The sequence below is a fragment of the Mobula birostris genome, chromosome 11 (assembly GCF_030028105.1).
Source record: "Mobula birostris isolate sMobBir1 chromosome 11, sMobBir1.hap1, whole genome shotgun sequence".
Lineage (NCBI taxonomy): Eukaryota > Metazoa > Chordata > Chondrichthyes > Myliobatiformes > Myliobatidae > Mobula > Mobula birostris.
This window is the reverse complement of record NC_092380.1, coordinates 35,755,232-35,899,410: the sequence shown is the minus strand read 5'-3', so window position 1 is coordinate 35,899,410 and position 144,179 is coordinate 35,755,232. Positions and strand designations below refer to the sequence as shown.

The following is a 144,179-nucleotide window of genomic DNA, read 5'->3' as shown; positions in this document are numbered from 1 at the left end:
CATCACCCCCAGCAACACAGGTACATGTACTTACCACTCTCTGTGTAAAAATCCTACCTCTGATATCCATCCTATACTTTCCTCCAATCACCTTAAAATGATGCCCTCTTGTATTAGTCATTGCTGCCCTGGGAGAAAGGTGTTGGCTGCCCACTCTATCTACACCTCTTATCATCCTATACTCCTCTATCAAGTTACCTCTCTTTGTCTTCTTAGTCTTTGCTAAAGTATAGACCAAAGTTCATTTTCATGGCTGTATTTCGTTCCTGTGTAATTTTCAATTTCTAACATCTAGAGTTCAGGTTTTGCTTTTTAGTGTCTTCACAAACATCCTTCTTAGCTTGTTTTAACTGGCATCTGTCAGAGACCTGTTTTTATCCAATCCCAGGTTGCCCTTTAAATTTTACTATTCACTACGTACTTATCACTTTTCCTGCCAAACTATATCAGCTCATAATTCTCTGTCTTAAAATTCACCCGGCTGTAGCTGTATCATTGGAAACATCAATGCCCTGGAACGGAAAAGTCAATGGAAATTTATGGATATAGTCCATTCCATCACAGACAAATCCCTTTCCACCATTGAGCACATTTACATGGAGTGCTGCCACAAGAAAGCAGCATCCATCATCAAGGACCCACCACCCAGGCCGTACCCTCTCCTTGCAACTACCATCAGGGAGGAGGCTCCACAGGAACAATTGTTACCCTACAACCATCAGGCTCCAGAACTAGCGTGGATAACATCACTCATCACCACTCTGAACTGATTCCACAATCTACAGACTCAACTTCAAGGACTCAACAACTCTTTCGGGGCAGCATAGTCGTGTATCGGTTAGTGCAACACTATTAACCTCAGGCTGTTATGGAATTCCGACAAGTGGAACAACTGCTACACCTGCCCTTAACCACCTCCCTCACTACCATTCAGGCCCCCAAACAGTCCTTCCATGGAAGGCAACTCTTCACCTGTGAGTCTGTTGGGGTCATCTACTGTATTCAGTGCTCCTGTATGTTGGTGAGACCCAACAGAGATTGGGAGATGGCTTTGCTGAGCACCTACACTCTGCCCACCAGAAAAAGTGAGATCTCCCAGTGACCACCTATTTTAATTCCACTTCCCATTCCCATTCCGACATGTCGGTCCATGGCCCCCTCAACTGTCATGATGAGGCCACACTCAGGTTGGAGAAGCAACACCTTATATTCCATCTGGGTAGACTCGAACCTGATGGCATGAACATCCAATTCTCGAACTTCTGGAAATGCACCGCCCCCCACTTCACCATTCCCCATTCCCATTTCTGTCTCTCACCTGATCTCCTTACCTGGCCATCACTACCCTCTGGTGCTCTTCCCCCTTCTCTTTCTTCTATGGCCTTCCGTCCTGTCCTATCAGATTCCCCCTTCTCCAGCCCTGTACCTCTTTCACCAATCAACTTTCCAGCTCTGTACTTCATCCCTCCCCCTACCCTCCTGGTTTCATCTATTACCTGGTGTTTCTTCCTCCCCTCCCCCCACCTTCTTATGCTAACTCCTAATCATTATAAATAAAGGCCTAATAAAGGGTCTTAGTCCAAAACATTGACAGTACTCTTTTCCAATAACGCTGACCAGCTGCTGAGTTCCTCCAGCATTTTGTGTGTGTTGCTTGGATTTTCAGCATCTGCAGATTTTCTCTTGTTGGGGATGGAAGTAAGAGTTCAATTCCAGGACCATCTGAAAAGAGATTGTACGTTGGCTTCCCTCCTGGTGCTCTAGTCTCCTTCCACAGTCCAAAGATGTACTAGTTAGCAGGTTAATTGGTCATTGTAAACTGTCCTGTGATTAGACTAGGGTTAAATCGGTGAGTTACTGGGCAGTGTGGCTTGTTAGGCCAGAAGGGCCTACTTCATACTGTATCTCTAAATAAATCAAGAAATTAATCAATCAATATTTAAAAATAAACTCATGTTCTCAATTATTTATTTTTATTTCATTTTTTATTTGCATAATTTGTCTTCTTTTGCACATTGATTGATTGTCAGTATTTTTTTTAAATTCTATTTTTTTTTATTTTCTTGTAAATGTCTGCAAGAAAATGAATCTCAAGGTAGTATACAGAAACATATACGTGATTTGATAAATTTACTTTGACTGATTCACTCTTGTTACCTTCCAGCCCTCCCCTCTCTCAATGCCTGGGCGTTGTGTGCAGAGAGGCGCTACTTGTCTTAGTTAGTTTGAATGTTGACGGGATTCATCTCCGGTGAGTATTCTTATCAGCCAATGTTTAAATATAGCGGAAGTTTAACATGATTCATGTCATAACTTCTATGCAAACTTCTGCCTATACAGCAGTATAAGGACACACACCCTGTAAAATTGACTCATTTAACTCTCATTGTAGACTCATAGTGTTACACCATGCATAGGCTGGAATGTCACTGATTGAAAATGTACTTTTGTGTGTACTGTGTGTTTCGTGTGAACCCCTACTTGTGTATATAATGCAGTGATTATTTTCCTCACAATATCTCAAGCCAAAGAGTCCTACCTCTCTGGAATGAAGGAGTGCTTCCTGATATACAGGGAACGAAAGGGTTATCGTATGAGGAGTGTTTGATGGCTCCATGCCTGTACTTGCTGGAGTTTAGAAGCATGAGTAGAGATCCCATTGCAATCTATTGTACATTGAAGGGCTTAGGTGGAAGGGGTAAAGAGCTGAAGAAGGAGGAATCAGACAGGACAGGAGAGTAGAACATGAGAGAAAGGGGAGGAGGAGGAGAACTAAAATGAGGTAATTGGCAGATGAGGAAAAGAGAAAGGAGGTGAAGGGCTCTACCACCTATCCCCTCCCAGCTTCTTACTTCATCTCCCCCACCTGACCCACCTTCTCTTTCACCTGGTCTCACGATCCTCCATCCCTCACCAGGAAGGTCTCAAAGCTCTACACTTCTTTTTGGATTCTAGACCTAATCAGTTCCCCTCTACCACCACTCTGCTCCGTCTAGCGGAATTAGTCCTTAGTCTTAATAATTTCTCCTTTGGCTCCTCACACTTCCTCCAAACTAAAGGTGTAGCCGTGGGCACCCGTATGGGTCCCAGCTATGCCTGCCTTTTTGTTGGCTTTGTGGAACAATCTATGTTCCAAGCCTATACTGGTATCCGTCCCCACTTTTCCTTCGCTACATCGACAACTGCATTGACGCTGCTTCCTGCACGCATGCAGAGCTCGTTGACTTTATTAACTTTGCCTCCAACTTTCACCCTGCCCTCAAGTTTACCTGGTCTATTTCTAACACCTCCTTCCCCTTTCTAGATCTTTCTGTCTCTATCCCTGGAGACAGCTTATTTACTGATGTCTACTATAAGCCTACTGACTCTCACAGCTACCTGGACTATTCCTCTTCCCACGCTGTCTCCTGCAAAAATGCCATCCCCTTCTCACAATTCCTCCATCTCCGCTGCATCTGCTCTCAGGATGAGGCTTTTCATTCCAGGATGAAGGAGATGTCTTTCTTTTTTAAAGGAAGGGGCTTCCCTTCCTCCACCATCAACTCTGCTCTCAAACGCATCTTTCCCATTTCACACACATCTGCTCTCACTCCATCCTCCCACCACGCCACTAGGAATAGGGTTCCCCTTGCCCTCACCTACCACCACACCAGCCTCCGGGTCCAACATATAATTCTCCGTAACTTCCGCCACCTCCAATGGGATCCCTCCACAAAGCACATCTTTCCCTCCCCCCCTCTGCTTTCCACAGGGATCACTCCCTCTGCGACTCCCTTGTCCATTAGTTCCCCCCCATCCCTTCCCACCTATCTCCCTCCTGGCACTTATCCTTGTAAGCGAAACAAGTGCTACATATGCCCTTACACTTCCTTTCTCACCACCATTCAGGGCCCCAGACAGTCCTTCCAGGTGTGGCGACACTTCACCTGTGAGTCGGCTGGGGTGATATACTGAGTCCAGTGCTCCTGATGTGGCCTTCTATATATTGGCAAGACCCGACGCAGACTGGGAGACCATTTTGCTGAACACCTACGCTCTGTCTGCCAGAGAAAGCAGGATCTCCCAGTGGCCTCACATTTTAATTCCATATCCAATTCCCATTCTGATATGTCAATCCATGGCCTCCTCTACTGTCAACTCAGGTTGGAGGAACATCACCTTATATTCTGTCTGGGTAGCCTCCAATCTGATGACATGAACATTGACTTCTCTAACTTCCGTTAATGTCCCTTCTTCCCTTCTTACCATATCCCTTATTTATTTATTAATCTCCCCCTTTTTTTCTCTCTCTGTCCCTCTTACAATCACTCCTTGCCTGTTCTCCATCTTCCTCTGGGCTCCCCTCGCCCTTTCTTTCTCCCTAGGCCTCCCGTCCCATGAACCTCTCCCCTCCAGCGCTGTATCCCTTTTGCCAATCAACTTTCCAGCTCTTAGCTTCATTCCTCCTCCTCCTGTCTTCTCCTGTCATTTTGGATCTCCCCTCCCCCTCCCACTTTCAAATCTCTTCTTTCAGTTAGTCTGGCCCGAAACGTCGACTGTATTTCTTCCTGCAGATGCTGCCTGGCCTGCTGCGTTCCACCAACATTTTGTGTGTGTTGCTCACGTTTTATCTACCAGCTTGTACTCCTACCCCCTCTCCCACCTTCTTATTCTGGTGTCAGCCCCCTTCATTTCCAATCCTGATGAAGGGTCTTAGCCTGAAATCTCCATAAGACCATATGATATAGGAACAGAAGTAGGCTATTTGGCCATTGAGTCTGCTCTGCCATTTGATCAAGGCTGATCCAATTTTACCCTCAGCCCTGATCTCCTGCTTTCTCCCTGTATCCCTTCATGCCCTGACCAATCAAGAATCTATTGACCACTGTCTTAAATATACCTAAAACTTGGCCTCCACAGCTGCCAGTGGCAAAGACTTCCACAGATTCGCCACTCTCTGGCTAAAAAAATTCCTCCTCATTTCTGTTCTAAAAGGACACCACTCTTTTCTGAGGCTGTGCTCTCAGATCTTAGACTCTCCCACCACAGGAATCATCCTCTCTATCAAGGCCTTTCATCATTTGATAGGTTTCGATGAGGTCACCCCTCATTCTTCTGAATTCTAGTGAATATAGGCCCAGAGCCATCAAATGCTCTTCATATGACAAGCCATTCAATCCTGGTATCATTTTTGTGAACCTCCTTTGAACCCTCTCCAGTTTATCTTTCTAAGACAAGGAGCCCAAACCTGCTCGCAGTACTCTGTGAAGCCTCGCCAGAGCTTTATAAAGTCACAGCATTTCATTCATGCTTTTACATTCTAGCCCTCTTGAAATTAATACTAACATCACTTTTTCCTTCCTCACCACAGACTCAACCTACAAATTAATCTTTAGAGAATCCTGGATAAGGACTCCTAAGTCCCTTTGTGCCTCTGTTTTTTGTATTTTCTCTCCATTTAGAAAATAGTCAACCCTTTCATTTCTTCTACCAAAGTACATTTCTTCCACCAATGAATTCCACAGATTCACCAGTCTTTGGCAAAAGGAATTCCTCCTCATCTCTATTCTAAAAGAATGTCCTACTCTGAGCTGTCTCCTCTGGTCTTAGATTCCCCTACCATAGGAAATATCCTCTCCAGACCCACTCTTTGAGGCCTTTCAACATTCCATAGGTTTCAATGAGGTCCCCCCTCATCCTTCTGAATTCCAGTATGTAGATGTCTAGAACCATCAAACGTTCCTCATATGTCAACTCTTTCAATCCTGGAATCATTTTCGTAAACCTCCTTTGAAATTTTTCCAATGTCAGCACATCCTTTCTTAGATAGGGAGCCCAAAAGTACTCATAATACTCCAAATGATGCCTTTATAAAGCCTCAACATTACATCCTTGCTTTTATGTTCTAGTGCACTTGAAATGAATGCTAACATTGCATTGACTTTCCTCGACACCAAATTAACCTTTAGGACAGGGTTTCCCAACCGGGGTTCCATGGAACCCTAGAGTTCCACAGTGGTGGGTAGCAACCCAGCAGAGCAGTTAGCAATCTCGTTCGAGGTCTTCCAGCCCAGTGTGACAGTACGCAGTAGGACCCTGTTTATTTGCTTGAGTCCATTCTCAGTTTTTAATGAGAGTTAGGGGAGGCCGCTCATAATTAGTAAGTGCAGTATTGTATGGAAGGGAGGACAGTTCACTGATAATTGGTCAGCACTGTATTGCTCAGGGAAGGACAGTAGGCTGATAATTGGTGAGCGCTGTATTACACAGAGGGGAGGATGGTAGGCTGATAATTGGTGAGTGATGTATTACACGGGGAGGACGGTAGGCTGATAACTGCAGAGTGCTGTATTGCATGGAGGGGAGGATTGTAGGCTGATAACTGCTGAGCACTGTATTACACGGAGGGGAAGGCAGTAGGCTGATAGTTGGTGAGCGCTGTATTACACAGAGGGAAAGAAGGTAGGCTGATAATTGGTGAGCGTTGTATTACACGGAGGGGAAGACAGTAGGCTGATAATTGGTGAGTGCTGTATTACACAGAGGGGAGGACGGTAGGCTGGTAATTGGTGAGTGCTGTATTGCACAGAGGGGAGGACAGGAGGCTGACGATGAAAACTGCATTGCACGAAGGGGAGGATGGTCGGCTGATGAAGAGCGTGAAGTGTGTTTTCCAACCATTGAATGAACTCGCCCAACTTGGGCTGTGACGTCAGCCTCTCCCTTCGGAATCGCCCTCCCCAACTTCTCCTAATGTGTCACTGGCTGACTTATAGAAACATAGAAATCTACAGCACATTACAGGACCTTTGGTCCACAACTTTGGGCTGACCATGTAACCTTCTCTAGAAACTGTCTAGAATTTCCCTACTGCATAGCCCTCTATTTTTCTCAGCTCCATGTACCTATCCAAGAGGCTCTTAAAAGACCCAATTGTATCCACCTCTACCATCGTCAACAATGCATTCCACGCACTCACCACTCTCAGTGTGAAAAACTTACCCAACATCTCCCTTGTACCTACTTCCAAGCACTTTAGAACTATGTCTCCACCCATGTGTTAGCCATTTCGGCCCTCAGAAAAAGCCTCTGGCTAGCCACATGATGAATGCCCCTCATCATCTTATGCACCTCTATCACATCACCTCCCATCCTCCGTCACTCCAAGGAGAAAAGGCCGAGTTCACTCAACCTATTCTCATAAGGCATGCTCCCCAATCTAGGCACCATCCTTGTAAATCTCTGCACTGTTTCTATAGTTTCCACATCCTTCCTGTAGTGAGGTGACCAGAATTGAGCACAGTACTCCAAGTGGGGTCTAACTGAGGTCTTATATATGGGATTTATGGGATCGACAAAATCTACTGGTGATGTAGACAATTGAAGGGAAATTTTCATTCTAAAGACAGTCCAGTGTGTTGATTTTTGAAGAGGAAGTGCGAGTTGGAAAAGGAGGATTCTAGGCAAAGACCTAAGGACAATTCTGATAAGATTAATGATGAAGAATTACAATCTCCTGAATCATTTCACTGCACTAGTGCAACAACAGACACAAAAAAATCTTCTTAACAAAACTATAAAAATTTATTTACACAACAAATACACAGAGTACAAATGTTAAGTATTTGCAAGACAGTGAATAAATTTGAATTAAAATATGATTACTACTGTCTATAAAACAGTCAATTCCCTGGGGTGTGGGCACTGCTCTAGAAATTTTAAAAACAATAAAAGTTTATTTACATGACATATACACAAGGTACAGGCATTCAATATCTATAAGAAAGTAAGTATACCCAAATTAAAATATGGTTACTATTGTCTACAAAACAGTCAATACCCCGGGGGTCCACTGCTCCCGGAAGTCCCCACTGTACCCATTGCAACCGCATGGTCCATCTCCCAGGACAGCCGGGCACAAGCGTATTTCAGAAAGGGGCAGACATTCAGCCCCGGCAGAGGCCTCGACTTTCCGCCGCCTAGACCAGTGAATGGCCATTTTTGCGGGGCCCAAGAGCAAGCCCACCAGTAGATCCATTCCTCCTCCCGACCCACCCCCTTCCGAACTGGATGCCCGTATATAAGAAGCCCGGGGCCGCAGAAGCTCCTTCAGATACTCATAGAGGGGCTGCAATCTCTTACAGCCCATATAGGTGTGGTAGTGGTACACTGACTCCGCCCAGCCGCAAAATGGACAGGTGGATGGGGTGTCACTGAACCTGTTGTCTGGTACTGCCCGATGCAACACCTTCTATGCCAGGTCCCCAATGTACAGGGGAAGGGCCCCTGCACCAAGAGACTTCCACTGGGGACCTCCTCCGCTGCCGGATGGTGAAACAACCGCCAAGGCAAGGCAGGTCGGCAGAAGTGAAAGGTGTGCAGGAGCAGCCCGTACAAGAAACGCTTTGGAGGTGGACATCCCCGCAAGAAGTGTGGGACCCTCTCCTGCATGAGTGGTGGTGCAGCCGAAACCCCTCCACTTCCCCGAGCCCCTCGACACCCGGCACGATAGGATGGGGAGCAGCCCCCCTCGCAGCTAGAGCACTGTCCCCCCCCCCCCCCACCGGCGCAGCAGCACTCTGGATGCGACTAGACCCCATACCCTCAGCAGCTCTCGGTAAAACTGAGGCAGTTCTCTCAGTCCGCTGGAAGCCGCGAGCACCCCCCCCCCCCACCTCCCGCAGGCAGAGTGTCCCCGGTGGAGAAAGTGCGTCGCCAGTCCTTGCCATCTCAGTGTGATCGCTGTACAGGGTCCTGAGGCGGAAAGCTGCCAGCCGGGTGCGCACACCCCTCCCCGATCCGACCGAGGACCGCAGTGCCTCCTGTTGCCCCAGAAGAAGTCCACCAGCCTCTTCTGGGTCTTGGAGACAAAAGCAATGGTTGGGACTAAAGTAATCAGTCGGTATCATATCTTTTTCCGACTTTTAATGGCGGTTGGTAGCTCAACTTAAAGATGCATTGCCGCCACCAACTGGACTGGAGTGTGGTGTAGAGTTGGGAAATAAAACCCCTACTAGTTCTTTATCAAATGAAAGCTAAATTACCCCAAACAGGCATATAGATTGTCCATAATGAAAGGCAATATTGTGAATTAAATTAAAATTAAATTAAAAAACTTGGTAAGGTTTTTAAATTAAAACTATCAACCCCCAAAGATAGTAGTGCGCCCGCATTTGTTTTCTTTCAACCTTGTATGTTTCACTTTGTAAAAGAATGTGTTCAACTGGAGGATTGGGGAAAACGTTAAAAAGCAACAAAGAAAAACTAAACATGAAATAAGGAAAGAGAAGATAGAGTATGAAAGTAAATTAGCACAAAATATAAAAACAGATAGGAAAAGTTTTTATAAATATATAAAGCGGAAGAGGGTGGCTAAAATCAACGTAGGTCCCTTGGAAGACAAGAAGGGGAAATTGATATTGGGTGATAAGGAAATGGCTGAGGCATTGAACGACTATTTTGTGTCGATCTTCACGGTGGAGGACACGTCTATATGCTAAAGAGTGATGTTACGGACGAAATAGGATTGAGGACCTCGATAAAATCACTCTCACTCAAGAGATAGTGATGAGAAAACTGGAGGGCCTGAAGGTAGATAAGCCCCCTGGTCCTGATGGGATGCATCCCGGGGTGCTGAGGGAATTGGCGGAGGTTACGGTAGACGCGCTGGCAATCATTTACCAAAACTCTCTAGACTCTGGGCAGATCCGGGCAGACTGGAAGACAGCAAATGTTACGCCACTTTTTACAAAAGGATGTAGGCAAAAGACTGGCAACTATAGGCCAGTTAGCTTAACATCTGTAGTCGGGAAAATGCTTGAAGCTGTCATTAAGGAAGAAATAGCGAAACATTTAGAAAGGAGTGGTTCCATTAGACAGATGCAGCATGGATTCAGAAAGGGCAGGTCCTGTTTGACAAATTTACTATAGTTCTTTGAGGACATAATGAGTGCTGTGGATAGAGGGGAACAGGTGGATGTCGTATACTTGGATTTTCAGAAGGCGTTCAATAAAGTGCTGCACAAGAGACTTATAAATAAGTTACGGATGCATGGAGTCGGAGGAAGTGTATTGGCATGGAAAGTGGATTGGTTAACCAATAGAAGGCAGAGAGTTGCTGTAAATGGGTGTTTCTCCAGTTGGCAGTCAGTGGTGAGTGGGGTGCCGCAGGGGTCGGTGCTAGGCCCGCAGCTGTTTGCCGCTTACATTGATGATTTGGAAGAGGGGACTGAGTGTAGTGTAGCAAAATTTGCTGATGACACTAAACTGAGTGGAAAAGCAAATTGTACAGAGGATGTGGAGAGTCTGTAGAGGGATATAGGTAGGTTAAGTGAGTGGGCCAAGGACTGGCAGATGGAATACTATGTTGGTAAATGTGAGATCGTCCACTTTGGAAGGAATAATAGAAGAGCAGATTATTATTTAAATGGTGAAAGATTGCAGCAATGGTGAAAGAGTGCAGAGGGACTTGAGGGTGCTTGTTCATGACTCGCAAAAAGTTGGCTTGCAGGTACAACAGGTTATTAAGAAGGCAGACGGAATGTTGGCCTTCATTGCTAGAGGGATTGAATTCAAGAGCAGGGAGGTCATGCTGCAACTATACAGGGTACTGGTGAGGCTGCACCTGGAGTATTGTGTGCAGTTGTGGTCTCCATACTTCAGGAAGGATATGCTGGCTTTGGAGGCAGTGCAGAGGAGGTTCACCAGGTTGATTCCAGAGATGAAGGGGTTAACCTATGAGGAGAGATTGAATCGCCTGGGACTATACTCTCTGGAATTCAGAAGAATGAGAGGGGATCTTATAGGAACATAAAAATTTTGCAAGGGATAGATAAGAGAGAAGTAGGAAAGTTATTTCCATTGGTAAGTGAGACTAGAACTAGGGGCCATTGTCTCAAGATTCAGGGGAGAAGATTTAGGATGGAGATGAGGAGAAACTGTTTTTCCCAGAGAGTGGTGAATCTGTGGAATTCTCTGCCCAGGGAAGCAGTTGAGGTTTCTTCACTAAATATATTTAAGATACAGTTAGATAGATTTTTACATAGTAAGGGAATTAAGGGTTATGGGGAAAAGACAGATAGAGGGAGCTGAGTTTACGGACAGATCAGCCATGATCTTATTGAATGGCGGGGCAGGCTCGATGGGCCAGATGGCCTACTCCTGCTCCTATTTCTTATGTTTTTATGTTCTTATGTTCTTATAACTGTTCATAATAATGACAAAACCTACACACCCTAAAGTGATGTTTTCCAACAAGATTAAGGAAGAATTAAGCACAGTATGCTCAATTCTAAATCGAGTCAAAACAATTCCTTCCCTTTTTGTCTTACCCCCTTCTCCCATCAATCCAACAGTTTTATGTATTTTGTAAAGGTGTCTCCTCTTATGCTCATTATCCCACAAGTCTTGCCATAATCCCCAGTTCTTAGCCCCACCAACCTCATAGCTTCTGATTTGCTAAGTGGAAGGTCTATATCCACAGATGAACTTTTAACAGCTCTTTTTGGCCAAACGATTGTTCCAATCAAACTGCTCATTCCTCTCAAAGTTCCCCGAATGGCCGACTTCTGCTCCTATATCTTATGGTCTTAACAATCGACTCCAACATCTTTCCAACCGCTGAGGTCAGACTAACTGGCCTATAGTTTCCTTTCTTCTGCCTCTCTCCCTTCTTGAAGAGTGGAGTAACATTCGCAATTTTCCAGTCTTCCGGAACCATTTCAGAATCTAGTGATCCTTCAAAGATCATTACTAATGCCTCCACGATCTCTTCAGCCACCTCCTTCAGAACTTCGGTGTGTATACCATCTGGTCCAGGTGACTTATCTACCTCCAGATCATTCAGTTTCCCAAGAACCTTTCCTCTAACAATGGTAACTTCACACACTTCATGTCCTTGACACTTGGAGCTTCCATCATACTGCTAGTGTCTTTCACAGTGAAGACTGATGCAAAATATTTATTCAGTTCATTCACCATTTCCCAATCCCCCTTACTACTTCATCAGCATCATTTTCCAGTGGTCCAAATCCATTCTTACCTCTCTTTTACACTTCATGTATCTGAAGAAACTTCTGGTATCCTCTCTAATATTAGTTTACTTTCGCAATGACTTTTTCAGTTGCCTTCTGTTGCTTTTTAAAAGCTACCCAAACCTCTAACTTCCCAGAAATGTTTGCTCTATTATATGTCCTCTCTTTGGCTTTCATGTCAACTTTGACTTAGACATAGACATAGACATAGACATAGAATAGTACAGCACAGTACAGGCCCTTCGGCCCACAATGTTGTGCCGATCCTCAAACCCTGCCTCCCATATAAGCCCTCACCTTAGATTCCTCCATATACCTGTCTAGTAGTCTCTTAAACTTCACTATTGTATCTGCCTCCACCACTGACTCAGGCAGTGCATTCCACGCACCAACCACTCTCTGAGTAAAAAACCTTCCTCTAATATCCCCCTTGAACTTCCCACCCCTTACCTTAAAGCCATGTCCTCTTGTATTGAGCAGTGGTGCCCTGGGGAAGAGGCGCTGGCTATCCACTCTATCTATTCCTCTTATTATCTTGTACACCTCTATCATGTCTCCTCTCATCCTCCTTCTCTCCAAAGAGTAAAGCCCTAGCTCCCTTAATCTCTGATCATAATACATACTTTCTAAACCAGGCAGCATCCTGGTAAATCTCCTCTGTACCCTTTCCAATGCTTCCATATCCTTCCTATAGTGAGGTGACCAGAACTGGACACAATACTCCAAGTGTGGCCTAACCAGAGTTTTATAGAGCTGCATCATTACATCGCGACTCTTAAACTCTATCCCTCGACTTATGAAAGCTAACACCCCATAAGCTTTCTTAACTACCCTATCCACCTGTGAGGCAACTTTCAGGGATCTGTGGACATGTACCCCGAGATCCCTCTGCTCTTCCACACTACCAAGTATCCTGCCATTTACTTTGTACTCTGCCTTGGAGTTTGTCCTTCCAAAGTGTACCACCTCACACTTCTCTGGGTTGAACTCCATCTGCCACTTCTCAGCCCACTTCTGCATCCTATCAATGTCTCTCTGCAATCTTTGACAATCCTCTACACTATCTACAACACCACCAACCTTTGTGTCGTCTGCAAACTTGCCAACCCACCCTTCTACCCCCACATCCAGGTCGTTAATAAAAATCACGAAAAGTAGAGGTCCCAGAACAGATCCTTGTGGGACACCACTAGTCACAATCCTCCAATCTGAATGTACTCCCTCCACCACCACCCTCTGCCTTCTGCAGGCAAGCCAATTCTGAATCCACCTGGCCAAACTTCCCTGGATCCCATGCCTTCTAACTTTCTGAATAAGCCTACCATGTGGAACCTTGTCAGCTGTGGTTGTAACATCCTGCCTTTAGAATGCTGGTTGTCCGTCATTTCTGATGGTGACTTTTGTCTGTGCAGCTCATCAATTGTGTGTTCTGAAGTGGCTCTGCAATCCGATTCTAGAAAGGCATGAGCGCAGACAGTGAGGGCAGGTAAACTGTCCAGCCGCTGTTGGAGCAACAGATGTGGCTGTTTTTCTCCTCTCTCGAGCGGTGACCAGATCTGCACAGAGACTATTCCTGAAGTTGTTGGAAGCTCGTCTCATCAGGGCACGGCACCCAGCCCGGTCCTGAGCACTCCGCTCGAGCTGATTGGGTACAATGTCAGCATGTGTGAGGTAGGCGTTCACACAGTCCTTGAACCCCTTACAAGGTCACCCCCATCTCTCCTTGCTTGTGACAGCTCTCTGTTTAGCAATTGTTCGTGCATTCTGGAATCCTCCATGTGTATAACGTGCCCTGTCCAGCGAAGCTGGGCTTGCGGGATCGTTGCTTCTATGCTTGTGCTCTCTGCGCTTTCAAGGACGTTCAGGTTGGTGACGCGGTCCTGCCAGTGGATGCCCAGGATTGATCTCAGGCTACGTGTATGGAAGGGTTACAGTATTTTAAGGTTCCTTCTGTATACAGTCCAGGTTTCACAGCCGTAGATTAATAGATTAGCCTGCTAGTGACGATCGCTTTGTACACCTTGAGTTTCATGGCTTTTTGGATGTTAGGCTGGTTCAGTACACGTGAACGCAAGCACCCGAGGGCTTGACTGGTCTTGCAAATCCTGGTGCTGATTTCCTCGGAATACTTCTTCCTGCTTGAGATGCATATATCTTGTGCCTTCTGAATTACTTCCGGAAATTCCAACTATTGCAGTTCTGCCATCATCCCTGCCAGTGTTCTTTCCCAATCAATTCTGGTCAACTCCTCTCTCGTGCCTCTGTAATTCTCTTTACTCCACTGTAATGCTGATACATCTGACTTTAGCTTCTCCTTCTCAAAATTCAGGGTGATCACTTTCCCCTCAGGGTTCTTCTACCTTAAGCTCTCTAATCAATCCATTTCATTGCACAACACCTAATCCAGAATAGCTGATCCCTGAGTGGGCTCAACCACGAGCTGCTTTTATAAGGCCACCCCATAGGCATTTTAAAAATTGCCCCTCTTAGAATCCAGCACTAACCTGATTTTCCCAATCTACCTGCATATTGAAATCCCCCATGACAATTATAACATTGCCCTTTTGGCATGCATCTTCTATCTCCCATTGTAATTTGTAGACCACATCCTTACTACTATTTGGGGGTCTGTATACAACTCCCATCAGGGTCTTTTTACCCCTGCAGTTCCTTAGCTCTATCCACAATTATTCAACACCTTCTGACTCTATGTCACCTCTTATTAATGATTTGATTTCATTTTTTACCAACAGAGCAACACTGCTCCCTTTACCTTCCTGCCTGTCCTTCCAACACAATGTTTTTCCTTGGACACTAAACTCCCAACTATAATCTATAATCTTCTGTCAGCCATTATTCAGTGATGCCCACAATGTCACACATACCAATCTGTAACTGTGCTACAAGTTCAGATACCATATTCCATACACTGCGCACATTCAAATATAACACCTTTAGTCCTGTATTCACCCTTTTTGATCTTGTCCGCCTTTGATGGTCCAACTCATTCTGTTGACTGCAATTTTACCCTCTCAACTGCCTCTCCTAACTACACCTGGCTTTTGTTTGTAAACCAGCTACCTCATCTTCAGCACTGTCACTCCGGTTCCCATCCCCCTGCCAAATTAATTTAAACCCTCCAAATAAATCTTGCCAGCCTGCTAATGTTGACTGTTTATTCCTCTCCATAGTTGCTGCCTCTCCTCCAGCATTTTGTGTATAATGCAGAGCCTTATCTTTATACTTGGGTATAACTATCAACATCTATAATGTACTCAAGCAGCACACACAAAATGCTGGAAGAACTCAACATGCCAGGCAGCATCTCTGGAGAAGAGTATTGTCAATGTTTTGGGCTGAAAAACTTCAGCAGGAATGTTTGTATGTGTGTGCATTAAGTGTTGTATAATTTTCAATAAATAACACCAGCCATTGGTTTCTGAGGGCAAACAAGTAGCATTTTTAGAACTTTTAACCCAACCATGAGCCCTTAACATTTTCCTCCAGTGACTGTCACTCGTTACATAGGAACACAGAAAATCTACAGCACAATACAGGCCCTTCGGCCCACAAAGCTGCGCCGAACATGTCCTTACCTTAGAAATTACTAGGCTTACCTATAGCCCTCTATTTTTCTAAGCTCCATGTACCTATCCAAAAGTCTCTTAAAAGACCTTATTGTATCAGCCTCCACCACCGTTGCTGGCAGCCCATTCCACGCAATCACCACACTCTGAGTGAAAAAATTTACCCCTGACATCTCCTCCCCAGCACCTTAAACCTGTGTCCTCTAGTGGCAACCATTTCAGCCCTGGGAAAAACCCTCTGACTATCCACACGATCAATGCCTCTCATCGTCTTATACACGTCTGTCAGGTCACCCCTCATCCTCCATTGCTCCAAGGAGAAAAGGCCATGTTCACTCAACCTATTCTCATAAGGCATGCTCCCCAATCCAGGCAACATCCTTGTAAATCTCCTCTGTGCCCTTTCTATGGCTTCCACATTCTTCCTGTAGTAAGGCGACCAGAGCTGAGCACAGTACTTCAAGTGGGGTCTGACCAAGGTCCTATATAGCTGCACATTACCTCTCAGCTCCTAAATTCAATTCCATGATTAATGAAGCCCGATACAGCATATGCCTTCTTAACCACAGAGTCAACCTGCACAGCTGCTTTGAATGCCCTATGGACTCAGACCCCAAGATCCAGCTGATCCTCCACACTGCCAAGAGTCTTACAATTAATACTATCTTCTGCCATCATATTTGACCTAACAAAATGAACCACCTCACACTCAATGAACTCCATATGCCACTTCTCAGCCCATTTTTGCATCCTATCAATGTCCCGCTGTAACGACACCTCCAACCTTTGTGTCATCAGCAGACTTACTAACCCATCCCTCCACTTCCTCATCCAAGTCACTTATAAAAATCATGAAGAGTAAGGGTCCCAGAACAGATCCCCGAGGCACTCCACTGGTGACCGACCTCCATGCAGATTATGACCCATCTACAACCACTCTTTGCCTTCTGTGGGCAAGCCAGTTCTGGATCCACAAAGCAATGTCTCCTGGATCCCGTAACTCCTTACAATCCACCTCCCTTAGGGTTCTCGGCAGCTCAATACTCTGACCCAGGGAGGGGACTGGCCAGTGTGCAGGGTCTTAGAAGACCATGCTCAGGGATTGAATGAGTGAGGACAGAGATCCGGGAAGGAGACAGGATGGAGAGGAAGAAGGAGGGCAGAGATATTGAGGGGAGGGGTATAAAAGTGGAGTAGGGTGGGGGTCAGAAACCACAAAAATTGGACTTGGTTTATTATTGTCACATGTGCCAAGCTTATCTTGAATACTGTTCCTACAGAGTACATTGAGTTAGTACAAGAACAGAACACAAAACAAAGTGTAACGGTTACAGAGAGAGTGAAGTGCAGGTAGACAATAAGAAGTGAGAATGTAATGAGATAGACTGAGGTCAACAGTCTGTTTTATAGCTTATCACAGCAGTGAAATGGAGGGCAGGTGCAGACACACCATTGGTGGCCAAAAGGAGCCCAGTGCCCCTGAGAGTGTTTGGGGGTGGGGAGAGTACAATTCATATTCAGATTTATTCATCAGGTGTACATCAAAACATACAGTGAAATGTGTCATTTGCGTTAAAAACCAACACATTTGAGGATGTGCTGGGGGCAGCCCGCAAGTGTCACTAACATTCTAGTGCCTGCACAGCGTGCCCACGATGCTCAACAGATCAACACAGAACACAGCAAATGACAAAACAACATCAGCAAACCAAGCCCCACTCCTCGGCTGCCACTTACGCACATGCTCTAACCCCAGGACAGGCCATCATCGGCTTCCAGTAGTAGTAAGTCCAGGAGTGGCTGAGACAGAGGGTAGGAAACACAGGAGGGGTGGAAGGTATACTGTTTTGTAACTCCAGAAACTAATTAAAAGAAAATCACAGGGACTGGAATACTAATGTACTTAGCTTTTCTTCTCCTTTTTTTAGTGAGGCACTCACATATGATGTGGTGGCATGATGATGTATGTCATTCATGTACTTTTACATATAACCCATAATGAATTATGTTAACAGCAATGAATGCTTATTCAAACAATACTTTACATTATTACTGAAATATTAAATACACTACACTCCTTGCTGCTTATCTAAGAAGTCCAACTCAATTTAGAATGCATCTCAACTCAAATATGTAACATATTGTTCTCTCATCATCATATATGTATATACTATATATACATACGTGTGTACATACAGTATATATTTACTGTATACTCATGTGGGATAAAGTCTCTCCACTCAGGAGAGGGGGTAAGCTCTGCTCGGCAGGTGAGACTTGTGGCTGTGAAACAATCTCAGGGTCTGAGGTCTCCTCCATGGTGGTTGCAGGAAGTGGTTCTGACAGCTCTGGGCAACATTCTTCCCTAACAATTGACTTTGCTCTCCTTAACTGATCAATGTGCCGTCTCCATATTGGGCTTGAGGAGATCCAAGTGTGAGCACAAGGGACAACCCAGGAACAGCATAGCCAATGAGTTGCTGGTTGTGGAGTGTGCTGCATTGTGATATACAAGGAGGAAATTGGCAAGCCTCTGATTCAGTGTTGGTGAGGTGTGTTCTGCTGGCATTGCTTGTCATGCGTTCTTTAGACTCCGGACAAAACTTTCCGCCAAGCCATTTGTAACTGAGCGGTACAGTGCAGGTGGAATATATCTTATTCAATAGGTTTCAACAGGTACATTTAATGTTAGAGAAATGTATACAATATACATCCTGAAATTCTTTATCTTCAAAACATCCACGAAAACTGAGGAGTGTCTCGAAGAATGAATAACAGTTAAATGTTAAAACCCCAAAGCCCCCCCAGCTCCCCCTCCCACGCATAAGCAGCAACAAAGCAATGACCCCCACCTCCACCAGCGAGAAAGCATCAGCGCACCCCACCAAACACTCAAGCGTGCAGCAAAGCATCAATAAAGACACAGACTTGCAGTACCCCAAAGACTACTCATTCACCCAGTAATTCGACATACCACAGGCTTTCTGTCTCCCGAGGAAGGGAAAAAGAGGTATCCCTGTTTCGCAGCGAGAGAGGAGTCATAACAAAACAACTTGCTAATTTAGGATGTTAAACGTCTGTTGCATCACTTTTTCTGAGCTCTGTGCCCAAAGAGCTCGGGTCTCTGGGCACACAGCCAGCAGCCAACTCGCTGCTTACGATCTTCCATCTCTCACGACACATCAGGCGGCAGTACTGGTCTTGAATCCGCCCGCTTCCAGAGCCACAAAAATCCAGCACCCTGAAGGTGAGCTAGTTGTTCAGGTCACATCCTTGGCATATCGAAAAGCGGTGGGTCATGAGGCCCCGAGAGTGGGTCCCATTTCTGCAAAGAACCAAAGTCAGCCTGTGCTTTGCTGAAGTGTTTCCCTGCAGAAAGGTTTGCAAAGATATCCTCTATTCTGGGCAGAGGGTGTTGATCTACTTTCAGTACTGTGTTGATGGTGACCTTAAAACATCACAGGTTCTAACACACCCATCCTTCTTGCTACTGGGACCACTGATGTTGCCCTTGGGCTCCGCTCAGCCTCGGAAAGAATTCCTTCAGCTCCATGCGATCTAGCTCACTGGCTACTTTATCATGGATGGTGTAAGGAACCAGACAGACTTTGTAGAACTTGTGTCTGGCATTTTCATTTAACACTATTTTACACTTGCTATGTTTGAGTTTTCCAGTGTGATCCTTCAATACTGCTGTGGCATCATCCAAAATACTTTTCTTAATTCACTTTCAGTTGACTCTACTGCAGGGTGGGTGGATTTCCAATCAAGATGTAGTTTTCTCAGCCTATCATAGCCCCACAATGCTGGCTCTCATTTCCGAAGAAAAATGTGCTGTGCTTCAACGGGCAGGTAGTCGCCTCGGTTCTCGGGTTTGTTTTAAAGCTCCCTAGCTGCCTCCGTTATGTTTTTTAACTCCAGAAACAAATTGAAAGAAAAACACAGGAGCCGGGATACTCGTCTACTTAGCTTTTCTTTTCCTTTTTTTTCAATGAGGTGCTCACCTATGATGTAGTGGTGTATGGCATACATGTACTTTTCACATACAGTAAACCCATAATGAATATGTAATCAAACAAAGAGTGCTTATTCAAACAATATATTTACAATAATGCTCAAATATTGCTGAAATATTAAGTACACTACGGAAGGGAGGTCCAAGATTCCAGGGAAAGCTCAGATAATCTGGCCCCATCCAACAGAGAGTTTACAGGCCACACTGCCCAACAACCCACCAACTCAAACCTGGTCTAATCACTGGACAATTTCAACGACCAACTCATCTACTAACTGGTACGTCTTTGGACTGTAGGAGGAAACCGGAGCCTCTGGAAGAAATTCGCGTGCACACGAGAAGATTGTACAAATTTTCTTACAGAGGATGAATTACGAACTTTGATGCCCTGAGTTCTAATAGCATCATGCTATCCGCTACACTACCTGTGATTCCAACATTTTGAGCTGTGTATGCAGGCTGACAAAACATCTATAATCACCCTTCTTGTCATGTTAAGACATGTTAAAGATCAGGAGTTAAACATTCCAAGTTGCAGTCTCTGTGCTCACCTCGAGAGGGTGACATAGTGCAGGATACTGACAGGTCTTGGCCATTTAACCCCTTGTCCTCTGAGACTCTCCTCCAGTTGGTTATTCTGTATTAGACAGTCCCTGCCACAGCACGTTAGATTGAGCCATGTGCTACCACTACTAACATTTGTATCTCATTTGTTCCCCACCTTCACATTTCTTAGTGTGAAATGCAAGTTGAAGATTCAGAATTCAAGAAACGGTGGACAGCACAGCAACTTAGTAGTTAGCGCAATGCTTTCACAGCTTGGATCATCCGAGTTCAGAGTTCAATTCCAGTGCTGTTCTATGAGGAGTCCGTACATTCTTTCCGTCACTCCGTGGGTTTCTTCTGGGTGCTCCAAAGATGTCCCCGCTGGTAGGTTAAACAGTCATTGCAAGTTATCCTGTGATTAGGCTGGTGTTGAATTGGTGGGCTGTTGGGCATCACAACTCACTGGGCTGGAAGAGCCAGTTCAGTGCTGTAGCTCTAAATAAATAAATAAAAGATGTTTATTGTCATTCTTCAGTACATGAGTGTAAAGGAGAAGTTACATCGGATCCGTTGCAACATAAAGAAACACGAAAAGCATTAAAAACACAATAAGTATAAATGTCAAAGCAATTCGATAAATGTGACTGTAAGTGTAAAGCAGCAGTGCATGGGGGGATGAAGAGTAATTAAGGGCTGTCAGACACAAATAATTTTAAAAAGCCCGACACAAAGAGTGAACAGAATATCTGGGTGGTCAGGAGATTGGATTTAGGTCAGTGTTCAAAGTTCAAAGGAAATTTATTATCAAAGTACATATATGCTACCATATGCAACCCTGAGATTCATTTCCTTCCATATATTTAATAATAGGCATCTGTTAGTCTCACGAGACCATGGATTTGCACCTTGGAAGGTTTCCAGGGCACAGGCCTGAGCAAGGTTGTATGGAAGACCAGTAGTTGCCCATGCTGCTAGTCTCCTCTCTCCACGCCACCGATGTTGTCCAAGGGAAGGGCATTAGGACCCATACAGCTTGGCACCGGTGTCGTCACAGAGCAATGTGTGTTAAGTGCCTTACTCAAGGACGCACACGCTTCCTCAGCCAAGGCTCGAACTAGCGACCTCTAAATCACCAGACGAACGCCCTAACCACTTGGCCACGTGCCAACAGATATTTACAGGAAAATTAAAAAATGCAATAGAATTTCCAAAAAAAACTATACAGGAACAAAGACTGACAGATAACCAAAAGAACACAAATAGTGCAAATAAAAAATAATACTGAGAATGTGAGTGTAAAAAGTCATTGAAAATGAGCCTGTAGGTTATAGTATGAGTTTACTTTTATGGTGAGTGAAGTTATCCATGCCAGTTCAGGAGCCCACTGATTGTAGGATAATAACTCTTCCTGGACTTGATGGTGTCGGACCTAAGGCTCCTGCACCTCCTATCCAACGGTATTAGTGAGAAGAGAGCATGGTCTGAATCATGGGGATCTTTAGGGTTCAAAGTAACTTTATTATCAAAGTACATGTATATCATCAGAAAACCCTGAGATACATTTTCTTGTGGGCATTCACAGTAAATACAAAGAAATATAATAGAATCAATTAAAAACGTTGCATAACAAGATAGAAAAACAATCCATTTTTAAAAGACAAGTACAAAGTATAATAATATTATTACTTACTATTAGTAGTAGTTTATTATTATACTAAGAATTATAAATAAATAAGAAATAAATATTGAGAACATGATATAATGAGTCCTTGAGAGTAGGTTGTGAGAACAGTTCAGAGTTGGAATGAGTGGAGCTGAGTGAAGTTATCTCCTCTGATTCAAGAGCCTGATGGTTGAAGGGTAATAACTATTCCTGAACGAAGTGGTGTGGTGCTGAGGCTCCTGTACCTTTTCCTGATGGTAGAGGCAACAAGGGAGCATGGCAAGGATCTGTGATGATGGATGCTGCTTTCCTGCAACACTGCTCCTTGTAAAGTTTCAGGCTCAGTGACTGAATCTCAGGCAGTGAGTCTGGTCCTCTGGCTAAGAAGAGAAGAGAGGTGATGAGGACTGTAGTGGTGATGTGAGATTCCTTAGCTGGAGGAACAGAGGCGAGATTCTGTGGGCCTGGGTGGTTTGTTGTCTCCCAGGTGCCAGGGTCAGGGATGCCTCAGGTTGTCTCCACGGCATTCTAAAGGGGGAGGGAGAGCAGCCAGTCTCGGTACATATTGGCATCAATGACATAGGTAGGAAAGGTGAGGAGGTCCTGAACAGGGATTTAGGGAGCTAAGTAAAAAGCTGAAGAACATAGTCATCTCTGGAATATAGCCCGTGCTGCACACCAGTGAGGTAGGAATAGGATGATCTGGCAGGTGAATGCATGGCCAAGGAACTGGTGCATGGGTCAGGGTTTCAGATTTATCGGTAATTGGGATCTCTTCTGGGGAAGGTATGACCTGTACAAGAGGGACAGGTTACACCTGAACCCCAGAAGGAACAATTTGCTTGCAGGCAGGTTTCCTTGAGCTGTTCGGGAGGGTTTAAACTAGTTTGGCAGGGGGATGGGAAACCCCCGGCAGGGGACTAATAGTGCTAAGGATGTGGGAGTTGGTTTACAGAGGCAGAGTGCAGTGAGACTGCCAGCAAGGAGAGGCAGATGATGGGGCAAAATTGCAGTCAACTGGATGAGTAGCAATGTAAAAGGCAGACAAAATCAGAAAGGGTAAATAGAGGACTGAAGGTGTTATATTTGAATGTGCAGTATGTGGAATAAGGTTGATGAGATTGTAGTCCATTTACTGATTGGCATGCATGATGTTGTGGGCATCACTGAATCATGACTGTGTAGGATTTCGCAAATAAAACAGAAGTGAGGCGTTTTATGTTTACTGAAACCTGTAACACATTTTATTGAACTCGTAAACGTAAACACAAAAATGGTGTAAGAACCCTTACGTAAAAATGTCATCCTGTCAGACCAGCCTCTTAAAGCGAAACCTCAACTCAATGTTGGTGGTTGTGAATTATGTGCACTTCTCCCTATTACGTTACCCTACACAGGCCCCCCCAGAATTGACTAAAACCGGCATTGTAAGCCTGCCTGGAACTTGGATGAACTCCCTGGCTCAGGTCCTGTGTTCCATGGGTGGAGGGCCTGCAGGTGCCTCTGGCTCGACCAGAGGTGTGTTGACACGCTCATAATCACGTTGTGACACCAGGGGCATGGCAGCAAAACCCTCCATATCTTGGTGGGGCCAGTTTAAGGTGATCTACCGAAATATGTTCAGATTTACCGCTCTTATCAATGATAAAAGTCCAAAAAGCGGAATGGGCCATTGTAAGGGGGCCTAAGAGGATGTTGATGTACATCATGTTGGAGAAAATAAACAAGGCGGAATGTAGGTCAACAAGAACCTAATGTGCTGTATGCCATGATAGGAGGTAGGAATAGGTGAAAAGGAATTGAATTTACTGAGGAGGGTGGAATGCTGCTGAGGGGCCGACCAGGTGTTTGTGGCATCAGGAATGAAATCACCTGGCGGTAATAACGGCTGTCTGTATACCAACTCAGCCACGGACGACTGCAGGTGCTCTTTTGGAACTGTTCTGAGCCCCAGCAGGACCCACGGGAGATGACCATGCCAACAATCATTGGGCAGGGAAGTCCTCAGAGCAACCTTTAAGGAGTGGTGAAACCATTCGCATAGTCCTTGTGTGATGTAGCCTAACACCAAAGTTCTGAGCCATCACAGCCCAACATACTGAAATAAACTGGGGACCATGGTCAGAGGAAATATCAGATAGGCTGCCAAACTGAGTGATCCAGGTGCTGATGAATGCCTGAACCACGGCTGTGGCTGTTGTCGATGCTAAAGCGACGATTTTGGCCACCTGGCAATACAGTCCACATTGGTAAGAAGGTGCATGAAACCGCAGGAGAGGGAGGGAAAGGACCAACTAGGTCCATATTGATATTGTCAAACCGTGGCTCAAGGACCTCAAAAGATGCCGATGGCACCCGAACATGTCAGTAAATGTTTACGCAAGGGTACTCCACAGAGGCTGCAGTCCAATCCCACACATCCTTTCTGAGGATGTGACAAACAAACTTTAGTGCAACCAGTCTCTGAGGGGCCTTCGAGCCCGGATGTGAGAGTCCATGTATGGGATCAAAATCAGTTGGTCTCAGTTTGCAGGTACAATGCGGCGAGGCTGACCAGTTAAGATATTGCACAGGAGAGAAACACCAGCTTTCCCAAACTTAATGTCAGCCAACTGCGGGCCCGTGACTGGTGTTCAGTAAGCCTGGACCTTTGGGTCAGTAACTTTGTCAGCTGCCATGCCAGCATAGTCAACCCCGATGTAGAAGGCCTCTGGCTGGCTGGGAGAGGCCTAGGAGATGGATTTTTAGAGCAGCTCGTGGTTGAGCCCACTAGTGGATCAGCTATTCTGGATTGGGTGTTGTCCAATGAACTGGAATTGATTAGAGAGCTTAAGGTAAAAGAACCCTTAGGGTTTTTGATAGAATTCACCCTGCAATTTGAGAAAAAGCTAAAGTCAGATGTATCAGTATTAAGGTGGAGTAAAGGGAATTACAGAGGCATGAGAGAGGAGTTAGCCAAAATTGATTGGAAAAGGACACTGGCAGGGATGAAGAAGTATTCTAAAGGTAGATGACACAACCATGGCTGACGAGAAATCAAAGCCAACATAAAAGCCAAAGAGAGGACATATTATATGGCTAGCTTACCTTCGTATAATAGAGCCAAGAGAAGGGAGCTAAAAAAGTCATGAAGGAGGAAAAGATGGCATACAAAGATAAGCTAGCCAATAATGTTAAAGAGGGCACTAAAAGTTTCTTCAGATACATGAAGTGTTTAAGAGAGGAGAGAGGAGATATCAGACTGCTGGAAAATGATGCTGAAGAAGTAGTAACGGGAGACAAAGAAATAGTGGATGAACTGGATAAGTGTTCTGCATCAGTCTTCATTGTGGAAGACACTGGCATTATGCTGGAAGTTCGAGAGTGTCAAAGGGCAGAAGTGTGTGAAGTTGTCAGTACTAGAGAGAAGATTCTTGGGAAACTGGAAGGTCTGAAGGTAGGTAAGTCACCTGAACCAGACGGTGTACACCCCAGGGTTCTGAAGAGGTGACTGAAGTGATTGTGTTGACATGAGTAATGATCTCTCAAGACTCAATTGATCCTGGCATACATTGATTCCGCATGCATTGAAGAGGGTTCAAAGGATGTTCATGAAAATGATTCCAGGATTGAAAGGCTTGTCATTTGAGGAGCGTCTGATGGCTCTAGGTATCTACTCACTGGAATTCAGAAGAATGAGGGGGGATCTCATTGAAACCTATGGAATGTTGAAAACCTTTGATAGAGTGGACATGGAGAGGATGTTTCCTATGGTGAGGGAATGTAAGACCAGAGGAGACAACCTCAGAGTAGAGGGGCATGCCTTTTAGAATGGAGATGAGGAGAGCCAGAGAGTGGTTAATCTGTGGAATTTGTTGCCACAAGTGGCTATTGAGGCCAAGTCATTTGGTATATTTAAGGCAGAGGCTGATGGATTCTTGATCAGGCCTTGAGGGATGCCAGGAGAAGGTAGTAGAGTGGCTCTGAGAGGAAAAGTGGATGAACAATGATGAAATGGTGGAGCAAATTCGAAGGGCCAAATGGCCTTATTATGTTCCTATATCTTATGGTCTTATGATCTAATGTGCTCAATAGTGGGGAGGGCTTTACCCATGATAGTCTGGGCTGTAGTTTTATAGGATTTTCCATTCAAAGGCATTGGTGTTTCCATACCAGGCCATGATGCAGCCAGTCAATATGCTCTCTACTGCACATCTATAGAAGTTTGTCAAAGTTTTAGATAACATGCCAAATCTTCAAAAACTTCTAAGAAAGGAGAGGTGCTGCTGTGCTTCTACATGTTGGAGCCAAGACAGATCCTCTGAAATGATAACTCCAAGAAACTGTTAACTGTGCATCCTCTCCTCTTCTGATCCCCTAATGAGGAATGGATCAGGGATCTCTGGTTTCCTCCTCCTGTATTGCTTGGTCACACTGATATTAAGTGAGATGTTGTTGTGTCTCCCTCCTATGTGCTGATCTGTCACCACCTTTGAGTTAGCCAATGAAAGTGGTGTCATCAGCAAACTTCTACATAACATTAGAGATGCGCACAGCCTCACAGCCATAAATATAAAGGGAGTCGAGCAGGGGACTAAGCACACTGCCTTGTGTTGCCCCTGTGTTGACAAAGATTGCGGAGGAGATGTTGTTGCCAATTCATACTGACTGGGGTCTGCAAGTGAGGAAGTTAATGATCCAGTTGCACAAGGAGGTATTGAAGCCTAGGTCTTGTAGTTTATTGATTAGTTTTGAGGGATGATAGATAGACAAATTTGTTTTTCAAGAACCTACCGACATCTGCTTTAAACATAGCCAAAAACTTGGCCTCCACAGCTGACTTTGGAGATGGATTCCACCATTCACCTCCCTCTGGCTAAAGAAATTCATTCTTCTCTCTGCTCTAATGGGATGTCCTTCTATTCGGAGCCAGTGCCCTCTGGTACTAGACACCCAATATACAACAGTGTATTGCAATAGTGGTGTGGGGGGGGGGGGGGCGGTCTCTGATTAGTAAGGGCATCAAGGGTTACAGAGAGAAGGCAGGAGGATGAAGTTGAGAGGGAAAATAAATCAGCTATGATGGAATGGCAGAGCAGACATGAAGGGACAAATGGCATAATTCTGCTCCAATGTCTTATGGTCTTATAGAACATAGAATATAGAACATAGAATAGTACAGCACAGTACAGGCCCTTCAGCCCACAATGTTGTGCCGACCCTCAAACCCTGCCTCCATAAAAGCCCCCACCTTAGATTCCTCCATATACCTGTCTAGTAGTCTCTTAAACTTCACTAGTGTATCTGCCTCCACCACTGACTCAGGCAGTGCATTCCACGCACCAACCACTCTCTGAGTAAAAAACCTTCCTCTAATATCCCCCTTGAACTTCCCACCCCTTACCTTAAAGCCATATCCTCTTGTATCGAGCAGTGGTGCCCTGGGGAAGAGGCGTTGGCTATCCACTCTATCTATTCCTCTTATTATCTTATACACTTCTATCATGTCTCCTCTCATCCTTCTTCTCTCCAAAAAGTAAAGCCCTAGCTCCCTTAATCTCTGATCATAATGCATACTTTCTAAACCAGGCAGCATCCTGGTAAATCTCCTCTGCACCCTTTCCAATGCTTCCACATCCTTCCTATAGTGAGGTGACCAGAACTGGACACAATACTCCAAGTGTGGCCTAACCAGAGTTTTATAGAGCTGCATCATTACATCGCGACTCTTAAACTCTATCCCTCGACTTATGAAAGCTAACACCCCATAAGCTTTCTTAACTACCCTATCCACCTGTGAGGCAACTTTCAGGGATCTGTGGACATGTACCCCGAGATCCCTCTGCTCCTCCACACTACCAAGTATCCTGCCATTTACTTTGTACTCTGCCTTGGAGTTTGTCCTTCCAAAGTGTACAACCTCACACTTCTCCGGGTTGAATTCCATCTGCCACTTCTCAGCCCACTTCTGCATCCTATCAATGTCTCTCTGCAATCCATCGCCAATGGTGGGAGCTTCCCTCCTAGTCTCTTGCCTCCTCCTTCTCAACTTGTTGAGAAACCTCTCCTTGATTCAGGCTGGGAAGAAAAGTAGCAAGGTGTTTCTCAGGAGCCCCCATCAAAACACCATGGACACTGGACCACTCAAGGAGATGTTAGGGGCGAGATTATCAGACTGAGTCAAAGGGGCAGATTTCAGGAAACATGGAGAGGAGGTGGATGAGGCAGAATGGTTTAGGAAAATGTTCTAGAGCTCTGGGCATATCCAGATGTCAACAGATCTGCTGTGGTGGGTAGGGACACAGAACCAGAAGTGTGCAGAAGCCCAGAACTGGGACAGAGGGGAAAACTCAAACAGAGTGGTGAGAAAATCATTAAGGTCTCCCTCCCTGCTATTTCTGACCTTTACCGGGAGTGTTGCAGATGAAGGGCCTGAAGCATTGTTGAGGATCCCCACCACCCATCCCACAATCTCTTTGACCCACTACTATCAGGAAGGAGGTACAGGAGCATCAGGACTAGGACAGCCAGACTGGGTAACAGCTTCTTCCTTCAGGTTCTGAGATTAGTGAATACCCTGCCACCACTGAGTTCTTGTCACTAGGACAGCTGTTTACTGTACTGTTCACAGATTACCTATGCTATGCACTACATGCCTTTTTTATTAAATTTTATTAACTTATTCATAGAATAATATTTTGGTTCATGTACTGTGTGTGATATATGTTTTGTGGGTGCACAGTGGTCCAGAGAAATGCTGTTTAATTTGGTTGTACTTTTGTACAGTCAGATGACAATAAACTTGAAATTCAACTTGAATTTGAGAGTAATGGATGAGACCATGTTGGTCCTAATGGCTTGAGCTCTGTAACTCCAAAAATACTCAACAATCTTAAGCAGTCATTTGAGAGTCTACTTGTTTGAGCCAGTGCCCCTCCACACCCACTACCAAAATCATGCCATCTCCTAATCAGAATCCCACACCCCCATCCCCATTCTCTCTTATGGAGGAAGACAATTCGCCAAGGTTCCCAGTCCAGGAACAGTCACTGGACAGGTTGTGTCTGTTGACAATGACAACTGGCAGAATCAAACACCACTTGGGCCAGCATGGTCATGTCGCAGTGAATGTGACACTATTACAGCACCGGCAACCCAGGTTCAGTTCCTGTCTCTGACTGTAAGGAGTTTGTAATTTCTCCCCATGACCGCGTGGGCTTCTTCCACAACCCAAAGATGCCCTAGTTAGTAGGTGGATTGGTCACATGGGTGTAACTGGGCACTCAGGAGGGCCTGCTACCATATTCTAAGTACAGGTCTTTCAGCCCACAATGTTGTAACAACCTTCTAATCTTCTCTGAGATCAATCTAACCCGTCCTTCCGACATAACCCTCCATTTTTTCATCCATGTGCCTATTTAAGAGTTTCCCAAATGCCCTTATGTTTCTGCCTCTGCCACCTGCCAGAACAGTCCATGCAACCACTATTCTGTGTTTAAAAAAATCTACTCTAACATCCCCCTTAAACTTTCCACCATTCACCTTGACAGAATGCCCCCTCGTATTAGTTATTTCTGCCTGGGAACCAGTCTCTGGATGCCCACTGTGGGCACTTACAAAATGCTTTCGATGGGGCACAGAGTTCCAGCAGACCATTACCAGATTGACACTGAGGTTGGACAAGGGAAGGAGACAAGACCGTTACTGTTCAAAGAGCTTCCAAAATTGGATAGAGAAATGATTGCTCTTCGGGCATCTGAGGCCATGGCAAGAGGGACAAAAGCCACAGAGACTTGGAAAGGATAACAAAACAGTCATTAAGTCTACAGTGAAAGAGTGGAGTGCTGCTCTGCAGATATTGGCCTGCCATACCCATGTAGAGCTGCTACCTCACTGCTACAGCCACCCAGGTTCAATCCTGACCTCGAGTGCTACCAGCTTCACCAGCTTGGTATTAGCTCACCCCTCTGCAATTGGACCTTGGACTTTCTGACTAACAGACTCCAATCAGTTAAGTTAGACAACCTCTCCTCCTCTACTCTCACCCTGAACACCGGCGTGCCTCAAGGCTGTGTGCTGAGCCCTCTTCTGCACTCCTTTTTCACATATGACTGCATTCCTATACATGATTCTAACTCCATAATCAAGTTTGCAGACGACACCACGGTGATTGGCCTGATCAGAGGGGATAATGAGATGGCCTACAGGGACGAGGTCCAGCACCTGGCAGTGTGGTGTGCCAACAACAAACTGGCCCTTAACACCCAGAAGACCAAGGAGATCATTGTGGACTTCAGGCATGCTAGGAACCACACTCACATCCCCATCTACATCAACGGAGCTGTAATGGAGCATATATCAAGCTTCAAATTCCTTGGTGTCCACATTTCCGAGGATCTCGCTTGGTCCCTGAACTCCTCTATCCTGGTCAAAAAGGTGCAACATTGCTTTTATTTCCCGCAGAGCATCAAGAAAGCTCACCTCTGTCCCAGGATACTGACGGACTTTTACCGCTGTACCATTGAGAGCATACTCACCAACTGCATCTCAGTGTGGTATGGCAATTGTCCCGTATTGGACTGCAAAGCACTCCAGCGTGTGGTGAAAACTGCCCAGCGGATTATCGGCACCCAATTGCCCAGCATTGAGAACATCTACCATAAATGCTACCTGGGCAGGGTGAAAAGCATTATCAAGGATGTAACTCACCCTAACCATGGACTTCTTACTCTCCTCCCATCCGGTAGGCACTACAGGAGCCTCCGCTCCCACACCAGCAGGCACAGGAAGAGCTTCTTCCCTGAGGTTGTGACACTGCTGAACCTCACATCACAGCACTAAGCAGTATTGCACCCATATTGTGCTGTCTCAGTACTTTTATATTTGTGTGCTGTAGCACTTACTTTTTATTTGCAGTTATTTTGTAAATAACACTATTCTTTGTATTTCTGGTCAGATGCTAACTGCATTTCATTGGCTTTGTATCTGTACTCGGCACAATGACAATAAAGTTGAATCTAATCTAATCTAAAGCCAGCACCTCAGAGAGAGTTGGAAGCACATTTAGAAGGTGGAGAAAAAATATTTTCTCTGTATCCAGGAGATGGTGACAAGGATTGCTTACACCCTGCCCCTCAACATGCACTTGATATTTCATGTCACCTTTCTCTGCTACGTACAATTCTCTCCCAATTAGATGGTGAAATAAAGATCAGAAGTCTCTTCTCTTGTTAATGCCCTTAGCTCCAACCCTGTTCGATCTCTAAAGTTTAAACAGGAATCAGAATCAGGTTTAATGTCATTGGCATATGTTGTGAAATTTGTTCTTTTGCTGCGGCAGTACATTGCAATCATCATCATCATCATCACATACAAAATGAAGGAGGAACTCAGCAGAGACTCTTCCAGTCCTACTGAAGGGTTTCGGCCTGAAAAGTCGACGGTACTCTTTTCCACAGATGCCGCCTAGCCTGCTGAGTTCCTCCATTTTGTGTGCATTGCTCGGATTTCCAACACCTGCAGATTTTCTCTTGTTTGTGATCATCATCATCATCATCATTATGTGTCATGTTCTATGACATGGGCGATGATGATCTATGACCATAATTGTTCTTGGCAAATTTTTCTACATAAGTGACCTTGTTCTGGGCAGTGTCTTGACCAGATGGGTGATCCCAGCCATTATCAATACTCTTTAGAGATTGTCTGCCTGGCGTCAGTGGTCACATCACCAGGACTTGTGATATGCTCCAGCTAGTCATACAGCCATTTACCACCTGCACCCATGGCTTCACATGACCCTGATCAGGAGTTGGGGGTGGGGGGTGCTAAGCAGGTGCTATACCTTGCCCAAAGGTGACCTGCAGGCTAGTGGAGGGAAGGAGTGCCGTGCATCTCCTTTGGTAGAGACATATCTCCACCCGGCCACATGTACATTGCAATATATAATTAAAAACTATAAATTACAATAGGAATTTTTATTTTTAAAAATAAAATTAAATAGGTCATGCAAAAAGAGAGCATATTGAGGTAATGTACACGGGTTCACTGTCCATTCAGAAATCTGATGGCAGAGGGAAAGAAGCTGTTTTTAAAATGTTGACTGTGTGCCTTTTGGTTCCTGTACCTCCTCCCTAATGGTTGTAATGAGAAGAGGGCATGTCCTGGGTGGTGGGGGCCTTTAATAATGGATTGTACTTTTTTGACGCATTGCCTTTTGAAGATGTCCTCGATGCTGGGGAGGCTGGTGCCCATGATGGAGCTGGCTGATTTCACAACTTAATGCAGCTTTTTCTAATCTTGTGTGGTGGTTCCTCCATATCAGATAGTGATGCAACATATTAGAATGGTCTGCATGGTATATCTGTAGAAATTTTCTGGTCTTTGGAGACATAAATGTCCTCAAACTCCTAATGAAATATAGTCACTGTCGTGCCTTCTACGTAATTGCATCAATAGGCTGGTCCCAGGATAGATCTTCAGAGATATTGACACACAGGAATTTGAAGCAGCTCACCTTTCTATTGCTGATCCCTCAATGAAGACTGGTGTGTATTCTCTCAACTTCTCCTTCCTGATTCTTTGGTCTTACTGACATTGAGTGCAAGGTTGGTGATACGACATCAATCAGTTGATCTATCTTGCTCCTGCAAACCTCCTTATCGCCATCTGACATTATGTCAATAATAGCTACATCATTGACAAATCTATAGATGATATATGAGCTGTGTCTATCCACAAAGAAACTGATGTTTCCCGGAAAACAGTGCCTCCTGTTTCTACCTCCTACCCAAAATCCCTAAATCCGCTTGTCCAGGTAGACCCATTGTTTCAGCTTGTACCTGCCCATTGAACTCATATCTGCAAAAGTAGACTTTGTTTTATCACCCCTGGTTCAGTCCCTTCCCACCTACATCTGTGACACCTCACACGCTCTTGATCTTTTCAAGGATTTCAGGTTCCTTGGCCCCCATCATCTTACTTTCACCATGGATGTCCAGTACCAATACACTTCCATCTCCCACCAGGAAGGTCTCAAAGCTTTCTGTCTCCTTCTGGATACCAGACCCAGCCAGTTCCCCTGCACCACCATTCTCCTCCGCCTATTGGAATTTGTCCTCACTCTAAATAATTTCTCCTTTGGATCCTCCCACTTCCTTCAAACAAAAGGTGTAGCCATGGGCACTCACATGGGTCCCAGCTATGCCTGCCTGTTTGTCGGCCATGTGGAACAGTCTATGTTCCAAGCCTACACCAGTGACTGTCCCTCACTTTTCCTATGCTACATTGATGACTGCATTGGTGCTGCTTCCTGCATCCGTGCTGAACTCGTTGATTTCATCCACTTTTCCTCCAACTTCCACCTGGCCCTCAAATTCACCTGGTCCATTTCCGACACTTGCCTTCTCTTTCTCAATCTCACTGTCTCTATCTCTGGGACAGTTTGTCCACCGATATCTATTATAAACCAATGGATTCTGACAGCTACCTGGACTATACCTTGTCTCAACTCCTTCTCCTTCTCTCAACTCCTCCAACTCCACCGCATCTGATCGCAGGATGAGGCTTTCCATTCTAGAATGAAGGAGATGTCCTCCTTTTTCAAAGAAAGAGTCTTCTTTTCATCTACCATCAACACTGCCCTCAACTGCATCTCTTCCATTTCACATATGTCTGCTCTTACCCCATCTTTCCACCACCCTACCAGGGATAGGGTTCCTTTAGTCCTCACCTACCACCCCACCAGCCTCCGTGTCCAGCACATAATTCTCCAAAACTTCCACCACCTCCAACTGAATCCCATCGCCAAGCACATCTTTCCATCCCCGCTACTTTCTGCTTTCAGTAGGGATCACTCCCTACGTGACTCCCATGACCATTTGTCCCTCCCCACTGATCTCCCTCCTGGCACTTATCCTTGCAAACAGAACAAGTGCTACACTTGCCCCTACACCTCCTTCCTCACTACCATTCAGGGCCCCAAACAGTCCATCCAGGTGAGGTGACACTTCACCTCTGAGTCCGTTGGGGTCATTTACTATGTTCGGTGCTCCCAGTGAGGCCTCTTGTATATCAGTGAGAACCGACGAAGGTTGAGATATCGTTGTGCCGAGCATCTATGCTCTGTCCTCTATAACAAGCGGGATCTCCCAGTGGCCACCCATTTTAATTCCACTTCCCATTCCCATTCCGATATGTCCATCCATGGCCTCCTCCAATGCCAGGATAAGGCCACACTCAGGGTGGAGGAGCAACACCTTATATTCCATTTGGGTAGCCTCCAACCTGACAGCATGAACATCAATTTCTCAAACTTCCAGTAATGCCTCTACCGCACCCTCCCCCCCCCCCCCATCATTTCCCATCCCCTTATCCTTCTCTCATGTTATCTCCTTACCCGCCCATCACCTTCTTCTGGTGCTCCTCTTCCCCCTCCCCTGCCTCCAACTTTTTCTTTCTTCCATGGCCTTCTGCCTCTTTCACCAATCAACTTCCTAGCTCTTTGCTTCATCTCTTCCCCTCCAAGTTTCACCTATCACCTTGTGTTTCTCTCTCCCTTCCCCCCCCCACACACTTTTCAAATCTACTCCTTAGCTTTTTTTCTCCAGTCTGCTGAAGGGTTTTGGTCCAAAATGTCGACTGTGCTTTTTTCCATAGTTGCTGGCTGGCCTACTGAGTTCCTCCGACATTTTGTGTGTGTGGCTCAGATTTCCAGCAGCTGCAGACTTTCTCTTGTTTATGATGTTTCCCAGATATCAGTTTCCACCGCTACACCTGTTTATAACAGAATATTGGCCTATGTGTTCACATCCTCAGTGGTTAGGCAGGAAAATTAGATTAATTCTGATTTGACTAGCAAATGAGAAAAGTACCTGGAACTGTTACTTGGCTAAGGTGGGAAACTGAGGAACAAACCAACTTTTAATACTGAATTATGAGGGGAAATTTAAGCAGGCTTTTTACACTGAGGTTGGGCGAGACTACAACTAGAGGTCATGGGTTAAGAGTGAAAGGTGAACTGTTTATGGAGAGCATGAGGGGGAACCTCTTTACTCAGAGGGTGTGGAATGAGCTGCTAGTGGCAGTGGTGGATGGGGGTTCAATTTCAACAGTCAAGAGAAGGACATGGATGGGAAAGGTATGGAGGGCTATATCCAGGTGCAGGTCGATGGGAATAAACCAGGGGTTTCCAACCGTTTTTATGCCATGTACCAATACCATTAAGCAAGGGGTCCATGGACCCCAGGTTGGGAACCCCTGGAGTAGGCAGATCAATCATTTAGTATGAACAAAATGGGCTGAAAGGCCTGTTTCTGTTTTGTAGCACTCTTTGACTCTATGAAGGTGTCAAGCTCTGAGCTATGGTCCAATGGACATTATTTTTGCCTGGGCTTAAATCCCAGAAGTTAGAGTGGGCACACTGGGGCGGTCACTTCACTGCGACCCTGAGGGGGAATTACATGGTCATCTCAATGAAGTGGCGATCAAGGCCCTTTTGAACCTTGTTGAAGAGCGAGAGAGCAGCAGAAACCACACAACGGGGATTAGTGAGAGTGGGTCTGACAGAACTCCCAATGAAGCAGGGAGGAGTCCTGATGAAGGATCACGGCCCAAAAAAATTTCCAACAGAATATATCGTGTCTCCAATTGATGCCCTTTTCTGTCCTCTCAGGTGGAGGGTAAAAGGTCCCATGAAATCATTTCATAAAAGGAGATTTCTCCCTCTGTTTGTAGAATGGGTTGTAACAGTGTATATGTTATCTTAAGGATGACAACAACAGGAATTCTGCAGATGCTGGAAATTCAAGCAACACACATCAAAGTTGCTGGTGAACGCAGCAGGCCAGGCAGCATCTGTAGGAAGAGGTGCAGTCGATGTTTCAGGCTGAGACCCTTCGTCAGGACTAACTGAAGGAAGAGTGAGTAAGGGATTTGAAAGTTGGAGGGGGAGGGGGAGATCCAAAATGATAGGAGAAGACAGGAGGGGGAGGGATAGAGCCAAGAGCTGGATAGGTGATTGGCAAAAGGGAATACGAGAGGATCATGGGACAGGAGGTCCGGGAAGAAAGACGGGGGGGGGGGGGACCCAGAGGATGGGCAAGAGGTATATTCAGAGGGACAGAGGGAGAAAAAGGAGAGTGAGAGAAAGAATGTGTGCATAAAAATGAGTAACAGATGGGATACGAGGGGGAGGTGGGGCCTTAGCGGAAGTTAGGGAAGTCGATGTTCATGCCATCAGGTTGGAGGCTACCCAGACGGAATATAAGGTGTTGTTCCTCCAACCTGAGTGTGGCTTCATCTTTACAGTAGAGGAGGCTGTGGATGGACATGTCAGAATGGGAATGGGATGTGGAATTAAAATGTGTGGCCACTGGGAGATCCTGCTTTCTCTGGCGGACAGAGCGTAGATGTTCAGCAAAGCGGTCTCCCAGTCTGCGTCGGGTCTCGCCAATATATAAAAGGCCACATAGGGAGCACCGGACGCAGTATATCACCCCAGTCGACTCACAGGTGAAGTGCTGCCTCACCTGGAAGGACTGTTTCGGGCCCTGAATGGTGGTAAGGGAGGAAGTGTAAGGGCATGTGTAGCACTTGTTCCGCTTACACGGATAAGTGCCAGGAGGGAGATCAGTGGGGAGGGATTGGGGGGACGAATGGACAAGGGAGTTGTGTAGGGAGCGATCCCTGCGGAATGCAGAGAGAGGGGGGGAGGGAAAGATGTGCTTAGTGGTGGGATCCCGTTGGAGGTGGCGGAAGTTTCGGAGAATAATATGTTGGACCCGGAGGCTGGTGGGGTGGTAGGTGAGGACCAGGGGAACCCTATTCCTAGTGGGGTGGCGAGAGGATGGATTGAGAGCAGATGTACGTGAAATGGGGGAGATGCGTTTAAGAGCAGAGTTGATAGTGGAGGAAGGGAAACCCCTTTCTTTAAAAAAGGAAGACATCTCCCTCGTCCTAGAATGAAAAGCCTCATCCTGAGAGCAGATGCAGCGGAGACGGAGGAATTGCGAGAAGGGGATGGCGTTTTTGCAAGAGACAGGGTGAGAAGAGGAATAGTCCAGATAGCTGTGAGAGTCAGTAGGCTTATAGTAGACATCAGTGGATAAGCTGTCTCTAGAGACAGAGACAGAAAGATCTAGAAAGGGGAGGGAGGTGTCGGAAATGGACCAGGTAAACTTGAGGGCAGGGTGAAAGTTGGAGGCAAAGTTAATAAAGTCAACAAGTTCTGCATGCGTGCAGGAAGCAGCGCCAATGCAGTCATCAATGTAGCGAAGGAAAAGTGGGGGACAGATACCAGAGTAGGCACGGAACATAGATTGTTCCACAAACCCAACAAAAAGGCAGGCATAGCTAGGACCCATACGGGTGCCCATAGCTACACCTTTAGTTTGGAGGAAGTGGGAGGAGCCAAAGGAGAAATTATTAAGAGTAAGGACTAATTCCGCTAGACGGAGCAGAGTGGTGGTAGAGGGGAACTGATTTTGTCTGGAATCCAAAAAGAAGCGTAGAGCTTTAAGACCTTCCTGATGGGGGATGGAAGTATATAAGGACTGGACATCCATGGTGAAAATAAAGCGGTGGGGGCCAGGGAACTTAAAATCATCGAAAAGTTTAAGAGCGTGAGAAGTGTCACGAACATAGGTCGGAAGGGATTGAACAAGGGGTGATAAAACAGTGTCGAGGTATGCAGAAATGAGTTTGGTGGGGCAGGAGCAAGCTGAGACAATAGGTCGGCCAGGACAGGCAGGTTTGTGGATCCTGGGTAGGAGGTAGAAACGGGAAGTGCGGGGTGTGGGAACTATAAGGTTGGTAGCAGTGGATGGGAGATCCCCTGAGTGGATAAAGTCGGTGATGGTATGGGAGACAATGGCCTGGTGCTCCTTAGTGGGGTCACGATCGAGGGGTAAATAAGAGGAGGTATCTGCGAGTTGTCGCTGTGCCTCGGCAAGGTAGAGGTCAGTACGCCAGACTACAACAGCACCCCCCCTTATCGGCGGGTTTAATAATAAGGTTAGGATTAGTGCGGAGGGAGTGGAGAGCAAGCGTTCAGAAGGAGTGAGGTTGGAATGGGGACAAGGTGCGGTGAAGTCGAGACGGTTGATGTCCCGTCGGCAGTTAGCAATAAAGAGATCCAGAGCAGGCAGAAGACCAGAGCGGGGTATCCATGAAGAAGAGGAGGGTTGAAGACGGGAGAAGGGGTCATCGGTGGGGGTGGAAGAGTCCTTGCCAAAGAAGTAGGCTCGGAGATGGCGGAAGAAAAGTTCCGCATCGTGGCGAACACGGAACTCGCTGAGGTGTGGGCGAAGGGGGACAAACGTGAGGCCCTTACTGAGGACCGAGCGTTCTGCCTCCGACAGTTGAAGGTCGGAGGGGGTGGTAAAGACCCGGCACGGATGAGAGCTGGGATCAGAGGGGGGGGGGGAGGCTGGGGGTGTCAATGGAGAGGGGAGGGTTGGGGTGAGAGGAAGATGGAGCCTCTGAGGACCCAGGAGCTGACGATGGGATCTGAGGAAAATGGGGCTGCGGAGTGGTGGTGGAGGAAGGGGAGACGGGAGTCACAACAGCAGCACATAAAGACCCGGCCTGGAGTTCAAGGCTGGAATCTTGAGAGCTGGGATCAGAGGGGGGAGGCTGGGGGTGTCAATGGAGAGGGGAGGGTTGGGGTGAGAGGAAGATGGAGCCTCTGAGGACCCAGGAGCTGACGATGGGATCTGAAGGAGAGGGGATTGCAGGGTATTGGTGGGGGAAGGGGAGACGGGAGTCACAACAGCAGCACATAAAGACCCGGCCTGGAGTTCAAGGCTGGCGTCGCAGTTGGTGGTTGCGCAATAGCTGTGAAGGTGTCCATGGTCGTTGCTGGAGTCCGGGTTTTGAATATACCCTGAGGTGTTGGAGCCGGCGAGATCAGTGGCAGGAGCCGCAATCTGAAGTTCATGTCTGCTAGCGTCGGGGCTGGCAGGCTCTGGAGTCCGTAGATGTAGGATCTTGCGATCTTTGCCTAACATGACAAAGTCAAAAAAACGGCGATTGCAGGCGCGAATCCGACGGAGGATGAAATAACGGGTAGGACCATTACAGACGGTGAAGGAAGTGTCCCGAAGGTGTGGAAGGGTCTGGGATAGGGATACCAAGTACCTCCTCATGGCGGAGAGAGTCGCCTTCAGAGCTTGACGGGAGAAGCGGCGAGAGGCAGAGTCAATAAAATGTGAGTACCTGGGATCCTCAGAAGGTCCAAACTGAGAGGCTTGGAAACGAATCCTAAAGCCAACTGGAGTAAGTTGGCGACGGAGGCACGTTCCAAGAAAGGATATATGGCTGTGATAGTGAGTCTGAGTCAAAGTGTGGTCGAAAAGTTGAAGAGCCAAAGAAATTACAGATGGGGAGCAGTGAGAGATGGTTTCACTGAACTCCCGTCGAAGAGAAGATTTAAACTTCTTCGGTGTAGGCATCACCGGAAGAGGCTACGCAGTAGTGAATTTAAACGCAAACAACAGGAATTCTGCAGATGCTGGAAATTCAAGCAACACACATCAAAGTTGCTGGTGAATGCAGCAGGCCAGGCAGCATCTGTAGGAAGAGGTGCAGTCGACGTTTCAGGCCGAGACCCTTCGTCAGGACTAACTGAAGGAAGACTGAGTAAGGGATTTGAAAGTTGGAGGGGGAGGGGGAGATCCAAAATGATAGGAGAAGACAGGAGGGGGAGGGATAGAGCCAAGAGCTGGACAGGTGATTGGCAAAAGGGGATACGAGAGGATCATGGGACAGGAGGTCCGGGAAGAAAGACAACGGGGGGGAGGGGGACCCAGAGGATGGGCAAGAGGTATATTCAGAGGGACAGAGGGAGAAAAAGGAGAGTGAGAGAAAGAATGGGTGCATAAAAATGAGTAACAGATGGGATACGAGGGGGAGGTGGGGCCTTAGCGGAAGTTAGAGAAGTCGATGTTCATGCCATCAGGTTGGAGGCTACCCAGACGGAATATAAGGTGTTGTTCCTCCAACCTGAGTGTGGCTTCATCTTCACAGTAGAGGAGGCCGTGGATGGACATGTCAGAATGGGAATGGGATGTGGAATTAAAATGTGTGGCCACTGGGAGATCCTGCTTTCTCTGGCGGACAGAGCGTAGATGTTCAGCAAAGCAGTCTCCCAGTCTGCGTCGGGTCTCGCCAATATATAAAAGGCCACATCGGGAGCACCGGACGCAGTATATCACCCCAGTCGACTCACAGGTGAAGTGCTGCCTCACCTGGAAGGACTGTTTAGGGCCCTGAATGGTGGTAAGGGAGGAAGTGTAAGGGCATGTGTAGCACTTGTTCCGCTTACACGGATAAGTGCCAGGAGGGAGATCAGTGGGGAGGGATTGGGGGGACGAATGGACAAGGGAGTTGTATGTTAAGGATGATACTGGTTAAGGCGCAAGGTCAAATGGGAAGCCTGGTGGCAAAGCTAATAGAGCTGCTACCTCACAGCTGCAAGGACCCAGGTTCGATCCTGACCTTAGGTGCTGTCTATGTGGAGTTTGCATGTAAAAGCAGGTAACTTTAATTTAGAAATGTTGATAATTAAATGGTGAATACTTGTCAATTTTCTTATGAGAAATTTTGACAGGAAACAACTTTGACATCTTACTTGCAAGACAGCAATGCTGGCATTGCTATTATCTTTTGTACTGCTCTGAGGGTGTTTATCAAATTACATTGCTTATTATTCAACAGAAAACAGCCACATTAACAGTTGATGCAAAAAAATTATAGATCTAAAATGCAACTTATTCAATATATAATGAACTTGAGGAAAAATACCTTCAGAAACTGAAATGTGTTATTAAAAAGGCATATAGCCCTGAAATCAAGGTGCACAAGAGTGGAGAAACAAGTTCTAGGTCCATCCAGTCTGTGCTGATCTATTCCTTCATAGTCCCTCTACCCACCCCCAGACCATAGCCCTCCATTCCTCTCCCACCAATGTACTCATCTAAACTTCTCTTATATGTTGAAATTGAAAGCACATCACCCTTTCCACACTTTCACCACCATCTGCTTGAAGAAGATCCCCCTCAGGTTTCCCTTCAATATTTCACCTTTCGCCATAAACCTATGCCGTCTAATTCTAGTCTCAGCCAACCTGAGGGAAGAGAGCCAGCATCTATTTACTCAATCTATATGCCTCCTGATTCTGTATACCTCTATAGGCTCTCCCCTCTTTCTCCTGCACTCCTAGGAATAAAGACTCAGGTCCTCTAGTCCCAGGAGCATCTATAACTGATATATAAAATCAAAGTTGGTTTCAAATAGGTAGCATGATGTTGTTTGAGGTGGGACTAGTTTATGGAGGAAGGAGGTTTAGATTAAAGAGTGGGTAAACTTATTCAAGCCTGTAAGATCTTAAGGGAGCTTGATGTGTTTGATGTTGAGATGTTCTCACCAGCGAGACAGTCACCAAACAAGGGGAAGTTGTTAGAAGATATGCGGGAAGTCATTTAAAACTAGGATATGTGGAATGTAGTGAATCTTTGGGCCCCGCCGCCCCCAGATGAGACAAGACCAGATCACTAGAATATTTAGGGCGGAGATCATCGTCATCTTCATTATGTGCCGTGTCGTATAACATAAGGCTGATTTATACTTCTGCGTAGGTTCTATGCCATAGCCTACACAAGTGGCCTATGCCATTGTGAGCATTTATACTTGTGCGTTGGTGTGTCTGTGTCGCTCTGCAATTCGCCGCCAAAACGCGAGTTGGCGGTGGGGTTTCTATGCCACTGTGTTGAGTTTCTTTGTGTTGAGTGTCTTTGTGTACTTTAAACAATGGGACTGAAACTGAGCGCATCATGTTGGAGTTGGAGATAATAAATGTTGAACAAGAGTTACTTTTATTGAAATTACTGTAACGCAGAAAAGAGAGAAGACGTCGGAGGAGATGGTGTGTACGACCATTGAACGGATTGAGGCAGAAGGAGGGTGAATTTTCTGGGCTTGTCCAGCCACTGAGAGACATGGACGAGGAAATGCATTTCAAATATTTTCAGATGTCAGCAGGTAGATTTGACGATTTGTTGAGAAGAAGCAACCGGAAATGCGTAGGAGGAAATGCGATGCTACCAAGTGGACCAATCACAGTTGATGCGGTCTGCGTTGCCGCGACGCGTAGTTACATTTTTGGGGAGGTGCACATCAGGCTACGGCGTAGGGTACACGGTTACGTCGTACCTACGGCGTAGATGCAACGCAGAAGTATAACTTGGTCTATAGGTGATCATCATCCCATGACCATGATTGTTCTTGGCAAATTTTTCCAAGGAAGTGGTTTGCCATTGCCTTCTTCTGGGCAGCGTCTTTACAAGATGGGAGACCCCAACCAATACTCTTCAGAGATTCTCTGCCTGATGACAGCGGTCGCATAACCAGGACTTGTGATATGCACCAGCTCCTCATACGACTATCCCCCGCCTGCTCCCATGGTTTCACGTGACCCTGATCGGGAGGTGCTAAGCCTTGCCCAAGGGTGACCTACAGGCTAGCAGATGGAAGGAGTGCCTTAACCTCCTCTGGTAGAGACGTATCTCCAATTATCATCCAAAGGTGGGGATAGATAAATATTTAAGAGACAATATTTGGCACTTGAGTAGGACCAACAAAGGTAGGTCTTACTCAGTGCATGGTTGGGCACTGAGGAGTGTGGTAGAACAAAGGGATCTGGGAATAAAGGTACATAATTTGTTGAAAGTGGCGTCACAGGTGGGTGGGTTCGCAAAGAAAGCTTCTGGCACATTGGCCTTCATAAATCAATGTATTGAGTACAGGATATGGGATGTTATGCTGAAGTTGTATAAGATGTTAGTGAAGCCTAATCTGGAGTATTGTGTGCAGTTGGTCACCTACCAAGATGTAAACAAGGTTGAAAGAGTGCAGAGAAAACTTACAAGGATGTTGCTGGGTCTGGAGGACCTGAGTTACAAGGAAAGATTAAATAGGTTAGGAATGCATTCTTTAGAACATAGGAGAGGAGATTTGATCGAGGTATACAAATTATGAGGGGTATAGGTAGGGTAGGTGCAAGCAGGCTTTTTTCACTAAGGTTGTGTAGGAATACAACCAGGGGTCATGAGTTAAGGGTGAAAGGTGAGAAAATAAAGGGGAATATGAAGGGAAAGTTCTTCCCTCAGGGGGTTATGAGAGTGTGGAATGAGCTGCCAATACAAATAGTGCATGCAAGCTTGATTTTAACATTTAAGAGAAGTTTGGATAGGTACATGGATAGTAGGGATATGGAGTGTGATAATCCTGGTGCAGATCAATGGGATTAGGCAAGTTAAATGGTTTCGGTAAGAATTAGATGGGCTGAAGGGCCTGTTTCTGTGCTGCATTTCTTTATGACTCTATGAATCTATGACTGAAGAAATGAGAGCTACGGGAACACAAGAGATTCGGCAGATGCTGGAAATCTTGGGCAACACACAAAATGCTGGAGGAAGCAACACTCACAACACGCTGGAGGAACTCAGCAGGTCGAGCAGCATCCGTGGAAACGAACAGTCAACGTTTCAGGCCAAGACCCTTCGTCAGGACTGAAGAGAGGGGGGCAGGGGTCCTATAAAGAAGGTGCGGGGAGGGTGGGAAGGAGAAGGCTGGTAGGTGCCAGGTGAAAAACCAGTGAGGGGAAAGATCAAGGGGTGGGGGAGGGGAAGCAGGGAGGTGATAAGCAGGAAAGGTGAAGAAGGAATAGGGGAAAACACAATGGGTTGTAGAAGGAGGCGGAACCATGAGGGAGGTGATAGGCAGCTGGAGGAGGGGGCATAGTGAAACTGGGATGGGGAAGGGAGGGGGAGGGAATTACCAGAAGCTGGAGAATTCAATGTTCATGCCAAGGGGCTGGAGACGACCCAGGCGATATATGAGGTGTTGCTCATGCTGGAGGAACTAAGCAGGTCAGGCAGCATCTATTGATTGGAATAAACAGTCAACAGTTTGGGCCGAAACCCTTCATCAGGACTGGAAAGGACGAGGTCAGAAGCCAGAATAAGAAGGTGGGGCAGAGGATGAATGTGTACGACTTAAGTCTGGGAGAGCACATGGTTGACGAGTCAGAGATCACAGAGGGGGAGCAGAGAAAGAGAGTCTCCAAAACTTCTGTCAAAGAGAGGACTTAATTTATTCAGGGTAGTTGTACCTCAAACAGACTTTGCAAAAGTCATAGGCAAAAGAGATTCTGCACATGCTGTAAATCTTGATCAACACACACCAAATGCTGGAGGATCTCAGCAGGTCAGGCAGCATCTATGGAGGAGGACACACAATCAATGTTTTGGGCTAAGACGTTTCATCGGGGCTGGAAAGGAGGGAGGCAGACACCAGCATAAAATGAAAGGTCTCGACCTAAACCTTGATAATTTATTCCCTTCCAATGCTGGAGGATCTCCTTGTGCCTGACTTGTTGACTTGTCCAGCATTGTTTTGAGAGCTCTGAGTAACTAGCACAGGAGTTGAGCTAAGCAAATTAAATGACTGGGCAAGCTCAAGAATTCTGGTGACTTTCTCCTGTTCCTGTTCTCTTGTGTTAAAGACCATAAGACATTGGAGCACAATTAGGCCAAGCAATTGTAAGGAAGGCAAATGCAGTGTTAGCATTCATTTCCAATCGACCCATCAAGTCTGCTCTGCTACTCCATCATGGCTGATTTATTATCCTTCTCAAACCCATTCTCCTGCTTTCTCCCTGTAACCTTTGACGCCCTGACTAATCAAGAACCTACCAACCTCCACTTTTAATATACTCAATGACTTGGCCTCCACAGCCGTCTGTGGCAATGAATTCCACAGATTCACTACCCTCTGGCTAAAGCAATTCCTCCTCATTTCTTTTCTAAATGGTTGTCCCTCAATTCTGAGGCTGTGCCCTCTGATCCTGGACTCACCCAATAGAGAAAACATCCTCCCATATCCACTCTCTCCAGATCTTTCAATATGGGGCCAAAACTGTTCAGAATACTCCAGCTCTCTGCAGATCTTTCAATATGGGGCCCAAAACTGTTCAGAATACTCCAGCTCTCTGCAGATCTTTCAATATGGGCCCAAAACTGTTCACAATGCCCCAATACTCCAAGTGTGGTCTGACAAAAACCTTATAAAGCCTCAGTATTACCCCATCCCTAATTTATTTATTTATTTATTTCTCTCTTTCCCTCTCACAATAACTCCTTGCCTGTTCTCCATCTTCCTCTGCTGCTCCTCTCCCGCTTTCTTTCTTCCTAGGCCTTCCGTCCTATGATACACCCGCTTCTCCAGCCTTGTATCCCTTTTGCCAATCAATTTCCCAGCTCTTGGCTTCATCCCTCCCCCTCCTGTCTTCTCCTATCATTTCGGGTCTCCCCCTCCCCCTCCCACTTTCAAATCTGTTACTATCTCTTTTTTCTGTTAGTCCTGACGAAGGGACTCGACCCGAAACGTCGACTGTACTTCTTCCTATAGATGCCGCCTGGCCTGCTGCGTTCACCAGCATTTTGTGTGTGTTGCTTGAATTTCCAGCATCTGCAGATTTTCTTGTGCTTGCCTCAGTATTACATCCTTGCTTTTATATTCTAGTTCTCTTAAAATGAATGCTTGTAGCAATGTGCTACACACAGAACTAGAAATAACAACGCAGTCTGTAAGTCGCACTCGAGACTCATTTATTCAAACTTCGCGGCACTGGCTTTTAAGCAGTTCCCCTCCAGCCCTCCACGTGGAAATGACGTCAGAGGTGCATTACAAAAGTCTCTCCCCACGTGCAGGCTTTTTTGTGAGCCAGTTCGCTTGTGTAGAAAGTGGGTTGCCACTTGCTAACATTGCATTTGCTTCCTTACCACAGACTCAACCTACAAGTTAACCTTTAGGCAATCCAGCACAAGGACTCTGAAGTCCCTTTGCACCTCTGATTTTTCTCCCCTTTTACAAAATAGTCCATACCTTTATTTCTTCTACCAATGTTCATGACTTTACACTTCTCTACACTAGATTCTATTTGCCACTTCTTTGCCCATTCCCCCAATCTGTCCAAGTCCTTCTGCTTCATGCTTCCTCGACACTACCTACTCTACCTACCTGCAGCTATTTACAATATACATTAATGATTTAGATGAAGGGATTAAAAGTAACATTAGCAAATTTGCAGATGACACAAAGCTGGGTGGCAGTGTGAAATGTGAGGAGGATGTTATGAGAATGCAGGGTGACTTGGACAGGTTGGGTGAGTGGGCAGATGCATGGCAGATGCAGTTTAATGTGGATAAATGTGAGGTTATCCACTTTGGTGTCAAGAACAGGAAGGCAGATGACTATCTGAATGGTGTCAGGTTAGGAAAAGGGGAAGTACAATGAGACCTAGGTGTCCTTGTTCAGCTGTCACTGAAAGTAAGCATGCAGGTACAGCAGGCAGTGAAGGAAGCTAATGGTATGCTGGCCTTCATAACAAGGGACATTGAGTATAGGAGCAAAGAGGTCCTTCTGCAGCTGTATAGGGCCCTGGTGAGACCACACCTGGAATATTGTGTACAGTTTTGGTCTCCAAATTTGGGGAAGGACATTCTAGCTATTGAGGGAGTGCAGCGTAGGTTCACGAGGTTAATTCCCGGGATGGCGGGACTGTCATATGTTGAAAGATTGGAACGACTGGAGTTGTATACACTGGAATTTAGAAGGATGAGAGGGGATCTGATTGAAACATATAAGATTATTAAGGGATTGGACACGCTAGAGGCTGGAGACATGTTCCCGATGTTGGGGGAGTCCAGAACCAGAGGCCACAATTTGAGAATCAGGGGTAGACAATTTAGAACAGAGTTGAGGAAAAACTTTTTCACACAGAGGGTTGTGGTTCTGTGGAATGCTCTGCCTCAGGAGGCAGTGGAGGCCAATTCTCTGGATTCTTTCAAAAAAGAGTCAGCTAGAGCTCTTAAAGATAGCGGAGTGAAGGGATATGGGGAGGAGGCAGGAAAAGGGTACTGATTGTGGATGATCAGCCATGATCACAGTGAATGGTGGTGGTGGCTCGAAGGGCTGAATGGCCTACTCCTGCACCTATTGTCTATTGTCTATTACCCCTCCACCTATGTTTGTATCCCTCCACCTATGTTTGTATCATCTGCAAACTTGTCCACAAAGGTGTTGATTCCATCATCCACATCACTAACACATAACATGAATAGAAGCAGTCCCAACACCAACTGCAGGTCACTGGCAGCTAATCAGAAAAGGCCCCCTTTATTCCCACGCTTTGCCTCTGCCAGTCAGCAATCTATTATCCATGCTGGTATCTATCCTGTAATAGCAGCACCATGCATGGCACCTTGTCAAAGACCTTCTGAAAGTCCAAGAAAGCAGCATCCACTGACACATACACAATGCCGGAGGAACTTGGCAGGCCAGGCAGCATCTATGGAAAAGAGTACAATCAACATTTCAGTCCATAGATGCTGCTTGGCCTGCTGAGTTCCTCCAGCATTTTGTGTGTGCTGCTTGGATTTACAGCATCTGCAGATTTTCTCTTGTTTGTGATTAAAAATCCACTGACCCTCCTTTTTCTATCCTGCCTGTCATTTCCCTAAAGAATTCCTATAAATTTGTCAGGAAATACTTCGCCTTAAGTAAACCAAGCTGACTTTGGCCTTTTTAATCACCCACCTCCAAGTACCACAAAACCTCACCCTTTATTGTGGATCCAACATGTTCCCAATCACTGAAATCAGGCAAATAGCCTATAATTTCCTTTTTTCTGCTTCCCTCCCTTCTTAAAGAGTGGAGTTATATTTGCATTTCTCCAGCCCTCTGGAACTATTCCACAATCTAGTGATTCTTGAAAGATCATTACTAATGCCTCCACAATTTTTTCAGCTACCCCTTTCTGAACCCAGGGATGTAGTCCATCTGGCCCAGATGACTTATCTACTTTCAGACCTTTCAGATTTCTAAGCACTTTCTCCTTAGTAATAGCAACTACACTCACTTCTACTCCCAACACTCTTGGATTTCTGACATACAGCTAATGTCTCCCACAGTGGAGACTGAAGCAAAATACTTATTAAGTTCTTCTGCTATTTCATTGTCCCCATTACTAGCGTCCTTTTCCAGTATCCACTCTTGACTCTCTTAATACTCTTTGAATACCTGAAAAACTTTTGTGATCCTATTTGATATATTATTGGCTAGCTTACCTTCATGTTTCATCTTTTCTCTCCGTTTAGTTGCCTTTGGTTGGTTTTTAAAAGTCCCCATTCCTTTAACATCCCATTTATTTCTTACTATATATTGTGCTCTCTATTGAGCTTTTCTGCTGCCTTTGATGTCCTTTGTCAGCCATAGTTGTCATGGTTTCCCTTCTCATCCTCCCTTTAGAAACTGTGCCACAGAAAGAACTGTTGGGTCAAATGGGTTGTATCTGTGATGTAAACGACTTGATTCAGGACCTGGTCAGTTTGTGTCAAACCATTCACAAGTGAAGAGCAGAGAGTAAAAGCTGTGCAATGAATGGGAAACCACAAATATCGGGACCATAAGACGTAATACATAGGACCAGAGTTAGAACATTCAACCCATCAAGTCTACTCTGCATCTCATCATGGCTGATTTATTTTCGCTCTCAATCCCAATCTCCTGCCTTTTCCCTATAACCTTTGATGCACTTACTAATCAAGAACCCAGCAACATCATCTTTAAATATACCCAATGACTTGGCCTCCACAGCCATCTGTGGCAATGAATTCCACAGATTTACTACCCGCTGGTTAAAGAAATTCCTTCTCAGCTCTGTTCTAAATGGATGTCCTTCTATTATGAGCCTGTGCCTTCTGGTCATAGATTCCCCTTCAATGGAAATGCTGGCATAAATTCCCTTTCATTTGAACTATTTGGGTGCAGTAACTGGTTAGTATTCAAGGACTCAGCAGCTAACCTTGATGAGTATGCCTCAGCTGTCACAGACTTTATTTGGAGATGCACGGAGGACAGTGTGTCTCGCAAGACAGTCTGGGTATTCCCTAACCGGAAACCCTGGATGAATTATGAGGTCAAATCCCTTTCAAAGGCTAGAGCTGTGGCTTTTAGGTCTGGGGATACCGGTCGCTACATGGAATCCAGGCGTGAACTCCGGAAAGCCATTAAGGGCGCCAAGAGGCAATATCGAGCCAAGTTGGAAGCCCAGGCTAACCAGAGGGATGCCAGTAGACTATGGCAGGGTCTAAATGAGATCACTGGGTGCAAAAAAAAGGCTGGGAATATCAATAACTGTGGCACTTCTCTTCCTGACGAACTTAACATATTCTACGCAAGATTCGAACAGAACTGGAGCGTCCCGCTCCCTCCGGATGAACCGGACCTGATGGCATCGAGATTCATCGTCACCGAGGAGGACGTTAGAAGGGCCTTCCTGAAGATAAGTCCAAGGAAGGTGACGGGCCCAGATGGCATCCCAGGATGGGTTCTCCAGGCCTGTGCAAGCGAGCTAGCTGGAGTGATTGCTGACATCTTCAACTGCTCCTTGCTTCAGTCTAAGATCCCCTCGTGTTATAAGAAGGCAACAATAATCCCAGTGCCGAAGAAGGGCAAGGTGGCATGCCTGAATGACCATCGACCTGTGGCTCTGACAAAAATTGCTATGAAAGTGCTTCGAGAGATTGGTTATGGCACACATCAACCACAGCCTACCGGTCAACCTGGATGCTTTGCAATTTGCATATCAGAGCAACAGGTCAACGGCAGATGCCATCTCTCTGGCCCTACATTCCTCCTTAGAGCACCTGGGGAATAAAGACGCATACGTAAGGCTCCTTTTCATTGACTACAGCTCTGCCTTTAATACCATCATTCCAAATAAACTGATTCTTAAGCTCCAGAACCTGGGCCTTAGCACTCAGATCTGCAGCTGGATCTTCAACTTCTTCACAGACAGGACCCAGGCTGTAAAAATAGGGGACAAGCTCTCCTCTACAATCACTCTGAGCACTGGTGCCCCACAAGACTGTGTACTCAGCCCCTTGCTGTACTCACTGTACACCCATGATTGTGTAGCCAAGTTTCCATCAAACGCAATATATAAGTTTGCTGATGACACGACAGTTGTAGGCCTATCTCGGGTAATGATGAGTTTGAGTACAGAGAGGAATTTAAGAACCTGGTGGCATGGTGCAAAGACAATAACCTATTCCTCAACGTCAGCAAGATGAAGGAATTGGTTGTTGACTTCAGAAGGAGTAGCGGACTACATGACCCAATTTACATCGTGGTGCGCAAGTGGAGCAGGTCAAAAGCTTTAAGTTCCTTGGGGTCAATATCACAAATGGCCTGACTTGGTCCAACCAAGCAGAGTTCACTGCCAAAAAGGCCCACCAGCGCCTTTACTTTCTGAGAAAACTTAAGAAATTTGGCCTGTCCCCTAAAACCCTCACTAATTTTTATAGATGCACCGTAGAAAGCATTTTTCTAGGGTGCATCACAACCTGGTATGGAAGTTGTCCTGTCCAAGACCGAAAGAAGCTGCAGAAGATTGTGAACACGGCACAGCATATCACACAAACCAATCTTCTGTCCTTGGACTCACTTTACACCGCACGCTGTCAGAGCAGTGCTGCCAGGATAATCAAGGACACAATCCACCCAGCCAACACACCTCTTGTCCCTCTTCCCTCCGGGAGAAGGCTCAGGAGCTTGAAGACTCGTACAGCCAGATTTGGCAACAGCTTCTTTCCAACTGTGATGAGACTGCTGAATGGATCCTGACCCGGATCCGAGCCGTACCCTCCAAATATCTAGACCTGCCTCTGGGTTTTTTTGCAGTGCCTTAGTTTCCATTTTTCTATTTTCTATTTATGACTTATAATTTAAATTTTTAATATTTAATAATTTTTAATATATTTAATATTTAATACTTGTAATCCAGGGAGCAGGAAGCGCAGAATCAAATATCGCTGTGATGATTGTACATTCTAGTATCAATTGTTCGGCGACAATGAAGTATAAAGTACAACTATGCTTCAAGAATGTGACACTTCACACAAATTCTTTTCAAATACACATTCCATACAACTGACAACATTGTCTACAACTGACGCAATGACTCCATTCAGGGTAAGGGAACAGATTCATTCACACAACGTGTTGCACGTAGGCTGGCAGATGAGCTTTTACTTTAAAAATTGTTCACTGGATGTGGGGGTGCCAGCATTTATTGTCCATCCCCTTTCACTCCGGTGAGCCACCATAGTGCCGCGTCTGGAGTTACTTGGAGACCAGACTGGGTGAAACTGGCAGATTTCCTTCCCGAAATCACCGAGATGGAATTTTACAACAATCTAGGGGCTCCTCATTAGTCTGATTCAGAAAGTTAGGAAGCATGGGATCAAGGGAAACTTGGCTGCATGGATTCAGAATTGGTTTGCTCACAGAAGGCAGAGAATGGTATATTCTACCTGGAGGTCGGTGATCAGTGGTGTTCCACAAAGATCTATTCTGGGATCTCTGTTTCCTTGTGATTTTTATGATTGACTTTTATGAAGAAATCAAGAGTGAGTTAGTAAGTTTGTAGATGACACAAAGGTTGGCGGTGTTGTGTAGAGTGTAGAAAGTTGTTGTAGGTTACCACAGGACATTGACAGGATGCAGAGCTGGGCTGAGAAGAGGAAGATGGAGTTCGATTTAGAGAAGTGTGAATTGATTCACTTTGGGAGTTCAAACTTGAAGGCAGAATACAAGTTTAATGGCAAGAGTTTGGCAGTGTGGAGACACAGATGGATCTTGGGGTCCAGATCGATAAATCCTTAAAAATTGCAACATAAGTTGATAAAGTAGATAAGAAGATTATGGTGTGTTGTCCTTCATTAGTTAGGAGATTGAGTTCAAGAACCACAAGGTAAAGTCGCAGCTCTACAAAACTCTGGCTAGACCACACTTAGAACGTTGTGTTCAGTTCTGGTCGCCTGGTTATAGGAAGGATGTAAAGCTTTAGAGAGGTTGTAGAGGAGGTTTGCCAAGATTACAGAACGTGTCTTAATGAGGAAAGGTGAGTGAAGAAAGATGGGAGGCAATTTGATAGAATTGTACAAGATGATAAGTGACAGAGATAGAATGGGCAGCCCGCACCTTTATCCAGAGTGGCAATAACAGATACTTTTAAGGTGATTAGAAGACAATAGGTGGGGATTTCCAGGGTAAGTCTGGTTTATACTTCTGCGTTAACTGGTCGCCGTAACCTACGCAAGTGGCCTACGCGCGTTGTGACCATTTATACTTGTGCGTTGGTGTGGCTGCGTCGCTCGGCAATTCGCACATGTCACGCATGCGCACTCACCTGCCCACGCAAGGCTTCATGGTCATGGTAGTCTCGGGGTAAACAAGATGTGAGCATCTTTTCTCGTGTGAAATATGTCCTCCATAATTTCGGATGTCTGTAAAGCTTTATGGAACGCATTGCAGCCAGAGTTCCTTCCCTGCCCTTCAGTCGCCCAATGGGAAGCTATTGCAGCGTAGGATGAAGTGCGATGCTACCAAGCGGACCAATCACAGTTGTTGCGTTCTGCGCAATGCGACGCGTGGTTACATTTTGGGAGAGGTATGCGTCGCAGCAATGCAAGCTCTCGCGTAGCGTTCCGCATCAGCTTTGCGTAGGGTTTGTGGCGACGCAGACCTTACGGCGTTGAGTTGACGCAGAAGTATAAATCAGCCTGTAGGCTTTTTACTCAAAGGTGTAACTGCATGGAATGCAATGTTGTGGATGGTGGTAGAGGCAGATACATTAGGGATATTCAAGAGACTATTAGGCACATGATGAAAGAAAACTGGAGGGCTTTGTGGGAGAGAAGTGTTAGATTAATCTCATAGTTTGGCACAACATTGTGGGCCAAAGGACTACACTGTGCTGTGCTGCTGGTCTTGCTGCCGTCGTCCACATGGCAGGAGGAGGAAATGGAAATGTTTAACACTACATTTCAGTGATAACTACTGACACATTTTACTACCGGACTATAAGTTTTCACCTCAAAGCATTGTGTTACAAACATTTCAGCTCGGGCTTTCGGAGAGCAGGGTAAGTAGGTGTTGTCAGATTTGTTTGTGCCACCGAACACCTTCCTGTTCTGCTTGTATTTGCATTGTCAAATCTGGAAACCACAGAGAGCCAGTGTGCTTATCTTGGACCCTGCCCCGATGAATGTTTAATGTACTTCCTCTTTCAGCCGTGTCACTGTATTCGGTGCGCCCAGTGTGGCCTCCTCTGCTTCGGTGAGTTCTAGTACAGATTCAGAGACCACTTCACTGAGCACCTTCACTCTGTCTGCCACAACAGGTGAGATTTCCCAGTAGCCATCCATTTCAATTCAACTTCCATTCCCATTCCAACATGTTGGTCCACAGCCTCCTCTACTGCCACAATGAGGCCACTCACAGGATGGAGGAGCAATGCTTCATACTCTCTCTGGGTAGCCTCCAATCTGACATCAATTTCTCTAACTTCTGGTAATTTCTCCCCTCTTCCCTTCTCTGTTTTCTCATTCTCTGTTCTGATTCCCCTCATGCCCCTTCTTTTGCCCATCACCCCTGACTGGCGACCTCCTCCGTCCCTTTTTCTGTTGTCCACTGTTCTCTCCTATCAAATTCCTCTTCTTCAGCCCTTTACCCTTTCAATGTTCTACACATTATAGAAACTGGAAACTTAGTTTCCAAATGATCAAATAATTTCTTGAATGCAAAGCTGACATCCACATGGAGCACACCTGCAGGAGTGGTGGTACAAGTAGATACCATGCTGGTGTTCAGGAGAATTCTAAATAGACAGCTAAATATGCAGGAAATAGATCATGTTCAGGCAGAAGAGATTAGTTTAATCTGGCATCATGCAGAACACAGGCATCATGGACCAAATGGCCTGTTCCTATTCTGTTTTATCAATAATTATTCACCTCTGACTAATCCTCAATTGTCAGCAGTGATCATGAAACTCCTGGATTGATGTAAAATCCCACCTAGAAACAGATGTGATTCCAGGATGGAAATCTGCCACTCTAACCTACCCTGGTCAATAAGAGACTCCAGACCCAGCACTGTGGTGGCCCACAGGTATCCGCATTTCAGGAGTGATTACGGGATGGACAATAGATGCTGGCATCCTCACAATAAATGCTGGAGAGAAATTTTGTTTTAACTAAAAACTCATCTGCCAGACCACTGCAGAACTCGTATGAACGAGCCTTTGCACTCACCCTGTCTGGAGTTGTTGTGTCAGCGGCAGATAATGTTGTCTGTTGTGTATTCGAAAAGAATTGATGTGGAGCGTCACATTCTTGAAACATGGTTATTGAGTCCAAACATTTCATATGAAAGGGAATTTATGTTAGCTTTTCCTTTGCTGTTGGTGGTGTTGGTCTGTGGTGGTTTCCCATCTATTGTAGGGCCATTATTCTCTGCTCCTCTCTTGTGAATGGTTTGACACGAATTGACCAAATTGACTGTGGGGCAGTACAGTAGTGTAGCAGACAGCACAATGTTATTGCAGCCCCAGCAGTTACTGATGGTGTTCCAATTCCTGCCTCCGTCTAAGGAGTTTGTACCTACTCCTTTGACCAAGTGGATTTCCTCCAGATGCTCCAGTTTCCTTCCACAGTGCAAGGACATATGTGTCAGGGTGAGTAGGGTAAGGGCATGCAATGTAAGTTATGTAGTTTTGCAGGTTTCATAGTTATATAGTAGGTTATGGCCATACGATGGAAGTTATGTAGTTTTGTAGGTTTCATAGTTATACGGTAAATTATGGGCATACGATGTAAGTTATGTAGTTTTGTAGGTTTCATAGTTATACAGTAAGTTATGGGCATGCGGTGTAAGCTATGTGGTTTTGTAGGTTTCATAGTTATACGGTAAGTTATGGTGCCAGAAGCATTGCCGCACTTGCACCCCACACAACCCTCGCTGATTTGACTTGATGCAAACAACACATTTCACTCTATGTTTCCATATACATGTGTCAAATAAAGTCAATCGTTTTTCTTTAAAAATCCTGTGCTGATATGTTTGAATCAGAGACCCCTGAGTTGTCCTAACAGATCCATGCCACAGTTTAACACAAGAAAGACTCCCACCCCTACCATTTAATTTGCTGTCCTTATCTCTTCTTCTGTACTGCCCCATTACCCTTGGTTCTTTAGTTGTTCAAATAGTTATGAAGATTATGAAGATTAGTTTTATTTGTCACATGTACATCAAAACATATAGTGAAATGTGTTGTTTTAGCTTTTACAGCTCATACTACAGACACAAGGAGGTCTACCTTTTCGATGTGGTCTCCACCAGGACATTGATAGTCACCGCATTGACATAGCAGGACAACACTCCCTCAGTAGTGCAGTGAATTGCCTGCCTCATTGTGTCCACAGTAGCACTGGGGCCAGAGTTTTAACCCAGGATCTTTGAATGTCAGCAAGATTAAATCGATTAAAGCAAAGCTCAAAAGCCTGACACAAAGTTCAATATTAAAAGTTGTTGTGCTCCAGAGAGAAACTGGAAGGGCAGACTCTGTCTCTGCAGTGGAGCAAGTTGAGGGCGACCTGATAAAGATGTACAAAATGATGAGGGGCATTGACAGAATACAAGACCAGAAACTGTTCATTGTGGAGTTATCGATCACCAGAGGGCATTGATTCTGGTGCCATCAGCAAGGATTTTCAACATTCTTGTTATTTTTTGTAACTTCAAAACATTAATCTAATTCAAAGGAAGACACAGGAGTCCGGGCATATGAGTCTAACTTTGTGCTTACTTTAAGTGAGGTGTGCCATTATCATGTGGTAGCATGATAACGTATGAAATTCACGTAGTTTTACATATAACCCCTGTAAATAATTATTTAAACAAGTATGTTTAATCAAACAATATGTATATAAGGTTATTCAAATATTACTGAAATATTAAATACACGACACTCCTCCCTGTTGAGCTATAAACTCCAACTCAATAGGGAATGCATCTCAACAAGATAATATTATAATATTATATAATACGACTCTTATATACAGACATCTACAGAACAGTAAATTTTAAATGGCCCCTTTCAGGCCTAAAGATTTAATCACTGTGGAGGATTTCTTACTCTTGTGGGATAATGTCTTTCCTGGCAAGGGAAGTGATTCAGCTTGACAGGTGAGACTTGCAGCTGTGAGAATATTCTCAGATTCTGTGGTTTCCTTCGTGATGGTTGTAGGAGCTAACTCTGAGATTACAGGAAGTGGTTCTGAGAGCTCTAGACCCTTTCTTCTCCTTTTCTCTCTGTGGATCTACTTTGATCCCTTTATTTTTCTTTCCCCGGTTCCTTCTCTCTTTCACACCTTTCTCTTTCTCATTCACATTCTTTCTCCCCATCCCTTCTCTCCTTTTTCTTCTACTTTGTATATCTTGATCTTGGGAAGGTCCATTTAGTCCACTGGAGTACTCTCTTGCTTCTGTTGCTCCCTTTACAATCTGGTCTCTCCTTTTGGCTTCCTCGTCCACAACATTATCTGATGAATCCTCTGTATCCGTAGCTCCACTGACTCCTTTCTTTTTGGCCTTCTATTCATCCAGCTGGGCTTTGGGCTTTGCATCTACTTTTACAAGCAGCTTTTTGTTTCCCACTTGAAATTCATGCAATAACCTTAATGCACACAGAATAGATCCTGGTTCTTTATACTCACAAGAGCTAAATGCTTGTAACTTTCCTGAAGCTCCTCAAACTCTCTTCAAGTTTAAAACCAAACCACATTTTAGAAGTAACTGCCTGATTTACATATTTGAAGCTTTCTCAGATATACTGTAGTGCCTATAAAAACTGTTGTAGTCAGAGCACTATTTTCATCACTTTCACACTTCCTCTGAGCAACTTGGTCCTTCTTCGGTCCAATATGCTTTCACAACAAAGGCACAGTGGTTGACACCAACACCTGTTTATCCTCTGTTGGGCAACGATTCATGGTGTACAGCATGGAGACAGTTATGGCATCATCCAGTACTTTTCATAATTTGCTTTCAGTTGACTTTATTGTAGGCAAAGTGGCGTACAAATGGTGGATGGATAGAAACATAGAAACATAGAAAACATACAGCACAATACAGGCCCTTCAACCCACAAATTTGTGCTGAACATGTCCCTACCTTAGAACTACCTAGGCTTTACCCATAGCCCTCTATTTTTCTAAGCTCCATGTAGCCATCTAGGGGTCTCTTAAAGACCCTATCGTTTCTGCCTCCACCACCGTTGCCGGCAGCCCATTCCACGCACTCACCACTCTCTGCGTAAAAAACTTACCCCTGACATCTCCTCTGTACCTACTTCCAAGCATGTTAAAACTATGCCCTCTCATGCTAGCCATTTCAGCCCTGGGGAAAAGCCTCTGACTATCCACATGATCAACGCCTCTCATCATCTTGTACATGTCTATCAAGTCACCCCTCATCCTCCATCGCTCCAAGAAGAAAATGCCAAGTTCGCTCAACCTATTCTCATAAGGCATGCTCCCCAATCCAGACAACATCCTTGTAAATCTCCTCTGCACCCTTTCTATGGTTTCCATGTCCTTCCTAGAGTGAGGCGACCAGAACTGAGCACAGTACTCCAAGTGGGGTCTGACTAGGGTCCTATATAGCTACAACATTACCTCTCGGCTCTTAAACTCAATCGCACGCTTGATGAAGGCCAATGCACCGTATGCCTTCTTAACCACACAATCAACCTGCACAGCAGCTTTGAGCATCCTATGAATTCGGACCCCAAGATCCCTCTGATCCTCTACACTGCCGGGAGTCTTACCATTAATATTATATTCTGCCATCATATTTGACCTACCAAAATGAACCACCTCACACTTATCTGGGTTGAACTCCATCTGCCACTTTTCAGCCCAATTTTGCATCCTATCAATGTCCCGTTGTAACCCCTGACAGCCCTCCACACTATCCACAACACCCCCAATCTTTGTGTCATCAACAAATTTACTAACCCATCCCTCCACTTCCTCATCCAGTTCATTTATAAAAATCACAAAGAGTAAGGGTCCCAGAACAGATCCCTGAGGCACACCACTGGTCACCAGCCTCCATGCAGAATATGACCCATCTACAACCACTCTTTGCCTTCTGTGGGCAAGCCAGTTCTGGATCCACAAAGCAAGGCCCCCTTGGATCCCATGCCTCCTTACTTTCTTAATAAGCCTTGCATGGGGTACCTTGTCAAATGCCTTGCTAAAATCCATATACACTACATCTACGGCTCTACCTTCATCAATGTGCTTAGTCACATCCTCAAAAAATTCAATCAGGTACGTAGGACACAACCTGCCGTTGACAAAGCCATGCTGACTATTCCTAATCATATTATGCCTCTCCAAATGTTCATAAATCCTGCCTCTCAGGATCTTCTCCATCAACTTACCAACCACTGGAGTAAGACTCACTGGTCTATAGTTTCCTGGGCTACCCCTATTCCCTTTCTTGAATAATGGAACAACATCCACAACCCTCCAATCCTCCGGAACCTTTCCCGTCCTCATTGATGATGCAAATATCATTGCCAGAAGCTCAGCAATCTCCTCCCTCGCTTCCCACAGTAGCCTGGGGTAGATCCCATCTGGTCCCGGTGACTTATCCAACTTGATGCTTTCCTAAAGCTCCAGCACAACCTCTTTCTTAATATCTACATTCTCAAGCTCTTCAGTCCACTGCAGGTCATCCCTACAATCGCCAAGATCCTTTTCCATAGTGAATACTGAAGCAAAGTATTCATTAAATACCTCCACTATTTCCTCCAGTTCCATACATGCTTTTCCATTGTCACACTTGATTGGTCCTATTCTCTCACGTCCTATTCTATTGCTCTTCACATACTTGTAGAATGCCTTGGGGTTTTCTTTAATCCTGTCCACCAAGGCCTTCTCATGGCCCCTTCTGGCTCTCCTAACTTCATTCTTAAGCTCCTTCCTGCTAGCCTTATAATCTTCTAGATTCATATCATTACCTAGTTTTTTTGAACCTTTCACAGGCATTTCTTTCCTTCTTGACTAGACTTACAACAGCCTTTGTGCACCATGGATCTTGTACCCCACCATCCTTTCCATGTCTCATTGGAACGTACCTATTCAGAACCCCATGCAAATATCCCCTGAACATTTGCCACATTTCTTCAGTATGTTTCCCTGAGAACATCTGTTTCCAAATTATGCTTCCAAGTTCCTGCCTGATTGCCTCATAGTTCCCTTACTCCAATTAAACGTTTCCCTAACTTATCTGTTCCTATGCCTCTCCAATGCTATGGTAAAGGAGATGGAATTGTGATCACTATCTCCAAAATGCTCTCCTGCTGAGAGTCCTGACACCTGACCAGGTTCATTTCACAATACCAGATCAAGTACAGCCTCTCCTCTTGTGGGCTTATCTACATATTGTGTTAAGAATCCTTCCTGAACACACCTAACAAACTCCACCCCATCTAAACCCCTCACTCTAGGGAGATGCCAATCAACATTTGGGAAATTAAAATCGCCCAGCACAACAACCCTGCTATTATTACACCTTTCCAGAATCTGTCTCCTTATCTGCTCCTCAATGTCCCTGTTACTATTGGCTGGTCTATAAAAAACACCCAGTAGAGTTATTGAACCCTTCTTATTCTTAACTTCTACCCACAGAAACTCCATAGACAACCCCTCTATGACTTCCTCCTTTTCTGCAGCCGTGAAACTTTCTCTGATCAACCCTCCTCCATATCCTTTCTGAAACATTTAAAGCCTGGCACTTGAAGTAGCCATTCCTGCCCCTGCACCATCCAAGTCTCTGTAATGGCCACAACATCATTGCTCCAAGTGCTGATCCACGCTCTAAACTCATCTGCTTTATTCATGATACTCCTTGCATTGAAATAGACACATCTCAAACCATCAGACTGATCGCGTCCCTTCTCAGTCACCTGCCTATCCTCCGTTTCGCACTGTCTCCAAGCTTTCTCTATTTGTGAGCCAACCTCCCTTTCCTCCGTCACTTCAGTTTGGTTCCCACCCCTAGAAATTCTAGTTTAAACTCTCCCTAATAGTCTTAGCAAACCTTCCTGCCCGGATATTGGTCCCCCTCGGATTCAAGTGCAACCCATCCTTTTCGTACAAGTCACATCTGCCCCAGAAGAGGCCCCAATAATCCAGAAATCTGAATCCCTGCCCCCTTCTCCAATCCCTTAGCCACACATTTATCCTCCACCTCACTCTATTCCTATACTCACTGTCACGTGGCAGTAATCCCGAGATTACTACCTTTGAGGTCCTGTTTCTCAACTTCTTTACTAACTCCCTGTAGTCTTTTTTCAGGACCTCCTCCTTTTTCCTACCTATGTCATTGGTACCAATATGTACCGTGACCTCTGGCTGTTCTCCTTCCCACTTCAAGATATTGTGGGCGCGATCAGAAACATCCCGGACCCTGGCACCTGGGTGGCAAACTACCATCCGCGTTTCTTTCCTGCGTTCACAGAATTGCCTATCTGTCCCCCTAACTATAGAGTCCCCTATCACTGCTGCCATCCTCTTCCTTTCCCTACCCTTCTGAGCCACAGGGCCAGACTCTGTACCAGAGGCACGAGCACTATTGCTTCTCCCAGGTAGGCTGTCCCCTCAACAGTACTCCAGGAGGAATAATTATTGTTAAGGGGGACAGCCACTGGGGTACTCTCTAGTACCTGCTTCTTGCCCTTCCTTCTCCTGACTGTTACCCACTTCTCTGTCTCCTGTGTTCCCAGGGTGACCACCTGTCTATAGCTCCTGTCTATCACCTCCTCACTCTCCCTGACCAGACAAATGTCATCGAGCTGCAGCTCCAGTTCCCTGACGCTCTATGCACCTGTTGCAGATGTGGTCGTCTGGGAGGCTGGGAGTCTCTAGGATCTCCCACATCTGACACCGAGCACAGAAAACCAGCCTTACACACATACTGTCTGTCTCGTTTTTAAACAGATAACCTACCTGGCCTCGACCCTTATTGCCGAAGCCTCATTGAGCCAAAACCTTCCTACTCTGTCTCCCTCTACTCCATTGCCCATTTCTCTTACGCCAACTCTGTAAATTTGTCTTCCTTTTGAACTCTTCCCACTGTTCTCACTGGCTGACCTCCACGCCCTTGCGCAGTCATGCCTGTTCAAACTGCTGAAGAAATAACAGTCACCTTTTCAACTCTGCTCACTTTTAAACTCTTTTCGCTGTTCTCACTGGCCGACCACCACGCGCTTGCGCAGTCATGCCCCGTTCAAACTGCTGAAGAAATAACCAATCAAATCAAATTGCCATTCTCTCAGCATAATGACTCCACAATGCTGGTCCTTCTGTTTTTACCATATACAACCCCCAATATGGCTTGTTGGTTGTTGTATTTCACAGTTATGGATGTCATTCCCACAGAAGTTATCGTTTTTCTAGTTTAAGTCCTTAATTGGATATCTGCTGGCTTCAGTTTAGTATCTTTAAAATGCTGTTCAAACTCATTTTGTGGAATAACTGAAACAGCCAAACCTGTGTCCAATTTCATTTTAATTAATTTGTCAATCACTTCTGGTGTAAGTCATATTGCTTGTCTATTGTTAGTTTTCACTCTGTAAATCTTAAGGCTACACAGTCCTATGTCACTCTCATCATTATCAGATTTTTCATCAACAGTGTGCAGTTTATTTTTGAAACTGCAACTTGATTTTTTTATCTTTTTCTCTTCTCTGATCAGTCCATTTATTTTTGTCTGCCCAATATGCTCTTTGTATGTGTCCTACTTTGTTGCATTTTTTTGTAAGTTTTGCTTTTAAATCTGCATTTGTTTGGTGTATGCGACTCCCTGCCACAACGGTAGCACAATTTGTTTGGCCAGGCTGGTTTCTGTTCAGATGTTGCAACTTTGTTCATGCTCACTTTCATTCCTGGCTGCAAATCAATTGCATCTCTGTCTGAGGTATCCATTGAAACAGCGATTTCAACTGCTCTTTTAAATGTAGGTTGTGCTTCAGTTGGGTGATGTTTTTCAATGGTTTCTTTAAAGATTCCACAAACTAAAAGATCTTTCAGTGCATCATTAAGCCCATTACCTAACTGACAATGCTCAGAGAATCTTTTCAATTTTGCCACCTGCGTTGAAATAGACTCCCTTTCCTTTAGATTCTAATTATGAAACCTAAAGCATTCTGCAATCAACAATGGCTTTGGTTCGAAGTGTTTCTGCATTATTTTTACAATAGCGGGGAAGCTCATTTTGACTGGTTTGGATGGAGCAGTCAAGAGCCAAAGTAAACTATGTGCCTTTAAAACCAATTCACTACATAATGTACTGGGTGGGCACAGGAGTACATTCAGCCAGAGACTCATTCCACCGAGATGCAACACAGAGCGTCATAGGAAGTCATTCCATTCTGTGGCCATCAAACTTTACAACTCCTCCCTTGGAGGGTCAGACACCCTGATCCAATAGGCTGGTCCTGGACTTATTTCCTGGCATAATTTACATATTACTATTTAACTGTTTATGGTTTTATTACTATTTATTATGTATGGTGCAACTGTAACGAAAACCAATTTCCCCCGGGATCAATAAAGTATGACTATAACTATGACTATGACTAAGCAAAATTGGTGCTAATTTCTCATTGGCTATTTCATTTGCTTCAAAATTCTTTGAACTAGCTCAGTATACATAAGCTAATTACCCATTGTGGAATCAAACATGTCAATCTTTCCGATGTAGCCAGCCATTTCTGATTTTTTAGTACTCACTCTTTATAAACCAATGAATTTTTAATGTTTGTGTGTGTTGCTTGAATTCTTGTGTTTCCAGACTTTTTTATAAAATCTCAATTGCGACTTCCCTTTATTAAACTTGATGGTATGTTCACATGCTGGGCTGTTTTTATTTTAATCCGACTGTTCCTCATGGCATTGCTTTTACTTTGAACATCTCGCTGTGCTTCAACAGGTCAATGGCCACCTCAGGTTCATTTTAAAAATACCTTCTGGCCAATATTATGACATAAATTCAAAACATTACTCTAATTCAAAGAAAGACACAGGAGTCTGGGAACACAAGTCTGACTTTGTGTTTACTTTAAACAAAGCATGGCCGTATCATGTGGCTAGGGTGATGTTGTATGCAATTCACAAATTTTTACATAAAACCCTTAATTAATTATCTTAAATGAACAAAAATGTTTAATTGAACAATATATATGTACACGATTACTCATATATATCTGAACTATTAAATACACAACAGTTCTCCCCATGACCACAGGGTTTTCTCCGGGTGCTCCGGTTTCCTCCCAGGGTCCAAAGATGTACCGGTAGTAGGTTAATTAGTCATTGTGATATTGTCCTGTGATTGGACTCAGGTTAAATTGGAGGCTGTGGCTCATTGGGCTGGAAGGGTCTGTTCCGAGCTGTATCTTTAAAAGAAAGATTTTAAACTGTTCTCCACAGTGGCAGTATCTGTCATCAGAGGGCAGACACTTAAGGTGAGGAGTAGGATTCAAGATTTAAGACATAATTTTATTCATCATGTGAGCATCAAAGCACACAGTAAAATGCGTTGCTTGCATTAACAACCAACGCACATGGGGTTTCTTGGGGGCAGCCTGCAAGTGTCGGCAGATATTCAGTCACCAACACAACATGACCACCATGCTTGAGAGAACAACACAGAACACAATAGCAGAGAATGTACCAAGATAGAACTCAGTCACACTGAATCAAACCCCATTCCTCCCTCGCTCCACCCACCCACACACACTCCTCCAGCCCCAGCGGACAGGGGCAGCCCCTGTCTTTCTCCTCTGGCCTCCAACAGACTTGGACTCAGACTCAGGCTCACAGAGTTTCCCAGCGGATCCTCAAAGATTCGCAGACTCAGGAATCAGTGAATAGCGGATGTGACAAAAGAATGAATTTCAGCCAGAGAGTGGTTGGAATCTGGAATCACTGCCTGAGGGTGTGTTGGAATCAGAGACACCAAGAACATTTGGATTAGAACATGGAACACAGAACAGTACAGCACAGAAACAGGAAGAGGGCCTTTGGCTCATGATGAAACAGTTAAGGTAACAATGAAATGCCTAACCCAGTCAATCAGTTCTACCGACACAAAGTCTCCATGCCTCGGTTCTCTGCACTACTCATGTGCCTCACTAACCAGCCTCTTGAACACCTCTATCATATCTGCCTCCATCTCCACCCTTGGCAGAGCACTCCAGGCACTCAATACACTCTGTGTGAAAGAAACAAGAATCCTCCACACACCCCCATGAATTCACCGCCCTCACCTTAAATGCAGGCCTCTTGTGTAGGACATTTTGATGTGGAGGGAGCGGATTATTTATTTGTTAATTTATTTCTTGAGGGACAGCACTGCAATGGCCCCATTTAATCCGGGCCTGATCACAGGACAACCTACATTCAGCAATTAACCTGCCAACCGGTGTGTGGGAGGAAAGCGGAGCAGCAGGAGGGAGTCTGCATGCTCACAGGGAAAATATACAAACTCCTTACAGGAAGATATCTGCTGTCTACTCTACCTTCGGCTCTCATGGCCTTAAAGACCTCTCTCAGGACTCCCATCAGCTTTCTGGCACTCCAGAGGAATCAACTGAAGTCTGTCCAGTTTCTCCTTGCAGCACGTGCTCTCTAATCCAGGCAGTATCCTGGTGAACCTCTTCTGCCCCCTCTCCAACGTGTCCACATCCTTCCTGTAATGGGGCAAACAACTAAATGCAGGCGAGCATTTGAATCATCAAGACCTATGGATCAAGTGCTGATAACTGTGATGAGTGGAGACAAGTACTTGATAATTGGCATGAACTGTGATGAGTGGAGACAAGTACTTGATAATTGGCATGAACTGTGATGAGTGGAGACAAGTACTTGATAATTGGCATGTACTGTGATTAGTGGAGATGGGTACTTGATAATTGGCATGAACTGTGAATAGTGGAGATGGGTACTTGATAATTGGCATGAACTGTGATTAGTGGAGATGGGTACCTGATAATTTACATGAACTGTGATTACTGGAGATGGGTAGTTGATAATTGGCATGAACTGTGATTAGTGGAGATGAGTAGTTGATAATTGGCATGAACTGTGATTAGTGGAGATGAGTAGTTGATAATTGTCCTGAACTGTGATTAGTGGAGATGAGTCCTTGATAATTGTCCTGACTGTGAATAGTGGAGATGGGTACTTGATAATTGGTATGAACTGTGATTAGTGGAGATGGGTACCTGATAATTTACATGAACTGTGATTACTGGAGATGGGTAGTTGATAATTGGCATGAACTGTGATTAGTGGAGATGAGTAGTTGATAATTGTCCTGAACTGTGAATAGTAGAGATGGGTACTTGATAATTGGCATGAACTGTGATTAGTGGAGATGAGTCCTTGATAATTGTCCTGACTGTGAATAGTGGAGATGGGTACTTGATAATTGGTATGAACTGTGATTAGTGGAGATGGGTATTTGATAATTGGCATGAACTGTGATTAGTGGAGATGGGTAGTTGATAATTGGCATGAACTGTGATTAGTGGAGATGGGTACTTGAAATTGGCATGAACTGTGATTAGTGGAGATGGGTACTTGATAATTGGCATGGACAGTGATTAGTGGAGCTGGTTACTTGATAGTTGGCATGAACTGTGATTAGTGGAGATGGTTACTTGATAATTGGCATGAACTGTGATTAGTGGAGATGGGTACTTGATATTTGGCATGAACTGTGATTCTTGAAGATGGGTACTTGATAACTGGCATGAACAGGATGGGCCAAAGGGCCTGACTCTGAGCTTAATGAGAATGACTCATCTCTTTCTATGTTTATCCAAACAGTTTTCAGAATGCTGAAAGCCTTTCTCGTTATTTCTCTCATTTGGTAGTGAAATTAGTCGTAATCTAATTTTCCTACATATCCACTCAGGATGTGAACACAGTGGGCCAGTATTCTCTTTTAAACAGATCTAGAGGTAGACATCAATATCTGGTAGATTTCAGAGCTCACAGGTCGAGCAGGGTCGGTGCCGAGGGCATTTTCAGGAAAGGAGACTTTGGATCTTTATTCTGCAATCTTTCTGTTTGTAGCCGGAGAAAGATGATGCGAAATATCAAATGCGTTGTGGTGGGGGATGGGTGAGTAATTTTTATCACCTCCTGCACGTTTCTATAATACTGAAAATATCCATCTTCTCGATGTGATTCCCCCTCTCCATCCTTTTCCTGAGGGTAAAGCTTTATGGAGGCATAACAGGCTCCTCTCCACAGAGCGAAAATCCACACTTTCACTATAAGACTTGGTGATCGTTGGGTTATGCCCTGCTCTTCCAGTTGAGGTCTTGAAGTCTTTGTCCCTCTTTTCATGGCTTCCAGAGCCAAGGGAATTGTCTCCATCCCCCATTTCTAATCCCTAAATTGGGGAAAGTGTGTTAACATGGACTTGGACAAGAGATTCTGCAGATGTTGGTGCAGCGGGTTGGTTTGGATTTATGGATCAATGGGATCTTTTCTGGGAAAGGTACAACCTGTACAAAACGGATGGGTTACACCTGAACCCAAGGGTGTCCGAATCCTTGTGAGCAGCTTTGCTAAATTTGTTTGGGAGGGTTGAAACTAATTTGGTAAGGATTGGGAACCAGGGGGATGGTGCTAAGGATGAGGTAGTTGGTCTATAAACAAAGGCAGTGAGTAGTGACACTCCCTGATGGGAGTGATATACTGACCCACAAACAGTAGTAAGGACATGATCTACAAATTGCAATGGGAGATAGACAATGTATGCCAAAAGGGCAAAGTTACAACACTCATGGGGGATTTCAATATGCAGGTAGATTGGGAAAACCTGGTTGGTGCTGGATCCAAAGAGCAAGAATTTCTAGAGAGCTTGGGAGACAGCCTTATAGAGCAGCTCATGGTCAAATCCACTAGGGGTTCAGCTCTTCCGGGTTGGGTGTCATGCAAGGAGCCTGAGGTAAAAGAACCTGAGGAGCAAGTGATCATAATATGATTGAATTCACCCTGAAATTTGAGAAGGAGAAGCTAAAGTCGGATGTATCGGTATTACAGTGGAGTAAAGGGAATTACAGATTTATGAGAGAGGAATTGATTGGAAAAGAACACTGGCAGGGATGACAGCAGAGCAGCAATGGCTGGAATTTCTGGGAGCAATTCAGAGGACACAGGATATATACATTCCAAAGTGGCAGAAGTATTCTAAAGGCAGGACACAATCATGGATAACAAAAGAAGTCAAGGCCAACATAAAAGCCAAAGAGAGGGCAGAAATAGAGCAATAATTAATGGGAAATAAGAGGACTGTGATGCTTTTAAAAACCAACAGAAGGCAACTAAAAAATCAAAAAGAAGGAAAAGGTGGAATACGAAAATAAGCCCGCCAATAATATTAAAGAGGATGCCAAGAATTCTCCAGATACATGAAGTGTAACAAAGGGCTAAGACTGGATATCAGACTGCTGCAAAATGATGCTGGAGAGGTAGCAATGAGGGACAAGGAAATGGCAGAACTGAATAAGTATTTTGCATCAGTCTTCACTATGGAAGGCACTAGCAATATGTCAGGGGTCAGAACTGTGTGGTCACCATTACTAGGGAGATGGTTCTTGGGAAACTAGATAAATCACCTAGACCAAATGATGTACACCCCAGGGTTCTTAAAGTGGTGGCTGAAAAGATTATGGATGTATCAGTTATTACCTTTTAAGAATCACTAGACTGGAAAATTGCTAATGTCACTCCACCCTTCCAGAATCGAGAAGGCCAGAAGAAAGGAAATTATAGGCCAGTTAGTCTGACCACATTGGTTAGGATGATGTTGGAATTGATTGTTAAGGATATGGTTTCAGGGTACTTGGAGGCACATGATAAAATAGGCCATAGTCAGCATGGTTTCCTTAAGGGAAAATCTTGCCAGACAAATCTGTTGGAATTCTTTGAAGAAATAACAAGCCGGATAGACAAAGGAGAATAAGTTGATATTCAATACTGTATTTTCAAGTTGCCACACATGAGGCTGCTTAAAAACTACGAGCCCATAGTATTACAGGAAAGGTTCTAGCATGGATAAAGCAGCGGTTGATTGGCAGGAAGCAAAGAGTAGGAATAAAGGGAGCCTTTTCTGGTTGGCTACCAGTGACTAGTGGGGTCTGTGTTGGAACCACTTCTTTTTATGTTACATGTCAATGACTTGGATGACAGAATTGATCTTTTGTTGTTGCAGAATGGGGAGAAAATTCAAGAATCTGATGTGCAAAGGGACTTGGGAGTCCTTGTGCAGGATTTCCTAAAGGTTAATTTGCAGGTTGAGTCGGTGGTGAGGAAGGCAAATGTGATGTTAGCATTCATTTTGAGAGGACTGGAATATAAAAGCAAGGATGTAATGTTGAGGCACCAGTGAGGCCTCACTTGGAGCAGTTTTGGGCTCCTTATCTAAGAAAGGATGTGCTGAAACTGGAGAGGGTTCAGAGGAGGTCCACGACAATGATTCCAGGATTGAATGGCTTGTCATATAGAAAACCATAGAAACCATAGAAAAACTACAGCACAGAAACAGGCCTTTTGGCCCTTCTTGGCTGTGCCGAACCATTTTCTGCCTAGTCCCACTGACCTGCACACGGACCATATCCCTCCATACACCTCCCATCCATGTATCTGTCCAATTTATTCTTAAATGTTAAAAAAGAACCCACATTTACCACCTCATCTGGCAGCTCATTCCATACTCCCACCACTCTCTGTGTGAAGAAGCCCCCCCTAATGTTCCCTTTAAACTTTTCCCCCCTCACCCTTAACCCACGTCCTCTGGTTTTTTTCTCCCCTTGCCTCAGTGGAAAAAGCCTGCTTGCATTCACTCTATCTATACCCATCATAATTTTATATACCTCTATCAAATCTCCCCTCATTCTTCTACGCTCCAGGGAATAAAGTCCTAACCTATTCAACCTTTCTCTGTAACTGAGTTTCTCAAGTCCCAGCAACATCCTTGTAAACCTTCTCGGCACTCTTTCAACCTTATTTATATCCTTCCTGTAATTTGGTGACCAAAACTGAACACAATACTCCAGATTCGGCCTCACCAATGCCTTATACAACCTCATCATAACATTCCAGCTCTTATACTCAATACTTTGACTAATAAAGGCCAATGTACCAAAAGCTCTCTTTATGACCCTATCTACCTGTGACGTCACTTTTAGGGAATTTTGTATCTGTATTCCCAGATCCCTCTGTTCTACTGCACTCCTCAGTGCCTTACCATTAACCCTGTATGTTCTACCTTGGTTTGTTCTTCCAACGTGTAATACCTCACACTTGTCTGTATTAAACTCCATCTGCCATATGAAGAGCATATGATACCTCTGTGCCTGTATTCACGAGAATTCAGAAGAATGAGGAGTGGCCTATTTGAAATATATCAAATGTTGAAAAGCTTCGATAGAATGGAAGTGGAAAGATTGTTTCCTCTGGTGGGAGAGTCTAGGACCAGAGGACACAGCCTCAGAATAGAGGGGTGTCGTTACAGAATGGAGATTAGGAGGAATTTCTTTAGCCAGAGAGTGGCAAACCTGTAGAATTCGTTACCAGAAGTGACTGTGGAGGCCAAGTCATTGGGTATATTTAAGGCAGAGATTGATAGATTCTTGATTGGTCAGGATATAAAGGGATACAGTGAGAAGGCAGAGGATGGTGAAATGACAAAGTATAATCAATGGGCCAGATGGCCTAATTCTGCTCCTACATCTAATGGTCTTATGGTCTTATGTTGGTGGATGGTCATACGAGAAGTTGGGGCATATCACAAGTCCTGGTTATGCGACCACTGACACCAGTCAGACAATCTCTGAAGGGTATTGATAATGGCTGAAGTCAATGGCAAACCACTTATGTAGAAAATTTGCCAAAAACAATCAGGGTCAAAAGACCATGATCGCCTGCATCACACACCATGACACATAATAATGGTGATGAATATGTACTGGTGACTGGTTATCACTGAGCAGACAGACAGTTGGAATAAACAGGTTTATTTTAACCTGCTTCAGGTACCAGCACTTGCCATTTGATTCCTTGTTGTTTGATTAATGACCTGGGAGAATAAAAGGTATTCTAGTTTATTTTATTTTATTTACTGAACAATACAGCACATAGTGGGCTATTCTGTCCCTTCGAGCCATGCTCTTGACCCTGATTGATCCTGACCTAATCATGGGACAATTTACAATGAACTATTCTCCTCTGACCGCTCTCATTCATCATCATCATCAGGTGTCATGCCCAGTTTGAGCTTTGACTGCCATGGCCCACACACTCCTGTTTCGGGTCAAGTGGATCAATTCCTTGGTATTAATTTCCAGTTCTCTGGCTGCTGTCTCTATCATCATTTGTCTTTGCCTTCCTTTTGCTTTCTTCCCTTCAATCTTTCCCATACAATCTAACTCCTCTTTCCTAATCACATGTCCAATGAAGTCATGTTGCCTTTTCATGATCTCATACATTATTTCTCTTTTTGTACTTGCTCTGTTCCTGACCTCCTTGTTAGATATTTGTTTCATCCATGATATTCTTTGCATCCTCCTCAAAAACTACATCTCTGCTGCTTTTGCCATCCCTATACTTCTTTTGATGTCCATGTGGCACCTGCCATCTGATGTCACCCAGCTTCCGAAGTAGCAAAAGTTCTATACTTGTTTTATGTCTTCCCCATTTATTTTCAGCCTGCAGATAGGATTCTCCTTCTTTTTTTGATATCACCATACATTCTGTTTGCACTTTATTCAAAAATTATATTAAGTTTTGTAGTTCTTCCTCCGTACTTGTGTCATCCACATATCTGAAATAATTGATGTTTTCACCACCAACTTTGATTCCCAAGATGTCTCTTATTTTTTGTAATATTGTTTCACTGTACACATTAAACAAATCGGGAGAAAATACACCCTTGTCTAACACCTCTCTTGATTTTCGTAAACTGACTCTCCTCTCCATCTATTCTTTCAGCGACAATTTGTTCCCAGTACAGATTTCTGATTAGGCGGAGGTCTTTCGAATCTAGATGTAGAGCTTTCTGTAATAATTCAAATAACTTACTGTGCTTCACTTTAACAAATGCTTTTGTGTAGTCGATAAAACAAACAAATCTTTTTGCACTTGAATAGCTCATTCTGGTAGTATCCTTAACATCAATATTGCATTTCTTGTACCTTTGTCTTTCACAAAACCACATTGTTCTTTACCTATTTCAGCTTGTATCTTACTTTTAGCTCTTGTCATCAAAGTTCTTAGAAGTATCTTAGTGATATGATTCATTAAACTTATGGTCCTATGTAATTCACATTCTATTTCTCCAGGTTTCTTAAGAAGAGTGATAAATACTGATTTTTTTCATCTCTTCTGGTACCATTCCAGTCTCATAAATGTCATTCATTAAATCAGTAGGTTTTTCAATTCCATGATCTTCATTAACAAGGCATTTTCACCCACAGAACTGCTGCTCACTGGATTCTTTTTGTATCTCAACCCCTTCTCTATAGCCCTGCTCCACCTGTGAGTTCTGAAATCTCTCGAATATTGGTTTCTACCTCTAGATCTGTTTATAAGAGAATACTGGCACGCTGTGTTCACATCCTCAGTGGATATGTAGGAAAATTAGATTACGGCTAATTTCACTATCAAATGAGAGAAATGACTAGAAAGGCTTTCAGCATTCTGAAAGCTGTTTGGATAAACAGAGAAACAGATGAGTCATTGTCATTCAGCTCAGGTCCATCCTGTTCATGCCAATTATCAAGTACCCATCTCCACTAATCACAGTTCATGGCAATTATCAAGTACCCATCTCCACTAATCACAGTTCATGGCAATTATCAAGTACCCATCTCCACTAATCACAGTTCGTGACAATTATCAAGTACCCATCTCCACTAATCACAGTTCATGCCAATTATCAAGTACCCATCTCCACTAATCACAGTTCGTGACAATTATCAAGTACCCATCTCCACTAATCACAGTTCATGCCAATTATCAAGTACCCATCTCCACTAATCACAGTACATGCCAATTATCAAGTACTTGTCTCCACTCATCACAGTTCATGCCAATTATCAAGTACTTGTCTCCACTCATCACAGTTCATGCCAATTATCAAGTACTTGTCTCCACTCATCACAGTTATCAGCACTTGATCCATAGGTCTTGATGATTCAAATGCTCGCCTGCATTCAGTTGTTTGCCCCATTACAGGAAGGATGTGGACACTTTGGAGAGGGGGCAGAAGAGGTTCACCAGGATACTGCCTGGATTAGAGAGCATGTGCTGCAAGGAGAAACTGGACAGACTTCAGTTGATTCCTCTGGAGTGCCAGAAAGCTGATGGGAGTCCTGAGAGAGGTCTTTAAGGCCATGAGAGCCGAAGGTAGAGTAGACAGCAGATATCTTCCTGTAAGGAGTTTGTATATTTTCCCTGTGAGCATGCAGACTCCCTCCTGCTGCTCCGCTTTCCTCCCACACACCGGTTGGCAGGTTAATTGCTGAATGTAGGTTGTCCTGTGATCAGGCCCGGATTAAATGGGGCCATTGCAGTGCTGTCCCTCAAGAAATAAATTAACAAATAAATAATCTGCTCCCCCCAACATCAAAATGTCCTACACAAGAGGCCTGCATTTAAGGTGAGGGCGGTGAATTCATGGGGGTGTGTGGAGGATTCTTGTTTCTTTCACACAGAGTGTAGTGAGTGCCTGGAGTGCTCTGCCAAGGGTGGAGATGGAGGCAGATATGATAGAGGTGTTCAAGAGGCTGGTTAGTGAGGCACATGAGTAGTGCAGAGAACCGAGGCATGGAGACTTTGTGTCGGTAGAACTGATTGACTGGGTTAGGCATTTCATTGTTACCTTAACTGTTTCATCATGAGCCAAAGGCCCTCTTCCTGTTTCTGTGCTGTACTGTTCTGTGTTCCATGTTCTAATCCAAATGTTCTTGGTGTCTCTGATTCCAACACACCCTCAGGCAGTGATTCCAGATTCCAACCACTCTCTGGCTGAAATTCATTCTTATGTCACATCCCCTATGCACTGATTCCTGAGTCTGCGAATCTTTGAGGATCCGCTGGGAAACTCTGTGAGCCTGAGTCTGAGTCCAAGTCTGTTGGAGGCCAGAAGAGAAAGACAGGGGCTGCCCCTGTCCGCTGGGGCTGGAGGAGTGTGTGTGTGGGTGGAGCGAGGGAGGAATGGGGTTTGATTCAGTGTGACTGAGTTCTATCTTGGTACATTCTCTGCTATTGTGTTCTGTGCTGTTCTCTCGAGCATGGTGGTCATGTTGTGTTGGTGTCTGAATATCTGCCGACACTTGCAGGCTGCCCCCAAAAAACCCCCATGTGTGTTGGTTGTTAATGCAAACAACGCATTTTACTGTGTACTTTGATGCTCACATGATGAATAAAATTATGTCTTAAATCTTGAATCCTACTCCTCACCTTAAGTGTCTGCCCTCTGATGACAGATACTGCCACTGTGGAGAACAGTTTAAAATCTTTCTTTTAAAGATACAGCTCGGAACAGACCCTTCCAGCCCAATGAGCCACAGCCTCCAATTTAACCTGAGTCTAATCACAGGACAATATCACAATGACTAATTAACCTACTAACCGGTACATCTTTGGACTCTGGGAGGAAACCAGAGCACCTAGAGAAAACTCTGTGGTTGTGGGGAGAACTGTTGTGTATTTAATAGTTCATATATAAATGAGTAATTGTGTACATATATATTGTTCAATTAAACATTTTTGTTCATTTAAGATAATTAAGGGTTATATGGAAAAATTTGTGAATTGCATACGTCATCACGGCCACACTTTGCTTAAAGTAAATACAAAGTCAGACTCTCGTTCCCTGACTCCTTGTCTTCCTTTCAATCAGAGTAATGTTTTGAAGTTACAAAGCATAACATCGGCCACAAGGTATTTTTAAAACAAACCTGAGGTGGCCATCGACCTGTTGAAGCACAGCGAAACGTTTAAAATAAAAACAATGCCGCGAGGAACAGTTGGATTAAAATAAAAACAGAGAGAATTGTATGTAGCTGTGAAAGGTGATGTGAAGTAGCAAGTTCATGGGGGGTGTGGATTGGGTGAGTAATTCTTGTCATCATCTCCTGCACATACTGAAAATATCCATCTTCTTGATGTGATTCCCCCTCTCCTGAGGGTAAAGCTTTTTGTGGGCGTAACAGCCTTTCTCTGCAGAACAAGACTTGGTATCATTGGTTATTCCCAGCTCTTCCAGTCCAGGTCTCCATGTCCTTGTCCCTCCTGTTGTGGCTTCCAAAGCCCATGGAATTGTCTCCATTGCCTATTTCTAATCCATAATTTGGGAAAGCATGGAATTGGACAAGAGCTTCTGCAGATGCTGGTGCAAGAGGCTGGTTCAGATTTATGGATCAATGGGATCTCTTCTGGGAAAGGTATGACCTGTACAGAAAGGATGGGTTACACCTGAACCCAAGGGTGTCCAAATCCTTGTGAGCAGGTTTGCTCAATTTGTTAGGGTGGGTTTTAACTAATTTGGCAGGGGTATGGGAATCAGAAAGATGGTGCTAAGGATGAGATAGTTGGTTTACAAACGAAGGCAATAAGTAGTGACACTGTGAGCAAGGAGAGGCTGATGATAGGGCAAAGTTGCAGTCAACAGGATGAGTTATAACACAAAAGGTGAACAAAATCGAAAAGGATGAATACAGGACTGAAGGTGTTATATCTGAACATGGACAGTATATAGAATAAGGTAGATAACTTTGCAGCACAGTTACAAATTGGCATGTATGATGTTGTAGGCATGACTGAATCATGGCTGAAAGAAGATTATAGCAGGGAGATTAGTGTTCAAGGATAAAAAAAGACCATGATGGGAGATGTATACCAACCCGCAAATATCAGTAAGGATGTGGCTTACAAGTTACAATGGGAGATAGAAAATACACGCCAAAACAGCAAGGTTACAATAGTCATGGGGGATTTCAATCTGCAGGTAGATTGGGAAAATCTGGTTGGTGCTGGGTCCCAAGAGCAGGAATTTCCAGAAAGCCATCGAGATGGCCTTATAGAGTAGCTCATGGTTAAACCCACCAGCAGATCAGCTCTTCTGGATTGGGGCTAATGCAAGGAAACAGAATTGATTGGACAGCCTAAGGTAAAGGAACCTGAGGGGCAAGTGATCACCCTGAAATTGAGAAGGAGAAGCTAAAGTCTGATGCATCAATATTACAGAGGAGTAAAGAGAATAACAGAGGAATGAGAGAGGAGATGGCCAGAATTGATTGGAAAAGAACACTGGCAGGGATGATGACAGAGCAGCAATGGCTGGAATTTCTGGGAGCATTTCGGAGGGCACAGGATATATGCATTCCAATGCCAGAAAAGTATTCTGAAGGTAAGATGACACAACCGTGGATAACAAAAGAAGTCAAAGCCAACATAAAAGCCAGAGAGAGGCATATAATACAGCAAAAAATAGTGGGAAGTTAGAGAACTGAGAAGTTTTTAAAAAGCAACAGAAGGCAACTAAAAAAGTCATAAAGATGGAAAAGATGGAATGCGAAGGTAAGCTAGTCAATAATATTGCTGTGTACATACATCTACTGATGCCTCTGGACATATCTTCAGTGATATTCCTGGAATCATTGGGTGTTTCAGGTCTTTCAACATCATACACCCTCCTCCAGGTGACCCATCCGGGGCTGATCAGACCCCAGCTTGTGTTCAGATGGCTAGCTACTTATGACTCCATGGCTCCCCTCTTTTGAGCCACAGCCATCTTGAGGCCCTCTCTGCCACATTGGGTGGTACTGCGGATGGCTCTCCTCTTCCTCTCTCCCTCGATGCCCAAATTGCTGAAGGCTGTAGCTAAGGAACGGGCTGCGAATCCCCTACAACCAACCTCCACTGGGAGACACCTCGCTCTCCACCCAACCTGCTGACAGTTGCTGACCAGTCCTGCGTACTTGGAGAGCTTCCTTTCAAAGGCATCTTCCAAGCGATCTTCCCATGGGACTGTCAGCTCCAGCAGCACCACTTGCTTGGTAGACTCAGACACAAGGACAATGTCTGGTTGCAGGGTGGTGGCTGCAATATAGTTGGGGAACTTCAGCTGCCATTTGAGGTCCACCAATAGCTGCCAGTCCCTTGCAGAGGTCAGGATGCCTGCAGATAATATTAAAGCTAGCCAATACTATTAAAGAGTATACCCAAAGTTTCTTCAGATACATAAACTATAAAAAGGAGCCGAGAGTGGATATCAGACCGCTCAAAAAAGATGTTGGAGAGGTAGTAATGGGGGACAAGGAAATGGCAGAAGAACTGAATAAGTATTTTGCATCAGTCTTCACTATGGAAGGCACTAGCAGTATGGTGGAAGTTCCATGGTGCCAGGGGGCAGAAGTGTGTGAAGTTGCTATCACTAAGGAGAAGGTTCTTGGGTAACGGAAAGCCTGAAAATAGGTAAGTCACCTGGACCAGATGGTGTACACCTCAAGGTTCTTAAAGTGGTGGCTGAAGAGATTATGGAAGCATTCTTTATCATCTTTCAAGAATCACTAGATTCTGGAAGGTTCCAGAAGGCTGGAAAATTGCAAATGTCACTCCACTCTTCCAGAAGGGAGAGAGACAGAAGAAAGGAAATTATAGGCCAGTTATTCTGACCTCAGTGGTTGGGAAGATGTTGGAGTCGATTGTTAAGGATATGGTTTCAGGGTACTTCATGATAAAATAGGCATGGCTTCCTCAAGCTAAAATCTTGCCTGACAAATCTGTTGGAAATCTTTGAAGAAGTAACAAGCAGGATAGACAAAAGTGAACCGGTTCATGTTGTGTACTTGGATATTCAGAATGCCTTTGACGAGGAGCCACACATGAAGCTACTTAACAGGCTACAAGCCCATGGTATTACAGGAATGATTCTAGCGTGAATAAAACAGTGGCTGATTGGCAGGAGGCAAATAGAGGGAATAAAAGGAACCTTTTCTGGCTGGCTGCTGGTGACAAGTGGTGTTCCTCATGTGTCTGTGTCGGAACCACTTTTTATTTTGTATGTCAATGGCTTGGATGACAGAATTGATGGCTTTTGTGTAAGGTTTGCGGACAATACAAAGGTAAGTGAAGAGGCAAGTAGTTTTGAGGAAGTAGAGAGGTTACAGAAGGACTTAGACAGATTAGGAGAATGGGCAAAGTAGTGGCAGATGGAATACAGTGTTGGGAAGTGTATGGTCATGCACTTTTGTAGAAGAAATAAAAGGGTTGTTTATTTTCTAAATGGAGAGAAAATTCAAAAATCTGAGGTGTAAAGTCCTTGTGTTTGATTCCCTAAAGGCTGAGTTGGTGATGCAGAAGTTTATTGCAATGTTAACATTCATTTCAAGAGGACTAGAGTATAAAAGCAAGGATATAACATTGAGGGTTTACATGTAATGTAAAGCACTGGTGAGGTCTCACTTGGAGTATTGTGACAGTTTTTGGCCTCTTACCTTAGAAAGAATGTGCTGAAACTGGAAAGGGTTGAAAGGAGGTTCATGAAAATGATTCCAGGATTGAATGGCTTGTCATATGATGATTGTTTGATGGCTCTGGGCCCCTATTCACTGGAATTCAGAAGAATGAGGGGTGACCTAATTAAAACCTATTGAATGTTGAAAACCTTGATAGAGTGGATGTGGAAAAGATGTTTCCTATGGTGGGAGAGTCTAGGACCAGAGGCTATTCACCAGCCTCGGAATAGTGAAGTGTGCTTTCAGAATGGAGATGAGAAGGAATTTCTTTAGCCAGGGAATGGTGAATCTGTGGAATTCATTGTCACGGGCAGCAGTGGAGGCCAAGTCTTTAATTATATTTAAAGCACAGGTTGATAGATTCTTGACTGGTCCGGCCATGAAGGGATACGGGGAGAAGAGAGGAGATTGGGACAGAGAAGGAAAATGGATCAGTCATAATGAAATGACAGAGCAGATTCAATGGGCCAAATGGCCTAATTCTGCTCCTATATCTTCTAGTCTTCTGGTCTTATGTTGGAAATCTTGAGCAACACACACTGGTTGTCAGTCCAAGTTACACACAAAATGCTGGAAAAGCTCGGCAGGTCAGGCAGCATCTTGATGAATTCCTGATGAAGGGTTTCAGCCCAAAACATTGATTGTTTATTTCCCTCCATAGATGCTGCCTGACCTGTTGTGTTCCTCCAGCATTCTGTGTGTGTGTTATGTACTGGGTGGTGGGGTGGAGACACATCTCTACCAAATGAGGTGTATGACAGTTCTTGCCTCTGCCAGTCTGCAGATCATCCTTGGGCAAGGTACAGCACCTGCTTAGCACATTCCCCCCCCCCCACCCCCAATCAGGGTCACGTGAACCCATGAGAGCAGGTGGTGGATGGATATCTGGGTAGTTGGTGCATATCACAAGTCCTGGTCATGCAGCCACTGACACCAGGCAGACAATCTCTGAAGAGAATTGATAATGACTGGGGTCACCTGTCTTGTAAAGAAACTGCCCAGAAGAAGGCAATTGCAAACCACTTCTGTAGAAAATTTGCCAAGAACAATCAGAGTCAAAAGACCATGATCACCTACATCATACAACACGGAACATAATGATGGTGATGAATATGTATTGGTGACTGGTTGTCACTGAGCAGAGAGTTGGAATAAACAGGTTTATTTTAACCTTCTTCAGGTTCCAGCACTTGCCATTTGATTCCTTGCTGTTGTATTAATGACCTGGGAGAGTAAAAGGTATTCTAGTTTATTTTATTTTAAACCATAGAAACCATAGAAACTACATCACAGAAACAGGCCTTTTGGCCCTTCTTGGCTGTGCCGAACCATTTTCTGCCTAGTCCCACTGACCTGCACACGGACCATATCCCTCCATACACCTCCCATCCATGTATCTGTCCAATTTATTCTTAAATGTTACAAAAGAATCCGCATTTACTACCTCGTCTGGCAGCTCATTCCATACTCCCACCACTCTCTGTGTGAAGAAGCCCCCCCCTAATGTTCCCTTTAAACATTTCCCCCCTCACTCTTAACCCATATCCTCTGGTTTTTTTTCTCCCCTTGCCTCAGTGGAAAAAGCCTGCTTGCATTCACTCTATCTATACCCATCATAATTTTATATACCTCTATCAAATCTCCCCTCATTCTTCTACGCTCCAGGGAATAAAGTCCTAACCTATTCAACCTTTCTCTGTAACTGAGTTTCTCAAGTCCCGGCAACATCCTTGTAAACCTTCTCTGCACTCTTTCAACCTTATTTATATCCTTCCTGTAATTTGGTGACCAAAACTGAACACAATACTCCAGATTCGGCCTCACCAATGCCTTATACAACCTCATCATAACATTCCAGCTCTTATACTCAATACTTCGATTAATAAAGGCCAATGTACCAAAAGCTCTCTTTACGACCCTATCTACCTGTGACGACACTTTTAGGGAATTTTGTATCTGTATTCCCAGATCCCTCTGTTCCACTGCACTCCTCAGTGCCTTACCATTAACCCTGTATGTTCTACGTTGGTTTGTCCTTCCAACGTGCAATACCTCACACTTGTCAGTATTAAACTCCATCTGCCATTTTTCAGCCCATTTTTCCAGCTGGTCCAAGTCCCTCTGCAGACTCTGAAAACCTTCTTCACTGTCTACTACACCTCCAATCTTTGTATCATCAGCAAACTTGCTGATCCAATTTACCACATTATCATCCAGATCATTGATATAGATGACAAATAACAATGGACCCAGCACTGATCCCTGTGGCACTGTCCCTTTGACCCATGCTGCCCCCACAGCCCTCAACCCCGATTGACCCTGACCTAATCACGTGACAATTTACGATGGACTATTAACCTAGCTGGTACATCTTTGGAGTGTGTGTGTGGGAGGAAATTGGAGCACCCGGGGAAAACCCCTGCATTCCATGGGGAGAATGTTCAGAGATTCCTTACAGAATGGTGCCAGAATTGAAGTCAGAACTCCAGAATGCCCTGAGCTGTAATAATATCACACTAACCGCTTCATTACAGTGGCGCCCAATTTAATGCTGCTGGCATTAAATAGCTGGAAGGATATTTTGCAATGACAATGTTTGGACTGGGCGGCAATAAATACACTCAGTGGCCACTTTATTAGGTGCCTCCTGTACCTACTGAAATGGCCACTGAATATGTCCATGGTGTTTGGCCATTCTCCTCTGACCTCTCTCATTAACAGGCATTTATGCTCACAGAATTGCTGCTCACTGGATGTTTTTTTCTGCATCGTTCTCTATAAACTCTAGAGACTGTTGTGTATTGAAAGTCTCAGAGATCAGCAGTATCTGAGATACTCAAACCACCCTATCTGGCACCAGCAATCATTCCACAGTCAAAGTCACTTTGATCACATTTCTTCCCTCTTTTGATATTTGGTCTGAATGGAATCTCTGGACTGTGTCATTATTGGCCACGTGATTGGCTGATTAGATATTTGCATTAATGAGCAGATCTATGGGTGTACCTAATAAATTAGCTACTGAATGTATGTTCATGATCTTCTGCTGCTTCTCTTCTACGTTCAACATATTGAGCATTCAGAGATGCTCTTTTGCACACCATTGTTGTAACACGTGGTTATTTGAGTTCCTGTCGCCTTCCTGTCAGCTTGAAGCAGTCTGGCCATTCTCCTCTGACCTCTCTCATTAACAAGGCATTTTCACCCACAGAACTGCTGTTCACTGGGTGGTTTTTGTATCTCACACTATTCTCTATAAACTTAGAGGCTGTTGTGCATGAAAATCCCAGGAGATCTGTAGTTTCTGGGATACTGAAACCACACTGTCTGGCACCAACAATCATTCTATGGTTAAAGTCACTTAGATCACATTTCTTCCCCATTCTGATGTTTGGTCTGAACAACTACTGAACCTCTTAACCATGCCTGAATGTTTTTATGCATTGAGTTGCTGCCACATGATTGGCTGATTAGATAGTGGATAACGAGCAGAGTTACAGGTGTACCTGATAGAGAGACCATTGAGTGTAGCTAGTTTGAGTGGATAGCCAACATACTGGTGAACATAGTCTATTGCAGGAATGTTTGAGGTCATGCACTTCTTTAAGAGGGATCAATTGTCCAAATGGAGAGCCAACGTAAAGTGCAAAGAGTTAGAGGTGGACTAGGATATGAATTACAAACCGTTGGTGGGTAGGTGAACCGAGCAGTTAGGAGACACATAGGATGTTCGCATTAGAGTCAGAGAAAAGCACAGAAATATGTCCTTTGGCCCATCTATTCCATGCTGAACCATTTAAAATGCCTACTATTAAAGATAGTCAGTATTGTGGAATGAGCAGCCAGCACAAGTGGTGCATGCAAGCTCAATCCCAACGTTTAAGAGAAGTTTGGATAGATACAAGGATGGAAGGGGTATGGAGGTCTATGGTTCAGTGCAGGTTGATGGGAGTAGACAATTTAAATGGTTCAGCATAGACTAGATGGGCTGAAGGGCCTGCTTATGTGATGTACTTTTCTATGACTCTATGACTCAGTCCTGAATCAGTTCATGTCTACCCAACTATCTGGTCCCTTAGAATACCTTCCAATAACTTTCTCACTACTGCTGTTAGGCTCATCATTCTATAATTTCCTGGTTTATTTTTAGAGCCTTTTTTAAATGCAGAACAATATCAACTATTCAGTCCTCCAGTATCTCTCCTGTTACTAAGGATGATCTAAATATTTCTGCTAGGGCCCCTGCATTTCCTGCACTTGCCTCCTGTAGGGTCCGAGGGAAACACCCTGTCAGGTGTGGGGATTTATCCACCCTAATTCACCTCAAGACAGCAAACACTTCCTCCTCTGTAATCTGTACAGAGTCCACGAGCTCACTGCTGCTTTACCTCACTTTTAGAGAACCTGTGTCTGTCTCCTTAATAAATGCAGAAAAAATCCCCGTTCCTCCGCACAAAAAAAAACTAACAGAACACAACAATCAACCTCCAAACCCCTCTCCTCATGCAACAAAACAGAAAGGAACAGGTGAAAAACACATGATATAAAAACCATAAATCTGAAAATTTCACAGTCCATAAATGCTGACCTACCAAAACATCCTCCTTCATCATTGAAAGAGAGACACCACATGAACGCAGAGGCCTACCTGCCTGTCACACAGCGACAGGCCGCTCACAGATTCCTTCTCCAGCAGCGATCAAAAGGAAGGCAGTCAGTACTGAACTCTTGCTCGCCTTCTGCATTTGCCTCGACGTCTCAATCTTCCTCGATGCTTTATCTGGCAAAAAGGAGGCATTGAGGCCATCTGAGTACACACTCATTTCCCAGAATCTTCTCAGAGGCAGCAAAGAGGTGGATCACTGTAACAATCTCAAACCTGTAAATCGCAAGCTCTAACAGTCCCAGAAACACATTTAAGGTGAAAAATAGATGTAAAAGAAATAAAGTAGACATTTTTTGAGCTACCTGGAAGATATTGACTGAGGGAGCATTGTAAATTGGTGCCACCTTGGTCCACATATTTAAAATGGATGCTCTAGTAATGAAGGGTTTCGCACCCAAAGCAATAGGCTAATTTCTTTGATGTTGTCCTATTGTAGAGCTTAGAATTGTTGGACTTGTATTCTTTACAATTTAGGAGAATAAGACCTACTCTGGTTGAAACATATAAGATCCTTAAGCAGCAGGCAACATTGTACTGCTGCCAGAAAATATCAAATTTCACGTCATATACGACAATGATAATAATTCTGTACTTAATGGAGTTTAGAACAATGAGGGGTGGATCTCATTGAAACCTGTCGCATGTTGAAAGGTCTAGGTACAATGGACATAGAAAGGATTTTTCTCTTAGAGTCATAGACTCATAGAACACGACAGTGTAGAAGCAGGCCCTTCTGTCCATCTATTCCATGCTGAACTATTAATCTGAATATTAATCAGTTCCTTGCAGTCATGGGCAGATTGGTTACCAAGCCAAGCCATTATATATCTGGATAGAATGCTTTCTATGGTGCATCAATAAAATTTGATCAGGTTTGACAGAGACCTTGCAAATTTCTTTAGACTCCTGAGGAAGTAGAGACATTGGTGAGCTTTCTTGGCCATGACATTAGTGTGGTTGGACCTGTACGGACTATTGGTAATGTCCACTCCAACCTTTCTTTGAGTGTCCAGATAGATAGATAGAGAGATAGCTAGATAGATAGAAGGAGACAGAAATGGATAGAGAGAGAGAGATAAGTAGATAGAGAGATAGAGAGATGGATGGAGATGGAGATATAGACAGAATGGTCCAGTTTGATGGAAGCTCCTGAGAATCTGCTGGGAGCATTTTACAAGTCTGAAACAAAAGTTTCTTAGCCAATTGAGGGTGAGGAGGAGGTGGGAGATAAGACAAAAAGACCCAGCTTTGGCAATAGTTGCCATGAGTCTTGCTCCAACTGTGCTCCCCTTGAGCCCTGTTGAGGCTCCCTATTCTTCCATTTGATGGCTGACGGGTCAGATTCTCTTTTCCTCTTGCAGGGCTGTTGGGAAAACCTGTGTCCTCATCACGTACACAACCAATGAATTCCCGGAGGAGTACATTCCGACGGTGTAAGTAACTCTTTCACTTGTATTTTTCCTTCCAGTGGTGAAAGTCATGTTTAGTTTAGGCATCAAATTTCCAATATTTAGCTTCACAATCCGCTCCATGTCCGTGGCTCCACTGGGAATGAAGAAGTGTGGGAAATTCATTATTGACTTTAGTATTGATAAATCTCATCACTGAACTCCAGACCCTGGGAATGAATGCCTTCCTGTGCAACTGGATCCTTGACTTTCTGACCAACAGACTGCAATCAGTAAGGATAGGCAGCAAGCTCTTCATCACGACTATTCTAAACAATGCTGCAAAAGATTATGTCCTCGACCCCCTACTGTACTACTTGGCCAGATTCCACTCTAGCTCCACTTGCAGGTTTGTATATGATACCACTGTATTGGGGTACTCGTCAGATTAACGCTGTGCGATCTGCCATTCCAGGGAACTGGAGTCCCTGAGGAATGGCTGGTGGACCAGCTGAGGCACTGAGCTGGCCTCGTGGCTGTGGTCTCACTTCTGTGCACTCTGCAGTTCATGTTCTGAGTTTACTTTTATTGTTTCCATGATTTGCTCTTTTTTACGCACATCGGGTGTTTGAAGGTCTTTGTAGTGCGTATTATTTTTAATGGGTTCTATTGTGCTTCTTTGTTTTGTAGCTGCTGGCAAGGGTACAAATACCAAGCTGCATGGATTTAATAATAAATTTACTTTGAACTTTGAGTCTGAGTACAGGAAGGAGGCAGAGAGCTGAGTGGCATGGTGCCATTGGTGCTGGCTTTGTGTATTTTGTGCACTGAATTTACAAGTGTGGTGACTCCAGTGCCTGTGCTTCACACTCCCACTCAATGTCTGAGGCTGCAATGGGATTGAGTAAAGTGTGGGCAATTTATAACTGAATTCAATAGTGCAAATTATAGTCACCCTCAACCCTGATGTCAATGTGGAAATTTTACAACACAGGAGAAGGCTATTCAGCTCCACCTGTCCATGTTGGATGATGTAGAACAACCTACAAGAAATTTACTTTCTTGTCCCCTTATGATTTTGCACAGTTCAGTTAATTCTCCCCCTTTCCAAAGACGTGTGGATTGATACGATTACTTGCCACTGTAATTTGCCCCTGGTGTAGTTGAGTGTAGATGGATGCTCGATGGGCTGTATATAGACAGTAGGCTGAATGGTTGGTCTTTGTGATGTGATGCCATCATCTTTAACGGTTTCAAACCTCCAATCTTCAGCACATCTAGTTTTAAACTGATTCCGCCCCTGCAAGTTGTGCCTTTGACTATTTGAACGCCACCTCATCCACTGCCTCGGCCTCACCAACATCACATACAAGGTCTCAAGAGTAAAGTAGGAAAGGAGACGAGCTCTGGTGACTGTGTGACACCATCAACCATGAAATGAAGCAAAATGAGCAAGCCATCCTGACCTGTATGGATTACTCGTCTGAGCTGCCATTGCAGAGTTCGACCCAGCACAATTGACATCCAGCCAACTCCCACCATCTCCCACGGGGCTGAGGTTGGCGCCAGGTCAACATCCTACAATGGCAGCTTTCTCAGACACTGCCAGCTGAGAGGAATCCTCCCTGCTCTCAGTGCCCAATCTGTGGAATGGTTACACCCTCCTTCTGATCTCGAAAGGCACCACCCCACTCTCCCTTCCCTCTGCCATTCTCTAACTAGCTTCACGTTTAGGCTCAGGTGCCTGAGGGTGAAGACTGGAAACTGCTTGACGACAGAAGACCATCGTCCATCCTTCTCACCTTCTGGCACCCTGGGAGACTGAGTAACCTCCCGTTCTCTTTGTTTCCTTGAGAGAGGGGGAGCATATTTAACTATTTTTTATGTACTTACTCATATGATATGGATCACTGGCATGGCCACTGTTTATTGTCCATCCCTGGAGCTGAGGGTCCTGATAGGCCACATCAGAGGGCAGAAGACCATGTTGGGCTGGGAGTCAGGTGCAGGGCATCAATAGTTGGTTCCTCCACTACAGAAACTTGAAGCACAGATAGCTTAATCATTGTTAACACTGATGTCCCAAACTTCATCAGAAACTTTCCAATATTCGTTTACTAAACTTCCTCTGTAACCCAGAGAAAGTGGTGAAGCAGATAGAGCCACTGTACCACAATACCAGACCCAGTTCAACCCTGACCTGTTGTGGCGTCTGAATGGATTTTACATATTCTCTCTGTCTATATATCTACCATTTATCTCTCCGGCTCTTTCTCTCTCTCTATCCATCTATCTATCTCTCTCACTCTCTGTCTCTCTATCTCTCTCCATCTCTCCAAAGTGTTTTCCTTTCTCTCCAACTTGTTCTCTCCATCCATCTCTCTATCTACCTATCCATTTCTCTCTATTTCTTTCTCCCTCTATCTATCTCTTTTCTCTATCTATCTACCTATCTATCTCTCTATCCCCCTCCTTCTCTCACCCATCTCTTCCCCTCTCTCACCTTCTCTTACCTTCTTTCCCCTCTCCATCTCTCTATCTATCTCTGTCTCTATCTCTCCATCCATCTCTCTCTACCTATCTCTCTCTATCCATTTATCTCCCCTCTATCTCTCCCTCTACTTGTTTCTATCTATCTACCTATCTCTCAGTCTATCCATCTCCCTCTATCGTCCCCCTCTCCATCTCTCTCCCACTCTCCCTCCCCTCCACTCCCCCTACCTTTATAAAGATAGGTATATATATATATATCCTCTGGTCTTAGACTCCCCCACCACAGGAAGCATCACTTCACATCCACTCTATCAAGGCTTTTCAACATTTGATAGGTTTCTATGAAGTCCCCCCTCATTCTTCTGAATTGCAGTGAGTACCGGCCCATATTTACATGGCAACATAGCACAGCCACAACTCCATAATTCTAACTGGTGCGCCTTTGAAATGCAGGAGGTAACTGGAGCACTCAGAGAAAATGCACACAGCCACATGGAAAATGTCTTACGGACAGTGGCGGGAATTGAACTGTGATCAATGATCATTGGCACAGTAGTGCGATTACACTAAATGCTGCTTTACCATGCCACCTCAAGGATTATCCTTGTATTGTTGCGAAGTGTATTTCCTGGTTTGAAGGCTCGTCTCCAGGAAAGCTGCAGACAATGTAGTAGTTAACTAGTCGAACAGGAGAGTGGCAATGCACTAACTGTAATAAAATAAATCATTTCACTGTTGGAAAATGGAATATTTGGACAAGATTACATTAGCTACCACAAGAGTTCTGTAAATAAAACATTAACTGTACAGAGAGAGGCAACAAAAAGATTATCAAGGATCAACTTTCTCTGCCACATACATTTACAGTGTACATGTATTTGGAATTTCTGTGGTGTGTTGGCATGACGTGCATCAAAAACAACTTTCAACAACTGTAAGAATAAATTGTCTAAAAAAAACAGGTTAAAGGACAGATAGAACCATAGTACCATAGAAACTACAGCACAGAAACAGGCCCTTTGGCCCTTCTTGGCTGTGCTGAACCATTTTCTGCCTAGTCCCACTGACCTGGAATAAAATGTGTATAAATACTGTACATAATTACCAACATGTATTTGCAATGTAAACAGCATTATAAACAGTGGTTTAAAGTGGTCACAGTGCTGTGTTGTTACTGACGTAATAGATAGAGGGGAATGGGGTGGCTAACTAGAATGGTTAATCAGATTAACTGCCTGAGGGAATAATTTTTTAGATTCTAACTACAGTAAGATTACATCTAGAATTAAATTTCATTTATTTCAGTGAGAGTGAACTGAGAATATTAATTTCAGGGTGAAAGCAGTTAGAGGCCATGAAATACAATAGGAGTGCAGGAATTCTTCATTAAATAGTGATTGAGTTTTTCAAACTTATTTAAGTTTACTTATAACAAAATTATTTCTTTATAATAATCAATGCATGTTGTAAAAGTGGAGAAAGGTACCAGTGTAAAATAACCTGAAATAAATAACCAAGACTGAGGATTTTATTAAATAATAAGGTAATTACTGTAATACACACAAATTACTGGAGGAACTCAGCAGGTCAGGTAGCATCTACAAACAGGAGTAAAGTGCCAACATTTCAGGCTCAGACCCTTCATCAGGAATCAGGTAATTACTATGCAGTGCATTTGTATCCTTTTCAAAGTTCAAAGAATGTTTTATTATTGAAGTTCGTTTAGGCCACCAAATGCTATCTGAGATTAATTTTCTTACAGGCATTCACAGTAGAAAAAAGAGGCACAAAGAATCAATGAAAAACTGCACACAAAGAATCACAGATTGTGTAAATACAAAAAGAAACAAGTATCGATAATAAATAATAAACAAATAAACCGAGAACATGAGTTGTAGAGTCCTTGAAAGTGAGTCTAAAGACTGTGTTCAACGTTGTGGTGAGGGAAGATGTCCACACTGGTTCAGGACCTGATGGCTGAAGGGTAATTACTGTTCCTGCACCTGGTGGTGTGAGACCTAAGGCTCCTTTTGATGTGTTATCCGTGTTTCATCAACATGAATGGAGACCATCTCCTCCGTTACCCTGGATAATTTAACAGTGTCTGTGGGACTGATGTCCATTTTGTCTTTCCCTTTACAGCTTCGATAACTATTCCACCACTGTCACTGTTGATGGACATGCTGTGAACCTTGGTTTGTGGGACACTGCTGGTCAGGAAGATTATGACAGACTCCGACCGCTCTCCTACCCACAGACTGTAAGAAGATTTTCACAGGGAATCTGTCCCTTATTCTCTATTCCCTAAGCTTTCAAAAAGTACATTAATTGTTGTGTAGTTATCAGATTGGCAAAAACAAAGTACGATTGTTGGGTCCAAAACACAACAGTTTCTGCAGATGCTGGAAATGCCAGAGGAACTCAACAGGTCAGGCAGCATCTATGGAGAGGAATAAACAGTCAACATTTTAGGCCAAGACGCTTCATCAAGAGGAGGAGGAGGAGGAGCTTTATTTAGCCAGAGGGAGGTGAATCTGCAGAATTCATTGCCACAAATGGCTGTGGAGGCCAAGTCATCGGGTGTATTTGAAGCGGAGGTTTATAGGTTTTTGATTGGTAAGGTTATGGGGACTTGGTAAGGGAATGGGATTGAGAGGGATAATAAATTAGCCATGATGGAACAGCAATTGCCCGAGTGGCTTAAATCTGTTCCTATGTCTTAAGATCAGGACTGGAAAAGAAGGGGGCAGAAGCTGGAACAAGAAGGTGAAGGGAGGGGAACGAGTACAAGCTGGCAGGTGATACAGTGCCCTATAAAAAGTATTCACCCACCCACCTTCGAAGTTTTCATGTTTTATTGTTTTACAACATTGAATCATAGATGATCTAATTTGGCTTTGTTGACACTGATCAACAGAAAAAGACTTTCATATCAAAGTGAAAACAGATCTCTACAAAGTGATTTAAATTAATTACAAATATAAAACACAAAATAATTGATTGCTTAAATATTCACCCTCTTCAAGTCAGTATTTAGTAGATGCACCTTTGGCAGCAATTACAGACTTGAGTCTGTGTGGATAGGTCTCTGTCATCTTTGCACATCTGGACACTGCAATTTTTCCCCATTCTTCTTTAGAAAACTGCTCAAACTCTGTCAGATTACATGGGGATCATGAGTGACCTGTTCAAGTCCAGCAACAAATCCTCAATTGGATTGTGGTCTGGACTCTGACTTGGCCACTCCAAGACATTAACTTTGTTATTCTTAAGCCATTCTTGTGTAGCTTTGGCTTTATGCTTGGGGTTATTGTCTCGCTGGAAAACAAATCTTCTCCGAAGTCACAGTTCTCTTGCAGACTGCATCAGGTTTTCCTCCAGGATTTCCCTTTATTTTGCTGCATTTATTTTATCCTCTACCTTCAGGAGCCTTCTTTAGCTATGTAAAAAGGAAAAAAATAGTTAAGACCAAAATTGGGCCCTTGAAGACAGAAACGGATGAATTTATTATGGGGAACAAGGAAATGGCAGACGAGTTGAACAGATACTTTGGATCTGTCTTCACCAGGGAAGACGCAAACAATCTCCCAGTTATGATAGTGGCCAAAGGACCTAGGGTAATGGATGAACTGAAGGAAATTTATATTAGGCAGGAAATGGTGTTGGATAGACTGTTGGGTCTGAAGGCTGATAAGTCCCCAGGACCTGATGGTCTGCATCCCAGGGTACTTAAGGAGGTGGCTTTAGGAATCATGGATGCACTGGTAATTATTTTCCAATGTTCTATGGATTCAGGATCAGTTCCTGCGGATTGGAGGGTGGCTAATATTGTCCCACATTTCAAGAAAGGAGGGAGAGAGAAAACAGGGAATTATAGACCGGTTAGCCTGACGTCAGTGGTGGGAAAGATGCTGGAGTCAATTATAAAAGATGAAATTACGACACATTTGGATAGCAGTTACAGGATCGGTCTGAGTCAGCATGGATTTATGAAGGGGAAATAGTGCTTGACTAATCTTCTGGAATTTTTTGAGGATGTAACTATGAAAATGGACAAGGGAGAGCCAGTGGATATAGTGTACCTGGACTTTCAGAAAGCCTTTGATAAAGTCCCATATAGGAGATTAGTGGGCAAAGTTAGGGCACATGGTATCGGTGGCAGAGTACTGACATGGATTGAAAATTGGCTGGCTGACAGGAAACAAAGAGTAGCGATTAACGGGTCCCTTTTGGAATGGTAGGCGGTGACCAGTGGGGTACCGCAGGGTTCAGTGCTGGGACCGCAGCTGTTTACAGAGTACATTAATGATTTAGATGAAGGGATTAAAGTAACATTAGCAAATTTGCAGATGACACAAAGCTGGGTGGCAGTGTGAAATGTGAGGAGGATGTTATGAGAATGCAGGGTGACTTGGGCAGGCTGGGTGAGTGGGCGGATGCATGGCAGATGCAGTTTAATGTGGATAAATGTGAGGTTATCCACTTTGGTGGTAAGAACAGGAAGGCAGATTATTATCTAAATGGAGTCAAGTTAGGAAAAGGGAAGTTAGGAAAAGGGGAAGTACAACGAGATCTACGTGTTCTTGTATATCAGTCACTGAAAGCAAGCATGCAGGTATAGCAGGCGGTGAAGAAAGCTAATGGCATGCTGGCCTTCATAACAAGGGGAATTGAGTATAGGAGCAAAGAGGTCCTTCTGCAGCTGTACGGGGCCCTGGTGAGACCACACCTGCAGTATTGTGTGCAGTTTTGGTCTCCAAATTTGAGGAAGGACATTCTTGCTATTGAGGGAGTGAAGCGTAGGTTCACAAGGTTAATTTCTGGGATGGCGGGACTGTCACATGTTGAAAGATGGGAGCGACTGGGCTTGTATACACTGGAATTTAGAATGATGAGAGGGGATCTGATTGAAACATATAAGATTATTAAGGGATTGGACACGCTGTAGGCAGGAAGCATGTTCCCGCTGATGGGTGAGTCCAGAACCAGAGGCCACAGTTTAAGAATAAGGGTAGGCCATTTAGAACAGAGTTGAGGAAAACCTTTTTCACCCAGAGAAGAGTGGTTATGTGGAATGCTCTGCCCCAGAAGGTAGTGGAGGCCAAGTCTCTGGATGCTTTCAAGAAATAGATGGATAGAGCTCTTAAAGATAGCGGAATCAAAGGTAATGGGGATAAGGCAGGAACTGGATACTGATTGCGGATGATCAGCCATGATCACAGTGAATGGCGGTGCTGGCTTGAAGGGCTGAATGGTCTACTCCTGCACCTATTGTCTATTATCAGTTGCCTTCCAGGGCCTGCTGTAGTGAAGCATCCCCATAGCATGATGCAGCCACCACTATGCTTCACGGTTGGAATGGTGTGTTTTTGACGATGTGCAGAGTTTGGCATTGTCATAGCATTTTTTCCTGATAGCCAAAAAGCTCAATTTTCATTTCATCAGACCATAGAACCTTCTTCCAGCTTACCTCAGAGTCTTCCACATACCTCCCAGCAAACTCTGGCTGAGATTTCATGTGAGTTTTTTCAACAGAGGCTTTCTCTTTGCCACTCTCCATAAAGCTACGACTGGTGAAGCACCCGGGAAACAGTTGTTGTATGCACAGTCTCCCCTATCTCAGCTACTGAAGCTTGTAACTCCTCTAGAGTTGTCTTAAGTCTCCTGGTGGCCTCCCTCACTAGTTCCCCTTCTTGCACACTCACTCAGTTTTTGAGGACAGCCTGCTCTTGGCAGATTTACAAATGTGCCATAATCTTTCAATTTCTTGATGATTGACTTAACTCAAAGAGATATTCAGTGACTTGGAAATTCTCTTGTATCTATCTCCTGACTTGTGCTTTTCAATAACCTTTTCATAGAGTTGCTTGGAGTATTCCTTTGTCTTTATAGTGTAGTTTTTGCCAGGATACTGACTCACCAGCAGTTGGACCTTCCAGAAACGGATGTATTTTTACTGCAATCAATTGAAACATCGTGACTGCACACAAACCTCCAAAAACAGATCTCCTTTTAACTAATTATGTGACTTCTAAAACCAATTGGCTGCACCAGTGATGATTTGGTGTGTCATATTAAAAGGGGGTGAATACTTATGCAATCAATTATTTTGTGCTTTATATTTGTAATTAATTTAGATCTCTTTGAAGAGATCTGTTTTCAGTTTGACACGAAAGAGTCTTTTTCTGTTGATCAGTGTCTAAACAGCCAAATTAAAACCACTGTGATTCAATGTTGTAAAACAATAACACATGAAAACTTCCAAAGGGGGGGGGGGGTGAATAATTTTTATAGGCACTGTAGGTGAGACCAGGTGAGGGGGTTGATGGGGAGGAGGGATGAAATGAGAAGCTGGGAATTAATAAGTGGAAAAGGTAAAGGATGAAGAAGAAGGATTCTGATAGGACAGAAGAGTGGACCATGGGAGAAAGGGAAGGAAGAGGGTCACCAGAAGGAGGAAAGGAGAAGAGAAGGAGTAAGGGGGGAAGAAGTGTTTGCTAGATCACTAGATTCTTCATCACCTTTTCTCTCTATCCATTCTTCTCTTTTTCAGGATGTGTTTGTAATCTGTTTTTCCCTGGTTAGTCCTCCTTCTTTCATCAATGTCCATCCAAAGGTGAGTGTTGGGATTGTGTAAAGGAAGAATGGGCACATCTAAAAGATTTTCTCTAAATGAATGTGAGGGAAAGATTATGAACACAAGATATTGGAAATCCAGAGAAACACCACAAAGGGAGAAGTACAAAGGGTGAAGGGTAGGAAGTGAAATGTTTCAGGGGAACATGAGGGAGAACTTCTTCACACAGAGGGTGGTGAGAGTGTGGAATGAGCTGCCAGCGCAAGTTGTGGCTACAATTTTGATTTTGACGTTTAAGAGAAATGTGGATAGGTACATGGATAGGAATGATATGGTCCAGGTGCAGGTCAATGGGAATAGGCAGTTTAAATGTTTCACCATGAACTAGATGGGCCAGAGGGCCTGTTTAGTCCTGTAGTTTTCTATGACTCCATGTCTCACTGGAATTAGATACAGTTTTGGTTGAGGCTTTAACTGGAATATTTAGCACTAAATTGGAGCCATTGCCAAAAGAAGCCTATCCAGGGAGTGTGATTCCTGGTGTAGTGGTTTTGTCGAATGAGATGAGTAATGATGTAGAAGCTTTAGAGAGGGTGCAGAGGAAGTTTACAGGATGTTGCCTGGACAAGACAGCATATCTTAAGAAGATAGATAGAGCAAGCTAAGGCTTTTCTTCTTAGAGTGAAGGAGGAAGAGAGGTGGCTTGATTGAGGTCTACAGGGTGATAAGAAAAGTAGATGGAGTGGATAGCCTGAGACTTTCTTTTCCCAGGGCAGAAATGGCTAGTACAAAGAGGCATAATTTCATGGTGATTGTAGGTAAGTATACAGAGGATGTCAGAGGAACGTTTTTCAACATGGGTGCGTGGAACACCCTGACAAGGGTAGTGTTAGCAGCAGATATATTAAAGATATTAACACACTGATGATAGAAAAATGGATGGCTATGTGCGAGGGAAGGGTTAGATTGACCTTAGAATAAATTAAAAGGTCAGTACAACATTGTAGGCCGAAGGGCCTGTATTGTGCTGTAATTTTCTATGAGAAATAGTAGACTGTCCCTATTCTATTTTAGCTTCAAAGAACATGATACGGGCCCTTCAGCTATGATGCTGTGCTGACCTTTAACCTACTCTACCATCAATCTAACCCTTCCCTCCTACACAGCACATAACCCTCCATTTTTATTTCATTCATGTGTCTACCTAAGATGTCTTCATGTATCAGCATCCCAGTAGTGCTTTTCAGGCACTTGCCACTCTCTGTGTAAAAAAAACCTCCCTCTAACATCTCCCCAAAACTTTCTTCCACTCAGCTTAAAAGGACGTCCTCTGTATCAGCCATTGCTGTCCTAGGAGAAAGGCTCTGGCTGTCAACTCTATCTGTGCCTCTTATCATCTTATACACAGATAGTTTCTTCAAAATGCACATGTTTCTGAGGGTTTGCTAGGAGAGATATGCAACTGGGTGTTTGGCCAGGCTAGATTGTCTCGAACCAGGGGACACAGTCACAAAATAAAGGATTCAGTCATTCAGGACAGAGGTGAGAAGATGTTCCTTCACCCAGACGTGGTGACTCTTTGGCAGTCTCTACTCATTTGCCCAGTTGATTATTCAAGCAAAGTTCAGTGGAGTGTTAGATATCAAAGAAATCGAGGAATATTGAGTTGAAGCAAGAGAGTGGTGTTGATGTACACAGGAGACACTTAATAAAGAGACCGCTGAGTGTATGTTTGTGGTCTTCTGCTGCTGTAGCCCATCCGCTTCCAGGTTCAATGTGTTGTGCATTCAGAGGTGCTCTTCTGCACACCACAGTTGTAATGAGTGATTATTTGAGTTACTGTCACCTTCCTGTCAGCTTGAACCATTCTCCATAATACCATAAAGGCCATATGACCATAAGACAAAAGATCAGATTTAGGCCATTCGGCCCATCGAGGCTGCTCCGCCTTTCCATCAAGCCTGATTTATTATCCCTCTCAACCTCATTCTCCTGCCTTTCCCCATAACTGTTGATGCCCTGATTAATCACGAATTTATCAACCTCCACTTTAAATATACCCAATGACTTAGCTTGCACGGCTAACTGTTGAAATTGATTCCACAGGTACTCCACCTTCTGGCTAAAGATATTTTCTCTCATATCTGTTCTGAAGAGGAGATTTACAAGGATGTTGCCTGGATTGGGGAGCATGCCTTATTAGAATAGGTTGAGTGAACTTGGCCTTTTCTCCTTGGAGCGACAAAGGATGAGAGGTGACCTGATAGAGGTGTATAAGATGACGAGAGGAATTGATCATGTGGATAGTCAGAGGCTTTTTCCCAGGGCTGAAATGCTTAAACATGAGGGGGCATAGTTTTAAGGTGTTTAGAAGTAGGTACGCGGGGACATGAGAGAGAAATTTTTCACACAGAGAATGCTGGGTGCATGAAATGCACTGCTGGGGACAGTGGTGGAGGCGAATACAATAGGATCTTTTAAGAGACTCTTAGATAGGTACCTGGAGCTGAGAAAAATAGAGGGCTATGTGGCAGGGGAATTCTAGGCAGTTTCTAGAGTAGATTATATGGTCGGCAGAACATTGTGGGCCAATGCGCCTGTAATGTGCTGTAGATTTCTATGTTCTATGTTTTGTGTTCTAACTGGACATCCTTCAATTCTGAGGCTGTGACCTCTGGTCATAGACTCCCCCACTAAAGGAAATATCCTCTCCACATCCACTCTACCTAGACCATCCAGTATTCGATATGTTGCGGGATACAGACCTAGAGCTGTCAAATGCTCCTCATATGTTAACCCTTTCATTCCTGGGATCATTCTCATTAATCACCTCTGGACCCTCTCCAGTGCCAGCACATCTTTTCTTAGATAAAGGGCCCAAACCTGCTTACAATATTCCAAGTGTCTTATAAAGCCTCATCATTATATCTTTGCTTTTGTATTCTAGTCCTCTCAAAATGAATACTAACATTGCATTTGCCTTCCTCACCACGGACTCAACCTGTAAGTTAATCTTTAAAGAGTGCTGCACAAAGACTCCCAAGTCCCTTTGCCCTCTGATTTTTGAATTTTCTCCTCATTTAGAAGATAAGTCCACTCCTTTATTCCTTCTGCCAAAGTGTATGACCATGCACTTCCTTACTCTATATTCCACCTGCCATTTCTTTGCCCATTCCTCCAATCTAAGTAATTTGGCAGACACGTCCCCACTACCTGCCCCTCCACCTATCTTTGCACTGTTTTTCAACATGTTCTCAAAGCTATCAATTCTTTCATCCAAATCATTGATATATAATGTGAAAAGAAATGGTCTAAACACTGACCGCTGCAGCACACGTCTAGTCACCGACAGCCAACCAGAAAAAGCCCCCTCTATTCCCATTCTTTGCCTCCTGCCAGTTAACCATTCTCCTCTGACCTCTCTCACTAAAAAGGTACTTTTGCCCACAGAACGGCTGCTCACTGGGTATTGTTTTCTGTTTTTCACACCACTCTCTTCAAACTCTAGAGACAGTTGTGTGTGAAAATCCCAGGGTATCAGCAGCTTCTGAGATATACAAACCACACTGACTGGGATAAGCAATCATTCCACAGTCAAAGTCATTTTGATCACATTTCTTCACCTTTTAAATGCTTGGTCTGAACAACAACTGAGCCTCTTGGCCATGTCTGCATGCCTTTATGCATTGAGCTGCTGCCATGTGATTGGGTATTTCCATTACAGAGCAGGTGTACAGGTGTACCTAATGAAGTGACCATGATCTGACTGAACAGTGCAGTAGGTACAAGGGGCCGCATGGTCCACAAATATTTCCATTTCCTATGCCCTCCATTAATGGTCCTACGGGAATTAAACTAAATTAAGATCTTTAAGATCTTAAAAGATGAAGATCTCAGAGATTAGCTTTAATTGTCACATGTATGTTGAAGCATACAGCAAAAGGCATCCAATTACATCAGATCAAGTCAGTGGGGTTTCTGCTATGCAGCGTGCAAGTGTCACCATGCTTACACTGTCAACATCGCATACTCACAACTCGTACATTTTGCAATATGGAGCACCCGGAGAATATCCACACAGTCACGGGGTGAACGTACATCTCTTTACAGACAGTGGTAGGAATCTAGCTCCAATCTCACAGCTAGTGCTCCAGTGGCATTACACCAACTGTTACATTCCACTGGAACTGCATAAAGTGCAGGGGAGATTTACCAGTGTGTTACCAACTCAAGGGAGAGAGTGTGAGCAGGCTAGGTGTTTATTCACGGGTGTGTAGGAGGTTGAGGGGTAATCTTACACAGGGGTTTAAAATCATGAGGGGCATAGATAAGGTCAACTATTCTTTTTCCCAGGGTTGGAGAATGAAGAAACAGGTTTAAGGTGAGAGGGGAGAAACTTAATAGAATCCTGAGGGGCAACTCTTTCCACCCAGATGGTGGTCCATATATATCAGAGGAAGGGGTTGAGGCAGGAACATCAACAATATGTAAAAGTCAGTTGGACAGGTCCATAGATAAGAAAGGTTCAGAGAGATACGGACCAAATGTGGGCAAGTGGGATGAGCTTAGATTGGTGCCTTCATTACCATAAACTATTTGGGCCCATGGACTTGTTTCTGCGCTCCAGAGCTCATTGGGAAAGGACAGAAGTTTACTGTGAGTGAAAGATAAGAGAAGCTACACCTGTCAGATCTGAGCTTCCTTCAGATATTCCCAGTGGAAAGGGAAGGGAGTATCCTGGATTTTCTATCTGCTCATTGCGAATGGACAGCACGGGAGCCTCACATCTAAGGATCCTGCAAGTTTAACTCATCACTGACTTCACCCAGTGAAGCTGTAGCATAGAAACATAGAAACATAGAAAACCTACAGCACAATACAGCCCCTTCGGCCCACAAAACTGCGCCAAACATGTCCTTACCTGAGAACTACTTAGGTTTACTCATAGCCCTCTATTTTTCTAAGCTCCATGCACCCATCAGGGGTCTCTTAAAAGACCCTATCATTTCCAACTCCACCACCGCTGCCGATAGCCCATTCCACGCACTCACCACTCTCTGTGTTAAAAAAAACTTACCCCTGACATCTCCTCTGTACCTACTTCCAAGCACCTTAAAACTATGCCCTTTTGTGCTAGCCATTTCAGCCCTGGGAAAAAGCCTCTGACTATCCACACGATCAATGCCTCTCATTATCTTGTACACTTCTATCAGGTCACCTCTCATCCTCCGTCGCTCCAAGGAGAAAAGGCCGCGTTCACTCAACCTGTTTTCATAAGGCATGCTCCCCAATCCAGGCAACATCCTTGTAAATCTCCTCTGCACCCTTTCTATGGTTTCCACATCCTTCCTGTAGTGAGACGATCAGAATTGAGCACAGTCTGACCAGGGTCCCATATAGCTGCAACATTATCTCTCGGCTCTTAAGCTCAATCCCATGCTTGATGAAGGCTATTGCACCGTATACCTTCTTAACCACAGAGTCAACCTGTGTAGCAGCTTTGACAATCCACAACACCCCAACCTTTCTGTCATCAACAAATTTACTAACCCATCCTTCTACTTCCTCATCCAGGCCATTTAAAAAGGTCACAAAGAGAAGGGGTCCCAGAACAGATCCCTGAGGCACACCACTGGTCACTGGTCTCCATGCAGGATATGACCCGTCTATAACCACTCTTTGCCCTCTGTGGGCAAGCCAGTTCTGGATCCAGAAAGCAATGTCCCCTTTCATCCCATGCCTCCTTACTTTCTCAATAAGCCTTGCATGGGGAACCGTATCAAATACCTTGCTAAAATCCATATACACTACACATACGACTCTACCTTCATCAATGTGTCTAGTCACATCCTCAAAAAGTTCAATCAGGCCCATAAGGCATGACCTGCCTTTCACAAAGTCATGCTGACTATTCCTAATCATATTATGCCTCTCCAAATGTTCATTTATCCTGCCTCTCAGGATTTTCTCAATTAATTTACCAACCACTGTAGTAAGGCTCACTGGCCTATAATTTCCTAGACGATCCCTATTCCCTTTCTTGAATAAGGGAACAATATCCACGACCCTCCAATCCTCTGGAACCTCTCCCCTCCTCATTGATGATGCAAAGATCATCTCTGGAGGCTCAGCAATCTCCTCCCTCGCCTCCCACAGTAGCCTGGGGTACATCCCATCCGGTCCCAGTGACTTATTCAACTTGATGCTTTCCCAAAGATCCAGCACATCCTCTTCCTTAATATCTACATTCTCAAGCTTTTCAGTCCACTGCAAGTCATCCCTACAATCGCCAAGATCCTTTTCTGTAGTGAATACTGAAGCAAAGTATTCATTATGTACCTCTGCTATCTCCTCCGGTTCCATACACACTTTTCCACTGTCACACTTGATTGGTCCTATTCTCTGAAGTCTTATCCTCTTGCTCTTCACATATTTGTAGAACGCCTTGGGGTTATCTTAATCCTGTCCTCCAAGGCCTTCTCATGGCCCCTTCTGGCTCTCCTAATTTCATTCTTAAACTCCTCCCTGCTAGCCTTATAATCTTCTAGATCTCTATCTAGTTTTTTCAACCTTTCATAAGCTCTTCTTTTCTTCTTGACTAGATTTACAACAACCTTTGTACGGTTCCTCTACCCTATCATCCCTTCCCTGTCTCATTGGAATGTACCTATGTAGAACCCCACGCAAATATCCCCTGAACGTTTGCCACATTTCTTCCATACGCTTCCTTGAGAACATCTGTCTCTAATTTATGCTTCCAAGTTCCTGCCTGATAGCCTCATATTTCCCCTTACTCCAATTAAATATTTCCCTAACTTGTTTTTTCCTATCCCTCTCCAATGCTGTGGTAAAGGAGATAGAATTGTGATCACTATCTCCAAACACCTGACCAGGTTCATTTCCCAATACCTGATCAAGTACAGCCTCTCCTCTTGTGGGCTTATCTACATTTTGTGTCAAGAAACCTTTCTGAACACACCTAACGAACTCCACCTCATCCAAACCCCTCATCTATGGAGATGCCATTAAATATTTGGGAAATTAAAATCTCCCACCAGGACAACCCTATTATTATTACTCCTTGCCAGAACCTGTCTCCCTATCTGCTCCTTGATGTCTCTGTTAAAAAAAACACCGAATAGAGTTATTGAACCCTTCCTATTCCTAACTTCCACCCACAGAGACCCTCCTTTTCTGCAGCTGTGACACTATCTCTGATCAACAATGCCATGCCCCCACCTCTTTTGCCTCCCTCTCTGTCCTTTCTGAAACATCTAAAGCCTGGCACTTGAAGTAGCCATTCCTGCCCCTGCATCATCCGAGTCTCTATAATGGACTCAACATCATAGCTCCTAGTGCTGATCCACACTCTAAGCTCATCTGCTTTATTCATAGTACTCTTCGCATTGAAATAGACACATCTGAAACCATCGGACTGAGTGTGTCCCTTCTCTATCACCTGCCTATCTTCCCTTTTGCACTGCCTCCAAGCTTTCTCTATTTGTGAGCCAATATACCTTTCCTCTGTCACTTCAGTTCGGTTCTCATGCCCCAACAATGCTAGTTTAAACTCTCCACAATAGCCTTAGCAAACCTCCCCACCAGGATATTGGTCCCCCTCAGATTCAAGTGCAACCCGTCCTTCTAGTACAAGTCACACCTGCCCCAGAAGAGGTCCCAATGACCAGAAATCTGAAACCCTGCCCCCTGCTCCAATCCCTCAGCCACGTATTTATCCTCCACCTCATTCTATTCTTATACTCACTGTCGCATGGCACAGGCAGTTATGTCTAGATTGCTACCTTTGAGGTCCTGTTTCTCAACTTCCTTCCTAACTCCCTATATTCTGTTTTTAGGACCTCCTCCCCTTTCTTACCTATGTCATTGGTACCAATATGTACCACGACCTCTGGCTGTTCTCCTTCCCACTTCAAGATATTGTGGGCGTGTTCAGAAACATCCCTGACCCTGGCACCTGGGAGGCAAACTACCATTCGTGTTTCTTTCCTGCCTCCATAGAATTGCCTGTCTGACCCCTTAACTATAAGAGTCCCCTATCACTGCTGCCATCCTCTTCCTTTCCCTACCCTTCTGAGCCACAGGGCCAGACACGGGGTCAGACACTGTTGCTTCCCCCAGGTAGGCCGTTTCCCCCAACAGTACTCAAACAGGGGTACTTACTGTTAAGGGGGACAGCCACTGGGGTACTCTCTAGTATCTGCTTCTTGCCCTTCACTCTCCCGACTGTTACCCACTTATCTGTCTCCCCAGGCCCCGGAGTGTCTACCTGCCTATAGCTCTTCTCTATCACCTCCTCACTCTCCCTCTCACTCTCCCTGACCAGACGAAGGTCATCGAGCCGCTTCTCCAGCTCCCTAATGCGGTCCCTAAGGAGCTGCAGCTCGATGCACCTGGCGCAGATGTGGCCATTCAGGAGGCTGAGAGTCTCCAGGACCACAAGTGTGAAGTAGAGAAAGGTGAGGCGGAACGAGTGATAAGGAGGATACATGATAAGGAGGATGGTCTGACGGAGCATGGAGTTAACTGTGCAGAAAGAATAAGTAAATTTAAGAAGGACAACAAAATTCAAGGGGTGTATAGCCCGGTAAGAGTTCGGGGAGCTGGGTTATGCACAATAGGTAGCGATTTAAACAGAGAGAGGAGAAATGGGTTAAAAATTCTATATCTGAATGCACGAAGTGTCAGAAATAAGGCGGATGAGCTTGAAGCTCAGGTGTGAATGGGTAACTATGATGTTGTTGGGATAATGGAGACATGGCTGCAGGGGGATCAGACCTGGGAATTGAATGTACAAGGGTATACGTGCTATCCAAGGGACAGAAAGGTGGGCAGAGGGGGTGGGGTGGCCCTGTTGGTGAGGAATGAGATTCAGTCCCTTGCAAGGGGGGACATAGAATCAGGAGAAGTAGAGTCAGTGTGGATAGAACTGAGGAACAGTAAGGGCAAAAAGACCCTAATAGGTGTTATCTACAGGCCCCCAAACAGTAGCATCGATATTGGGTGTAAGTTGAATAGGGAGTTAACAATGGCATGTGGCAAAGGAAATGTCGCAGTAGTTATGGGGGATTTCAACATGCAGGTGAACTGGGAAAATCAGGTTGGTACTGGACCCCAGGATAGGGAGTTTGTAGAGTGCCTACGGGATGCATTTTTGGAGCAGCTTGTACAAGAGCCGACCAGGGATAAGGCTATTCTGGATTTAGTGTTGTGCAATGAACAGGATTTGATAAGTGATCTTGAAGTAAAGGAGCCAGTAGGAGGTAGTGACCATAATATGATAAGTTTTTATCTGCAAATTGAGAGGGATAAGGGCAGATCAGAAGTGTCAGCATTGCAGTTGAACAAAGGAGACTATGGAGCCATGAGGGAGGAGCTGGCCAAAGTTGACTGGTCAGATATCCTAGCAGAAAAGACAGTGGAACAGCAATGGCAGGTATTCTTGGGAATAATGCACAAGGTGCAAAATCAGTTCATCCCCCAGAGAAGGAAGGATTCAAAGGGGGGAAAGTGGCCACAGTGGTTGACAAAGGAAGTCAGAGATAGCATAGCATTAAAAAAGAAGTGTAACAGAGCTAAGGTGAGTGGGAAGACAGATGATTGGGAAATTTTTAAGGAACAACAGAACTTAACTAAAAAGGCAATACGGGGAGAAAAAATGAGGTATGAATGCAAGCTAGTTAGGAATATAAGGGAGGATAGCAAAAGTTATTTTAGGTATGTGAAGAGGAGGAAGATAGTTAAGAACAATGTTGGGCCCTTGAAGAATGAATTGGGAGAAATTGTTATGGGAAACAGAGAAATGGCAGACAAAGTTAATAAGTACTTTGGATCTGTCTTCACTAAGGAAGACACAAGCAATCTCCCAGATGTATGGATGGGCCAAGGACATAGGGTAACAGAGGAACTGAAACAGATTAACATTAGGAAGGAAATGGTGATGAGTAGACTGATGGGACTGAAGGCTAACAAATCCCCAGGTCCAGATGGTCTGCATCCTAGGGTACTAAAGGAGGTGGCTCTGGAAATTGCGGATGCATTGGTGATCATTTTCCAATGTTCCTTAGATTCAGGATCAGTTCCTGACCATTGGCGAATGGCTAATGTTATCCCACTTTTTAAGATAGGAAGGAGGGAGAAAACAGAGAACTATCGCCCTGTTAGCCTAACATCAGTAGTGGGGAAGATGCTAGAGTCCATTATTAAAGATGAAATAGCGGCATATCTTGATAGCAGTGATAAGATTGGGCCGAGCCAGCATGGATTTACCAAGGGCAAATCATGCTTGACTAATCTATTGGAGTTTTTCGAGGATGTAACCAGGAAGATAGACGCGGGAGATCCAGTGGATGTGGTGTACCTTGACTTTCAGAAGGCATTTGATAAGGTACCACGTAGGAGATTGGTGGGTAAAATCAGAGCTCATGGCATTGGGGGGAGGATATTGACATGGATAGAAAATTGGTTGGCAGATAGAAAGAAAAGGGTAGCAGTGAATGGGTGTTCCTCGGAATGGCAGGTGGTGACTAGTGGGGTGCCACAGGGCTCGGTATTGGGACCACAGCTGTTTACGATTTACGTCAATGATTTAGAGGAAGGCATTGTGAATAACATCAGCAAGTTTGCTGATGATACTAAGGTGGGTGGCAGTGTGACATGTGATGAGGATATTAGGAGAATTCAAGGTGACTTGGATAGGCTGGGTGAGTGGGCAGAAACTTGGCAGATGGCATTTAATATGAATAAGTGTGAGGTTATTCACTTTGGGAGCAAGAACAGGAAGGCAGATTATTATCTGAATGGTGTGGAGTTAGGTAAGGGAGAAATACAAAGAGATCTAGGAGTACTTGTTCATCAGTCTCTGAAGGTGAATGAGCAACTGCAGCAGGCAGTGAAGAAGGCTAATGGAATGTTGGCCTTTATTACAAAGGGAATTGAGTACAAGAGCAAGGAAATCCTTTTGCATTTGTACAGGGCCCTGGTGAGACCACACGTGGAGTATTGTGTGCAGTTTTGGTCTCCAGGGTTAAGGAAGGACATCCTGGCTGTGGAGGAGGTGCAGCATAGGTTCACTAGGTTAATTCCTGGGATGTCCGGACTGTCTTACGCAGAGAAGTTAGAGAGAGTGGGCTTGTGTACATGCTGGAATTAAGGAGATTGAGGGGGGATCTGATTGAGACATATAAGATTATTAAGGGATTGGACAAGATAGAGGCAGGAAATATGTTCCAGATGCTGGGAGAGTCCAGTACCAGAGGGCATGGTTTAAGAATAAGGGGTAGGTCATTTAGGACAGAGTTGAGGAGGAACTTCTTCTCCCAGAGAGTTGTGGAGGTGTGGAATGCGCTGTCTCAGAAGGCAGTGGAGGCCAATTCTCTGGATGCTTTCAAGAAGGAGCTAGATAGGTATCTTATGGATAGGGGAATCAAGGTTTATGGGGACAAGGCAGGAACCGGGTATTGATAGTAGATGATCAGCCATGATCTCAGAATGGCGGTGCAGGCTCGAAGGGCCAAATGGTCTACTTCTGCACCTATCGTCTATTGTCTATTGTCTATTGTCTCCCACATCTGACACTGAGCACAGAAAACCGGCCTCACACACATACTTTCCATCTGTATTCTAAGCAGATAACCTACCTCACCTCGACCCATTATCACCTAAGCCCCGTTGAGCCAAAGCCTTTCTATTCTGTCTCCCACTACTCTGTCACCTGCTCCTCCGACGCCCGCTGTTCTCACTGGCCCACCTCCATGCACTTATGCAGTCATGCTGCGTTCAAACCGCTGAAGAAATAACTGTTTCTTGCCTGTTTTACGTCACTCTGGAGACACAGACAGCCTCTCTGCCATTTGAAACACCCATGCAACCTGTCACGAGTCCAGTGCCAGATATATATAGGTTTCCAGCCCACTCCCTCTCTTCCTTTTGGAGATCTGTAGGGGAGCTTAAACCAGGCTGTAGCTACAGCAACCTATGCCGGGTCCCCAAGGGTAGTGCAGTATTTGGAAGTTCAGTGCTGGGTTGGAATCTTGTGAGGGATGTCCCACACTTGCACCTAATTACTTGAACCACCCTCTTGCCTCACACATCAACCATAATCACGTTCCTTCTAACCATCTCACTCTGTCCCTCCATCTCCACAAGGTTCAGACCCACAAGGGATGCTCCAGTCTCCAACACCCGCTTTGTCACCCTCAGGTGCTACTGATAGTCAGTAAGTGGTCAACAACTGGATCCGTTGTCTTCCTCTACTATCATAATATAGGAATTTTTCTGTGCTGTGGCTTTTTGTGCAGATCACAGAATACACAGGCTGGATGCACACAGTCTTTTCCAGAGAGCTGGGAATGAAGGACTAAAAAGATTTACAAGAAGATTAGCTTTGTTCGTCACATGTACATTGAAACATACAGTGGAATGCATCATTTGCGTCAATCACCAACACAGTTCGAGGATGAGCTAGGGGCAGCCCACAAGAGTCACTATGCTTCTGGCACCAACACAGCATGCCCACAACTTCCGAACCCTATCCCATATGTCTGTCTTTGGAATGTGTGAGGAAACGGAGACATCCCGAGGAAATCCACATGGTCACAGGGAGAACGTACAAAGTCCTAACAGACAGTGTCAGGAATTGAACCTTGATGTTAAGCTGAGAAGGATAAGTTTAGTAGGAACTTGAGGGACAACCTCTTCACACAAAGACAGAGACAAGTTTACTGTCATCTTCACAAGTATATATCTGTGCAGGTGCAATGAAAAACTTACTTACAGCAGCATCACAGGCATGAAGCATCAGAGACACAAAGTTCATTAGTAAAATGTGAATTAAGTTATACTCCATTTTTTCAAGAAATAACATAATCAGAAGAAAAAAGAACGAAGTCCATTTTAGTGTAAATTGATCAAAGAGGTCCTCGTGTTGCTAAACTGTAGTGATCAGGATGGTGCAAGTTGTGGAAGGGAAGTAGATGTTCTTAAACCTGGTGCTGTGGGACATCAGGCTTCAGTGCCCCCGCCCAATGGGAGGTGTGAGAAGATTGCATGGTCTGGGTGGTGGGGATCTTTGATGATGGACGTTGCCTTCCTGAGGCAGCACCTCCTGTAGATGCTACCGATGGTGGGGAGGGATATACCCAAGATGTATTGGGCTGAGGCCACCACTCTCTGTATGTGGAATGAGCTGCCAGACAAAGCAGAGGCAGTTATGTTAACAACAGGAATTCTGCAGATGCTGAAAATTCAAGCAACACACATCAAAGTTGCTGGTGAACGCAGCAGGCCAGGCAGCATCTCTAGGAAGAGGTACAGTCGATGCTTCAGGTCGAGACCCTTCGTCAGGACTAACTGAAAGAAGAGCTAGTAAGAAATTTGAAAGTGGGAGGTGGAGGGGGAGATCCAAAATGATAGGAGAAGACAGGAGGGGGAGGGATGGAGCCAAGAGCTGGACAGGTGATTGGCAAAGGTGATATGAGAGGATCATGGGACAGGAGGCCTGGGGAGAAAGACAAGAGGGGGGGGAACCCAGAGGATGCGCAAGGGGAACAGTCAGAGGGACAGAGGGAGAAAAAGGAGCGAGGGAGAAAGAATGTGTGCTTAAAAATAAATAACGGATGGGGTACGAGGGGGAGGTGGGGCATTAGCAGAAGTTAGAGAAGTCGATGTTCATGCCATCAGGTTGGAGGCTACCCAGACGGAATATAAGGTGTTGTTCCTTCAACCTGAGTGTGGCTTCATCTTTACAGTAGAGGAGGCCGTGGATAGACATGTCAGAATGGGAATGGGACATGGAATTAAAATGTGTGGCCACTGGGAGATCCTGCTTTCTCTGGCGGACAGAGCGTAGGTGTTCAGCAAAGCGGTCTCCCAGTCTGCGTCGGGTCTCGCCAATATATAGAAGGCCACATCGGGAGCACCGGACGCAGTATATCACCCCAACTGACTCACAGTTGTGAGTCGGCTGGGGTGATATACTGCGTCCGGTGCTCCCGATGTGGCCTTCTATATATTGGCGAGACCCGACGCAGACTGGGAGACCGCTTTGCTGAAAACCTACGCTCTGTCCGCCAGAGAAAGCAGGATCTCCCAGTGGCCACACATTTTAATTCCATGTCCCATTCTCATTCTGACATGTCTATCCACGGCCTCCTCTACTGTAAAGATGAAGCCACACTCAGGTTGGAGGAATCACACCTTATATTCCGTCTGGGTAGCCTCCAACCTGATGCCATGAACATCAACTTCTCTAACTGCCGCTAATGCCCCACCTCCCCCTCGTACCCCATCCGTTATTTCTCTCACTCTCCTTCTTCTCCCTCTGTCCCTCTGACTATACCCCTCGCCCATCCTCTGGATTTCCCCCCCACCCCCTTGTCTTTCTCCCCGGGCCACCTGTCCCATGATCCTCTCATATCCCCTTTGCCAATCACCTGTCCAGCTCTTGGCTCCATCCCTCCCCCTCCTGTCTTCTCCTATCATTTTGGATCTCCCCCTCCCCCTCCCACTTTCAAATCTCTTACTAACTCTTCCTTCAGTTAGTCCTGACAAAGGGTCTTGGCCTGAAACGTTGGCAGTTATGTTAAGAACTTCCAAAAGACAATTGGACAGGTAGATTTATTAGGAAAGGTTTATGTGTGCCAAATGTGGGCCAATGGGAGATCTTGTTCAGCATGGACCAATGGGCCCAAAGGGCCAGTTTCCAAGATTATGACAATGAAAACACAAGGCCACTTGGCCCCTCATAACTGTGCCAGCTGAATAGAAGATGCCAATCTAATCACACTGTTTCTGCAGTTCAAGTGCGGTGAGTGGGTTCAGGCACCTCCCCCCACCCCACTTCTGATATAGAATCTGGATTGAAAGGATTCCTGCTAAAAGTCAGCATTCTATTTCCCCACCCCCTTCTCCTCCCACAGTGGTCCTCTGAGATCAAACATCACTGCCCCAACACTCCCATCATCCTCGTGGGTACCAAGCTGGACCTGAGGGATGACAAGGAAACGATAGAGAAGCTAAAGGAACGGAACATGGCCCCCATCAGCCGTGAGGAGGGCGAGCTGAAGGCGAAGGAGATTGGTATGTGGACTTTCACAGTGTGAGATTGTCTGACCATGAGCGGTGGCTTCTCTGGCCAATGTGTGGCCACTGGACATTGGTGGGAAAGCCTCTCCCTTTCCCCACCAATGCCAGCAGGCAATTGACAAATTTAATCCCGGCCAGAAGTCCAAGGATAGAGCAAGTCTGCCTCCTGGATCTGAAGCCAACCCATGCAGATGGATCTATAGGGATTATTTAATTTTATTATTGAAATACAGCACAGAATATATCACCCCCCTGACCCTTTGAGCCACACCACCCAGCATCCCCCGATTTAACCCTAGCCTAATTACGGGGCAATTTACAATGACCAGTTAACATCCCAACTGGTCCATCTTTGGACTGTGGGAAGAAACTAGAGCACCCAGAGGAAACTCACGCAGTCACAGGGAGAACATACAAACTCCTTACAGACAGCAGCAGGATATGAACCTGGGTCGCTGTACTGTAAAGCACTGGGCTAACCATTATGCTACCATGCCACCCCAGATAGGGTCAGGATTTTCGAGGTGCAGGAAGATGAGGGTATCATAGTGAGGGTCCCTCCAGTTCAATATTACTGAGTGGGCAACAGTGTGGAAGCTGATCCCTCTGCCTCTGCCCAGGGACCACATCGTCCCATCTGCCTCAGTTCCTTCAGTTGTGGGAGCACCATGCCCTGGACAAGATGCACCTGACCCCCAGGAGAAGGCCAGATGAAGGTGGCTGATCGGTTTGCAATGAGCCACTCCAATGTGATTCTTGGAATTTCTCCTGCCTATGCAGCCCACATGATGGGAATCGCTGGGCCCTATTGGGCTGAAGCAGGGTGAGGGAACCCAAGTTCCTCGGTGGTGAGATGGTTGTTGATGCAAACAGCATTATGGAAGCTTGCCTGTGACCTGGCATTCTGACAAAGCACTGAGGAAGTTCCACGCTCCAACTGCACCATTAGTTTCCCCTCTCATCCTCACCAAATCATCACCTCCCTCTGGTGTCTTTCCCCCTTCCCCTTCTCCATGGTCCACTCTTCTCTCCTCTCAGAGTCCTTCTTCTTCAGCCCTTTCCCTCTTCCACCTATCACCTCCCAGCTTCTCACCTCATTCCTCTCCAGCCACCTACCTTCCCCTCATCTGGTCTCACCCATCACCCCTTGTGCTCATTCCCCACTTCCCATCTTCTGATTCTGGCTTCTTCCCCCACCCCCCCTTTCCTTTCCAGTCCTGATGAAGCATCTTGGCCCAAAATGTCGACTGTTTATTCCCCTCCATAGATGCTGCCTGACCTGCTGAGTTCCTCCAGCATTTTGTGTGTGTTATCCCGGTGGTGGCCAGCCGTGTCTGGAAGCAAGGAAAAAGGGGCTCTTTCTGGGGGGTGAGGAGCTGGTGACCCACAACCAGACTTTGTCTCCTTTTCTCTGAATCCCTGCAGGAGCAGTGAAGTACGTTGAAAGCTCTGCCTCCAAGCAGGAAGGCCTGAAGACAATATTTGAGGAAGCAATTCGAGCGGTGATCCTCCAGCCCACGAAGAAGCGAAAGTTCCATTGCCGTATTCTGTAGACGGGTTATTGGGATATTATTGATGGGATAAGTCCTTGCCATTTTCAGAGATGTTGCTGAGCATAAAGTAGATCAAAACCAGTCAGAATCGTTGAGGTCAATGCCTCTTGGAGTGAATAGTGGAGGCGCAGACCTGTAATGATGTCAAACTGACCTGGTGTGCACATGGACTTGCACCAGCTCATCACCCAGTCTTCATCACTATGAAGAAACTTTGGATCTCTGAACCTTGGAACTTTGCTACCACAATGACTCTGTTGTCTCTACAGAAACCAGAGCTCTGTAAATGGGACAGTGTATACAAGCAATTCAGATTGTCCCAGAGCAGGAAAAGGGTGATTATGTATTGGACTTGCCACATGCTGGAAGCACCCTCACTGACCCTCATGTGAACTTCGCTCTGCTTTCTATTCTATTGCCTCAAATAATTCAATGTCCTGTTTGATTAAGTAAATCTGAGATACTAAATGCCAGTAATTGTGATCACAATATTATTGGTTTGTTTAAAGATTTTTAAAGAAAAATAAGATCAGCTCTATCACATGTACATTGAAACATACAGTGAAATGCTTCAGTTGTATCAAATCAAATGAGTGAGCACTGCGATGGGCAGCCTGCAAGTGACAACACACTTCCAGTGCCAACATAGCACACCCGCAATTCACTACCCCTAATGCGTATGTCTTTGGAATGTGGGAGGAAACCAGGGGATCCAGAGGAAACATACACAGTCATGGGAGCATACAAACTCCTTACAGGCAGCGGCACGAAATTAAACCTGGCCCGCTGGGTCTGTGATAGTGCTAGGCTAATCGCTATGCTACCACGCCACCCAAATGGTTGATTAATGTCAATCAGGGAAGGAGATCAGCAGGGCAAGAGGCCCCTCAGCAAATCCGAGAGAGACGGATCCTTCCCCGTCTGAATTGACACCAACAGCCAGAGGAAAGGTCCATTGTTACGTTTCGTAACTCCACAAACTAACTGAAAGGAAAACACAGGAGCTCGGAAGTGTGTCTCTTTAGTGAGCGTGCCCTTATGACGTAGTGATGTAATGACGTATGCCATTCTCATACTTTTACATACAACTCGTAGTGAATTATTTCAACAAAGAATGCTTAATCAAACAGTATATTTACAATATTACTGAAATATTAAATAGACAGCATTTCTTCCTGCTTAGTTATAAACTCCAACTCAATATAGAAAGCATTTCAACTTATATACATATACAGTTTACAGGTATGTATACATTATACTCTGTAATACAACTACTATGTAGACATGCACAGCATGGTATAGTTTAAGTTGTCCCATTCAGGCCTGAAGATTCATTGTAGAAGATTTCTTCTGGGATAAGAAAAGGTCTTTCCTGAAAGGCAGCGGTGTTGGGGGGGGGGGGGGGGGGGGGTTGCGTGCAGGTGCCACTCTGCTCGGCAGGTAAGGCTTGTGGCTGTGAAACAACCTCCTCTGTGCTGGTTGTAGGAGTTGACTCTGGGACTGTAGAAAGTGGTTCTGATAGCTCTGACCATTCTCTAACGATTGTCTTTGCTCTCCTCAGTTGATCAATGTGTTGTCTCCAGATGACATCAGTCACAATCTCCACTGTGTAGGAGAGTGGTCCAGTTCTGTCCTTAATTTTTCCAAGTACCCAGTTTTGATCACCTCTGTAGTCCCTTGCCAGGATTGTTTGTCCAGGAGTGAAACATCCACTCTCCTTTTTTGAGGTTCCCTCAATTTGTCTCAGCTGTTTGTCCTGAATACTCCTCCTGAGATTGGGCTTGAGGAGATCCAAGCGTGAACACTCAGGACGACCCAGGATCAGCATGGCTGGAGAGTTGTTGTTTGTGGAGTGTGCTGCATTGCGGTATGCAAGGTGGAAATTGGCGAGTTTCTGACTCAGGGTCAGTGTCAGTGTAGTGCGTTCTGCTGACATTGTACACAGAGCATTCTTCAGATTCTGGACTAAACTTTTTGCCAAGCCTGTTGTAGCTGGGTGGCATGGTGCAGATGTGATATGTCTTATTCCATTCATTTTCAGGAATTCTGAAATTGTTCCACAATAAACTGCTCCATTGTCACCGACTAAGTGTTCTGAAACACCAGTCCTCGGGAAGACTGGCAGAAAAAGTGGGATCTCCCAGTTGCCACCCAATTTAATTCCACTTCCCATTCGCACTCCGAATTGTCCATTCATGGCCTCCTCCACTGTTGTGATTAGGCCACACTTGGGTTGGAGGAACAACACCTTATATTCAGTTTGGGTAGCCTCCAACCTGATGGCATGAACATTGATTTCTCAAACTTCCGGTAATGCCCTCACCACCAACACCCGCCCCCACACACACTTCACCATTTCTCATCCCTTTTCCCTCTCTCACCTTTATCTCCTTGCCCACCCATCACCTCCCTCTGGTGCTCCTCTTGCCTTTTCTTTCTTCCATGGCCTTCTGTCCTCTTCTATCAGATTCTCCCTTCTCCGGCCTTGTAACTCTTTCACAAATCAACTTCCCAGCTTTTCACTTCATCCTTCTCCCTTCAGGTTTCACCTATGACCTTGTGTTTCTGTCTCTCCTCCCCCACTTTTAACTCTAATCTTCAGCTTTTTTCTCCAGTCCTGCCGAAGGTCTCGGCCCAAAACGTTGACTGTACTCTTTCCCAGGATGCTGCCTTGCCTGCAGAGTTTCTCCAGCATTTTGTGTGTATTACTACCTTGGAGGTCCTCAGCCTCTTTCCTAACTCTATATACCCTCTACATAGGACCTCTTCCCCTTTTCTGCCTATGTCATTGGTGCCAATATGCACCATAAACTCTTGCTCTTCCCCCTCCCCCTTGAGAATATCCTGCAGCCACTCTGATACATGCTTGACACTGGAACCCAGGAGGCAACACACCATGCTGACATCTCAAGGGGACAGATCAGATATGACATGGTAGGGAAGTCTAGGACAAGAGGCACAACTGCAGGATTCAAGGACGTCTATTTAGAACAGAGATGCAGAGAAATTACTTTACTCAGAGGGCGGCAAATCTGTGGAATTCATTGCCACGAGCGTCTGTGAAGGCCAAGTCATTGGGTGCATTTAAGACAGAGATAGATAGGTTCTTGATTTGCCAGGGCATCAATGGGTATAGGGAGAAGGCAGGGAAGTTGGGATGACTGAAATAATTGGATCAGCGATGACTGAATGACGGAGCAGACTCGATGGGCTGAATGACCTACGTCTGCTCCTATATCTTATGGTCCCTTTTGTGGCTACAGAATCTCCTGTCTGTCCCCTTAATTATTGAGTCCCCTATCACCACCTCACTGCTTGACTCCAGGAGATAAAATCTTAACCTATTCACCCTATCCATCTAATTCAGGTCTTCAATTTCCATCAACATCCGTGTAAGTGTTCTGCATTCTGTTATTGTTTTCCTTTTTGTACTACCTCAATCAACATATGTATGAAATGATCTGACTGTATGGTATGCAAACATAAGCTTTTCACTGCACTGCGTTACAGAAAAAACAATTCTAATTTCAATAAGTAAAGTCCTCCAAATCAGGCAATATCTTTTACACTCTCTCCAACACAACCAAATCCTTCCTATCAAAAGGTATGGTTTTGGAGTGGCCATTGCTGGACTGTACCAGTGATAGAATGGGATGGCTTTGGCTCAGCGAGAACAGGAAAAGGCACAGATAAGAAAAGGTAAGCTTTTTTTTAATACCAACTAGTCAGGACGGAATGCACTTCCTGTCAGATGTGGGAGTTCAGGATACCTGACAGTTTCCCTGATCTGCAGGAAGTGCACCCAACTTCAGCTCCTGACCAGCCCACTCAAGGAGTTGAAGCTGGAGCTGCATGTACTCGGGATCATCCAGAATGTTCTAGATGAGACTTTTGAAGAGGTGGTCACAACCTTTGGACAGCAGATGGGTGACCAGCAGGAGAGGTAAGGGGATTAAGAAGTCAGTGCAGGGGTCCCCTGTGGCCATTAGAACTTAGAGAGGTATACAAAATTATGTGGGGTATTGATAGGGTGAATACATGCAGGCTTTTTCCATTGTGGTAGGGTGAGACTAGAATTAGAGGTCATAGGTTTAGAGTGAAAGGTGAAATATTTAAGGAGAACTTGAGGGAGAAATTCTTCATTCATAGTTGGTGCGAGTGTGAAGTAGTGGTTGTGGGGTTCAATTGTAGCACTTAAGAGAAGTTTGTTTTGGTGCATGGATAAGAGAGGTATAGAGAGCTCTGGTCCAGGTGCATGTCTATAGAGCTAGAGAGAAAATTAAGCTGGAATGGAATAGATGGGCTGAAGGACCTGTTTCTGTCCCCTAGAGCTCTACGACTGATACTCTGCAAAGCGTAACATTTACAGAAAAAGTAGGCAATCTTGCACACATAACAGAAAGGGGTGGTAGAGAAGGGAGAAGGCGTGTATAAGAGAAAACAAAGAAGGTTAAGAAGGGCCGATAAGTGATGGGTGGACCAAGGATGGCTGAATATGGAAGAAGGAGCAGTTAGCACTGGTAGGTGTAGAAGAACCGGGGGTTGCTGGGCCAAGCAGCTCAGAGGGCTGGAAGGGCCTATTCCACACTGTACCTCAATAAATAATAAATACTGCCATAAATGAAATTGGAGCTGGTTTATTATTTTCACATGTACTGAGACAGAGTGAAAAGCTTGCATTCTGTTCACATAGCTCAATCTTTACACAGTGCATTGAGGTAGTACAAGGTAAATCTGTAACAGAATGCAGAATAAAGTGTAACAGCAAGTAAACAATAAGGTACAAGATGATAACAGGGTAGATTGTGAGATCAGGAGTCCATCTTCTCGTACTAGGAAGCCATTTAATAGTTTCATAACAGCAGCTGTCTATAATTGTCTACCGAAGCTGTTCTCGAGTCTATTGGTACGTTTCAGGGTTTTGTATCTTCTGCTCAAAGGAAGAGGGGAGAAAAGAGAATGTCGGGGGGTTGGGGGGGTGGTGTTGGTGTCTTTGATTACGTGAGCCGCTTTACTGCGGTGAAAAGTATAGACAGAGACGATAAGAGGTGAGGTTAAAGATCAAATATGGGTAAATGGGATTAGTGGATATAGATATTGTGGGTCTATGAGTCTGTGTCCATGCCTTCCAACTTTGTCAGACCGTTTTCTCCAGCAGCTTAAAGGCATGAAGCCCTTATCATACCGATGGTGCTGTAAAGCATTATTCTTTCTTTTCTTTTCAAATCTTTTTATTGTTATATTATACAGGAAAAATAACATGAGTACATTGAAGTAACAACACTTACAATGCCTCAAAAAAGACATTATCTTAAAAATTGAAAAAAAATTTTGTGATGACAAAAAAAACCTACTAAGCAGAAAAGTGAGAAAAAAAAGCATTATTCTAACCACTAAGCAACCATGCTTTTCCAATGTTACCGTGCTGCACCACGTACACACATACAAATGCTATCATGCAGCCATCTTGAAGGGAATGAAAGGGAGAATCAGGTTGGATTAACATAAGACCATAAGACAAAGGAGCAGAAGTAGGCCATTCGGCCCATCGAGTCTGCTCCGCCATTTTATCATGAGCTGATCCATTTTATCCTATTTAGTCCCACTGCCCCGCCTTCTCACCATAACCTTTGATGCCCTGGCTACTCAGATACCTATCAATCTCTGCCTTAAAGACACCCAATGACTTGGCCTCCACTGCTGCCCGTGGCAACAAATTCCATAGATTCACCACCCTCTGACTAAAAAATTTTTTTCGCATTTCTGTTCTGAAAGGGCGCCCTTCAATCCTGAAGTCATGCCCTCTCGTACTAGACTCCCCCATCATGGGAAACAACTTTGCCACATCCACTCTGTCCCTGCCTTTTAGCATTCGAAATGTTTCTATGAGGTCTCCCCTCATTCTTCTAAACTCCAAGGAATACAGTCCAAGAGTGGACAAACGTTCCTCATATGTTAACCCTCTCATTCCCGGAATCATTCTAGTGAATCTTCTCTGTACCCTCTCCAACGTCAACACATCCTTTCTTAAATAAGGAGACCAAAACTGCCCACAGTACTCCAAGTGAGGTCTCACCAGTGCCTTATAGAGCCTCAACATCACATCCCTGCTCCTATACTTTATTCCTCTAGAAATGAATGCCAACATTACAGTCGCCTTCTTCACTACCGACTCAACCTGGAGGTTAACTTTAAGGGAATCCTGTACGAGGACTCCCAAGTCCCGTTGCATCTCAGAACTTTGAATTCTTTCCCCATTTAAATAATAGTCTGCCCGTTTATTTTTTCTGCCAAAGTGCATAACCATACACTTTCCAACATTGTACTTCATTTGCCACTTCTCTGCCCATTCTTCCAATCTATCCAAGTCTCTCTGCAGACTCTCCGTTTCCTCAGCACTACCGGCCCCTCCACCTATCTTCGTATCGTCAGCAAACTTAGCCACAAAGCCCTCTATTCCATAATCCAAATCGTTGATGTACAATGTAAAAAGAAGCGGCCCCAACACTGATCCCTGTGGAACACCACTGGTAACCGGCAGCCAACCAGAATAGGATCCCTTCATTCCCACTCTCTGTTTCCTGCCAATCAGCCAACGCTCTATCCACATATGTAACTTTCCTGTAATTCCATGGGCTCTTATCTTGTTAAGCAGCCTCATGTGTGGCACCTTGTCAAAGGCCTTCTGAAAATCCAAATATACAACATCCACTGTATCTCCCTTGTCTAGCCTACTGGTAATTTCCTCAAAAAATTGTAATAGGTTTGTCAGGCAGGATTTTCCTTTAAGGAATCCATGCTGAGTTCTGCCTATCTTGTCATATGCCTCCAGGTACTCTGTAACCTCATCCTTGACAATCGACTCCAACAACTTCCCAACCACCGACGTCAAGCTAACAGGTCTATAATTTCCTTTTTGCTTCCTTGTCCCCTTCTTAAATAGCGGAGTGACATTTGCAATCTTCCAGTCCTCCGGAACCATGCCAGAATCTATCGACTTTTGAAAGATCATCGCTAATGCCTCCGCAATCTTCACAGCTACTTCCTTCAGAACATGAGGGTGCATTCCATCTGGTCCAGGAGATTTATCTACCTTTAGCCTATTCAGCTTCCTGAGTACTTTCTCTGTTGTAATTGTGACTGCGCACTCTTCTCTTCTCTGCCACCCTTGAGTGTCCGGTATCCTGCTGTCTTCCTCAGTGAAGACTGATGCAAAATACTTGTTCAGTTCCTCTGCCATCTCCTCATCTCCCATTACAATTTCTCCAGTATCATTTTCTATCGGTCCTATATCTACTCTCACCTGTCTTTTACTCTTTATATACTTGAAAAAGCTTTTAGTATCCTCTTCGATATTATTTGCTAGTTTCCTTTCATAGTTAATCTTTTCTCTCTTAATGACCTTCTTGGTTTCCTTTTGTAAGGTTTTAAAGACTTCCCAATCCTCTGTCTTCCCACTAATTTTTGCTTCCTTGTATGCCCTCTCCTTAGCTTTAACTTTGGCTTTGACTTCTCTTGTCAACCACGGTTGCATCCTTTTTCCACTCGAAAATTTCTTCTTTTTTGGAATATACCTGTCTTGCACATTCCTCATTTCTCGCATAAACTCCAGCCACTGCTGCTCTGCCGTCTTTCCCGCCAGTGTCTCTTTCCAGTCAACTTTGGCCAGTTCCTCTCTCATGCCACTGTAGTTTCCTTTACTCCACTGAAGCACCGACACATCAGATTTCGGCTTCTCTTTTTCTAATTTCACAGTGAACTCAATCATGTTATGATCACTGCCTCCTAAGGGTTCCTTCACCTCAATCTCTCCAATCACCTCCGGTTCATTACACAATACCCAATCCAGTACAGCCGATCCCCTAGTGGGCTCAACAATAAGCTGTTCTAAAAAGCCATCTCGCAGACATTCTACAAATTCCCTCTCTTGAGATCCAGTGCCGACCTGATTTTTCCAATCTACTCGCATGTTAAAATCCCCCACAATTATCATAACACTGCCCTTCTGACAAGCCTTTCCTATTTCCAGTTGTAATTTGCAGTCCACATCCCTGCAGCTGTTTGGAAGCCTATAAATAACTGCCATCTGGGTCCTTTTACCCCTGCTATTCCTTAGCTCAACCCATAAAGATTCTGCACCTTCCGATCCTATATCACCTCTTTCTAATGATTTAATATCATTTCTTAGCAATAAAGCCACACCTCCCCCTCTGCCTACCTTCCTATCCTTCCGATGCACCGTGTATCCTTGGACATTCAGCTCCCAGAGACATGCATCCTTTAGCCAGGTCTCAGTGATGGCCACAATATCATACCTTCCAATCTGTAGCTGTACAACAAGATCATCCACCTTATTTCTTATGCTGCGTGCATTTAAGTACAACACCTTAACATAGGATTGGAGTAAATGGATACTGGGTTAGCACAGACTCAGTGGGCTGAAGGGCCTGCTTACATATTGTTTGATTCCATAACTGTGGAAAACATCTCCCAGCACCAGTTCCAACACATGACCAGCAGAGGTCAGTGTAGTCTTCAGCAAGAGTTTAGCAGAGCACGGAAGGTGCTGGTTTTATTCTACCTTGTCATACCTTGTCCTGGTTGAACAAGAAATCTTAGATTCATTCTACAGTACTGTATTTGTCAATGTGGAGAGGACAGCGAATTTGCAAATACCGAGGGAGCAAAGGATGTTGGGAATGGCAAGGGTGGAATGCCCCGCGAAGGGTGTGGCAGTGCTTGGCAGGGAGTAAGGGGGTGGCATGGGTGCAGATACATGCAGCCTGAGACACCAGGCTCAGTCATTTGATTCTAAACAATTGGTTTATTGATTATTACAGAATGTCTCTTTAGTGCTTCCTGCTCCCTTCCCTCTCACACTTTCCCTCCCCTTTCCCTAACCATGCCTCTCCCTCTCCCTGCCCCCTTCCCACTATCTTTATCCTCACTCACATACATCATGAGATTAGTTTTTTATGTGGCAGCATTACAGTGTAAACATAATGTTACTACTGTACAGTGCGAAAGTGTTAGGCACCCTAGCTATATATACAAAATGCTGGAGGAACTCAGCAGGTTAGGCAGCGTCCATGAAAATGAACAAGCAATCAAAGTTTCAGAGTCCTGAAGAAGGGTCCCGGCCTGAAACATCAACTGTTTGTTCATTTCCATGAATCCTGCCTGACCGACTGAGTTCCTCCAGAATTTTGTATGTGTGTTGCTTTGGATTTCCAGCATCTGCAAAATTTCCTGTGTTTATGATTAGCTATATATATATATGTGTGTGTGTGTGCCTGTATATGCCTAAGACTTTTGCACAGTACTGTATATAATAGTATGTGAATGGCATACATCATTATGCCACCACATCATATTTGTGCACCTCACTATAGTAAAAACTAAACATACATGTTATCCCCAGCTCCATGTTTTTCTTTCAATTAGTTTTATGTTCTGGAATTACAAAATATAACAGTAGCAACAAGGTAGTTTAAAAGTGAACCTGAGAAGACTGCCTACCTGTTGAAACACAGCACATTTTTCTCTTTGCAAGAGAGAGTCAGAGATGTTTGAATTTAAAAGAAACACAGCATGTATGTTTTTCTTTGGAAGTGCAGTGAGACAATTGAATATTTTAAAAAGGCAGAAAACAGGTCAAATTCACAGATTGATAAACAGTGAGAACCAGACGATAATGATAATAATTTTTAAAAAACAGGAAAGTATGGCTACATCAGAAAAATAGATTGCACAACAGATTACAGGATATTGCATATTGAGTGAATTGAACAGTATTTTGAAGCAAATGAAACAGCCAATGCAAAGTGAGTGCCAGTTTTGTTGAGCACAATAGTGGAAAGGCATACAATTTGTTTAGAATTTTGACTGCTCCAACCAAACCAGCCAAAATGAGTTTTGTTGTATCATGAAAGTACTGTAATGCAGGAACATTTAGAACCAAAGCCATTGTTGATTGCAGAATGCTTGAGGTTTCAAAGGCGGGATCAAAAAGAAGGAGCTTACATGGTTGAATTGAAGAGATTTTCTGAGAATTTACAGTTCAGTGATGGGCTTAATGATGCACTAAGAGATCATTTAGTTTATGGAATCTTGCAAGAAAGCATTCAAAAACAGCTTCTAACTGAAGCACAACTCACATTCAAAAAAGCTGTAGAAATCGTTGCATCAATGGAAACAACAGATAAAACTGCAACGGAGTTGCAATCAGGAGTGAAAATGAGTTTGAACAAAGTTGCAATGTCTAAACAAAAAGCTGCCTGGCTGAGAAAATTGTGTTATCGTTGTGGCAGGGGCTCATATATTTCAGAACTATGTATGTTTAAAGGTGAAACTCGCAGAAAATGCAACAAAGTAGGACACATACAAAGAACATGTTGGGCAGACAGAAATAAATGGATTGCACAGGGAAAAGAAATCGATAAAAACTCAAGTTGCAGTTTCAAAAGGAGCATGCTGTTGAAAAATCTGATAATGATTAGTGACATAGGACTGGGTAACATTACTCCTGTGCGAATGACATTTGTAGCAGTGAAATACAACAACGAACAAGGCACATTAGGCTTGTATATGATTAAAAACAGGAGGGTCGACATTCTGGGGCTGTTATTGACTGAGACAACTACAACTTCATTGGAGATACATCCACCATTTGCATGCCACGTCCCCTGCAACTGAAAGTAAATTAAGAAAAGTACTGGATGATGCCACAGCAGAGTCAATGATGGCACTGTAAAACATAAATATATCAAGGGTAAAACAGTGTTAAATGAAAATGCCACACCCAAATTTTACAAAGGCCATCCAGTTCCTTATCTGTGATAAAGTATCCAGTGAGCTACTGTAGATGACATGGAAGCTGAAGAAATTGGTTTCATGGTTGTGTGGAGCCCATTAGATCAATGACCTCTGCCCAGGATAAGGGATTTCTTTGCAAAACTTTCTGAAGGAAAACACTTCAGCAAAGTGGACTTAGCTGAGGCCTATCTACAGATGGAGATGGAAGAAGACTCCAAAGTGTTTCTCACCATAAACACTCATAAACTATAATGGGCTTATTTTTGCAGTAGCATTAGCATCTGCACCTGCACTCTGGCAGAAAGCCATGGACCAGGTACTACAAGGCTGCCCAGGCACTCAGTGTTACCTAGATGACATCATTGTTACTGGTGAGGATGACAAGGAACATCTCCAAAATGCAAAGGTTATGTTAAAAAGATTGGAAGATGATGGAGTCAGAGCACAGTGCAACAAGTGTAAATTTTTTAAACCAAGCATCACTAACTGTGGTTACACCATGGAGGCACAAGGATTACACAAATATACTGAGAAAATTCACACAGAGGTAGATGTGCCAAGGCCAAAATACATGCTGCAGATACAAATCTTTTAAGGATTTGTCAATTAATGTAACAGATTCCCGACAAACGTGGCTGCGGTGCTCCACCCTGTGAGCTCGTTACTACAGATCAGGAAGGAATGGCAATGGACAAAGCACGGAGAGACTCTATTGTATTTTCCCACCTTCGTTTCTGATACCCTTAGCTACAGGCAAACAGTGGTGCATTAATAACCAGAGAAAGCGTGGAGTGGGCCCTTCTGGCCCTTCGAGCCACACTGCTCCAGCAGCTCCGAACAGCCCCGATATAACCCTGACCTAATCGCTGGACAATGTTCAGTGACCAGTTAAGCTGCTCAGTATGGTACCAGCACAGAGTGGGCCCTTCTGGCCCTTCAAGCACGGCTCCAGCAACTCCCGACATTCCCACTACTGTCTGTAAGTAGTTTGTACGTTCTCCCTTGACCTCTGGGTTTCCTTTTGGCGCTCCGGTTTCCTCCCACAGTACAAAGACGTACTGGTCGGTAGGTTAATTGCTCATTGTAAATTGTCCTGTGAGTAGGCTGGGGTTAAATCGGGATTTGCTGGGTGGCATGGCTGAAAAGCTGGAAAGGCCCACTCTGCACTGCATCTCGATAAGTAAATAAGTAACCTCAAGCTAACTCTAACCTAATCACCAGACAATTTACAATGACCAACTAACCTGCTGGGTAGGTCATTGGACCTTGGGCAGAAACCTGAGGACCCTGAAAGACCACACAGTCCACGGGGAGAACTTACAGAGACTCCTTACAGAACATGCCAGGATGGAACTCTGAATTCCTCATGGAGCATGCCAGGATCGAACTCTGAATTCCTTACAGAGCATGTCAGGATCGAACTCCAGACTCCAAAGCCCAGAGCTGTAATAGTGTCACATTAACCGATACACTATCGTACAATCTAGTACAATGTTTGATATCATGATTGACCAGCTTGGAAACATCCAGGATCATGGAAAATGTCAAGTACCAAAAATCAAGAAGATATACAAACTGTGAAGGAAAAATATTTGCTAGGACATATGGAGTAAATTCTCCACACTTCCTCAAAAAATGATCAACAGCCTGAGATCTTCAGAGTCAACGTCAAGTTCATTCAACAGCCTTTCTCTCAATGTCCACAAAACGAAAGAGGTGCTCATTGACTGAAGGAAGGGGCAGAGGGTGATGTACTTACTCTGTCCACATCAACGATGTTGAGGTTCAGAGGATCGCAAGCTTCAAGTTCCGAGGTGTGAACATTGTTTATCAATCAAATTACTTCCATTAGGGAGAGTATAGCTACAGATACTGGTAACCTCTGCAGTCAACCTTGTAAAAAGATGGCAACTATGTCAAAATTTACAAGTATTTCCAATTCAGAACTCTATAAGATTGTACCAAAGAATAAACAGTCTACTTGCTGTCTCAATCCTGTCCTGACTACACTTTTTAAAGACTCTTTTAATCGTGTTAGGAAAATTATTAACACTTTCCTTGAAGCTGAACTTTTTCCAGATGCCTTCAAAACTGCGGCTACCAAAGCCCTGCTTAAAAAACCAAACCTTGACAGTGAGGCACCAGCTAACTACAGGCCTGTATCTGATCCTCCCTTCCTGGGCAAGATTGTCGAGAAAGTCACTTTCAACCAACTCAACAAGTCTCTGGATGAGAACAATAGTGTAGAAAAGTTTCAGTTGGGGCTTTAAGAAAACCACAGCACAGAGACCACCCTCTCCAAAATTGTCCGAGACCTTAGGCTCAGCACTGATGTGAACAGCATCTCAGTTCTAATTCTTCCAGATTGAAGTGCTACCTTCAATACAATTGACCACAACATTCTAGATCGCCTTGAGAACTGGGCTGGCCTCTGGTAGTGCTCTTGTAATACCCTGGTTAAGGTTTCCATGGCTATGCTGTGGGGTAGTTTATATTAGCAGTTTTCTGTAAAAGCAGTGTGCCATGCTGGAAAGCATGAATAACAGTGCTTAGATAATATGAGAAAGCAGAGACTGGTAAAGAGTTTAAATGGTACAGCGGCTGATACAGTGGAATGCTCAAGGCAGAAAACTCATTAGCCATGTCAGCTAATTACCTGCAAGCTCTGGAAGATGCTTTTGGCACTGCTGGAAATTCCGCCGATCTTAGGAGGAAGGAGAGAAGGTGTCTGCCTACCTTTTCAGGTTGGAGAAACTGCTGCATTGTTTGTGCTATAAAGGGGGGGCCTCCACTGTCTGTGAGAAATTGCTCGAGGGTGGAGCAAGTTGTGAATGGCAGGCTGTCACATGACATGATTGCTCTACGTATTTGAATGACCCACAAGATGCGCTCTCCTCTGCCTTTTACTGAATTACTCAGAGAATTTAGGGAGGAAGAAAACATGATTGAGAAGAAGGACATGTCTTCAGTCGTAACCTCTGCTGCTAAAGTGACCCCTGATGCCACAGAGATAGAGCCTTTGAGGGAAGAGGTGTAAGACCTTTGAACTGAGCTAATTCAATAGATGTCAGCTAATGTTTCAGCCAAACGTGATACGTCCGTTGGGAAACCCAACCCACCTGACTTACGATTCTGCGGATTGTTGCTGGAAAGGATCTCTTGACTAGATAGGTGACCGGTATTTTCTGTTACAACTGTAGAGAAGATGGACTGTGAGGGGCAAGTGAGACTGTGAGGGGCAGGAAAATCTTTGAAAAGTAAATCAACAGTTAATCAAACAAAGAAGAAAAGAGGCAAAACTACAGAGGGACCCAGTAAAGGAATGGGCTTGCATCTCGGAGAGGATATTTTCCAATCGGTGTATCAAGGAAAATGCTAAAGTGCAGAACACTATTCCTGGAGGTTTAGTGGGACCAGGCTCTGACAGATCCATACAGATTGAAGGTGATTATGCTGGAGCCATACATGACATAGGTTCTCAGTTACTTTACTCTACAGATCCTTTTACAACCGGTATTTAATGCTTTTACCATTGATGCCTCTCAGTGGCCTTGCGATTTGGAGGCTTAGTACTGAAGAGTACCCACATGATGGTTACTTGTCGTTGAAACTGGAGTTTTCGGAAGCAGATGTTGGAGTCACTGAGACTATTGACACACCAGCATTGGCCTGCCCAGATCCAGTTGTAAAGGGTGGAGCTTCCATTCTTGTGGGAATGAATACTTCCATTGTGAGAAGGCTTGTGGGAGCATGCAATGAGAGAAATGGAAGCAGAGCTAAGTAGGTATGGCGCCCAACGGCGACTCTTTTGCTTGCATCTTCAAAAACAGTCCTATTTCCATCTTTAACATCTCTACTTTTCCCTTTCAGGGTTCTTTTGAAGACCCTGACCTAGAGTTAGACATTGAAGGCGTTTTTTTCCAGGAATGGAACCTGCTCTCAGGGTTCCATAATCAGCCGCTGTTCGGTATGCCAAAGGCTTGGCCCAACATTTCGGCACGGATTCAGAAGCCTGGGATCTCGAGTAACTGGAGGCGGGTGAATCAAGGGTCGGTGTCGCCACAGGAGACTGTGTGTCATTAGGGGAGTCGGAACATCTGCTGTGTGCCTGGGAACTTGGGATCTTTGACATCTTCAGGCACAGAGCTCGGAAAAAGCAACATAACAGACTTTTAACATCGTAAACCAGCCAGTTGCTTGTTATCTCTCACACTTGTCGGAAAATGGAGTCACCTCTTTTTTCCTTATTAGGAGAGAGCGAGCCTGCAGCATGTCGAACTATCGGCTGAACAATGTAGTCTTTGGGGTAACTGCAAATCTGTGTCTTTGCTATTGCTTTGCTCACGCTTGAGTGTTGGTAGCGGGTGCGCTTTATTTTTGCCGGTGGGGGAGGGGGATTGTTGCTCACTGCCACTTACGCGCGGGAGGGAGGAGAGTTGGGGGGGACTTTGGGGTTCTAACATTTAACTGTCATTCATTCTTTGGGGCACTCCTCTGTTTTCGTGGATGGTTGCAAAGAAAAAGCATTTCAGGATGTATATTGTATACACATTTCTCTGACATTAAATTGTACCTTTCAGCCTTTGAACCTTTGAACTATTTGAACCCCTTGTCCACTCACCCTGTGTTCAGAGCTGCTATTGAGGAGGTGTAAGTTCCTCCTAAGCAGGGTGATGAGCAGAAAAGAGGAACTGTGCAGTACGCCCAGGCTAAACCTGTCGTGTTACGTCCTGGAGGAGTTGAAGGAGTAGCTTGAGTGACGGTAACCCCCAAATTTGCTGCAATACCCAACACCTCGGCCAACCAGTTGGATAGCCCCAATGATCTGGAAGAAGAGTCGCACTTACCTGTAGGAGTGCTGGTGAGACCTGAACTGTGGAATCTTCAGCTGCCTACACAAACAGGATGACAGTGATTAATAGGAACACCCTCGGGAAGAGACGTTACCCTCCAACATGGGATGCCGATTGCCCTTCTTTTCCCTTGGGGGGGGGTCGCATCCAGTTTTCCAGGGGAAACAGGAGAGAAACTGTCTCCTGGATTGAGGAAGTCGGCATCGAAGTCAAGCGACTTTGGTGACTCACCGATACCTGAGGAGTAGAAAGGAAGATTAACTGAGAAGATGTTGGAATGCAAAGATGTCCTTTCTACTGATGAGTCTGATGTTGGTTGTTCCAAGTGTACTTGCCACACTATTAGAGTGACCGAGGACACAACTTCCCAAGAAAGGTCTCACCAGTTAGCGCCCACGGAGGCTGAAGGTCTTCAGCAGCACCTGCTTAAACTGAAGAAAGCTAAGTTCAGTCATGGGGCAGAGGGACCTGAGCTGCTAGAAGGTATGAGTGGTAGACAGGAGGATGCATCCTCTAGTGAACAGGAAAGGTCACAGGGAGTGCCTGAGGTTGAAGAAGCTGAAGATGAGATAAGGAGGTGAGAGAGAGTCAGCAAACCTCCAGCTAGGCTGACAGAGGATGCACCTGAGAAATAGAGTGTTATGTCCATTCCCATGGTGAGATATGCCACTTCCATTCAAATGGATTGGGGGTCCTGAAATCAGGGAATTCATTTGAATACTATGTAATTAATAATGGTGTTACAAGTTTCAAAGTCATGAGGACATGACTATGTTTGATGGAGAGGGAGTGTAATACCCTGGTTAAGATTTCTACTACTATGCTCTGGGGTTGTTAATATTAGCAGTTTTCTGTAAAAGCAGTGTGTTTCGGCTAAAAATATGGACACGTGTTGTCCAGCTTAGATTTGAGGGATGTGAAGGAAGGTTCTAGAGAGCTGTGGGGAAGGGTTTTCAGAAGGACAGTAGTCTGGTTTGGGTCCTTTTGGTGGGACTGTGGGGAAGGGACAATGCCATAGAATGCCATTGGAAGACAAATCCCCATTGAATGAAGTGCTTTGTGCAGATGAATGACTCAAAGGAGGAAGGGCCAATACTCCCAGGAGAGAGTCTGTTTGCTCGAGATAGATTTCAAGGGAAGTTTGGAATGTAGCGGCTGCTTCCACACAGACGGTGGGTCCAATGCCACTCCAGATGAGCTCCAACCTTACATGCACACTGGACTGGCTTAATAATAATAACCTGTTTATAAACATGAAAAAACCTGCAGAGGCTGGAAATCCGAGCAACACACACAAAACGCTGGAGGGACTCAGCAGGTCAGGGTGCATCTAGGAAAAGAGTACAGTCGACATTTCAGGCCAAAACCCTTTGGCAGGCTCTATTATGTTTTTTTTTTCTTTTCTCTTTCCTGTTAACTGTTTGAAAAAGCTGAAATTTGTAAATATACTTTCTTTATAGTTTTGTGCGGCGTACAATCTGTTATTTCTTGCCGACTGACAATTGTGTATGGGAAGATATACACAGCATTCACTCAAAGTGAAGTTTCTTTAATTGGAACATCATGATGTTCCTGTTTAGTTAAATCTCAAATCACACAGACCCCAGATGTATATTGTTAGTGAAAGGTGACCTTCTCATCACTCAGTCACGTAGCTGTTAGAGGAACCTGCAAATGAGCCAAGTTTGCATACGAGCCCGGTGAGGTGGGGGTTGCACTTTGAATTGGTTTCATTTCTATGTCATAGAGAGAAATTTTTTGTCTGCTTTAGAGACCAATTTTCTACGTGGTACAATGTACCTTTTGGTGTTGCTCAGGGAAGCTGTCTCGCTCTCCTACTCCTTTCCTTACACATGCTTCCCTTAGGAAATATCATGAGAGTGCATAAATAGATGAGATACATTTGTATATCTCGGTTGAGCCTGATGCTGATAACACCCTGTCTTTTCTGACTTCTGGTATGGTTGCAATAAACAAATAGATGAACAATAATTTCCTAAAAATAAACAAAATATTGAAGTCTTACCATTAATACTATATTCTGCCATAATATTTGACCTACCAAAATGAACCACCTCACACTTATCTGAGTTGAACTCCATCTGTCATTCCTCAGCACAGTTTTGCATCCTATCAATGTCCCACTGTAACCTCTGACAGCCCTCCACACTATCCACAACACCCCCAACCTTTGTGTCATCAGCAAATTTACTAACCCATCCCTCTACTTCCTCATCCAGGTCATTTATAAAAATAATGGAAAGCCTCTTGGCAGTGTGGAGGATCAGAGGGATCTTGGGGTCCAAGTCCATAGGACACTCAAAGCTGCTGTGCAGGTTAACTCTATGGTTCAGAGGGCATATGGTGCATTGGCCTTCATCAATTGTGGGATTGAGTTTAAGAGCCAAGAGGTAATGTTGCAGCTGTATAGGACCCTGGTCAGACCCCACTTGGAGAACTGTACTCGGTTCTGGTTCCCTCACTACAGGGAGGATGTGGAAACCATAGAAAGGGTGCAGAGGAGATTTACAAGGATGTTGCCTGGATTGGGTGCATGTCTTATGAGAATAGGTTGAGTGAACTCAGCCTTTTCTCCTTGGAGCAACTGAGAATAAGAGGTGACCTGATAGAGGTGTTTAAGATGATGAGAGGCATTGATTGTGTAGGTAGTGTTACGTACCCCGTAACTGGGTTGCCAAACCAGAAGAAATGGATCACTCAGTTGGAGTCTGGATTACTAGAACTAAGAAAGTTTTATTAAAGAAACAAGCAACACAGTACTCTAATCAAAAGGATAATGAATGCAACAGTTCAGCAATGATAAACATACATGTACACAGAATTAAGATAACAGGATCAATCAAGCTCTATCACTGTCTAGGGGTAAATGACCAGTTTCAAAGTAACGCAAAGTTCAGTTCAATTTAGTTCAGTTCAGTTCGCAGTAATCGCTGCCGTGGCGATGGACAGTGGGGGGAAGGAGAGAGAGAGCAAAACGAATGAATATTCAAGGCTTCCACACAGACCTTCGTAGTCAGCTTTCGGGCGAGTCCTTTGTGATGTCATCTGAGGTCACCGACCGTGACCCCCTCCGTTTCCAGATTCGATCGTTTCCCTGCGGTGAACCTGGCACCCAGGCAAGGGTGGACACACACCAGGTTCCCGCCGATCGTGCCTTTCCACCCTGTGCGTCTATGGCCCGGTACTTCCCACCGACTTGTGAGAGACACACCGCTTCCAGGGTCTTGTTACCTCGGGTGTCATGTGTGTGTCCTGCCTTAGCGAACCTGTCCCTTTTTATCCCCCTGCTGGAGTATCGTCTGTCCATCACTTCAAACAGTTCAGGGTTCAAAGGGGGAGCCGCTCTTGACAGCTCTCCTTCCTTCATTAACATCTTCAAATGCTGCTCCATTGTTTTCCTTATCTCTCTCTCTCCTGAAGACAGGTGGCAGACCAACTGCTGATTCCACTGGTGCCAGCACAGGACAGCTACATCTTAATCTATGTGTATTCTCGTCACAATAGTCAGAGGCTTTTTCCCAGGGCTGAAATGGCTAGCATGAGAGGGCACAGTTTTAAGGTGCTAGGAAGTAGGTACAGAGGAGATGTCAGGGGTAAGTGTTTATGCAAAGAGCGGCAAGTACATGGAATGGGCTGCTGGCGACGGTGGTGGAGGCAGATACAATGGGGTCTTTGTAAGAGACTCCTGGATAGGTACATGGAGCTTAGAAAAATAGAGGGCTATGGGTAACCCTAGGTAATTTCTAAGGTAAGGACATGCTTGGCACAGCTTTGTGGGCCTGTATTGTGCTGTAGGTTTTCTATGTTTCTATGCAAATAAAACTAAAATACTTCTGGTTGGTCCAAACTCAAAAGAGATAAACTTCTTGATAAATCTGGGAACTTGTCTCCTCTTGTGAAATCAGAAGTAACTGGCTTGGGTGTTATCCTTGATTCCGATTTGAATTTGAGTTTGAACATTTGAAAAGAAAGTGAACAGAGCAGTATTTCTACACTTAGTATTGCAAAGGTACATTTGTTTCTGTCACATACTGATGCTGTAAAACTAATCTCAACTTTATGTCGAAAAGACTAGATAACTGCAATGCACTTTTCACAGACCTTCCAAAGCATTCTATTGAAAAACTTCAGCTCATTCAGAATGACACTGCCAGACTTTTAACAAAAAACCAGGATGAGGGAGCATTTCACTCCCATTACAGCTACTCTGAATTCAATAACTAAAATTATAAGGGATGCAAACTCTGTTGACACTCTCAAACACCACCACAAAATCTATTTATTTAATTTTGCTTTTGTCTAACATCATTTTGTCTTTTATTTTTATGTTTATTTTTATTATTTTATTTCAATGTTTGCACTTTTATCCCATGGTAAAACATTTTGAACTGCATCATCTGTGTGTCAATAAAGTTTTTTATTTTATTTTTGCTCAACTCAAGCTGGTAAAACCTGAGGTATAGACATAATCAAGCACACCGCTTCTCCATTGCTAGGAACTTTCAGACTATTCTAGTGGCATTTAGTATTGTGGCTTTCTGGAGATTTACATAAATACATAAATGCTGTGTAGCCCTAATTGTTTAATGCTATTGTGTAGTGACTTTGGGATGATACCAGTTGTAGATATTACTTTCGGGAATATGTATGCAATGTTCATGTTCCAAAGTCTTTCAATTTCCTCTTTTAATTCAGTAAATTTCTGATGTTTTTCACTTATTGATTTCTGTATGTTATACTTTATACTTTATACTTTATTGTCGCCAAGCAATTGGTACTAGAACATACAATCATCACAGTGATATTTGATTCTGCGCTTCACACTCCCTGGATTACAAATATTAAATATTAAAAATAGTTAAAATGAGTAAATATTAAAAATTTAAATTATAAATCATAAATAGAAATTAGATAACTGGGGAGTAAGGTAGTGCAAAAAAACCGAGAGGCAGGTCTGTATATTTGGAGGGTACAGCCCAAATCCCAGTCAGGATCTGTTCAGCAGTCTTATCACACATGGAAAGAAGCTGTTCCCAAATCTGGCCATATGAGTCTTCAAGCTCCTGAAGTTTCTCCCGGAGGGAAGAGGGACGAAAAGTGTGTTGGCTGGGTGGGTCGTGTCCTTGATTATCCTGGCAGCACTGCTCTGACAACGTGCAGTGTAAAGTGAGTCCACGGACGGAAGATTGGTTTGTGTGATGTGCAGCTTCTTTCGGTCTTGGACAGGACAACTTCCATACCAGGTTGTGATGCACCCTAGAAAAATGCTTCCTACAGTGCATCTATAAAAATTAGTGAGGGTTTTAGGGGACAGCCCAAATTTTTTAGTTTTCTCAGGAAGTAAACGTGCTGGTGGGCCTTCTTGGCAGTGAACTTTGCTTGGTTGGACCAAGTCAGGTCATTTGTGATATGGACCCCGAGGAACTTAAAGCTTTTGACCTGTTCCACTTGCGCACCACCGATGTAAATTGGGTCATGCGGTCCGCTACTCCTTCTGAAGTCAACAACCGATTCCTTCGTCTTGCTGACGTTGAGGGATAGGTTATTGTCTTTGCACCATGCCACCAGGTTCTTAATTTCCTCTCTGTACTCAAACTCATCATTACCTGAGATACGGCGGACAATTGTTGTGTCATCAGCAAACTTATATATTGAGTTTGATGGAACCTTGGCTACACCATCATGGGTGTACAGTGAGTACAGCAGGGGGCTGAGTGCACAGCCTTGTGGGGCACCGGTGCTCAGAGTGATTGTAGAGGAGAGCTTGTCCCCTATTTTTACAGCCTGGGTCCTGTCTGTGAGGAAGTTGAACATCCAGCTGCAGATCTGAGTGCCTAGGCCCAGGTTCCGGAGCTTAGGAATCAGTTTATTTGGAATGATGGTATTAAAGGCAGAGCTGTAGTCAATGAAAAGGAGCCTTGCGTATGCGTCCTTATTCCCCAGGTGTTAGTAGTAGTAGTAGTCATACTTTATTGATCCCGGGGGAAATTGGTTTTCGTTACAGTTGCACCATAGATAATAAATAGTAATAGAACCATAAATAGTTAAATAGTAATATGTAAATTATGCCAGTAAATTATGAAATAAGTCTAGGACCAGCCTATCGGCTCAGGGTGTCTAACCCTCCAAGGGAGGAGTTGTAAAGCTTGATGGCCACAGGCAGGAATGACTTCCTATGACGCTCTGTGTTGCATCTCGGTGGAATGAGTATCTGGCTGAATCCTGTGTCCACCCAGTACATTATGTAGTGGATGGGAGACATTGACCAAGATGGCATGCAACCTAGACAGCATTCTCTTTTCAGACACCACCGTCAGAGAGTCCAGTTCCATCCCCACAATGTCATTGGCCTTACAAATGAGTTTGTTGATTCTGTTGGTGTCTGTTACCCTCAGCGTGCTGCTCCAGCACACAACAGCAAACATGATAGCACTGGCCACCACAGACTCGTAGAACATCCTCAGCATCGTCCGGCAGATGTTAAAGGACCTCAGTCTCCTCAGGAAACTGACGGCTCTGTCTCTTCTTGTAGACAGCCTCAGTGTTCTTTGACCAGTCCAGTTTATTGTCAATTCGTATCCCCAGGTAGGTGTAATCCTCCACCATGTCCACACTGACCCCCTGGATGGAAACAGGGGTCACCGGTACCTTAGCTCTCCTCAGGTCTACCACCAGCTCCTTAGTCTTTTTCACATTAAGTTGCAGACAATTCTGCTCACACCATGTGACAAAGTTTCCTACCGTAGCCCTGTACTCAGCCTCATCTCCCTTGCTGATGCAGCCAACTATGGCAGAGTCATCCGAAAACTTCTGAAGATGACAAGACTCTGTGCAGTAGTTGAAGTCCAAGGTGTAAAAGGTGAAGAGAAAGGGAGACAAGACAGTCCCCTGTGGAGCCCCAGTGCTGCTGATCACTCTGTCGGACACACACTGTTGCAAGCACACGTACTGCGGTCTGCCAGTCAGGTAATCAAGAATCCATGACACCAGGGAAGCATCCACCTGCATCGCTGTCAGCTTCTCCCCCAGCAGAGCAGGGTGGATGGTGTTGAACGCACTGGAGAAGTCAAAAAACATGACCCTCACAGTGCTCGCTGGCTTGTCCAGGTGGGTGTAGACACGGTTCAGCAGTCAGACGATGGCATCCTCAACTCCTAGTCGGGGCTGGTAGGTGAACTGGAGGGGATCTAAGCGTGGCCTGGCCATAGGCCAGAGCAGCTCCAGAACAAGTTCTAAGGAGGAATGTAGGGCCAGAGAGATGGCATCTGCCATTGACCTGTTGCTCCGGTAGGCGAATTGCAAAGCGTCAAAGTTGACCGGTAGGCTGTGGTTGATGTGTGCCATAACCAATCTTTCAAAGCACTTCCTAGCAATTGATGTCAGAGCCACAGGTCGATAGTCATTCAGACATGCCACCTTGCTCTTCTTCGGCACTGGGATTATTGTTGCCTTCTTAAAACACGAGAGGATCTTAGACTGAAGCAAGGAGCAGTTGAAGATGTCAGCAAACACTCCAGCTAGCTCGCTTGCACAGGCCCAGAGAACCCGTCCTGGGACGCCATCTGGGCCCATCACCTTCCTTGGATTTATCTTCAGGAAGGCCCTTCTAACGTCCTCCTCGGTGACGATGAATCTCAATGCCACCAGGTCCTGTTCATCCGGAGGGAGTGCTCCTCTTCTGTTTGAATCTTGCGTAGAATACGTTAAGTTCATCAGGAAGAGAAGCGCCACAGTTATTGATATTTCCAGCCTTTTCTTCGCGCCCAGTGATCTCATTTAGACCCTGCCATAGTCTACTGGCATCCCTTTGGCTAGCCTGGGCTTCCAACTTTGCTCGATATTGCCTCTTGGCACCCTTAATGGCTTTCCGGAGTTCACGCCTGGATTCCGTGTAGTGACTGGTATCCCCAGACTTAAAAGCCACAGCTCTAGCCTTTAAAGGAGACTTAACCTCATAATTCATCCAAGGTTTCCGGTTAGGGAGTACCCAGATCGTCTTGCGAGACACACAGTCCTCCGTGCATTTCCAAATAAAGTCCGTGACAGCTGAGGCATACTCATCGATGTTAGCTGCCGAGTCCTTGAATACTAACCAGTCCACCGATTCAAAGCAGTCACGGAGGACCTCATCCAACGCGACACTACTTTTGACACCGTGACCTCCCGCTTCAGTTTCTGTTTGTAAGCCGGGAGGAGAAGTACGGCCTGATGGTCCGATTTTCCGAAGTGAGGTCATGGGACGGAACGGTAGGCATCCTTGACTGCCGTGTAGCATTGGTGAAGTATACTTGGGCCTCTAGTGGGGCAGGAGACACGTTGGTATAACTTTGGCAATGCCTTTCTGAGGTTGGCCTGGTTAAAGTCCCCGGCTGTAATGAGCAAAGCCTCTGGATACCTGTTCTCAAGTTCACTGATGTTGGCGTACAGTATGTTCAGAGCACACTCCACACTCGCCTGGGGGGAAATGTAGACCACTGTCAGTATGACCGAGGTGAATTCCCGTGGCAGATAGTAGGGACGACACTTCACCGACAAGATTTCCAGGAGCTTGTCAATGCCACTGTGTTCGAGCACCACCCAGTGTTGATCAGTAGGCAGACACTACCTCCCCTCGTCTTGCCCGAAGACGCCGTGCGGTCCATCCGATGGATAGAAAATCCCTCCGAATGGATAGCACAGTCGAGGGTGGCAGGGGAGAGCCAGGTCTCGGTGAAACAGAATACACAGCAGTTCCGCATCTCCCTGCAGTAGGTGAGTCTCCCTTTAAGATCATCCACCTTGTTCTCTATGGCTTGCACATTAGCTAGTAGGATGGTGGGCATAGGGACACTGAAGCCCCTCAACTTCAATCTGACCAGCAGCCCAGCTCTTTTCCCATGCTTCCTCGGTAAGTAGTGCATCCTTCCAGGTCTCCATTAATGCAGTGTGTTGTTGTCAGCTCTTTGAGGTAGGTGGACGCATCCTGCGGGAATCGATCGGCCGGTCGCGTCGTCGTGCACTCCAGATGGGGCCGAGTGACGGGGGAGGCTCCGCTGCCGCTTCCAGCTGCCAGGGGTCCTGGCTGTCGATTGTGAGTTTGGAATGGCTATATCTATTAAATAAATTGTTCTAGCTTGTTTATCCTGTATTATTATATCCAGACAGTTATTATGGGTTGTCCTATCTGTAATAATGGACAAGTCATGATATAATTTGTAGGACTCTGACTCTAAATTTTGTATCAGTTTTGTTTATAGTAAGGTATTGTTTCTTTTATGAGTTTGTATTTTAAAGCAAGATTTTGGTGAATGATGTTTGCCATTTGATTGTGCCTGTGTAAGTAATCAGATTGAGTTAAACTGCTGCAGGATCCTGTAATGTGTTGGTTGTTTCTGATTTTTCTTGGCATTTTCTACATTTATCATCTTGAATTTATTGGTCTTTAATTATGTATTTTTCTAATTTTTTGTGTTAAGCACTTGGTCCTGTATTGCCACAAGGAACCCTTCTGTTTCTGGGAAGAGGTCTCCAACTCTGAGCCAGGCATTCGAAGCTTTGTTGTTGACAACTATTCTGCTCAGATCATGGGGATGTCTTCCACGGAGGGTCAGGCTCTTCCATTGGTTAACTTTTCCTTCAATAGTGATAATGTCTTCATTTTTCTGGGTTGTGCTCTCATTTAAGTTTAGTGGTGTATACTTCTTATCAGAATTGCATCTGCTCGGGTGGAGCACTGAATCCTGTCTTTGTTGATGAAAATATATCCTTAGAAGTTTTATCTGACTGTTGTGAAGATTTTTAATGTCTGTTATTCCTCTTCCCCCTTCTGACCTTGGTAGTGTAAATCTAAGTACATTTGAGTGTACATAATTTGTCATTTCAGTTCTTATTTTTGTTTGTAAATTTTCCGGATCAGTTTCAGAGCAAGATATTATGCCAAAAGAATACATTAATATAGGTACAGCAGAAGTGTTTATTGCCTTTGTTACATTTTTACTGTTGAGCTCTGTCTGGCAGATTTTGTGAATGATATTTATATGATGCGACTTGCCTACAATGCTGCTGTAAATAATTTTATTGCAGCAAATTCTGTCAAAAGTTTTTCCTTTATCACATTATGATCTATTTCCTTTCCTTGTTGATATCCCAGATATTTACATGTTTCATATTCATCCATCAGTGGTATTGTATCCTGCTGCTCTGTTTAATATTCTACTAGCTCTGAAATACCCTGGTTTTCTTGGCTGCATAAGTCTAGGGACCTCAGCTGTGGCCGCATGTTGTGTCCTTGAGCAAGGCACATAACCACACATTGCTCTGCGACAACACCAGTGCCAAGCTGTATCAGCCCTAGTGCCCTTCCCTTGGACAACATCGGTGGCATGGAGAGAGGAGACCTGTAGGACGGGCAACTGCCGGTCTTCCATACAACCTTGCCCAGGCCTGCGCCATGGAAACCTTCCAAGTTGCAAATCCATGGTCTCACGAGACTAACGGATGCCTATAAGAAAGTCTAGGGAAGACACTCTCAGGTCCCGCCAAACTCGTGAGATTGAGATGGCTCATCCTACCCCAAACCCCGGTTTGTCACAGTACAGTCCGTGGACTCCGGACTCCAGGTCCCTTGTTTCAGTTGGGCTTAATCATAGGCACCTGATGCTCATCTTGGGGCTGAGAATATAAGTGGCCCTGGGATCGAGTGTGGGTGCTGGTTTGTCTCGTCAGTATCCTTTTGTGATCTCTAGGCCTGGTTGGAGGACCACTGCTTCATGGAGCCTTGTTGTCTCTCGTTGGGGCAGTCATTGCGGTATGGATTCAGCCGTTTCTGGGGCCAGCTGAGTGGCCGTCTGCCACTCTGAGCTGGATATTGATTTGGCTGTTTCCATAGCCAGTCAAGGTTGCTGGCTGCCCCGAGTCTCAGAGCCACCCCGGATTGAGCTCCCTTCCTGTCTTTGCCTCCGTGGGGTAAGTCAAGCCGTCTTTGCTGTTACCCTGAGACTGGTCTGTTCCCTTCCCCTCTCCATCTGAATCCCTGACAGTTTCCTCGGCGGTTTACCTCAGCAGTCATCCTGGTCCCGCATCCTAGGAAGCATCCCGGCCTGGTGTCCAAGGAAGGGGCCCGGCCCTGTGAAAGCATCCCTGCTCTGCATCCTAGAAAGGGTCCTGGCCCTGCATTCCAAGAAGGAGTAGCTCATCCTGCCCAGGAAAGCCTCGAAGAATCCAAGCCTCATCCAGTCCTGTAGCCACGTTATGTCTTCGTCTAGTTCTGGAATCCGAGCCCAAATCAAAGATCCAGGTTCTGGGTCCTTGCCCATTCTCTGGCTCGGAGTCCATACCCAAACCTTGAAGAACCCAAGCCTCATCTAGTCCCGTAGCCAAGCCTTTAAGAACCCAAGCTATGTCCAGTCCTGTAGCCACGTCATGTCCGAGCCTATTTCCAGGGTTCAAGCCCGAGTCAAGACCTAGGTTCTGGGTCCTTGTCCAGTCTCTGGCTCAGAATCCAAACCCAGTCTCCTATTTCCCAGTTCCTTGTCCTGGTCCCAGCCAAAGTCCTAGCCCAAGTCTGTGTTCCTGTCCAAGCTCCTAGTCTGTGTCCAGTCCCGTCCCTAACTCTAGTCCAGTCCAGTTCCCAGTACTTCAGTGTCTGTGTCTTGCATTTGGGTCTGCCATCAATGCCCACCATATGACATGCATTGTGTGGATGCTGTGTAATTTGTTAACCTGTTACAAATTAGTGACATGAAATAACAGAGAGTATACTGCATATGATTAAAGGAATTATATTTATGAATCTTAACTTAACTAAAAGAGTTAGTAAAGAATAACAAAAAGAAAAGGGCCCATTCCAATTAAACAGTCAAATTTGCACAAGCTGGAGCTCATCTTGAACTAATCTGTCACTCACGCACTGGGCCCTCGGTTAGCCTGAACACCCACACCACCATCTGGGTGTCACTCGCAATCCATCTCTAACAAACGGGTCTCTCACTGGATCGTATGCTGCGACCGGTTCTCCCCAGTGTCTTCTCTCTTCACCTCCCGACGAACAGAAAAAAACCCAAGACCGACCTTATTGTCCCCCACCAAGAAAACCTCCCGCTAATTGGAAGGCACACATTCCACATCGTCCCTTATCTTCAACAATAACCCAAACAGGCGGAAAGCAGAACAGAGCGGCTACTGCATAACAGTGAAGATGTGAACCAGGGCATTACAACTCTATTGCACCTTTCTTTATGTTTAATGTTCTGATTTATCCAGTCCAAAGCTTATGTTTACATCTTACAAAAGTAGTTCTACTATTTGAATTAATTGCTTTAGCTACTTGATGAATTTCAAATCATGCATGTATAGAAGGTTTGTAAAGGTATGGCTCATTTCATTGTTTCCGACTTGACGCTCAATTTTCATCCGATTCAGTAAATTATTATTGTCATTGTTATACTACTATCATCATCAGTAGTCTGTCCTGGTCCGTTCGCATTCAGATCACAGCCAAGAAAGCTCACAGTGCCTCTACTTCCTCAGGAGACTAAAGAAATTCAGGATGCCCTCGCTGATTGTTGTCATTTTTTATCGATACGCCACAGAAAACATTCCGTCTGGTTACATAATGGTTTGGAACGCCAGCTGCTCTGTACATAATATGGCCCTTGTGAGTTAGATATGGCCCTTGTGGCTACGGGGGTCAGGGGGTATGGAGGGAAAGCTGGTGCAGGGTTCTGAGTTGGATGATCAGCCATGATCATAATAAATGGCGGTGCAGGCTCGAAGGGCCGAATGGCCTACTCCTGCACCTATTTTCTATGTTTCTATGTTTCTATAACCAAAGAAACTGCTGAGAGTTGTGGACATATCTCAACACATCACATCTCCACACCTATAAACACTGCCTTCATTTCTCACTGCTTCAGTAAAGCAGACCCCAGCCGCCCCAGACATTCTCTCTTCTCCCCGCTCCCATTCGACAGAAGGTACAAAAGCCTGAAAGAGTGTACCACCAGAGTCAAGGACAGCTTCTACCCTGCTGTTACCAGATTCTTGTGCAGAATTCTTATACAATAAGAAGCCAGAATTCTTGGCTTCACAATCTACCTCGTTATGATCTTGTACTTTATCGTTTACCTGTACTGCACATTTTCAGTAGCTTTCACACTTTATTCTGTATTGTTGTTTTACCTGGTCTGCCTCAGTACACTGTGTAATGATCTGATCTGTATGAACAGTACGCAAGACAAGCTTTTCACTGTATCTCCGTTCATGTGACAGGAATATTGTCATAAGCACAATGCATTCATGCTTAGGTGCAAAAAATATTATTTACACCAGCATCACAGGCAAGTAGCATCATATACCCATTATTCAAAAGAAAAACATGAATTAAACAAGAAATACTGCCCAAGTTGGAAATCTGAGCAACACGCAGTTTATTTATTGTTTCCTTCTTTCTATTTGCACATTTAGGACAGTAGTGATGCCAGGCAGGATAGCTGAATGTTCCCCTTGAGGGATTTGGGAAGACTGGAAGACTTCTAGTGTCCCTGGTGACTTCACCTGCGAGAAGTGCATCCAGCTGCAGCTTCTAACAAACCGCGTTAAGGAGTTGGAGCTGGAACTGGGTGAACTCTGGATCATTCGGGCTGGTGAAGGGGCGACAGAGAGGACATATAGAGAGGTAGTTACACACAAGGTGCAGGACACAGGAGACTGAGTGACAGTCAGGAAGGGGTAAGGGGTTAAAGAGCCAGTGCAGACTACCCCAGTGCCTACAACAGGAATACTTTGAATGCTGTTGGAGGGATGACCCAGTGGAGGAAAGCCACAGCAGTCAAGACTCTGGCACTGACTCTGCCTCAGAAGGTAAGTGAGGTGAGGGGGGGGGAGAAGAAGTGAGCTGTGGTGATAGGGGATTCGTAACTTAGGGGAACACAAAGGAGGTCTGTGACGGGAGAGAGATTACCGATGGTATGTTGCCTCCTGGGTGTTAGGGTCCAAGCTATCTTGAATCAAGTCCTCAGCATTCTTAAGTGGGAGAGAGAGCAGGCAGAGGTCATGGTCCATATAGATACCAATGACATGGGTAGAATGAGTGACAAGGTCCTGCATAGGGAGTTTGGGGAGTTAGATGCTAAGTTAAAGGGCAGGACCTTCAGGGTTGTGATCTCAGGATTGTTACCCATGCCACGTGCTTGTGAGGCCAGAACTTGGAAGATTATACAGTTTAATATGTGGCTGAGGAGTTGGTGTAGGAGGGAGGGCATCAGATTTTTGGATCATTGGGCTCTCTTCCAGGGAAGGTGGGACCTGTACAGATGGATAAGTTTGCACTTAAACTTGAGGGGGACTAGTATCCTTGTGGGAAGATTTGTCAATTCTGCACGGTGGGGTTTAAACTAGAGTTGCAGGGGAATGGGAACCAGAGTGTCAGAATAGTTTGTGGAGAGGATATGGGGACAGATCTTGTTAAGACCTCTGACAAAGTCAGGTATCAAAAGGTTGAACATGGTGTGACATGCGTATATTTCAATGCAAGAAGTACTGTAGGAAAGGCAGATGAGCTCAGGGGATGAATCAAAACATGGAATTATGATATTGTAGCCATTGGTGAGACTGGTTACAGGAGGAACGGGACTAATAGCTTAATATTCGGGGTTCCGTTGTTTCAGACACAACAGAGTGGGAGAGATTAAAGGAGGAGGCACGGTGTTACTAGTCTGGGAAAATGTCACGGCAGTGCACAGTCAAGACAGACTGGAGAACTCATATAGTGAGGCTTCAGGGGTGGAACTGAGATATACGAAAGGTATCACAATGTTAACGTGGCATTATACAGACCACCCAACAGTCCGCAGGATTTAGAGGATCAAACGTGTAGAGAGATCGTAGACTGTTGCAAGAAACATAAGGTTGTGATAGAAGGTGATTTTAATTTTTCACATATTGACTGGGAATCCCATACTGTAAAAGGACTAGATGGGGTAGAGTTTGTCAAATGTGTTCAGGAAATTAAGTACATTACATTAAGTCCCAATGAGAGAGCGTGCAATATTTAGTCTATTAGGGAATTAGATAGAAAGGAAAGGAAAGGTACGTCACACCCTAGAGTTTCTCTGGTTAGCGGACGATTTCCCTCCACGCCTCTCTGACGTAGTGGGGAACCGCGTACGAGGCAAGTTACAGCAGTGGTTTGCCATTGCCTTCTGCCGGGTGAGTTTCCAAAGAGATCACCAGCTCATAACCCAGCACGGATGGAAAGCGTGCAGGGGAGCCGGCTGGATTTGAACTTGGGACCTTTCATCCCGAAGTCCAGCCGGGTCATAGATAGAGCAGGTGACAAAAGGTTGTGTAGGGGAACACTTTGCATCTAGTGATCATAATGCCATTAGCTTCAAAGTAAATATGGGAAAAGATAGGTCTGGTCTGGGTGTTGGGATTCTAAATTGGACAAAGGCTAATTTTGATGGTATCAGAATGGATCTGGCAAATATGGATTGGGACTGGCTGTCTTCTTGCAAATGTGTACTTGGTAAGTGGGGGGCCTTCAAAAGTGAAATTTTGAGATTACAAAGCTTGTATGAACTTGTTGGAATTAAAAGTAAAGATAACAAGTGTAGGGAACACGAGGAATTCTGCAGATGCTGGAAATTCAAGCAACACACATCAAAGTTGCTGGTGAACGCAGCAGGCCAGGCAGCATCTCTAGGAAGAGGTACAGTCGATGTTTCGGGCCAAGACCCTTCGTCAGGACTAACTGAAAGAAGAGCTAGTAAGAGATTTGAAAGTGGGAGGGGGAGGGGAGATCCAAAATGATAGGAGAAGACAGGAGGGGGAGGGATGGAGCCAAGAGTTGGACAGGTGATTGGCAAAGGGGATATGAGAGGATCATGGGACAGGAGGCCCAGGGAGGAGGGAAAGGGGGAGGGGGGGAAAAAAACCCAGAGGATGGGCAAGGGGTATAGTGAGAGGGACAGAGGGAGAAAAAGGAGCGAGAGAGAAAGAATGTGTGTATATAAAGAAATAACGGTTGGGGTACGAGGGGGAGGTGGGGCATTAGTGGAAGTTTGAGAAGTCAATGTTCATGCCATCAGGTTGGACGTTACCCAGACGGAATATAAGGTGTTGTTCCTCCAACCTGAGTGTGGCTTCATCTTTACAGTAGAGGAGGCCGTGGATAGACATATCAGAATGGGAATGGGACGTTCAATTAAAACGTGTGGCCACTGGGAGATCCTGCTTTCTCTGGCAGACAGAGCGTGGGTGTTCAGCGAAACGATCTCCCAGTCTGCGTCGGGTCTCGCCAATATATAAAAGGCCACATCGGGAGCACCGGACGCAGTATATCACCCCAGCCGACTCACAGGTGAAGTGTCATCTCACCTGGAAGGACTGTCTGGGGCTCTGTATGGTGGTAAGGGAGGAAGTGTAAGGGCATGTGTAGCACTTGTTCTGCTTACAAGGATAAGTGCCGGGAGGGAGATCGGTGGGGAGGGATGGGGGGGGGAACAAATGAACAAGGCAGTCGTGTAGGGAGTGATCCCTGCGGAAAACAGAGAGGGGTAGAGGGAAAGATGTGCTTAGTGGTGAGATCCCGTTGGAGGTGGCGGAAGTTACGGAGAATTATACATTGGACCCAGAGGCTGGTGGGATGGTAGGTGAGGACAAGGGGAACCCTATTCCTAGTGGGGTGGCGGGAGGATGGAGTGAGAGCAGATGTGCGTGAAATGGGGGAGATGCATTTGAGAGCAGAGTTGATGGTGGAGGAAGGGAGGCCCCTTTCTTTAAAAAAGGAGGACATCTCCTTTGTCCTAGAATGAAAAGCCTCATCCTGAGAGCAGATGCAGCAGAGATGGAGGAATTGCGAGAAGGGGATGGCATCTTTGCAAGAGACAGGGTGAGAAGAGGAATAGTCCAGATAGCTGTGAGAGTCAGTAGGCTTATAGTAGACATCAGTAGATAAGCTGTCTCCAGAGACAGAGACAGGAAGATCTAGAAAGGGGAGGGAGGTGTCGGAAATGGACCAGGTAAACTTGAGAGCAGGGTGAAAGTTGGAGGCAAAGTTAATAAAGTCAACAAGCTGAGCATACGTGCAGGAAGCAGCGCCAATGCAGTCGTCGATGTAGCGAAGGAAAAGTGGGGGACAGACACTAGAATAGGTTTGGAACATAGATTGTTCCACAAAGCCAACAAAAAGGCAGGCATAACTAGGACCCATACGGGTGCCCATAGCTACACCTTTAGTTTGGAGGAAGTGGGAAGAGCCAAAGGAGAAATTATTAAGAGTAAGGACTAATTCCGCTAGACAGAGCAGAGTGGTGGTAGAGGGGAACTGATTAGGTCTGGAATCCAAAAAGAAGCAGAGAGCTTTGAGACCTTCCTGATGGGGGATGGAAGTATACAGGGACTGGACATCCATGGTGAAAATAAAGTGGTGGGGGCCAGGGTACTTAAAATCATCGAAAAGTTTAAGAGTGTGAGAAGTGTCACGAACATAGGTAGGAAGGGATTGAACAAGGGCAGATAAAACCGTGTCGAGGTATGCAGAAATGAGTTCGGTGGGGCAGGAGCAAGCTGAGACAATAGGTCTGCCAGGACAGGCAGGTTTGTGGATCTTGGGTAGGAGGTAGAAATGGGAAGTGCGGGGTGTGGGAACTATAAGGTTGGTAGCAGTGGATGGGAGATCCCCGAGCGGAAAAAGTCAGTGATGGTGTGGGAGACAATGGCCTGGTGCTTCTTAGTGGGGTCACGATCGAGGGGTAAATAAGAGGAGGTATCTGCGAGTTGTCACTGTGCCTCGGCAAGGTAGAGGTCAGTATGCCAGACTACAACAGCACCCAACTTATCGGACATTGGTTTTCAAGAGATATTGAGGCCCCGGTTAAGAAAATAAAAGGAGGTGCTTAACAGGAATAGGCAGATAGGAACAAATAAGGTACTAATGCAAGATAACACTTAAGAAGGAAATCAACAGGGCTTAAAGAAGACATGATGTTTCTCTAGCAGACAAGGTGAGGAGAATCCTAAGGGATTTTACAGATATGTTAAGAGCAAAAGGATAACAAGGACAAAATTGGTCCTCCAGAAGATCAGAGTGGTAAACTATGTGTGGAGCCAGAAAAGATGGGGGAGATCTTAAATGGATTTTTTTTTTTGCATCTGTATTTACTTGGGAGATGTACAGAGAATCTGCTGATGTGAGGAAAAGCAGTAGTGAGGTCCTGGTCCCTAAACAGATTACAGAAGAAGGGGTGTTTGCTGTCTTGAGGCAAATTAGGGTGAGAAAATCTCAAAGGCCTTATGAGGTGTTCCCTCAGACCCTGTGAGAGGCTAGTGCAGAAATTACAGGGCCCTAGCAAGGATATTTAAATCATCCTTAGTGACAGGTGAGGTACTTGAGAATTGGAGGATAGCTAATATTGTTCCATTGCTTAAGAAAGGCTGTAAGAATAAGCCTGAAAATTATAGGCTGGTGAGCCTTTCATCAGTAGTGGGAAAGTTATTGGAAGGTATTCTAAGGGACTGGATATATGAGTATTTGGATAGACAGGGACTGGTTGGGGATAGTCAGTTACCTGGAAAGTTGATGAAGGCAAGGCAGTGGATGTTGTCTACATGGACTTCAGTTGACAAAGTCCCAAAGTGGTCAAGGAGGTTCAGTTGTTCAACATTCAAAATGAGGTAGTAAACTGGATTAGACATTGAAAGAAGCCGTAGAGTGATAGTAGATGGTTGCCTCCCTGACTGGAGGCCTGTAACTAGTGGTGTGCCATAGGGATCGGTGCTGGGTCCGTTGTTGTTTGTCATCTATATCAATGATCTGGATGATAATGTGATTAACTGGATCAGCAAATTTTTGGTTGACACCAAGATTGGTGGTGCAATGGGCAGAGAGAAAGGCCATTATGGCTTGAAGCGGGATCTGGACCAGCTGGAAAAATGGGATGAAAAATGGGAGATGGAATTTAATACAGTAAGTGTGAGGTTAATGCTGCACAGTGAGGTTTAAACTAGGGTTGCAGGGGGATGGGAACCACAGTGCCAGAACAGGTAGTGGAGAGATTGTGGAGGCAGATTTTGGTAAGACCTCAGACAAAGCTAAAAGTCAAAAGGTTGAGCATGATGCAACTTGTGTCCTGAGCTGTGTATATTTCAATGCAAGAAGTATTGTAGGAAAGGCGGATGATAGTACTGAAGATGAGGTAGTTGGTTTACAAACAGAGGCAATGTGTAGCGAGGAGAGGCTGTTGATGGGGCAAAATTGCAGACAATAGGATGTGTTGCAATGTAAAAGGCAGACAAATTTGAAAAGGGTGAATACAGGACTGAAGGTGTTGTATTTGAATACGTGCACT

General features: G+C 44.7%; 1 protein-coding gene across 1 annotated transcript; it reads left to right on the top strand.

Moving 5' to 3' along the window:
* Window positions 1–38,710: 38,710 nt before the first annotated feature.
* On the top strand, window positions 38,711–109,628 carry LOC140205481 (ras-related C3 botulinum toxin substrate 1-like). Its single transcript, XM_072273090.1, has 6 exons — window positions 38,711–39,007; window positions 83,411–83,482; window positions 88,073–88,190; window positions 92,484–92,546; window positions 107,444–107,603; window positions 109,035–109,628. Coding segments are annotated over exons 1-6 (543 nt in total). The 5' UTR covers window positions 38,711–39,005; the 3' UTR covers window positions 109,163–109,628.
* Window positions 109,629–144,179: the final 34,551 nt, after the last annotated feature.

What these genes read in the sequence shown, in the direction of transcription:
- LOC140205481 (XM_072273090.1), top strand. An exon ending in TCATCAATGTCCATCCAAAG is followed by an intron (nt 92,547 to 107,443) that starts GTGAGTGTTGGG and finishes CTCCTCCCACAG; the next exon opens with TGGTCCTCTGAGATCAAACA. An exon ending in GCTGAAGGCGAAGGAGATTG is followed by an intron (nt 107,604 to 109,034) that starts GTATGTGGACTT and finishes GAATCCCTGCAG; the next exon opens with GAGCAGTGAAGTACGTTGAA.